General features: G+C 38.0%; 1 protein-coding gene and 1 pseudogene across 6 annotated transcripts; one reads left to right on the forward strand and one right to left on the reverse strand.

Annotated features, from left to right (window-relative positions):
• Nucleotides 1-23,094: 23,094 nt before the first annotated feature.
• Nucleotides 23,095-110,356, reverse strand: HEPH (hephaestin). Of its 6 annotated transcripts, none has more exons than XM_047092538.1 (20): nt 110,177-110,356; nt 107,830-108,074; nt 103,627-103,839; nt 102,307-102,489; nt 100,953-101,207; nt 98,892-99,060; nt 97,539-97,675; nt 82,405-82,536; nt 78,433-78,644; nt 75,783-75,933; nt 73,192-73,404; nt 65,297-65,510; nt 63,299-63,438; nt 62,362-62,493; nt 37,937-38,043; nt 36,279-36,504; nt 29,775-29,914; nt 28,700-28,862; nt 25,424-25,468; nt 23,095-23,327 (listed from the first exon to the last, which is right to left on the reverse strand). In XM_047092538.1, the coding sequence occupies exons 1-20, from the start codon at nt 110,350-110,352 to the stop codon at nt 23,095-23,097; spliced, it is 3,486 nt and encodes a 1,161-aa protein (XP_046948494.1). In that variant the 5' UTR covers nt 110,353-110,356. The 6 variants fall into 6 exon arrangements, with proteins under 6 accessions (XP_046948494.1, XP_046948491.1, XP_046948492.1 ...); XM_047092535.1 differs by having other exon boundaries at nt 82,405-82,530; nt 110,177-110,343; XM_047092536.1 differs by lacking the exon at nt 73,192-73,404 and having other exon boundaries at nt 110,177-110,343.
• A 13,490-nt stretch (nt 110,357-123,846) lies between these two features.
• LOC124521621 (uncharacterized) lies at nt 123,847-123,945 on the forward strand (annotated as a pseudogene).
• The last annotated feature ends 20,234 nt before the right edge of the window (nt 123,946-144,179 follow it).

Here is a 144,179-nt window from a genome sequence, read left to right on the forward strand (position 1 = left end):
TTTTTAGGCTTTTTTTAATTTATTTAAATTCAAGTTATTGAATGTATAGTGTAGTATTGGTTCAGGAGTAGAATTTAGTGATTCATCACTTAAATATAACACTCAGCCCATCCTAACCAATATGCTCCTTAATGCTCATCAGTCATTTAGACCAACCCACACACACTTCCTCACATCAACTTTCATTTTGTTCTCTGTATTTAAAGGTCTCTTATGGTTTGCCTCCCTCACTGTTTTTATCTTGTTTATTTTCTGTATTTAAGAGTCTCTTATGGTTTGCCTCCATCACAGTTTTTATCTTATTTTTCTTTCCCTTACCCTTTATTCATTTCTTAGATTCCACATATGAATAAAATCATATGATATTTGTCTTTCTCAGACTGACTTGTTTAACTTTTCATAATACACTCTAGTTCCATTCACATTGTTGCAAATGGCAAGATTTCATTCTTTTTGATTGCCAAGTAATATTCCATTGTGCATTCCATTCCATGTTTGTCAATTTCATTTGCATTTCCCTGATGATTACTGCCGTTAAAGCACCTTTTATTGTACCTGTTGGCCATTTGTATGTTTTCTTTAGGGAAATGTCTATTCAGGTCCTTTTCTCATTTTTTGATCAAGCATTTGCTTGCTTGTTTGTATATTGTATCCTTTCCCCATTGTAGGTTCTTGAAAATTTTGTCAAATATTAGCTGATCATATATACATGGGATTATTTCTGGACTCCCTATTCTATTTCAATGGTTCATGTGCCTTCTTTTGTACCAAAACTATACTATCTTGACTACTATAGTTTTGTAATATAGTTTGAAATCAAAATGTGTGATATATACAGCTGTGTTCTTTGTCAAAATTGCTTTGGACATTTAAGGTCTTTAGTGATTCTATAAAAAAATGAGGATTTTTTTCTATTATTGTAAAAAAATGCCATTGGAATTTTGAGCCACATCATGCTTTCAGCTGGTAACAGTCATTAGTTCTGCACTTTGAATTAGTGATCTGACAGCAGAGGTTAGTGGCCTAAAGGAATACAAATTTTAATGTTACACTGTCAAAGATCTTTGCCCTTCTATACTTCTTCAAGTTTGATGCAATATATTTTGAGAAGCATAATTTAAATATTAGAAGACAGAACCATATGTAGCATTGTTGTTGACACAAATCTCCTCTGCAATATTTACAGATGTGGATAGATAGTAGATACCAAGCTTTTTGTTTTCTTAACATTTATCAATTTATGATGCAGAAGAATATAAAATGCCCACTAGATTGTTTTCTAATGTTTGTATTTTATTATATGAAGTAAGTTATAAAATAGTAAAATCATTTTTGATAAATTTTATTTGCAATAAGCATATTGTTTTAATAAAAACAAATCCCACTTCTTTTGTAGATAAATGTGTATCATACACTGTTCTTACCCAAATAATATTTAATTTGGTTTGTATAAGTGGTTTCCAGATCCTCCAAATCTTATTAATTAAAAAGAAAAAAACAGAATTCAAATGAAAAGAAGGCGGAATACATTTGAAATATATGGCACCAGTATAGGAGGGCCATTGTAAAAAAAAAGAAAAAAAGAAAAGAAAAGAAAAAAAAGAATCATGAGGATATTGAGAGGGAAAACATTAGGAAGTGTATATGGATATTTGTCTTTATTTTACTTATTTATTTATTTTCTTAGCCGCTTATTCTAAAAACTCCCTTCATATGTTTAGGGAATCCATCATTGTGTGAGTGTTGGTAGAAGGTAAGAAGACTTGTCCAATTGATTTTACTACATAAGACTATAAAAATGGAATGATAGCAAAGAATCAGAGAATAATTAAAAATTTACTCCACACGTGGTAATAAAAATAACACCCAAGTTTAGAGGATCATAAAGTGAATATTTTCAACTCTTTGAGCCATCCAATATTCTGTAAATAAATCATCTTTCTTATTATGTTAACTACAGAAAGTTTCTGTTGCTTGCAACCCAGAACTCTGACCAGCACAAAGAAGATGAAAGCTGATGAATAACGTTATTTGCAACATCATGAGGCAGATATGATTAATTCCAAGACTGATAATAGATAAGCCCACTTGGGTGGAACCGGCACACTGGCATAGTTCCACATTTTTATTTTTTATTTTCTTTACCTTTGGTATCAAATGCAAACAAATCATTACCAAGATCAAAGTCTAGGAGCTTACAATTTTTTTTTTCTAGGAGTTTTATGGTTTCAGGACTTAATGTTCAAGTCTATAGTCCATTTTGAGGGGCTTTGTTTTTGTATATGATATAGGATAGTGGTCCAGTTTTATTTATTTTTCATGTGGCTATCCAGTTTTTACAACACCATTTATTGAAGGGACTGTCCTTACCTCATTGTATATTCTTGGCTCCTTTGTTATAAAGAAATTGATCGTATTTGCATGGGTCTATTTCTGGATTTTCTACTTTGTTCTATTGATATATGCATCTACTTTTGTGCCATTTTTATACTTATTTGATTGCTATAGCTTTGTAATATAACGTGGAGTCCAGAACTGTGAAGTCTCCAGACACATTTTTCTTTTTCAAAATTGCTTTCGCTGTTCATGGTCTTTTGTGGTTCAATACAAATTTTAGGAATGCTTGCTCTTGTTCTGTGAAAAATGCTGTTGGGGTTTTGATAGAGATTGCATTAAATGTGCAGCTGCTTTGGGTAGTGTAAACATTTTAACAATATTTTTTTCTTCCAACCCATAAACATGGGATGCGTTTTTTTTTTTCATTTCTTAATGTTGTCTTTAATTTTCTTCAGTATTTTATAGTTTTCTGAGTGCAGGCCTTTCACCTCTGTGGTTAGGTTTACTTTTAGGTATCTTATTATTTTGGGTGCAATTGTAAATGGTTTGTTTTCTTAATTTCTCCGTCTGCTGTTTACATTATTAATATATAAAAATGGAAGATATTTCTCTACATTGATTTTGTATACTGTAGCTTTATTGAATTTGTTTACCAGTTCTAGCAGTTTTTTTGTGGAATTGTTCGGGTTTTCTTTATATCGTATCATGTCATCTGCAAATAGTTAAAGTTTTACTTCCTCCTTATTGATTTGGATATCTTTTATTTATTTTTGTTTTCTGATTGCTGTGGCTAGGATTTCTGGTACTATGGTGAATAAGCGTGGTGACAGTGGACATCCTTGTCTTCTTTCTGAACTTAGGGGGAAAGTTCTGTTTTTCCCCATTAAGAATGATGTTGGCTGCGGATTTTTCATATATGGCTTTTATTATGTTGAGGTATATTCTCTCTAAACCTACTTTTTTGTTGAAGTTTTTATCATGAATTTTGTCAGTTTTTTTCATCTATTGAAATTATCATGTTCTTATATTTTCTTTTATTGAGTGATGTATCACTTTGATTGTAAATATTGAACCACACTTGCAACTAAGGAATAAATCCCATTTGATTGTGGTGAATGATTTATTTTAATGTATTGTTGAATTCAGTTAGCTAATATTTTGTTGAGGTTTTTCACATATATATTCATGAGAGTTATTGGGTCTGTAGTTCTCTTTTTTTGTGGGTCTTTATCTTGTTTTGGTGACAGGGTGATACTGGCCTTATACAATTGTCATAGACTCTAAGTCTAAAGTTCTCTTTTGTCTAGCAGAAGAGCAGACGCAGGATTAAAACAAGAGATGGATAATGTCTGGGAAAAAGACAAGAGCCCTGAATAAGTGTCCTTGCCCCATATTTATTCAGATCAGAAGGCTTGCAAATGTGATGGGCATGTACAAAGAGACAAAGAATCTAGGAACATTAACATGGGGATGTGAGGAGGAAAAGGGGATTTTTAAGATATACAGTGTTTGGGGTTTGGGCCAATATAAAACATAATCCAGGCGCTGGGCAGATGGGCAGATGTCTGCTGTTGTTAACACAGACAGGAGGCATCATGCCTGTTTATCTTTGCCAGCCTAGGGGATGAGACAGATAGGGGGAATAACCTCAGGGTTAACAAGACACCTTTTCTTTTGTTAGCCATCTCAGCTCTGGGCTGCCTTGCCTGCAGCACAGGGGTCCAAAGTCCAATTCACCAGTTTACCTGACCTGGCCCTATTCTCCTATGAAAGCAACTTTCTGCTATAGTACTAAACTTAGGGTGCCTTCACCCTTAATATCTAATCTTGTTATTCCTATGTATTTGGAACCTTTGTGCCGATTCTATTTCAGGCCTTTGCCTCTCTATATATATTTTTGGGGGTTCAGCACCCTCTCCCTATTTTGGGGAGCGTTGCACCTCCCTATTCCTGGCACCTTTGTGCCTCCATATTCTTGGGGTATCTTTGCACCCCCCTATTCTTGGAGTGCCAAACTGGTTTACCCAAACTCGGGTGTGAGCATTTTATTGACTTTGTATTTCTTTGTGTCTTGTTAACCCATTGGTATAAGCCTGGGTGATTCTTAAGCTTATCCCCCACATACATTGAATTTGGAAGTTTTCCTTCATCTTCTATTTTTTGGAAAATTTGAGAAGTATAGGTATTAACTCTTCTTTAAATTTGGTAAAATTTACCTGTGAACCCATCTTGTCTTGGACTTTTGTTTATTGGAAGTTTTTGATTACTGATTCAATTTCATTTCTGGTAAATGGTATGTTCAAATGTTCCAGTTTTTCTTGCTTAAGTTTTGATAGGTTGTATGATTTTAGAAATTTATCCATGTCTTCTAAATTTGTCCACGTTTGGTGCCATTTTGATTTTCATAATATTCTGTTACAGTTGTTTGTATTTCTGTTTTTATCATTACTTTTTTCCCATTTTACTTACAATGTGTTGATGTGAATCTCTTTTGGTTGAGTTTTTGGGGGCTCTCTGTGCCTCTTCAATCAGAATTGTGTTTCCTACCACAGATTTTGGAAGTTTTCAGCTATTATTTCTTCACATAAATTTCCTACCCCACTATCTCTTTTCCCTTTGAATATTATTAGTGTTAATGATTTCACAGAGTTTCAACCTATTCTCATTTTCTAAATTACTTTTTTTTTCATTTTACTGTGCATCATGGTTGTTTTCCATTACCTTGTCTTCCTAATCATTGATTGGTTCCACATCTTCTAATGTGGTGTTGATTCCTTTTTGTGGATTTTTAATTTTTTTTAATGTTTTTATTTATTTTTGAGACAGAGAGAGACAGAGCATGAGCAGGGGAAGGGCAGAGAGAGAGGGAGACACAGAATCTGAAGCAGGATCCAGGCTCCGAGCTGTCAGCACAGAGCCCAATGCAGTGCTCAAACTCACAGACTGTGAGACAATGACCTGAGCCGAAGTCAGACGCTCAACTGCCTGAGCAACCCAGGCGCCCCTCCTTTTTGTGGATTTTTAAATCTTCAGTTATTAAATTATCCCTCTCTGACTGGTTATGTTTTATATGTCCTTTTTTTTTTGAAATTCTCACTGAGTTCTTCCACTTATTTCACAAGCCCCAGTGAGTATCTTTATGACAATTACTTTATGTCCTTATCAGTCACATTATGTATCTCTCTTCCATTTATGTATCTCTTGTATTTAGCTGTTTTTCTGTGATTTTTGTCTTGTTCTTTCATTTGGGACATAATCTTCTTTATTTTCATATTTTTCTATTTCTCTTTGTTTGTATGTCTTACTTAGGTCAACTATGTCTTTTGGTCTTAAAAATTGTGGCCTTGTGTAGATGAGGTCTTATGGTGCCCTGTAGAACAATTTCCCTTGGTCAATAGGACCAGACACTCCATGGGTGTCCTTTGTATGGGTTGTGTGTGCCTTCCTATTGTGTCTGATTTGGTTGCCTTCATCCCAGCAGATGTAGTGACCTGCTTTGCCTGTTGTGGGGACACCAGGCAGAGTTTGTTCCCAGTTCTTTTGAGTGGCCTGTCTATAGCTACCACATTCTCATTTGTAGGTAGGGTTGAAAGTAAACTTATGTGTCTACAATTATCTTCTCTGCCATAGCTCTAGGTATGCCAAATGGCAGAAGACTGCCTGCTAGGTGTGTTGGGTCAGAGACTGATTTGAAAGGGTGTTTGCTGAAGCAGGTGAATTGGATGAAGCAAGTACACAAGGGAATTCTGGGACAGAGCATATGGTGTTAGCTCCTATAAATATCCAACTATCTAGGTTGGATGAGGGGAAGAGAAATGGCAACCACCAGCTCTTGGAAACTAACAGAACTTTTGTTCCCAGGGAGATCTCCTAAAGATTCCTGCCTCTCCATAGCATGTTCTAAGATTAGTATTAATATAACTCTTGTGTATTACACCACAGTTTTTTTTCTTTCCTTTCCAAGTGCTTTTCCTGTGCTGTGTCTTAGGCTTGTTTTGTAATATGTCTCTTTAAGGGTGGGAACTCAGGTTCTTATCACCCTCTGGCTCTCCTGGAGTTAAGTGAGCTGATTTTTAAAGCTCCATTGGTTTTTCAAAGTCAAATGTTATGAGAACTTGTCTTCTCAGTACAACTCCCTAGTGTCAGGGGTGCCTGCTGTGGGGTCTGATCCTCTTGCTTTTTGTTTGTTATACCCCTTTTGTTTACACTTAGTTGCACTGGAGGTTTGGTTGTCAACCACATCTCTGTCCCTTCTACCCTTTTTGATATTGCTTTCTTCCCTTCTACCACTTTTTATATTGCTTTCTGTCTATAATTAGCTATGGAAAATTTGTTCTGCCAATCTTCAGGTCATTTTCAGAGTTAGTCACATAGATGTAGTTGTTACATCATTGTGTCTGTGGGACAAGTTGAGCTCAGAATCTTCCTACTCTGCTATATTTCCTGAGTATCACTTTTGATATATATCTTTTGTGTGTGTGATACTTGCCTGTTCAGTAGTGCATGGTTTTATTTCCATATATTTGTGTATTTTCCAGTTTTCCTCCTGTTATTGATTTCTACTTTCAAATAATAGTGGTCAGAAAATATATCTTATATAATTTCTAATTTCTTGAAATTTTTGGACTTGTTTTATGGCTAATACTTAACTTTTCGTTAAAACATGTCTGTGTGTATGGGTGCCTGGGTGGATCAGTCAGTTAACCATCTGACTCTCGATTTCAGCTGAAGTCATGATCTCACAACTTGTGAGTTCGAGTACCACATCAGGCTCTGTGCTGACCGTGTAGAGTTTGTTTGGGATTTTCCCTCTTTCCCTCTCTCTCCACCCCTTCCCTGCTCATTCTCTCTCTCTCTCTGTCTCTGTCTCTCTCTCTCTCAAAAATAGTAAGTAAAACTTGTAAAAAATTATGTGTGTGCATCTGAGAATGTATATTCTACTGCTGCTTAATGGAATGTCCTGTATATGTCTGTGGACCCATTTGGTCAATAAAGTTTTTGATATCCACTGCTTTTTATTGATTTTCTCTTTGGATGATCTGCCCATTGCTTATAGTAAAAAATTACAGTCCCCAAGTGTTACTGTATTGTTGTTTAGTTTTCCTTTTAGTTTTATTTGCATTTACCTCATGTATTATGTGCTCTGATGATTGGTGAATAAATATTTACATTTGTTATATCACCTTGACCAATTGACCCTTATATCATTATATATACATACACATTATATATTCTTTATCTTTTTGTCCTTTGTGACGAGTTTTCACTTAAAGTCCATTGTGTCTGATATAAGTATAGCTACCCCTGATTTTTATTTTGGTATTCATTAAATCAAAATATCTTTTTACATCCTTTAATTTTCAACCTTTCTATGTCCTTAAATGTAAAATGAATCTCTCTTAGGCAGCACATCATCGGATCTTTTTTGTTTTTAATCAGTCCAGTCATTGGATGTCTTTGGACTGGAGAATTTAATCCATTTACATTTAAAGTAATTATTTATGGTAGGTAAAGACTAGTGCCATATTATTAATTATATTTATGACTGTTGTAGATCTTTTGTTCCTTGGTTCCTCTCATGTTATCTCCCAATTTAATTTGATTACTTTTTGTAGTGGTATACTTTAACACCTTAACAAAATTTTTTGTCACAACTTAACTTCAATAGCTTAAACAGAGCTATATTTTTACTTCTTTCCTCTTACCTATAATTTTTTTGATGTTACAATATACATTTTTTGAGTTTACTTATTTATTTTTAGAGAGGGAGAATAAGAGCAGGGGAGATGCAGAGAGAGAAGAAGAGAGAGAATCCAAAGCAGTCTCCAAGTGTGAAGCCTGATGTGGGACTTGAACCCATGAATCATGAGATGATGACCTGAGCCAAAGCCAAACACTTAACTCACTGAGCCACCCAGGTGCCCCATACAATGTACATTTTTAATAACATGTATCCAATAAAAATTACTATAGTTATAATTACTTTATATATACTTTTCTTAATGTTTATTTTTGAGGGAGAGAGAAGGAAAGAGACACAGAGTGTGAGTGGAAAAGGGGCACGGAGAGAGAAGGAAACACAGAATTCAAAGCAGGATCCAGGCTCCGAGCTGTCAGCCCAGAGAGTGACATGGAGCTTGAACTCATGAACTGCAAGATCGTGATCTGATCCAAAGTTGGACACTTAACCAATTGAGCCACCCAGGCACCCCTACTTTATATATCCTTTTTAAAAACTATTAAACTGAGGTTGTAAGCAATTTACACACCACCATTACAATATTAGAGATTCTGGCTTTGACCATATGTTTACTTTAAATAGTAAGTTTTATGCATTCATATAGTTTTACATGTGAATTAGCATCTTTCCATTTCAGCTTGAAGAGCACCCTTTATCATTTCTTGTAAGGAAAGCCTACTGGTGTTGTACTCCCTCAGTTGTTTATTTTTTGTTTCGGAAAGTCTATCTCTCCTTCATTACTTTTTTATTTTTTTTAAATTTTTTAACATTTATTTTTTATTTTTTATTTTTATTTATAGTTTATCTTTATTTTTTATTTATTTTTTTATATATGAAATTTATTGACAAATTGGTTTCCATACAACACCCAGTGCTCATCCCAAAAGGTGCCCTCCTCAATACCCATCACCCACCCTCCCCTCCCTCCCACCCCCCATCAACCCTCAGTTTGTTCTCAGTTTTTAACAGTCTCTTATGCTTTGGCTCTCTCCCACTCTAACCTCTTATTTTTTTTTTCCTTCCCCTCCCCCATGGGTTCCTGTTAAGTTTCTCAGGATCCACATAAGAGTGAAACCATATGGTATCTGTCTTTCTCTGTATGGCTTATTTCACTTAGCATCACACTCTCCAGTTCCATCCACGTTGCTACAAAAGGCCATATTTCATTTTTTCTCATTGCCACATAGTATTCCATTGTGTATATATACCACAATTTCTTTATCCATTCATCAGTTGATGGACATTTAGGCTCTTTCCATAATTTGGCTATTGTTGAGAGTGCTGCTATGAACATTGGGGTACAAGTGCCCCTATGCATCAGTACTCCTGTATCCCTTGGATAAATTCCTAGCAGTGCTATTGCTGGGTCATAATGTAGGTCTATTTTTAATTTTCTGAGGAACCTCCACACTGCTTTCCAGAGCGGCTGCACCAATTTGCATTCCCACCAACAGTGCAAGAGGGTTCCCGTTTCTCCACATCCTCTCCAGCATCTATAGTCTCCTGATTTGTTCATTTTGGCCACTCTGACTGGCGTGAGGTGATACCTGAGTGTGGTTTTGATTTGTATTTCCCTGATAAGGAGCGACGCTGAACATCTTTTCATGTGCCTGTTGGCCATCTGGATGTCTTCTTTAGAGAAGTGTCTATTCATGTTTTCTGCCCATTTCTTCACTGGGTTATTTGTTTTTCGGGTGTGCAGTTTGGTGAGCTCTTTATAGATTTTAGATACTAGCCCTTTGTCCGATATGTCATTTGCAAATATCTTCTCCCATTCCGTTGGTTGCCTTTTAGTTTTGTTGGTTGTTTCCTTTGCTGTGCAGAAGCTTTTTATCTTCATAAGGTCCCAGTAATTCACTTTTGCTTTTAATTCCCTTGCCTTTGGGGATGTGTCGAGTAAGAGATTGCTACAGCTGAGGTCAGAGAGGTCTTTTCCTGCTTTCTCCTCTAAGGTTCTGATGGTTTCCTGTCTCACATTTAGGTCCTTTATCCATTTTGAGTTTATTTTTGTAAATGGTGTGAGAAAGTGGTGTAGTTTCAACCTTCTGCATGTTGCTGTCCAGTTCTCCCAGCACCATTTGTTAAAGAGGCTGCCTTTTTTCCATTGGATGTTCTTTCCTGCTTTGTCAAAGATGAGTTGGCCATACGTTTGTGGGTCTAGTTCTGGGGTTTCTATTCTATTCCATTGGTCTGTGTGTCTGTTTTTGTGCCAATACCATGCTGTCTTGATGATGACAGCTTTGTAGTAGAGGCTAAAGTCTGGGATTGTGATGCCTCCTGCTTTGGTCTTCTTCTTCAAAATTCCTTTGGCTATTCGGGGCCTTTTGTGGTTCCATATGAATTTTAAGATTGCTTGTTCTAATTTCGAGAAGAATGCTGGTGCAATTTTGATTGGGATTGCATTGAATGTGTAGATAGCTTTGGGCAGTATTGACATTTTGACAATATTTATTTTTCCAATCCATGAGCAGGGAATGTCTTTCCATTTCTTTAAATCTTCTTCAATTACCTTCATAAGCTTTCTATAGTTTTCAGCATACAGATCTTGTACATCTTTGGTTAGATTTATTCCTAGGTATTTTATGCTTCTTGGTGCAATTGTGAATGGGATCAGTTTCTTTATTTGTCTTTCTGTGGCTTCATTGTTAGTGTATAAGAATGCAACTGATTTCTGTACATTGATTTTGTATCCTGAAACTTTGCTGAATTCATGTATCAGTTCTAGCAGACTTTTGGAGGAGTCTATCGGATTTTCCATGTATAATATCATGTCATCTGCAAAAAGCGAAAGCTTGACTTCATTTTTGCCAATTTTGATGCCTTTGATTTCCTTTTGTTGTCTGATTGCTGATGCTAGAACTTCCAGCACTATGTTAAACAACAGCGGTGAGAGTGGGCATCCCTGTCGTGTTCCTGATCTCAGGGAAAAAGCTCTCAGTTTTTCCCCGTTGAGGATGATGTTAGCTGTGGGCTTTTCATAAATGCCTTTTATGATCTTTAAGTATGTTCCTTCTATCCCGACTTTCTCAAGGGTTTTTATTAAGAAAGGGTGCTGGATTTTGTCAAAGGCCTTTTCTGCATCGATTGACAGGATCATATGGTTCTTCTCTTTTTTTTTGTTAATGTGATGTATCACGTTGATTGATTTGCGAATGTTGAACCAGCCCTGCATCCCAGGAATGAATCCCACTTGATCATGGTGAATCATTCTTTTTATATGCTGTTGAATTCGATTTGCTAGTATCTTATTGAGAATTTTGGCATCCATATTCATCAGGGATATTGGCCTGTAGTTCTCTTTTTTTACTGGGTCTCTGTCTGGTTTAGGAATCAAAGTAATACTGGCTTCATAGAATGAGTCTGGAAGTTTTCCTTCCCTTTCTATTTCTTGGAATAGCTTGAGAAGGATAGGTATTATCTCTGCTTTAAACGTCTGGTAGAACTCCCCTGGGAAGCCATCTGGTCCTGGACTCTTATTTGTTGGGAGATTTTTGATAACCGATTCAATTTCTTCGCTGGTTATGGGTCTGTTCAAGCTTTCTATTTCCTCCTGATTGAGTTTTGGAAGAGTGTGGGTGTTCAGGAATTGGTCCATTTCTTCCAGGTTGTCCAATTTGTTGGCATATAATTTTTCATACTATTCCCTGATAATTGCTTGTATCTCTGAGGGATTGGTTGTAATAATTCCATTTTCATTCATGATTTTATCTATTTGGGTCATCTCCCTTTTCTTTTTGAGAAGCCTGGCTAGAGGTTTGTCAATTTTGTTTATTTTTTCAAAAAACCAACTCTTGGTTTCGTTGATCTGCTCTACAGTTTTTTTAGATTCTATATTGTTTATTTCTGCTCTGATCTTTATTATTTCTCTTCTTCTGCTGGGTTTAGGCTCCCTTTGCTGTTCTGCTTCTATTTCCTTTAGGTGTGCTGTTAGATTTTGTATTTGGGATTTTTCTTGTTTCTTGAGATAGGCCTGGATTGCAATATATTTTCCTCTCAGGACTGCCTTCGCTGCGTCCCAAAGCGTTTGGATTGTTGTATTTTCATTTTCGTTTGTTTCCATATATTTTTTGATTTCTTCTCTAATTGCCTGGTTGACCCACTCATTCGTTAGTAGGGTGTTCTTTAACCTCCATGCTTTTGGAGGTTTTCCAGACTTTTTCCTGTGGTTGATTTCAAGCTTCATAGCATTGTGGTCTGAAAGTATGCATGGTATAATTTCAATTCTTGTAAACTTATGACGGGCTGTTTTGTGACCCAGTATATGATCTATCTTGGAGAATGTTCCATGTGCACTCGAGAAGAAAGTATATTCTGTTGCTTTGGGATGCAGAGTTCTAAATATATCTGTCAAGTCCATCAGATCCAATGTCTCATTCAGGGCCCTTGTTTCTTTATTGACCGTGTGTCTAGATGATCTATCCATTTCTGTAAGTGGGGTGTTAAAGTCCCCAGCAATTACCACATTCTTATCAATAAGGTTGCTTATGTTTATGAGTAATTGTTTTATATATTTGGGGGCTCCGGTATTCAGTGCATAGACATTTATAATTGTTAGCTCTTCCTGATGGATAGACCCTGTAACTATTATATAATGTCCTTCTTCATCTCTTGTTCCAGCCTTTAATTTAAAGTCTAGTTTGTCTGATATAAGTATGGCTACTCCAGCTTTCTTTTGGCTTCCAGTAGCTTGATAAATAGTTCTCCATCCCCTCACTCTGAATCTAAAGGTGTCCTCAGGTCTAAAATGAGTCTCTTGTAGACAGCAAATAGATGGGTCTTGTTTTTTTATCCATTCTGATACCCTATGTCTTTTGGTTGGCGCATTTAATCCATTTACATTCAGTGTTATTATAGAAAGATACGGGTTTAGAGTCATTGTGATGTCTGTATGTTTTATGCTTGTAGTGATGTCTCTGGTACTTTGTCTCACAGGGTCCCCCTTAGGATCTCTTGTAGGGCTGGTTTAGTGGTGACAAATTCCTTCAGTTTTTGTATGTTTGGGAAGACCTTTATCTCTCCTTCTATTCTAAATGACAGACTTGCTGGATAAAGGATTCTCGGCTGCATATTTTTGCTGTCTAGCACCCTGAAAATCTCGTGCCAATTCTTTCTGGCCTGCCAAGTTTCAAAAGAGAGATCAGTCACGAGTCTTATAGGTCTCCCTTTATATGTGAGGGCACGTTTACCCCTTGCTGCTTTCAGAATTTTCTCTTTATCCTTGTATTTTGCCAGTTTCACTATGATATGTTGTGCAGAAGATCGATTCAAGTTACGTCTGAAGGGAGTTCTCTGTGCCTCTTGGATTTCAATGCCTTCTTCCTTCCCCAGTTCAGGGAAGTTCTCAGCTATTATTTCTTCAAGTACCCCTTCAGCACCTTTCCCTCTCTCTTCCTCCTCTGGGATACCAATTATGCGTATATTATTTCTTTTTAGTGTATCACTTAGTTCTCTAATTTTCCCCTCATACTCCTGGATTTTTTTTATCTCTCTTTTTCTCAGCTTCCTCTTTTTCCATAACTTTATCTTCTAGTTCACCTATTCTCTCCTCTGCCTCCTCCATCCGAGCCGTGGTGGTTTGCATTTTGTTTTGCATTTCCTTTAAAGCGTTTTTCAGCTCCTCGTGACTGTTCCTTAGTCCCTTGATCTCTGTAGCAAGAGATTCTCTGCTGTCCTGTATACTGTTTTCCAGCCCAGCGATTAATTTTATGACTATTATTCTAAATTCCCTTTCTGTTATATTATTTAAATCCTTTTTGATCAGCTCATTAGCTGTTGTTATTTCCTGGATATTCTTCTGAGAGGAATTCTTCCGCTTGGTCATTTTGGATAGTCCCTGGTGTGGTGAGGACCTGCAGGGCACTTCCCCTGTGCTGTGGTGTATAACTGGAGTTGGTGGGCGGGGCCGCAGTCAGTCCTGATGTCTGCCCCCAGCCCACCGCTGGGGCCACAGTCAGACTGGTGTGTGCCTTCTCTTCCCCTCTCCTAGGGGTGGGATTCACTGTGGGGTGGCGTGGCCCGTCTGGGCTACTTGCACACTGCCAGGCTTGTGATGCTGGGGATCTGGCGTATTAGCTGGGGTGGGAAGGCAAGGTGCAAGGCGGCAGGGGGGGCAGGCTTAGCTCGCTTCTCCTTAGGTGATCCACTTCAGGAGGGGCCCTGTGGCAGCCGGAGGGAGTCAGATCTGCTGCCGGAGGTTTGGCTCCGCAGAAGCACAGAGTTGGGTGTTTGCGAGGAGCGAGCAATTTCCCTGGCCGGAACCGGTTCCCTTTGGGATTCTGGCTGGGGGATGGGCGGGGGAGATGGCGCTGGCGAGCGCCTTTGTTCCCCGCCAAACTGAGCTCTGTCGTCCGGGGGCTCCTCAGCTCACCCTCCCTTTGTCCTCCGGCCTTCCCGCTTTCCGAGCAGAGCTGTTAACTTCTGACCTCCCAGACGCTAAGTCGCGCTTGCTGTCGGAACACAGTCTGTCAGGCCCCTCCGCTTTTGCAAGCTGGGCTCGGGGCCTCTGCTTGGCTGGCGAGCCGCCCCTCCGCCCCGGCTCCCTCCCGCCAGTCCGTGGAGCGTGCACCGCCTCGCCGCCCTTCCTACCCTCTTCCGTGGGCCTCTCGTCTGCACTTGGGTCCGGTGACTCCGTTCTGCTAATCCTCTGGCTGTTTTCTGGGTTATTTAGGCAGGTGTAGGTGGAATCTAAGTGATCAGCAGGATGCGCGGTGAGCCCAGCGTCCTCCTACGCTGCCATCTTCCTGTCGACCCCCGCAAACTCCTAACATTTATTTATTTATTTTTTTGAGAGACAGAGAGAGGCAGAGCATAAGCAGGGGAGGGGGAGAGAGAGACACACTCAGAATCCGAAGCAGTCTCCAGGCTCTGAGCTGTTTGTTATCACAGAGCCTGACATAGGGCTTGAACTCATAAACTGCAAGACCATGACCTGAGCTGAAGTCAGACACTGAACCGACTGAGCCACCCAGGCAACCCTCCTTCATTTCTGAAAGACATCATTGCCATGTATAATGTTCTTGGTTGACAGTTTTGGTTTTTATTTTAATATTTTGAATATGTCATCCCACCCTCCAGGCCTACAAAGTTTCTTCTGAGAAATACACTAATATTCTTATGGAGCTCCTTTGTATGTGACAATTGACAAGTGACTTTTCTCTTGCTGCTTTCAAAGTTTTTTGTTTTTGACATTTGATCACTTAATTGTAATGTATCTCGGTGTAACCCTTTTCCAATTTTTCTTATTTGCAATTTTTTGAGCCTCATGAATTTGGATGTTCATTTGTCTCTTCATGTTTGGGAATTTCTCAGCCATTATTGCTTTAAATCAACACTATGTCCTTTCATTTTGTCTCCTTGTAATGCCATGATGTGTATTTTGTTTTTCTTGATAATATCCCACAAACCTCACAGGCTGTTTTTACTCTTCTTTTTCACATTTGTTTTGGTTCCTCTTTCTGCAAAATTTCAAATGACTCACCTTCAAGTTAATTGATTCTAACTTCTGCTCAGTTGAGTCTGTTCTTAAGCTCTCTGTTGAATTCTTCAGTCCATTCTCTTTATTTTTTGGTCTATGATTTCTGTTTGTTGCTGTCTGCTTTTATTTATTTAACTTGTTATTTTGTCCATGCATTATTTTTCTAGATTTATTTAGTTATCTGTGCACTTTTGCATTCGGTGGACTTCTTTAAGAGGATTATTCTGAGTTATTTGTTACACAGTGTTTATATCTCCATTTTTAGAGGCTCATTTATAGCTTTATTAGTTTCCTTTTGTCATTCCAGTTTTACTTGATTCTTCATGATCCCTGTATCCTTGCATTGGTATTTGCTCATTTGAGTAAGAAGTCTCCTCTTCCAGAACTTACAGGTTAACTGCATCAAGGAAATAACCTTCACAAGTGAGCTTTGCTTGAGACACTGAAAGGGTCAGCTGGTAACATCCACAGGCTGTCAGTGTTTATCATCAATGTCTGTAGTTAGGTGAGGCCAATTGTGGAGGCAAGTAACCAATGGCTGGGCTCTGAGGTTGAGTGGGTCTGCTGGCTGAACTCAACACTGGAGTGTGGCCACTGGGTAGGGTTCTTGGTTGGGCAGGCTTATTTGGTTTTATAGTCAAGTGGGGATACTAGCTGGGCTCTAGTCACTTTTTTGTGGGTGATATTGAAGACTGTGTTCATTAATCAGGCATGGTTCTTGGTTGGGTTCCATGGGTGGGCAAGACAGTTAACAGTACTCAAAAGCTACACAGAGTCACTCTTTGGGCTCCCTGGTTATGCAGATTTAGAGACTATGTTCAATAGTTGGGCAGGAGATTCCAACAATACATTAAAAAATCATCCACTGTCATCAAATAGGATTTATTGCTGGTGTGAAAGAGTGGTTCAATATTTGCAAACCATTCAATGTTAGGAATCACAAAATTAAGAGAAACAATAAAAATTAAATGATCATTTCAATAGAGATAGAAAACTTATTTGACAAAGTATAACATCCTTTCATGATAAAAGCTGTCAGAAAGTAGAGAGAACGTACCTCAACGTAATAAAGGCCATGTATAAAAAAAATCTACAGTGAACATCACACTCAACAGTAAAAAAAAAAAAAAAAAAAATCTGAGAGCTTTTCCCCTAAGGCTAGAAGCAAGACAAAGATGTCCATTCTCACCGCTTTTATTTAAAAGACTACTGGGAGTCCTAGCCACAGCAATTAGATAACAACAAAACAATAAAATGCATACAAATTGGTAAAAACAAAAGAAGTAAAACTCCTTATTTTCAGGTGACATGATGCTCTATATAGAAAAACTTATTGATTCCACCAAAAAACTAGTGGAACTGATGAATGAATTCAGTACATTTGAAGGATACTAAATCAACGTGCAAAAATTTGTTGCATTTCTATACACTAATAATGAAACAACAAAAAGAAAAATTGAAAAAAAAGTACCATTAAAACTACACCAAAAATAATAAGATATCTAGAAATAAACTTCATCAAAGAGGTAAAAGATTTGTACTCTGAAAACTATAAAACACTGATGAAATAAATTGAAGAGTACATAGAAATGGAATGACATTCCATGCTCATGGATTAAAAGAATAAGTATTGTTAAAATGTCTAGACTTCCCCAAGCAATCTATGCATTTTAATGCAATCCCTATCAAAATATCAGCATGTTTCAGAGTTAGAACAAGCAATCCTAAAATTTGTCTGGAATCACAAAAGACCCTCAAGAGTCAAACAGTTTTGAAAAATAAAAGAAAAGCTATAGGTATCACAATTCCAGACTTCAAATTATATTACAAAGATGTAGTAATCAAAACAGTGTGGTACTGACACAAAAATAGACATGTAGATCAAGGTAACAGAACAGAAAACCCAGACATAAACCCACAATTATATGGTCATATAATCTTTGTCAAAGCAGGAAAGAATATCCAATGAGAAATAACACAGACTCTTAAACAAATGGTGTTGGAAAAACTTGTCAGCTACATGCAAAAGAAAGAAACTGGACCAATTTATTACATTATACCCAAAACATAAAATATATTAAAGACCCAAATGTAAAAACTGAAAACATAAAAATCCTGGAGGACAGCATATACAGAAAAGGTATTTGACAAAGTATAACATCATTTATGATAAAAACCCTCAACAAAGTAGGTTTAGGGTAGGTTTAGATGTCTTTGAAATCAGCCACAGCAAATTCTTTCTGTATGTCCTGAGGCAATGGAAACAAAAACAATAATCTATTGAGCCTATATCAAAATAAAAAGTTTATCCATACAAAAAGAAACAATTAAAAATGTAAATTTCCACCCTCGGAATGAGAGAAGTTATTTGCAAATGATATATCTGATAAAAGGTTAGTATCCAAAATATATAAAGAACTTATGCAAATCCACACTCCAAAAGCAAATAATCAAAATTAAAAATTAGCAGAAGAGATGAACAGACATTCCTCCAAGGAGAACGTCTAGATGGCCAACAGTCACATGAAAAGATGTTCCACATCACTCATCAGTAGGGAAATGCAAATCAAAACTACAATGAGATATCACCTTGCACCTGTAAGAATGGCTAAAATCAATAATACAAGAAACAAGTGTTGACAAGGATGTGAAGAAAAATGAGCCCTCATTCACTCTTGGTGGGAATACAAACTGGTGCAGCCACTATGCAAAACAGTATGGAAGTTCCTCAAAAAATTAAAAATAAAACTACCCTATGATCCAGTAATCATACTGGTTATTTACCCAAAAAAATAAAAAGACAGTAATTCAACAGGATACACAAACCTCTCTGTTTATAGCAGCATTATTTACAATTGCCAAACTATGAAAGCAGGTCACGTGTCCCTGGCTAGATGAATGGACAAAGAAGATGGGTTGTATATATACAAAGGAATATTATTCAGTCATAAAAAAGAATAAAATCTTGACATTTGCAACAACATGGATAGAATGAGAGAGTATATTGTTAATTGAAATAAGTCAGTCAGAGAAATAAAAATACCATATGACTTTACTCACATGTGGAATTTAAGAAACAAAACAAATGAGCAGGGAAAAAAAGAGAAAGAGAGAAACAGACACTTACCTATTGAGAATAACCTGATGGTTTACCTGGTGAGTGGTGATCTGGGCAAAATGAAACTGCTATTCTACCTTTCCTTTTCTTTTTCGTTTTCCTTTTTCTTTTTCTTTTTCTTTCTTTCTTTTTTTTTTTTTTTAGTCTCTAGGCCAATGTGGGGCTCCAATCACAACCTGGAGATCAAGAGTCACATGCTATACTGACTGACCTAGCCAGGTGCTCTCCCTTTTACCCTTTTACTACTGTTATTCTCCATCTCTCTGATCCAGTGTGGTGCTTGTGCCTCACATATAGGTTCTAGGGTTTTCCAGGGGCATTTTGTCTATGGATAGATTTTGTTGGTCTTTTTGTGAGAAAGACTAAAGTGAAATGACCTTTGTTACAATCTTGATGATATCATCATCCATGAATACAGGATTTGCAATGAAAATCCATTTCAATGCTGATACTGGTGGTTTTTACCTTTTCTAATATTTTTATTTTTGTTAGTATTGCTGGTTTTTCACTTTTATTTTATATTTTATTGACTTTTTTAAGTGACCGAGTTTTGTTTCATTTGTTTTCTCTATTATTTTTCTTTTTTCAGTTTCATTTGTTTCTGCTCTTATCTGTATGTTTCCCATTATTTTGTTTGCTTTGGACTTACTTCCTCTTCTATTTATAGTTTCTTTATGTAAGAACTTATTTTTTTAATCAGCTCAAGAAGTTTTATCTTTTCTAATGCATTTTAGTTCTATAAATTTGCTTATCAGCACTGCTATAGCTGTATCTTACATTTTTTTTAAAGTTTGTTTATTTATTTATTTATTTATTTATCTATTTATTTATCCAGAGAGATAGAGCACACAAGTGGAAGATGGGCAAAGGAGCGGGGGGAAAATCCCAAGCAGGCTCCACACTGCCAGAGCAGAGTCCTTGAAATTTTGAGAGCTTTTTTTTATAGGTAAGATTCTTTCTCTCTGTTACCTTAAAGCAATATTCCTTTGTTGCCTGTAAGTTCAAGCCTCTCTGAAACTTTGGTGTGAGACTGCAGACAACCAAGTTAAAAAGTAGGGATGAGATAAGATGATCCACCCTCACTATATATCCATAATACCATTTTACATGGTAAACGGAGAACAGAAAATATATATACATGTATATACATGTATATATATAATATATATGTAATATATATATATGTTCTCCGTTTACCATGTAAAATGGTGTATATATATATATATATATGTATGTGTGTGTGTTTGTGTGTGTGTACATATGTACCCGTATGTATGTATGTATATACATACATACATATATATATTTTTTAATTGCTTTGCTGAAGTTTTCTATTTTTTTAATTTGTCTCAGAGACATTTGTAATTGCTTGTTGTAGCAGTTGCATTATAGCTATTTTAAAATCCTTTTCAGGTAATTTGAACATCTGCTTCATTTCAGTTTTTGTGTTTGGTGGTCATCTTCTCATTCAAGTTGTGATTTTGCTCGTTCTTGATATCATGGAAATATGAAGCATATTTAAGCAATCTATTTTAGAAGATATTCATCTTGTTTATATTTAGCACACAAGTCCTGGCATAATTCTGTGTTCCAATGACAGTGTAATTTTCAGAGACCTTGCTGTGGGATTTTGGTTTGCTTGGTTTCTCTGGTGTCACTAGTGTTTTTGTTTATCCCTGACAGAGCCACTTATTATTTCTGGATAATGAAAGGGATTGCAGCTCGCAGCAAAATTGCTTCCTGGGCTTGGCAGCTTGCTATGTTGAGATTCCCCCTGCAGGTCCTTCCCAATGTCTAATTAGGAAAGGGGAGTCTCTGACCAAAAGAGATGAATACCAGTTTCCCTGCCTATTTGATGTATGCAGGGCTCTTCCTCAATCCCCCTTTTTGTGTCCAGGGCCATCTGGGGTTGTCATTAGGATTCCTCGTTGATCTTGGTCTGTGTTCTGCTAGGTTGGATGTTGGAAAGATACCCAGTTGCTTTGTCATCCTGTTCTTTTCCACATTGCCATTTTCTTTCTATATTTTTCAGTCTTTCTATTGCCTCTTTCATTATTTACAGTGTTTATTTATCATTAAACACAAATTAGTTTGTGGCATCTCACCTGAAAAGTAAGCCCAATTTATATTTTTAAAACATCATTTTTCTGCATGGAGAATAAAATGTGAAGGGCTAGAGTAAATGAAAGGAGAGTAATAATGAGGCTACCACTCTAGTCCAGGTAAAAGATGGTTGTTTTTTAGACTGAGGTGGTAGCAGTAAAGATACAAAGAAGTGAATCAGTTATACCAATTTAGGAGGCAAACAGACAAGGCTCACCAATGTGATGACTTTGGGGATTTCTGGCTTGATCAACTAAACGAATTGAAGTGTCACTTAATTGTCAAAAACATCTTCTACATCCCCACTGGGAGCAAAACCACCACAAATATATATATATATATAGGCTTGAGCTTAGTTTCCCCAATCTGTAGGAGGGTTACATCCTCAGAGGAAACTTATCCTCATTCCACCTACTTTTCTTTGTCTCTGATTCATGACCATGACCAAGGTAACATCCCAGTTGTGTGCAAATCATAGCTATTAATTGACTCAAGTCCTCAGTGCGCACTGGGTTTTCAATAACCTCCACATTTACCATAGACCAAAATTGTTTGCTTTTAAGTGCATTGATTTTGCAATGGCTTAAATACCCCACTATTTTATTTTATAACTAGCAATTTAAACCTTCCATCATCTCCTTCCCCTGTTATGTTTCTGAGATTTCCAGTAAAGCTCACCAGAAAGCCACTGACCACAGTAAAGCAAGATGAATAATGGGCTCAGGACCATGTTTTCTCTTCTAACCTTCAACATTATATGGCAACTGAATACTAGCCCTATGGGTTTCTACATTTGAACTGTATAGGATACCTAATTAGGCAGAGAGATTGGCTGGGAAGACAAGAAAATTGCAGTTAATATGGATACAAAGGATGGAGATTGGTGGATGTTTCTATGATACACCAGGATAAAACAAGTATTTGGAGTAAAATAGATTGACATGAATCTTTGCTCAACTTCTAGTTGAATGCCCGTGGATAAAATTACTCTGATCATTTGTTTACTCAAATATAAACAAAGTATCACTCTGATAAAGCTAAGGTGAGTTAAATGCAATCAGGTATTAGATGTTTTGTAAAGTGTAAACCAGTACATATTTCAGTTATTATCTTAATTCTGCTTCTAATGTCTTCTTTTCTTCATTTCCCATGTGAAATGGTATTATGGATATATAGCGAGGGTGGATCATCCTATCTCATCCTTACTCTACATCTTGTTCATCTGTGGTCTCCCACCAAGTTTTCAGAGAGGCTTGAACTTACAGGCAACAAAGGAATATTGCTTTAAGATACCAGAAAGGAGTCTGTCCTATTTAAAAAAAAACTCCAAAAATTGCAAGTAGACCTCTCATATGCCCAATTGCCAAAGAGTCCACAAGATTGGTGCCCATCTCATCTTGCCCAGTGGATAGGTTTAAGCTTTGTCTCAGACTTCTGTTTCTCTCTGGAAAATTTTCTTAGAATTCAAAAGTGTTTGGGCACCTATGTGTTACAAGATGGTACCCACCAGTCTGACTTAGTTTTTTTTTTTTTTTCCAAAACACAAACACATAGGCCCCACACAAAGGATAGCTAGACCCATATTATACCCCCTCCCAGTGAGTGTTCTTTGTTTCAATCATGGTCACAGATTCCCAGAGGCCACAGAGATCATTAACATCACCATGTTCACTCTTATAGTGTTCTAACAAGTACTTTAACATACAGTATTTTTTGCCTACAGTATGGAGTGCCAGAATTTTTGAAGACTGACTTCCTGAGGAGCTTCTGGCTCCAGAGGTTGTAGGTGCTCATAGCAATAATATTCCATCTACTTCTTTTCCAAAATAGTTTATTTCCAAGGAGAATCAAAATAAAATTTGGATCTTCAAATCCCACCCCACACATTCTCCATCATGCCCATGTTGTTAGCCCTTAGTTTAGATGTGGATTATCTTCACAGCTCACTTACCTAGGTTCTGAAAAAGCAATAAAAACCTAATCAATTTATTTTACCTTAGGTATCTACTTTGTAAGAAGAATAGGTTATTAGTAATTTCTAGATCTTCCAAGTGTCAGTGGTTGATATAATCCAGCTGTTGAAATTTGTGATATAAGATAATATGGGATTTTCTTGCCCCAGCTTCCCAAGTGGAGAAAAAAAGTAAAGAAAAAGAGAAGGTACATAATTTCCATGTAAATAAATAAGTGAAGAAATTCCCAGATGAGTTTATTTCCCTACTCTGTCTCTCTACTACTCATGTCCCTTTGACAGTGGAGTCAGTTACTAGAGCATGACCTGCTGGGACTGCATTCAAGATGTGCAGTTGCAGGACCCAACTGCTACTGTTTGAGGGACAGAAGCTTGAAGCTGTCATCCAGGATGGACCTCCTGTTGCGTCGTAGCTTTCTCTGTCGATGCTGGTACCAGATCACACCACCAAGAGCTAGAGCAATGAGGAGGAGAATGATACTCATGGCAATTAAAAGAGAAGCCAGTATCTCAATATTCTTTACAGGGATCTGCATGCCCAGCACTCTCACATTGCCTTCTCCAATGTTTCTGAGGATTGATGCTGAAATAGAACAAGAGAAAAATGGCACCCTGAGCTGTAGAGTACTCTAATGTGGCACCATTCGTGGTCAACTCTTGGGAAATAGGAAATAACTCCATCAACATAGGGCAGAGGAATTTCTCCTATCCCTAAAAACACCAGCTGATGAATACAGGTTTATAGGTTACAAAGAATTTGTGTAACAGGAAGTCACTGCTAAGAAAGCCCTTAGGAATCACTGTGTTCTTTACCCCCATGGAAAGAACTAAAACTGAGTAGAAAGGACCCTGATACATTTCTTCAAATATAAAAATGTTTGTGATGTAAAGCTAACAATAAAAAGAATTGGATTTGGTTTATATGTTTCCAGAGGATAGAATTGGGAGCAATGAGTGGAATTTTCAAGGAGGCAGTTTGACTCAATCATCTAGCTTATAAATGCTCAATTTGACTATTTGTACCATGACAACAGCCTACCACTGTGCTGTCTTGTCTCTCAGCTCTTTGAGTCTTGATACACTGATGTCACATTGATCTTTCGAGGTGAAATAATATGATTGTTTTAGTTACTGACATACAAACTTTTGGTGATCTCCAATTAACCTACACAGCAAAGCTATGAATCAAACTAGGCATTCCAACTCTCACAATCAGGCTCTAACTTACCATTTTGGTTTTATATAATACTCTTTAGCCACAGCAACTGATTCTTTGTTTCCAAGAACAGGTGACCCTCTTTCAGGCCACCTTTTCTCCCTCTTCACTTTTCTATATGCATATTAAATGTTACATTTGAAGTCAGTTAATGGTCCTTTCTTCTGTGTTCCCAAAGTATCTGTACTGTTTGTATTCTCATGATTTACTTGCTTGGGCCAAGTGAACTATCTCCCTCACTTTTGGACTTCAGTCTCCTTTTTTATAAAATGATGATAAGAACTATACTTAGGTCAGAGGTTTATTGTGATATTTAAATGAGCTAATATTTATAAAATATTTAGCATAGCACCTGGAAGATAGCAAATGAACAATAATTAATAGCTGTCTTTTTGCCCCTTTTTACAATGTATACCAGCAATGCAATTATTGTTTTTGTATCTCATTCCATTTATAGATGAAAATCTCCTGGATAGTAATATCTTACTTGTTTTGGTTTCCCTGGAACTCAGCACATGTTTGATAAATATATAAATGGATGAATGAACATTATTAAAGAAATAAGAAAAGATGAACTGTGAGTTAAAATGGAAGCTGGAAACTTCATAGTTCTAAGTTTACATTCTACTACTTACTCCTCTTGTGATCTTGGACAAATTACTTTCCATTTCTCAATTTCTCATGTAGAAAATTTTGGGGCTTTATTAGACCAAGAGTTTACACTATCCCAACCTCACTTTTACTATTCCCAATCCCTCCAAAACATACCTTAGTCTCCTGGTTCACAGTTTATAAAATACTTGGGGAGATCATTAGGACTTTTCAAAACATAGCTGAAAAAAATCCCCATATTAAACTGATGGTCTGTAGCATCCCTTCTACTTCTCATAACTCTCTGAGACTTTCTCAGTCCATGTACAAATGGGATGGGGGAGAATGAGGTAGGTAAGGCCCACTATTTGGACCTAGTTTAGGTAGGAAAATAATTTCTACTTTTGTGAATGGCAGAAATGGCTGGTTCCAAAGAGTCAACTATTTGGTATTCCATGGAAACAAGAATAAAAAAGCTGATGTAGACTGTATGGTATTTATACTAGTTTCATACTGTCTCTGTGAATAATTTATGTCTGTGTTACAGCTCCTTCATGTCTAACCCAAGGAAACCTTGAATCCACACCCCCCCTTCACACATTAGGTGAGAAGCTAAGATAGCAACTTTCAATTGGGGTGAGGCTGTTTTCCCTAACTTAGGATGTTGGGTATAGGGGACAGAGAGAATAAATATGCTGAGAAAAACTGAACCTTGGGTTCCTGACTTTTGAAGTATTACAGAAATTTCAGGGTGCTTCCTGCTAGTATTGTAGTCCATGTTTTGGTAGTGAATCTCATTTTCTAGAGGCACTACACCTCCCCCCAAGTACATACCACATATAACTACACAGTTTATGCATTATCCTTCCTACCTTTTCCAATCTCTTTGGTGATGGTGGTGATAGTGCTTACATGTTCTGGTAGAAAAGAAAAAAAAAAGAGGTTAGTTAGCGCTGTTATTCTTCCTACCAATCCACAGGTTTGCTGTGGGCATTGGCATTGGATAGAGGAATTTCTCTGTAGTATCCTAAGCAAAAAGAAGGTGCCTGGAATTAATTACCTTATGGTCAAAGTCATTATTGGCATATGTATTTGGTTTTGAGTAGTGACAAAAATATAAGCAAAAACATAGGCTTAGGAGTCCAAAAGGTAAGTCACCCCTCTGCCATTATGTACATATTTATTGATATTTCCTACCCACATTCTTGTGTTCTTTGTCACCCTTTCCCACCCTCCCTTCAATAAATCTCTGCTCCTTGTCAAAACTACATCCTTACATATTCAAACCCTTTTGAGAACACTGCTTCCTCTTCTTGATTTAATGAGGTTGAGCTCTTCTCTGAGGACTATGTTTCCTTTATATACTCTCAATACTGCTTTTAGGTAATTTTTCCTCCCTTTTTTGGGTAAATATCTATCTGTTTTGAAGATTATATTTTTCAGCTACAAAACTCACAACTACTTTTTGTTACTGTTACCTAGTAGTTCTTTTCATTCATGGAAGTCTTTGCTACCTGACTCAGTCTTCCCATTCCTCCATTCCCACCATAGGTGTTGACACATTCATCCTTCAAACTTCACAGTTTCTGTACCTTTTAATTCCAACAACTTTTATATCTACTCTAATTCTATTAACAATTCCCATGGTCACATTGAACTTGTTATTCAGAACTGCTCCATCTCAGAAATATAAAATCTAACAACAGCCTCCTCTTCCTTACATAGTTTAATGATACTTATTCCATTTAATCTGTTATCATCACCTCATACAGATCTCTAGCTCCTGGATCCTTCCATTTTTTCCCAGACTGTCAGCTTTATCATGCCTTTTTTTGTTTACCCCATTCCTGGTCTAGCTAGACTCTATGGTCTATCACTTCAACTACTGACTTACCAGGAACATTATAATTGACTGATGAAACCACAGTGAGTATGATTTCTCTGTGTTTTGTCTGGTATGCTGAATGTTGGTGTATAAAAATCATGTAATTGTAAAGATAAGTATTCTTTGTGTCAAACTTTAAGCCCTCAATTTTTCCTGCCAATAAATTATTTTCTATCACTCAGAGTAAGCTTTGTTTTCCCATCTCCCAAAGTGGTTATTTCAAACCTTAGCCCACTCTCTTCAAGTTCCTTATCCTACTTTCTATCCTTCACTCTAAGCAGATGAATTCTTTCCCACAAATGAACAAATGAAGCAGAGACAAGGAAATAAATATTCTTTCTGTCAGACTCCTCACCCAAACTTATACAATGATCATTTACTTTTCTGTCTTCTCTTCTTTTAGTAAAAAAAAAATCTATTCCAGTCTAATTTTTCATTTTATCTCTGGTTTTCATACCCTGTTTCCTCATCAGGAACGTTGTTTCAACAATTAGCCCTTTCTTCCCTGTCTACAACTATTCCCTCTGGTTGGCCAGGTAGCATATATGTGGTTGGAGCAATACTGAATTAGACTATCGTGAAGTATAAGCAAACAATAAAAAGCAAATAGGTAGGCTTTGTAGGCTGGCTCATTGTCAGAGAGAGATATGAGTTATCTTTATTCATGGAAGTTCTTTGATGTTATATATTGAGATAATTTTGTGAAATGGTCCAGATTTTGGATGACCCATTACTATACACAGACAAAACCTGTTGTCTTGAACCTATAGCATCTTGATGACACATCAATTTATCACTTGACTTTGTTTCTAAGGGCTGACAAAACACAACAAAGAGTTTTGTGTACCTATCTGAGTAGTAAGGAATAGTACTATAGTAGTAAGTTGAAGACACATTTTAGCAGTATAGATTACTAGAGAACAAAGCTTTTCAAAGATACAGGTTATTATAATGGAAAATGTCTCTTTCCCTGGGGGTAAAGAGCAGAGTTGTATTCTCTACCCTGGTTTGCTAAGCTTGTTTAAAAGCCCAAAGACATTTTCAAACTTTGTATTTCTGCTGATAGAGTGCCAATGACTGAAAATCCTAGACACAGGTCAAGAGATTCCTAAACAATTAATGACCAAAAGACAAACTCCATAGCCAGCCAAAACTTTTATGTTCTTGGTGATGATCAAAAATTGACTGATAAAGAAACCAACCCAGCAATTCACTCTCCATATTAAAAAAGAAAAAAGGCAAAACCTTTTTGCACACTTGGTAGCAACTCTTTCTGAGATAAGCCATAACTAAGACCAATATGTCCATCTAGCTTTAGACATAGTTGTTCCAAGACAGAAAGAACTTTTTCACAAGCTCCACAAAACAAATCAATTAAGGGGTGACTATTAGAACTATATTTATTTATTTATTTATTTATTTTTGAAGGATGAGTTTTTAATCCTGTGAGTCGTGTCTATTTTACAGAGAATATTTAGAAGTTGCTATAAACATAGTGTTCTTAAATATTTATTTGCCCAAGAAATTTTTTTTATATATATGAAATTTATTGACAAATTGGTTTCCATACAACACCCAGTGCTCATCCCAAAAGGTGCCCTCCCCAATACCCATCACCCACCCTCCCCTCCCTCCCACCCCCCATCAACCCTCAGTTTGTTCTCAGTTTTTAACAGTCTCTTATGCTTTGGCTCTCTCCCACTCTAACCTCTTTTTTTTTTTTTCCTTCCCCTCCCCCATGGGTTCCTGTTAAGTTTCTCAGGATCCACATAAGAGTGAAACCATATGGTATCTGTCTTTCTCTGTATGGCTTATTTCACTTAGCATTACTCTCTCCAGTTCCATCCACGTTGCTACAAAAGGCCATATTTCATTTTTTAAAGAACTCATTAGCAAGATTTCTTGTAATAGTGAGTACTTCTAATGAATCCTAAAATAATAGATTTCTATTTAAATGAAATATATTTCAAAGGAAGCAAATCTATGCTAAGCAACAATGCATAGAGCCTAATGAGTTTCAGGCTGGGTCAACCCATGTGAAATCAACAAGTGTCAAAGTAATTAGGATGGGGAAGGAGCAAGGAAACAATGGAGAATGAGAAATATAGTTGGGAGAACACCTGAGTGTGGCATGCACTGTCTTAAGTCCTGGTTCTTCTGGGATCAGAAAGACAGGGGTAAGGAATTTCTTGGGATTATCTGGTTCCTGTAGACTACATAAAGTATTCAAAGATTTCCAATCTTGGGGGAAGTTATACCTTACCTCTTTGGGACAAGACAGTAAAAAGGGTCTCCATGCCAGCATGGACATGGTCAGAAACGTGGCAGTGCATCAGCCATGTCCCAGGGTTGCTGGCTACCATCTCCACAACCTCAAAGGTCCCTGGGAACAGATCTACAACATCTGCACGGTAGCTCTCTCCATTCTGCAAAAGAGATTGGGGTGGAGGAGAAGAAATGAAGGGTAAAGAGTTCATCTTAGAGCTTATAGGAGCTAAAAAACTTGGATGTCCAAATCAGAGACATGGGGCTCCAAGATTCATAGATCAGAGAGCAGCTTAACAAGTACAACTGATCCATCTCCTCTGTAAATCTGCCCACACAAATTGAACCATCAGAGGAGACCCTATCTTCCTACTTTTCCTTAAAGTGTCCCAAAGGACACTTTGGGAGCTAAAACTAGTATCTCCATACTTTTCATCATGCTGACATCTGGGGAATTTGGCTTAATCCTTGACTCCTAGGAAGGAACTACTTATTTCCTTTAGAAATTTATCTCAATTTAGATTTCTCCTCTATGCTATCATCTTTATCACACTTCTATATCTTTAAATCTATATCAATGCCTTCAACTCCCTTTCCCTTCAACTGCCCCCTTTCCCTAAGGCTAAAACTTCTTTTTCAAAACCTACATGTTCCATGTAGCTTCTGAATTGAAGTTTCTTATAATGGATTAAGAACTTTCATAGATTCTGAGACATCACTATGAAATTTCTTGCTCTTAGGATCACTGTTTAATGGCACTCCAGTCCTTGACTGATGTTCAATTACTTCGGTTTCTTCAATCTACTTACACCACAAATGAGCTACTCACTTCTTTTTTTTCCTTTGAGCTACTCATTTCTTCTATGTCAGAGGGGAAAGCCAAGGACTAGAGGGAAGTGACTAACCCTGGAGTACACAGCCAAACTAGAATTCCCAGTTCAATTCTCCATGTACAAGACCTCTCCTCTTTTAACTATTATCTTGTTCCTTAAGAAGCTATCCCTTTCTTCCTTAATGACTGTCAAAGGATTCCTCTAATTGTTCCTGAGGTACTCAGCCCTTTGCCAACTCACCCGATATAGGAAGCTCTCTGCATGGAAGTGGATAGTGTGTAGGTCAATATCTTGGCCCATGGCCAGCATGTACCATGCCACTCGTTCTCCTTGGTACATGGTAAGACCCCTGAGGTTGCTGTAGAGCTTTCCATTAATGGCTGTAAAAAAAAAATGTCTCATATCTTTTGTTTTGATTTCCCATTGCCATTGCCTTAGGGCTAGTCCCTATCATGTTTGATGATAACAATATCTTCTTAATTTCTCTAATCTCTATAACATTTGCGTTCCATAAGTCTATCTTACACATTGGTGTTATAAGAGTGGTCTTTCTAAATATCTAATCTGACCATTTCTTTTTACTGCTTAAAATACTATAATAGATGCCTCATGCCTAAAAGATCAAGCTCCTTAGTTCAGCCAACGAGGTCCTTCACAATATAAGGTCAAACCACCTTCTCATATTCATTTCCCATTATCTAACACATTTTTTCCAATGAAGGTGATTTATTCACCATCCCCAATATGGCCCCATATTCATGTTCTTTGTGTCCTTGCTCATGCTTCTGATATTTCCCCCTAGAAATCCTGCCTTCTTTTATTTATCTTTTCAAAGCCCAATCATAACTTTACCTTATCCAAGAACACTTCCTTGATCTAGCTCCTCTTAGTAACTCTCTTTCCCTTCATTTGCTTCTACTTCTGAACTCCTCCAGTACTGTCTGTACCATATTTGGAAGTCACCCAAACCTCCCTTATATACTTACCTATCTTTAAATTGGTGGAAGCTCATATCCCCAACTGGACTATAGGTTCCTAGTAAGCAGGAAATGAAAGTATATACTATACTAATATAGTTTCCTTATATTCTTCAGAGCACCCAGAAGACACCTGAGCCTACAATACATGTTAAATAAAAAGTGCTTGCAATATTCTTAGAATTAATAATTATATTAATTGCATAGGCTTCATTATCTGTTTCTTCACAGGCCACATCCTATGCTCTAAAGACAACAAACTACTCATAGCCATGTTAATTCATATTGTCAGGACTATGCCCAGAGCACATTCCTGTGCCCCACATATTCTTATGGAGGGAAAGTCATTTTTACTCTACGTTTCAAGAGTGGAAATAATGGAAGGAACATTTATAACCTGTCATTTATTTACCCCAATCAAATTGTGAATTTGTTTTTTTTTGTTTGTTTGTTTGTTTTTTTATAGGTCATAGATTTTTATTTTTTTATTTATTTTTTTTATATGAAGTTTATTGTCAAATTGGTTTCCATACAACACCCAGTGCTCATCCCAAAAGGTGCCCTCCTCAATACCCATCACCCACCCGCCCCTCCCTCCCACCCCCCATCAACCCTCAGTTTGTTCTCAGTTTTTAACAGTCTCTTATGCTTTGGCTCTCTCCCACTCTAACGTCCTTTTTTTTTTTTTACCTTCCCCTCCCCCATGGGTTCCTGTTAAGTTTCTCAGGATCCACATAAGAGTGAAACCATATGGTATCTGTCTTTCTCTGTATGGCTTATTTCACTGAGTATCACACTCTCCAGTTCCATCCACGTTGCTACAAAAGGCCATATTTCATTTTTTCTCATTGCCACGTAGTATTCCATTGTGTATATAAACCACAATTTCTTTATCCATTCATCAGTTGATGGACATTTAGGCTCTTTCCATAATTTGGCTATTGTTGAGAGTGCTGCTATGAACATTGGGGTACAAGTGCCCCTATGCATCAGTACTCCTGTATCCCTTGGGTAGATTCCTAGCAGTGCTATTGCTGGGTCATAGGGTAGGTCTATTTTTAATTTTCTGAGGAACCTCCACACTGCTTTCCAGAGCGGCTGCACCAATTTGCATTCCCACCAACAGTGCAAGAGGGTTCCCGTTTCTCCACATCCTCTCCAGCATCTATAGTCTCCTGATTTGTTCATTTTGGCCACTCTGACTGGCGTGAGGTGATACCTGAGTGTGGTTTTGATTTGTATTTCCCTGATAAGGAGCGACGCTGAACATCTTTTCATGTGCCTGTTGGCCATCCGGATGTCTTCTTTAGAGAAGTGTCTATTCATGTTTTCTGCCCATTTCTTCACTGGGTTATTTGTTTTTCTGGTGTGGAGTTTGGTGAGCTCTTTATAGATTTTAGATACTAGCCCTTTGTCCGATATGTCATTTGCAAATATCTTTTCCCATTCCGTTGGTTGCCTTTTAGTTTTGTTGGTTGTTTCCTTTGCTGTGCAGAAGCTTTTTATCTTCATAAGGTCCCAGTAATTCACTTTTGCTTTTAATTCCCTTGCCTTTGGGGATGTGTCAAGTAAGAGATTGCTACGGCTGAGGTCAGAGAGGTCTTTTCCTGCTTTCTCCTCTAAGGTTCTGATGGTTTCCTGTCTCACATTTAGGTCCTTTATCCATTTTGAGTTTATTTTTGTAAATGGTGTGAGAAAGTGGTCTAGTTTCAACCTTCTGCATGTTGCTGTCCAGTTCTCCCAGCACCATTTGTTAAAGAGGCTGTCTTTTTTCCATTGAATGTTCTTTCCTGCTTTGTCAAAGATGAGTTGGCCATATGTTTGTGGGTCTAGTTCTGGGGTTTCTATTCTATTCCATTGGTCTGTGTGTCTGTTTTTGTGCCAATACCATGCTGTCTTGATGATGACAGCTTTGTAGTAGAGGCTGAAGTCTGGGATTGTGATGCCTCCTGCTTTGGTCTTCTTCTTCAAAATTCCTTTGGCTATTCGGGGCCTTTTGTGGTTCCATATGAATTTTAGGATTGCTTGTTCTAGTTTCGAGAAGAATGCTGGTGCAATTTTGATTGGGATTGCATTGAATGTGTAGATAGCTTTGGGTAGTATTGACATTTTGACAATATTTATTTTTCCAATCCATGAGCAGGGAATGTCTTTCCATTTCTTTAAATCTTCTTCAATTACCTTCATAAGCTTTCTATAGTTTTCAGCATACAGATCCTTTACATCTTTGGTTAGATTTATTCCTAGGTCTTTTATGCTTCTTGGTGCAATTGTGAATGGGATCAGTTTCTTTATTTGTCTTTCTGTGGCTTCGTTGTTAGTGTATAAGAATGCAACTGATTTCTGTACATTGATTTTGTATCCTGCAACTTTGCTGAATTCATGTATCAGTTCTAGCAGACTTTTGGTGGAGTCTATCGGATTTTCCATGTATAATATCATGTCATCTGCAAAAAGCGAAAGCTTGACTTCATTTTTGCCAATTTTGATGCCTTTGATTTCCTTTTGTTGTCTGATTGCTGATGCTAGCACTTCCAGCACTATGTTAAACAACAACGGTGAGAGTGGGCATCCCTGTCGTGTTCCTGATCTCAGGGAAAAAGCTCTCAGTTTTTCCCCGTTGAGGATGATGTTAGCTGTGGGCTTTTCATAAATGGCTTTTATGATCTTTAAGTATGTTCCTTCTATCCCGACTTTCTCAAGGGTTTTTATTAAGAAAGGGTGCTGGATTTTGTCAAAGGCCTTTTCTGCATCGATTGACAGGATCATATGGTTCTTCTCTTTTTTTTTGTTAATGTGATGTATCACGTTGATTGATTTGCGAATGTTGAACCAGCCCTGCATCCCAGGAATGAATCCCACTTGATCATGGTGAATCATTCTTTTTATATGCTGTTGAATTCGATTTGCTAGTATCTTATTGAGAATTTTGGCATCCATATTCATCAGGGATATTGGCCTGTAGTTCTCTTTTTTTACTGGCTCTCTGTCTGGTTTAGGAATCAAAGGAATACTGGCTTCATAGAATGAGTCTGGAAGTTTTCCTTCCCTTTCTATTTCTTGGAATAGCTTGAGAAGGATAGGTATTATCTCTGCTTTAAACGTCTGGTAGAACTCCCCTGGGAAGCCATCTGGTCCTGGACTCTTATTTGTTGGGAGATTTTTGATAACCGATTCAATTTCTTCGCTGGTTATGGGTCTGTTCAAGCTTTCTATTTCCTCCTGATTGAGTTTTGGAAGAGTGTGGGTGTTCAGGAATTTGTCCATTTCTTCCAGGTTGTCCAATTTGTTGGCATATAATTTTTCATAGTATTCCCTGATAATTGTTTGTATCTCTGAGGGATCGGTTGTAATAATTCCATTTTCATTCATGATTTTATCTATTTGGGTCATCTCCCTTTTCTTTTTGAGAAGCCTGGCTAGAGGTTTGTCAATTTTGTTTATTTTTTCAAAAAACCAACTCTTGGTTTCATTGATCTGCTCTACAGTTTTTTTAGATTCTATATTGTTTATTTCTGCTCTGATCTTTATTATTTCTCTTCTTCTGCTGGGTTTAGGCTGCCTTTGCTGTTCTGCTTCTATTTCCTTTAGGTGTGCTGTTAGATTTTGTATTTGGGATTTTTCTTGTTTCTTGAGATAGGCCTGGATTGCAATGTATTTTCCTCTCAGGACTGCCTTCGCTGCGTCCCAAAGCGTTTGGATTGTTGTATTTTCATTTTCGTTTGTTTCCATATATTTTTTGATTTCTTCTCTAATTGCCTGGTTGACCCACTCATTCGTTAGTAGGGTGTTCTTTAACCTCCATGCTTTTGGAGGTTTTCCAGACTTTTTCCTGTGGTTGATTTCAAGCTTCATAGCATTGTGGTCTGAAAGTATGCATGGTATAATTTCAATTCTTGTAAACTTATGACGGGCTGTTTTGTGACCCAGTATATGATCTATCTTGGAGAATGTTCCATGTGCACTCGAGAAGAAAGTATATTCTGTTGCTTTGGGATGCAGAGTTCTAAATATATCTGTCAAGTCCATCTGATCCAGTGTCTCATTCAGGGCCCTTGTTTCTTTATTGACCGTGTGTCTAGATGATCTATCCATTTCTGTAAGTGGGGTGTTAAAGTCCCCAGCAATTACCACATTCTTATCAATAAGGTTGCTTCTGTTTATGAGTAATTGTTTTATATATTTGGGGGCTCCGGTATTCGGCGCATAGACATTTATAATTGTTAGCTCTTCCTGATGGATAGACCCTGTAACTATTATATCAAATTGTGAATTTGTAAAAAAGGAACTAAAGATGCTCAACTCTACCCTTTGTGAATCTTCTCTCTCTTGAATCAGTCTTGACATAGAAAATAATTCAAATTGATTTAATATTACATTGTAGAGAAGATTCTACTGCTGCAAAGGGGAGGCTATTGTTGTTTATCTATATCAATGTCAGGGTAGAAAATCTATTCCCTGCAGGAGGAGTATCAGCAAGCCCATTTAGCTTCAGAAATAAATTCAGTGTCCTTCTCAGGAACTAATTCTCAGGGGAACTAATTAGTTCTAATTAGTTCCTTCTCAGTAAGCCCACATTTGGTCATAAGCATCTCTGTCTTTTTTTTTTTTCTCAATTGTTTCAAGAATCTGGAAGGGAAAGGAAGGATATATTATTTGTTTTCCCTCAGAATATAACATTATCTTTCTATCTTCAGTACCGGCATTTAGAAAGTGTTCAACAAATTCCTGATACATAAGTAGATGGATTGATGTCTGATGAGTTTGGATGAATGAACATATAAACAAACAGATAGAAATGGGCATTAACCAAACAAATGGACACTAGCAAGTTGTAAATGTGCCCTAATTCCCTTTTTCCCCTGGGCAACTAATTTCTCTGATTTGTCAGAAGATACAAAGTTCACATTGTTCAGTTTGTGAATCTTCTATTTCAATGTGAATCATTTTCATCTCCAGCAAGGGGAAATAGCTAGAATCAATGCGACAATGAGATACTAATTTTGAGTTCCATTGGAATCACTATCAAAGCTGCACCTTATCCTCACGTCAAAGAAATATTACACTAGAAAGGATGGTGAGAAATCACTTCACACATTTAAATGTATTTAAGTTCTCACTCTTATTTTAGATTTTCTTTTGTTTGTGAAATGCTACACAGATCTTTGAAACAAAGGAAGGCTTGGATGCACAATTTTTTTCCAAAATCCATTCAAGCATCAAAATCTCTTCATTGTACGTAATATAAATCCAGCATTATTTTCTCTGAGGTTCTTTCCTATTTGTAAATTGAAACTTTGTTGTGAAATTAGACTAAAAGACAAGCTGTCCTTCATTTGTCTATCTTGGAATCTATTGAGAAAGTACATTCCAGATGCAGGGGGGTAAAGAAATAAAATGATATTGAGAGACTAAACTCAGGATTTTGAAATAGAAGGACCCTAAACAACCAACCTACCAGGTACATTGAGAGTCACAAATTTCCATCTTTCTTTTCTAGTGTGTTAAAGTATGCTGGTGTCACTACAACAACTTTACACAGTCAGCTTCTTGCTTTATGTGCACCTGATCTAATGCTGACTATTTATATATTTTGTGTATATAAATGTACAATAGTAGGAGACAGTTCTTTTAATTTGCCCACATACGACCTTCCTACTTTCCCATACTTTCAATTATGCTCCCTTAGGTAGTGATGGGCCTATCATATACCTCCATGAAACCAATGGGGAGTTCTTTGGAAGAAAGGTAGTTATTTTCTACAGACCATGCATTTTATTGCTCTCCAAAAAAGTCTCATTCTGTAGGTTAACACGGCCTGGCTCCTGGGCCCCATGGGTTGCTACATTCTCCTCTAGATACCAAGACTGGTTCTCATCAAAGATCAAGAATAACAAGGCAAATTCTCTGTCCATGTCACTCCGTCCTCCATAAGGCTCCAGGATGCCCTTTCGGCAGATGGTCAAGGGTCCAACAAGACCACTATACATGTCCTGAGGATGGGAGGAAGGGGAAGACAGTAAATCAAATGGAGTTGTTCCTGGGTAGCAGTGTTGTACATGGTGCCAGACTGACTTCTAAGTCAAGCCTACTGTACTCAGCACTTGATCATAATGTCTTACATTTATAAGCAACTCTATTATCTGAATTCATCCTCACAATAATTTGAGATACAGATAAGAGGTACCTATGCAACCTATGTTTTAGCTAGGCTGGCCTATCCATTGATCTCCAAACTCACAAGGCACTTTCACAACCCAGTGCCTTTCCTTATGTTGTTTCTTCTTTGTATAATGCCTTCCCTCTGCCACATACCTTATCTTAAGGTATACTGCTATTTAGTATTCAAGGCTTAAAGTATGAAATACATGTACCTTTCATTGTGGTGCATTCTCCAGCTTCCCTTTAATCATCTCCTCCAACCAAAAGTGATCGCTCTCTCATGGGCCCCTCACAGCACTTTGTATTATATGGGTTCTTTTATTATTTTTTAAAGTTTATTTATTTATTTATTTTGAGAGAGAGAAATGAAGAGCACATGAGCAAGGGAGAGGCAGAGAGAGGGAGAGAGAAAATCCCTAGCAGGCTCTGCACTGCCAGTGCAGAGCCCAATGTGGGGCTCAAACCCACTAACTGTGAGATCATGACCTGAGCTGAGGTCAAGGGCTGGGTGTTTATCCAACGGAGCCACCCAGGCACCCCTCTATTACATGTTTTTTTTAAGGAGCTGTTAGTATTTTACTTATTTGTATATATAAAAATATATATATATATTTACATATACATATATATTTATATAAATAAATATATGTAAAAATAAATTTATATTATATTTAATTTATGTTATATTATATTGTTATTTATTATAATTATAATATATTTAATTATATATATATGTATATATATATGATTGAAGATGGGAACTGTATCTTACATTTTTATCATCCAAAGCACCAAATAAAATCCCTAAAATATAGTAGTCTCTCAATAAATTATTGCTGACAGATGGTTGTGAATGGTTGGATAGATAGATACACTCATTTTCCAGATGAGGAAATGGGGAGATAATGCCCTATCGAAATTCACTCCAAAAGCAATATTGAAACAAATTTTGGGACTAAAACTCCAATTGTTTGACAACCAATCCTAGGCTTTTTAAATGGGAACATACTCACCTATAGGATCCAAAAGGAAAAAGAAAAGAAAAGAAAAGAAAAGAAAAGAAAAGAAAAGAAAAGAAAAGAAACAAAGAAGAAAACCCTTAGGACAAAGATATGGAGCTACCTATTCCCTTCATCCCTCCTTCTGTCTTTAAAATAAGTACCACATTTGAGGAATTTTCCCGAAACTCTGGGCTGCATTATTTCAGGGTTGGGCTCTGCCCATTTATGAGACTCACCTCCAAGAAATCAATATTGTCTTTACCTTGATGGGATCCACTGCAGAATAATAGATCCAGGAAACACAAGCAGAATCATTAGGCCCTGGGCCAGATCTTTCTGGAATGTTCCATTGGTAAGTGAGAACCTCACCTAGGAAGGGTAACAGGGATCTCCAGTTGGGCCAAATCAACTTTTTCCCAACTCTCAGGTTTTCCAAGAGGCTATGGTGGATGAACCTCAGGACTTTTAAGATCTTTTTCCATTATTTCCATACCAGTCTCCATTTTAGTTTTATTATATTGCTCTTCTAACTCCTGGGACACATTCAGCCTCTCTTCTATACCCCTATCTTTAAAAGTCCAGTTCCAATCCCCTGGTAAATCCACTCTGATATTGTTCTTTCATCTTATAATGTCTTCCCTCCTTCCTGTTTTAGCATGCTTTGTTCTCCTTTTCTTGCTGCTGCTTCTTATATTCAACTATTTTCCCAAGGCTGTCTCCAGTTCTCTTCTCGGTTTTTTTTTTCATACTCTCTCTATGAACGCTTTTAGCTACCTTTCTGGTGTCAATTATGAACTCTGTATTGATGACTCTTAAATACTTAACCAGAACTCCCTTGCTAGCATTAAGCTCCAATCTGAAATTTTTAATTAGATACTGAGCATCTTTTAAAGATTGTCCTGACAACACATCAAAAACTAAAATTGTTCTGAATTCACTTACCTCCTTTGAAAAAAGAACCTATTACTCAATCTGTGCTCCCAGTATCTAGTAATGATAACAAAACCCTCCTACTTACCCACACACAACACTTTAGTTTTTGTCTTCTAACCTTTACACACTCCACATGCAACTAAATAGTGAGTTCTACTGATTGTATCTCTACAATATATTGTGTTGCCATGCTCTCCTCCTTCCAATTCCCAAGAATATTGCCCTCGTATAGACCTTTATTTTCTCAACCAGACTATTACAAAAACCCCTAACACGTTTCTCTGCCTCCAAGTTTCATCCTCTCCAATCCTTCTTCCAACTGATGCCATATTACTTTTATAACATTTCTATTGAGATAGAATTTGTATACCATACAATTCAACCATTTAAAGGGTACAATTCAATGTTTTAGTATATTCACAGAATTTTGTAACATAACCACATCAATTTTAGAAAGATCACTACCTCTGAAATAAAATCTTCACTCTTTCGCCATCATTCTGTAATCACCCACTCACTCGAGCCCTGGACAACCACTAATCTATATCTTTATAGAGTTGCCCATTTTGAGTATTTTATACAAATTCAGTTATATAGGATGGATGTCAGCAAATTAGCAGAGTAAGAAGGTCTCAATGCTCATTTCCTTCCACGATAACAACAAAAATAAGGAATAATCAACTATATACTCACAAAAATATATCTGAGAGAGCTCCAGAATATATGAAATAATTATAACAACCCAGGGGGGCAAAAACCTGGACATGGCCATACAAAAAAGTATAGGAAGTATCTTACCTACCTTGTCCCAGTCTGGTGCAGCTGGTACCAAGAGGGAAAACTCATGGGGGAAAAGAACAGAAGGTGAACCCCAGCAGCCCTCACCACCAGGGAGTCCTTCTTGGCACTGACCCCAGTTGATGGTGCTGCCTGGATCCCATGCTGCTCTGCCACTTCTATAAGGAATCATTACGACTTTGCCCCAACCCAAGAAGTTGTATCTTATCTGCATCCTCAAAGGAGCTGTCATTCCCTTGCTCCCCAAGAAGGATCCTCCACTGCACTGCCTCCTAAGGATCCACTATCCATCTTCCTTCCCCCAAGGAATCACGGGTTATTTGCTTCCAGTTCCGCAGTCATTTCTGTTGTATTTCATCAGAAAACGAGCTGCTACTAGTCTACTCCCTTAGAAGGAGACACCACCACTGCATCCTCCCAAGAAGAAGCTGCTACCACTACATGCCCCACACCCAGAAAAAAAAAAAAACTGCTGCCCTTCTTCTCACTGTCCCCCTGAGATGCATCAGTGCTGAATTTCCCAGAAGCGCCCCTTGTTTCTTTGCCTAACCCCAGAAAGAGCCGCTAGGGCTCCACATTCCCCTCAAGAAGTTGCTTCATTCAACTTGCCACCCAAAGAGCCACATTCTGCTCTCCCATAAAGAGCTATTAACCTCAACCCGCAAGAGGGAGCCACTGATGTCCCCTCACCCCACAAGGAGCCAACACCTCTGTGTTCTCCAAGAGTAGGAACCACTAATACATTGATCCTCCATGTAAGGAGCTGCTGTTGCTGAGCCCTCCAAAGGGGTCAGCTCTGCAATGGTTAGAAGGAACCACTGATGCTTCGCTCCATCCAGAGGCAGCGGCCACCTTTCACTTTCTTGATGGTACACTTTGAAGCACAAAAGTTTTTGATTTCAAGGAAGTCCAAATATTTATTTATTTATTTATTTATTTATTTATTATTTAATCACTTGTGCTTTTAGTGTTATATTTAAGAAACTTTTCTATCTCAACGTCACAAAGATTTACTGTTATGTTTTAAAAGTTTTGTAGCTTTAGCTCTTACATTTATGTGCTTGGTTCATTTTGAGTTAGTTTTTATATATGGTAAAAGGTAGGGGGTATGATTCCATTGTTTTGTATATAGATATTTAGTATGTTCCAGCATCATTTGTTGAAAGGACTATTATTTCTCCATTAATTAGTATTGGCACGTTTTTTAAAAATTAATTTGCCATAAATATGAGGGTTTACCACACGGTCTTGATTATTGTAGCTTTTTATAGTAAATTTTGAAATTGGTATGTCTAAGTTCTCCAACTTCATTACTCTTTTTGAACATTGTTTTTGCTATATTATTTCAATCTTCCCAAACTTCTGTTTATTCATGTTATTCTTCTGTTCAAAATTTTAATGGCTCCCTTATACCCAAGTAATGAAGCTCAAACATTTCATCCAAACATCCAAGCCCTGATAACTCAGACCTAACCTACCTTTTAGCCTTAATTTTTACTCTTTCTACTTTTGCAAAATATACACTGGCAAAATTTAACTAATTGTATACTTAAGCATATCCCATACTTTCACATATCTGTGACTTGATCATGTTCTTCTCCTTACCTAAACTATTCTCCAACCTCTACATTGAATTCTAGACTCCTTTATTCAATTTCCTACTTGATATTTACATTTGTCTAATTTTCATCTCAAACTAAACGTATCCAAAGTACATCATTGTCTTCTCCCTCAAATTTACTCCTCCTATCTCAGTAAATAGTGAAACCAGTTGTTGAAGCCAAAACTCAGGAGTTATTTTTTTAAATAGTGTTTATTTTTGAGACTGAGAGAGACAGAGCATGAGTGGCGATGGGCAGAGAGAGAGGGAGCCATAGAATCCAAAGCAGGCTCTGGGTTCTGAGCTGTCAGCACAGAGCCCAACGTGGGGCTCAAACTCATGAACCTGTGAGATCATGACCTGAGCTGAAGTCAGACGCTTAACCAACTGAGCCACCCAGGCGCCCCAGGAGTTATTTTTTATTCTTTTCCCCTATAGCTCATATTTATCAGCAAGTTATGAGGGATATACCTAAGAAATATATTCCCTACCCATCCACTTCTATTTGTCACCACTGTTAATACCCTAGTCTATACCATCATGTTCTGTCACCTGAATAACCATAATAAACACCTAAATGGTCCCTCATAACACATGACCTACATAACAAGAAATGTAATCCTTTAAAATATAAAGTGGACATGAGGCACCTGGGTGTCTCAGTCAGTTGAGCATCTGACTTCAGCTCAGGTTATGATCTCACAGTTTGTGGGTTTGAACCCCGTATCGGGCTCTGTGCTGACAGCTGAGAGCCTGGAGCCTGCTTCAGATTCTGTGACTCCCTCTCTCTCTGCTACTCTCCGTTCATGCTCTCTCTGTGTTTTTCAAAAATGAATAAACATTACAAAAAAAAAAGAATATTTCCTCAAAGCCATTGGTTTGAAAAACAAGAGGGCCTGAATTTTGTCAGTTCTGGCAGTCACCCAGGCTTAAAGCCTGGAGTTTAAAGGTCAATTAGCTTGCCTGGGATAGAGCCTGGAGGGCACTTCACTGCTCCTGGTAAGAAGGCATGCAAATAATTCTGGGGCAGAGAGCATGGAAACAACTACTGGAAAATGCCTGGGGACCACAGGGGGAGGTGATTTGGTTTTCTCAGAGTGTGTCCCTGAGATGCAGTGTTCAGGGAGACACCTCTCTGGGAAAAAAAAAACAACAGCTGGCAGCTGCCATCTCCCTCCCCCACTCTTCAGTATAAACACAGAACCACCTGCAGGAAGTGGCACAGCACCAACTCTGCCTAACTTGTTTACACCAAGTCCCACCATCTTCGTTCTGGTGGAAGTGCCTTTCTCAGTCACGTTAGTCTCAATTCCAGTGCTGTGGGCCCTTCCCCAGAAGACCAGCACAAACATCTGCCACACCATTTCTCCAGACCAGAGAGTTTTCAGGGCCTCAGTTACTGTGGAAGTGATGACAGGACTCATTTCACAAGCAGATCAGAGCACACTGAATTAAAACTTGCCACATTCAGGCCAGAATCAAACACTGCCCACATCAGGCAAGAATGACTACATGTTACTGGCCTGAAAGATAGAACAACCAAAACAACATCAGAGTGCATACAGAACACACCAGAGAAATTCCATGCAACACCAGGCACTGGACATTGCATGATATCTTCTTCATAGGGTCATTATTTTTAGGAGCAGGAGACATAGCTGTCTTTTCCAACACAGAGAAGAAGACAGACACTTAGACAAAATGTGAAGAAAGAGGAAATTATCCCAAATGAAAGAACACAATAGGTGAAAGACAGAGATCTAAGCAAAACAGGTATAAGTAACATGTCTGATGGAGAACTTAAAGCAATGATTATAATGATACTCACTGGACTTGAGAAAAGAATAGAAGACATCAGTGAGACCCTTACCACTGAGATAAGAATTAAAAAGATTCAATCAGAGATGAAGAGTGCAATAAACAAGGTTAGAAGCACATTTGATGCAGGGGCATCTGGGTGGCTCAGTCAGTTAAGCATCTGACTTCATCTCAGGGCATGATCTCATGGTTCATGAGTTTGAGCCGTATGTCGGATTCTGTGCTGACAGCTCAGATCCTGGAACCTGCTTCTGATTCTGCGTCTCTCCCTTTCTCTTCCCTTCCCTGACTCACACTATCTCTCTCTCTCCCTCTCTGTCTCTCTCTCTCAAAAATAAAGAAACATTATTTTTTTTTAAAAGAAACATGCTTGATACAATGAACAGCAGGCTAGAAGCAGAAGAATGAATTAGTGACTTAGAAGACAAAGTAATGGAAAGTAATGAAACTGAACAAAAAACACTGAAAAACAAAGTATGTAACACAAGGATAGACTTAGGCAATTCAGTGACTCCGTCAAATGTAGTAACATTTATATTATAGGAGTCCAAGATGGAGAATAGAGAGAAAAAGAGGCAGAAAATTTATTTGAAGAAATAATCGTTGAAAACTTCCCTAATCTGGGGATGGAAACAGACGTTCCAGATACAAGAGTCACAGAGAACTCCCATCAAAATAAAGTAAAGCAGACCAACACCAAGACATACTGTAATTTAATTGTCAAAATATAATTACAAATAAAAATCTTAAAAGAAGCAAGGCAAAAGAAGTTCTTAACTTACACAAGAAAACCCATAAGGCTAGCTAAATATTTTTCAACATAATCCCAGCAAGTCAGAAAAGAATAGCATGAATGAAAATAAAAACTCTGCAGCCAAGAATTCTCTATACAGCAAGGCTATAATTCAGAATAGAAGAGATAAAGAATCTCTCAAAAAACAAACAACAACAAAAAAAAACCCCACATAAACTCATAAAGGAGTTTATGAACACTAAAGCAGTCCTACAAGAAATATTAAAGGGAAAACTTTGAGTGCAAAGGAGAGACCAAAGTGACAGTATAAACGCAGAAAAAACCAAAGCAGTAAAAATGAATATTTATGTAAAAATCAGTGAGGGAACAGACATGTGCAAAAAGGATATAAAATATAACATACACCTGAAATATGGGGAAAAGAGAAGTGAATGTGTTCAAACTTGAATGACCATCAACTTAATATAAACTGATATTTCCAGAAGAGTTTATATACAAAACTAATGGTAACCATACATCAAAAATAACTAAAAAACATAAAATGAATAGATAGAAAGAAATCCAAATATATCACTAAAGAAAAACAACAAAACACGAAAGACAAAAAGACAAGAAAGGATCAGAGAAAATTTCCAGAAACAACAAAATAAGTAATAAAATGTCAATAAATGCATATCTATCAAAATTACTTTAAATGTAAATGGACTAAACACTACAATCTAAAGCCATAGTGGGTCAGAATGGATTAAAAATAAGACACATCATATGCTGCCTACAAGAGACTCATTTTAGACCTAGAGACACCTGTAGATTGAAAGAGGGGAGAGGAATTGGATTTTGAAGATGATGACGTAGGAGAATGCTGGGCTCACCGCGTCCTTCTGATCACTTAGATTCCACCTACACCTGCCTAAATAACCAAGAAAACCGCCAAAAGACTAGCAGAACAGAGTCTCCGGAGCCAAATGCAGCTCAAAGAGTAGGAAGGCTTGAGGACAACTGGAGGGAGAGTTGCTAAGCCCCAGGACGACAGAGCTCAGTTTGGCTGGGAACAAAGGCACTTGCCAGCGCCATCTCCCTCGCCCATCCCCCAGCCATAATCCCAAAGGGAACCAGTTCCTGCCAGAGAACTTGCTTGCACCGCACAAACACCCAAACTGTGCTTTTGCAGATCCACACCTCCGGTGGTGGATCTGACTCCCTCCCGCTGCCTCAGGGCCCCTCCAGAAGCGGATCACTGAAGGAGAAGTGTGCTGAGCCTGCCCCTCCTGCCAGCGTGCACCTTGCCTATCCACCCCAGCTAATATGCCAGATCCCTAGCACCACGAGCCTGGCATCGTGCAAGTAGCCCAGATGGACCACACCACCCAACAGTGAATCCGGCCCCTAGGATAGGGAAAGAGAAGGCACACACCAGTCTACTGTGGCCCCAGCAGTGGGCTGGGAGCAGACAATAGGTCTGACTGCAGTCCCACCCACCAAGGCGAGTTATTCAAGACAGCACAGGGGAAGTGCCCTGCAGTTCCGCACCACTCCAGGAACTATCCAAAATGACCAAACGGAAGAATTCCCATCAAAAGAATCTCCAGGAAAAAACAACAGCTAACGAACTGATCAAAAATGATTTAAACAATATAACAGAAAGTGAATTTAGAATATCGGTCATAAAATTAATCACTGGGCTTGAAAACAGTATACAGGACAGCAGAGAATCTATTGCTACAGAGATCAAGGGACTAAGGAACAGCCAGGAGGAGCTAAAAAATGTGATAAACGAGCTGCAAAATAAAATGGAAATGACCATGGGTCAGATTGAAGAGGCAGAGGAGAGAATAGGTGAACTAGAAGATAAAATTATGGGAAAAGAAGAAGCTGAGGAAAAGGGAGATTAAAAAATCCAGGAGTATGAGGGGAAAATTAGAGAGCTAAGTGATGCACTAAAGAGAAATAATCTATGCAAAATTGGTATTCCATAGGAGGAAGAGAGAGGGAAAGGTGCTGAAGGTGTACTTGAGGAAATCATAGCTGAGAACTTTCCGGATCTGGGGAAGGAAAAAGGCATTGAAATCCAAGAGGCACAGAGAACTCCCTTAGACGTAACTTGAATTGATCTTCTGCAGGACATATCATAGTGAAACTGGCAAAAGACAAGGATAAAGAGAAAATTCTGAAAGCAGCTAGATATAAACGTGCCCTCACATATAAAGGGAGACCTATAAGACTCGTGACGGATCTCTCTTTTGAAACTTGGCAGGCCAGAAAGAATCGGCACGAGATTTTCAGGGTGCTAGACAGAAAAAATATGCAGCCGAGAATCCTTTATCCAGCAAGTCTCTCATTTAGAATAGAAGGAGAGATAAAGGTCTTCCTAAACAAACAAAAACTGAAGGAATTTGTCACCTCTAAACCAGCCCTACAAGAGATCCTAAGGGGGATCCTTTGAGACAAAGTACCAGAGACATTGCTACAAGCATAAAACATACAGACATCTCAATGACTCTAAGCCCATATCTTTCTATAATAACACTGAATGTAAACGAACTAAATGTGCCAACCAAAAGACATAGAGTATCAGAATGGATAAAAACACAAGACCCATCTATTTGCTGTCTACAAGACACTCATTTTAGACCTGAGGACACCTTTAGTTTGAGAGTGAGGGGATGGAGAACTACTTATCATGCTACTGGAAGGCAAAAGAAAGCTGGAGTAGCCATACTTATATCAGACAAACCAGACTTTAAATTAAAGGCTGTAACAAGAGATGAAGAAGGGCATTATATAATAATTACAGGGTCTATCCATCAGGAAGAGCTAACAATTATAAATGTCTATGTGCTGAATACGGGAGCCCCGAAATATATAAAACAATTACTCAATAACAGAAGCAACCTTATTGATAAGAATGTGGTAATTGCAGGGGACGTTAACACTCCACTTACAGAAATGGATAGATCATCTAGACACACGGTCAGTAAAAAAACAAGGGCCCTGAATGACACATTGGATCAGATGGACTTGACAGATCTATTTAGAACTCTGCAGCCCAAAGCAACAGAATATACTTTCTTCTCGAGTGCACATGGAACATTCTCCAAGATAGATCACATACTGGGTCACAAAACAGCCCTTCATACGTATACAAGAATTGAAATCATACCATGCATACTTTCAGACCACAATGCTATGAAACTTGAAATCAACCACAAAAAAAGTCTGGAAAACTTCCTAAAGAATGGAGGTTAAAGAACACCCTACTAAAGAATGACTGGGTCAACCAGGCAATTAGAGAAGAAATTAAAAAAATATACGGAAACAAATGAAAATGAAAATACAACAATCCAAACGCTTTGGGATGCAGCAAAGGCAGTCCTGAGAGGAAAATACATTGCAATCCAGGCCTATCTCAAGAAACAAGAAAAATCCCAAAGACAAAATCTAACAGCACACCTAAAGGAACTAGAAGCAGAACAGCAAAGACAGCCTAAACCCAGCAGAAGAAGAGATATAATGAAGATCAGAGCAGAAATAAACAATATAGAATCTAAAAAAAAAAAACTGTAGAGCAGATCAACGAAACCAAGAGTTGGTTTTTTGAAAAAATAAACAAAATTGACAAACCTCTAGCCAGGCTTCTCAAAAAGAAAAGGGAGATGACCCAAATAGATAAAATCATGAATGAAAATGGAATTATTACAACCAATCCCTCAGAGATACAAGCAATTACAGGGAATACTATGAAAAATTATATGCCAACAAACTGGACAACCTGGAAGAAATGGACAAATTCCTAAACACCCACACTCTTCCAAAACTCAGTCAGGGGGAAATAGAAAGCTTGAACAGACCCATAACCAGCGAAGAAATTGTCTCAGTCATCAAAAATCTCCCAACAAATAAGAGTCCAGGACCAGATGGCTTCCCAGGGGAGTTCTACCAGACTTTTAAAGCAGAGATAATACCTATCCTTCCTAAGCTGTTCCAAAAAATAGAAAGGGAAGGAAAACTTCCAGACTTATTCTATGAAGCCAGTATTACTTTGATTCCTAAACCAAACAGAGACCCAGTAAAAAAACAGAACTACAGGCCAATATCCCTGATGAATATGGATGCAAAAATTCTCAATAAGATACTAGCAAATCGAAATCAACAGCTTATAAAAGGAATGATTCACCATGATCAAGTGGGATTCATTCCTGGGATGCAGGGCTGGTTCAACATTCGCAAATCAATCAATGTGATACATCACATTAATAAAAAAAAAAGATAAGAACCATATGATCCTGTCAATCGATCCAGAAAAGGCCTTTGACAAAATTCAGCAACTTTCCTAATAAAAACCCTCGAGAAAGTCAGGATAGAAGGAACATACTTAAAGATCATAAAAGGCATTTATGAAAAGCCCACAGCTAACATCATGCTCAATGAGGAAAAACTGAGAGCTTTTTCCCTCAGATCAGGAACACGACAGGGATGTCCACTCTCACCGCTGTTGTTTAACATAGTGTTGGAAGTGCTAGCATCAGCAATCAGACAACAAAAGGAAATCAAAGGCATCAAAATTGGCAAAGAGGAAGTTAAGCTTTCACTTTTTGCAGATGACATGATATTATACATGGAAAATCCGATAGACTCCACCAAAAGTCTGCTAGAACTGATACATGAATTCAGCAAAGTTGCAGGATACAAAATCAATGTACAGAAATCAGTTGCATTCTTATACACTAACAATGAAGCCACAGAAAGACAAATAAAGAAACTGATCCCATTCACAATTGCACCAAGAAGCATAAAATACCTAGGAATAAATCTAACCAAAGATGTACAAGATCTGTATGCTGAAAACTATAGAAAGCTGATGAGGGAAATTGAAGAAGATATAAAGAAATGGAAAAACATTCCGTGCTCATGGTTTGGAACAATAAATATTGTAAAAATGTCCTTACTACCCAAAGCTATCAACACATTCAATGCAATCCCAATCAAAATTGCACCAGCATTCTTCTCGAAGCCAGAACAAGCAATCCTAAAATTCATATGGAACCACAAAAGGCCCCGAATAGCCAAAGTAATTTTGAAGAAAAAGACCAAAGCAGGAGGCATCACAATCCCAGACTTCAGCCTCTACTACAAAGCTGTAATCATAAAGACAGCATGATATTGGCACAAAAACAGACAAATAGACCAATGGAATAGAATAGAAACCCCAGAACTAGACCCACAAATGTGTGGCCAACTAATCTTTGACAAAGCAGGAAAGAACATCCAATGGAAAAAAGACAGTCTCTTTAACAAATGGTTCTGGGAGTACTGGACAGCCACATGTAGAAGATTGAAACTAGACCACTTTCTCACACCATTCACAAAAATAAACTCAAAATGGATAAAGGAACTGAATGTGAGACAGGAAACCATGAAAACCCTAGAGGAGAAAGCAGGAAAAGACCTCTCTGACCTCAGCCGTAGCAATCTCTTACTCGACACATCCCCAAAGGCAAGGGAATTAAAAGCAAAAATGACCTACTGGGACCTTATGAAGATAAAAAGCTTCTGCTCAGCAAAGGAAACAACCAACAAAACTAAAAGGCAACCAACAGAATGGGAAAAGATATTTGCAAATGATATATCGGACAAAGGGCTAGTAACCAAAATCTATAAAGAGTTCACCAAACTCCACACCCGAAAAACAAATATTCCAGTGAAGAAATGGGCAGAAACCATGAATAAACACATCTCTAAAGAAGACATCCAGATCGCTAACAGGCACATGAAAAGATGCTCAACGTCACTCCTCATCAGGGAAATACAAATCAAAACCACACTCAGATATCCCCTCACGCCAGAGTGGCCAAAATGAACAAATCAGGAGAATATAGACGCTGGCGAGGATGTGGAGAAACAGGAACCCTCTTGCACTGTTGGTGGGAATGCAAATTGGTGCAGCCACTCTGGAAAACAGTGTGGAGGTTCATCAAAAAAATTAAAAATAGACCTATCCTATGACCCAGCAATAGCACTGCTAGGAATTTACCCAAGGGATACAGGAGTCCTGATGCATAGGGGCACTTGTACCCCAATGTTTAGAGCAGCACTCTCAACAATAGCCAAATTATGGAAAGAGCCTAAATCTCCATCAACTGATAAATGGATAAAGAAATTGTGCTTTATCTTCCAATTACTTTCTAATCCTAGTCTAATATGACTTCTTTTCCACCAAGTAAAAATAAGCAGCCTCTCCCTTTTTGTTATATCCAATGAGAAATTTTCCATTCTTATTTAACCTCTCTGAAGCACTTGAAATTGTTGATCTTTTCACCCTTGACATTATCTTTTTAACATGTTTGACCCCATCTTCTCTCTTCTAATGTCTTACTCACTTTTTCCCCAGGCTTAATTTTTAATCATTGCCTCCCTTAAAAATAGGTCTTCCTTTGGTCTTATTCTAGGATTCTTATGATTTCATTAATGTACTCTTCTAAGGAAGTTGTGTTCGTTACTTTGGTTTCAATTATACTTAAATGTTGATGCCTTTCAAGTCTATTCTTTCAGATTTTATCTTTCTCCTGAGCTTTAGACCTTTGTGACTATTAGATGCCTCTATTCGGTTGACTTACAAACATTTCAAATTCAACAAAGTCAAAAATGAACACATCATTATCCAATCTCCCCCATCCCACGTCACATTCTCCCCATGTTTCCTATCTTGGATATTGACATCACTATTAGGTTATTCAAGCCAAAAATGTGGGTATCATTTCAGAAATTTGGGTATCTTTCCAAAATCCTTTACTTTCTCCCCTTCAATATTCAATTAGTCACTGAATCCTATTGATTTCACTTCATTGATCTTTTTTAGAGCCTATCCCCTTTCCTCTACCCCAACTATCACCACTCTTACTAGGTCATTACATATTGCATTCCCTACAACCGAACTTTTTTTTTCTCTGTGCTTCTTCTGTACTATACCTTTACCTGTATGCTCTTTCATATCCTTCCGATCAGTGGTTCTCACATTGCTCTGAGTTTTTCTGATCCATCAACACAAGAATTACCTGGAAACTTGTTTGAAAACCACTTTTTTTAGAGAGAAAAAGAGAGAGTTCAAGAGCACAGGAAGGGCAGAAAGAGAGGGAAGGAGGGAGAGAGAGACAGAGAGAGACAGAGAGACAGAGAGAGAGAACACCAAACAGGCTCCACACTGTCAGCACAGTGCCCAATGTTGGGCTCAATCTCACGAACTGTGAGATCATGACCCGAGCCAAAATCAAGAGTTGGACTCTTAATTGACTGAGTCACCCAGGTACCCCTTGAAAAAACACATTCTTAAACCCCATACCAAACCTAATGAATCAAATATTCTTGAAATTGATCCCAGAAATTTACTAAATTTTGAAAACTACTGATCTAAATCTAATCTGATGTATCATCTGCTCTGGAAAACTACCCTTGACAGTCTAAACATTAATTAGGTACTTTTTCTCTTTTGTCCTTTTTTCATTACAAATTTTATTTAAATTCCAGTTAACATAAAGTGTATTAGTTTCAGATGTAGAATTTAGTAACATCATTTACATACAACTCCTGGTACTCATCACAATTGTCCCCTTTATACCTATCATATATTTAAATCATGCCCCCACCCAACTCCCCTCTGGTAATCATCAGTTTTTTCTCTCTGGTTAAGAGTATGTTACTTGGTTTTCCTATTTTCTTTTTCCCCATATATCTATTTGTTTAGCTTCTTAATTCTCCATATGAGTGAAATCACATGGTATTTGTCTTTCTCTGACTGATTTATTTCGCATAGCATAATATCTTTTAGCTCCACCCACATTGTTGTAAATGACAAGATTTCATTATTTTTATAGCTGAGTAATATTCATTATATATTATATTCATTTGACACATACACACACACACAGGCGCACCCACCCACCATATGTTCTTTACCCATTCATTGGTCAATGAACATTTGTGCTCTTTCCATAATTTGCCTACTGTTGATAATGCTACTATAAACATCCAGGTGCACGTATCCCTTCAAATTAGTATTTTTGTAACCTTTGGGTAAATACCTAGTAGTGAAATTGCTGGATCATAGGACAGTTCTATTTTCCACTTTTTTTGGAGGAACCTCAATACTGTTTTCCAAAATGGCTGCACTAGTTTGTATTCCCACCAACAGTGTAACAGAGTTCCTCTTTCACCACATCTTCACCAACACCTGTTATTTCTTGTGTTGTTAATTTTAGCCATTCTGACTGGTTTGAGGTGATAGCTCATTGGAGTTTTGATTTGTATTTCTCTGATGATGAGTGAGGTTGAGCATTTTTTCATGTGTCTGTTATCAATCTGTATATTTTGATAAAATTTCTTTTCATGTCTTCTGCCCATTTTCAAAGTGGATTATCTGCTTTTTTGTTGTTGAGTCTGATAAGTTCTTTATATATTTTGGACACAAACCATTTATCATATATGTCATTTGCAAATATCTTGTCCCATTCTGCATGTTGACTTTTAGTTTGTGATTGTTTTCTTCACTGTGAAGCTTTTTATTTTGATGAAGTCTCAATAGTTTATTTTTGCTTTTGATTGTTTTATTTCCAGAGACATATCTAGGAAGAAACTACTATGGACAATGTCAAGGAGGCTGCTGCCTGTGTTCTTCTCTAGCGTTTTGTCTCACATTTAGGTCTTTAATCACTTTTGAATTTATTTTTGTGTATAGTGTAAGAAAGTGGTACAGTTTCATTCTTTGCTTATGTTTATGACATTCTTTGCTGTCCAGTTTTCCCAACATAATTTCTTGAAGAGACTGCATTTTGTCCATTGGATATTCTTTCTTACTTTGCCAAATATTAATAGACCATATAGTTGTGGGTCCATTTCTCGATTTTCTGTTGTGTTCCATTGATCTATGTGTCTGTTTTTTTTGTGCCAATAACATACTATTTTGATAAATTCAGCTTTGTAGTGTAACTTGAAGTCCAGAATTGTGATGATTCCAGCTTTGCTTTTCTTTGATAAGTTTGGCTATTTTGGGGGTATTTTGTAGTTCCATATAAATTTTAGGATTGTTTGTTCTAGCTTTGTGGATAATGCTGGTAGTATTTTTATAGAGATTGCATTAAATGTGTAGATTGCTGTGGTTAGTATCTACATTTAACAATATTTGTTCCTCCAATTCATGAGCATGGAATGTTTTTCCATTTCTTTTTGTCATCTTCAATTTCTTCCATCAATGTTTTATATTTTTCAGACTACAGATCTCTCACTTCTTTTCTTAGGTTTATTCCTACACATCTTCTTTTTGGTGTATTTGGAAATTGGACCAATTCCTTGATTTCTTTGTGCTGCTTCATTATCAGTGTACAGAATGCAACAGATTTCTGTACACTGATTTTATACCCTGTGATTTTAATGAATTTGTGTATCAGTTATAGTAACTTTTTGGTGAAGTCTTTCAGGTTTTCTATATTGAATATCTTGTCATCTACAATTACTGAAAGTTGTACTTCTTCCTTGCCAATTTGGATTCCTTTTATTTCTTTTTATTGTCTGATTGCTGAGTCTAAGACTTCCATTACTATCTTAAATAACAGTGGTGAGAGTGCACATCCCTATGCTTGTTCCTGACCATAGAGGAAAAGCTCTCAGTTTTTACTCCTTGAGGATATTAGCTGTGTTTTGTTTTGTACAAGGCCTTTAGTATGTTGAGGTATGTTCCCTATAACCCTACTTTGTTGAGGGCTTTTATCATGAATGAATGTTGTACTTTTCAAATGCATTTTCTACATCTATTGAGAAGATCATATGTTTATCTTTTTTTATTAATGTGGTGTATCAAATTGATTGATTTTCAAATATTGAGCCACACTTGCATCCCAAGAATAAATCCAAGTTGATCATGGTGAATGTTTCTTTAAAAAAATTTTTTTAATGTTCATTTCTTTTTGAGACAGTGCGAGTGGGGGAGGGGTCGAGAGAAAGGGGGACACAGAGTCTGAAGCAGGCTCCAGGCTCATAGTTGTCTGCAGCATAATGCCCAATGCAGGGCACAAAACCACAAACTGTAGGATCATGACCTTAGCTGAAGTCAGACACTCAACTGACTGAGTCACCCAGGCACCCCTGAATGTTTCTTTTAATGCACTTTTGGATTTGGATTGTTAGAATTTTATTTATTTTTCATTTGTTTTCATCAGGGTTATTTGTCTATGCTCTTTTTGTAGTGGAGTATTATCTAGTTTTTGTATCAGAGTAATGTCAGGGTTATTTGTCTATGCTCTTTTTGTAGTGGAGTATTATCTAGTTTTTGCATCAGGGTAATGCTTGTCTCATGGAATGAATTTGGAAGTTTCCTTGCATTTCTGTTTTTTGGAATAGTTTGCAAAGAATAGGTATTAACTCTTCTTTAAAATGTTTGATAGAATTCACCTGTGAAACTATGTGGCTCTGAAGATTTTTCATTCCTAGTCCAATTTATTCCCTGATTATTCTGCTGTTTGAGTTTTCATTTCTGTCTGTTTCAGTTTTGGTAGTTCATATGTTTCTAGGAGTTTATGCATTTCTTCTAGGTTGTCAAATTTTTTGGCATATAGTCTTTCATAATATTCTCTTATAATTCTTTTTCTCTGGTGTTGGTTGTTTTTCTCCTCTCTCTTAGTTGTAATTTCATTTATCTGTGTATTTTCTCTTTTTTGTATGTGTGTCTAAAGCTTTATAAATTGTATCAATATTTTCAAAGAAGCAGCACCTTGCTTCATTTGCCTGTTCTGTTTTTTTCTTCTTATTTTAGATGTTATGTGACTTATTTTTACTCTAATATTTATTTTAATTGTTCTACTAGTTTTAGACTTCATTTGTTGTTCTTTTTCGAGCTCCTTTAGGTGTAAGGTTAGATTGTTTATTTGAGATTTTTTCTTTCTTCTACTGTTTTATACTTCCCTTTTGTGATAGCTTTTGCTTCATCACAAGGATTTTGGGCTGTCGTGTTTTCATTTTCACTTATTTCCGTGTATATTTTTTATTTCTTTTTTGATTTCCTGGTTGACCCATTTATTGCTTAGTAGCATGTTGTTTAACCTCCATATATTTGTGGTCTTTCCAAATTTTTTCTTGTGACTGACTTCAAGTTTCATAAAATTGTGATAAGAGAATTTGTATGATATGGTCTCAATATTTTTCTACTTGTTGATGCATGATTTCTGGCCCAATATGTGTTCTATTCTGGAGAATGTCCCATCTGTACTAAAGAAGAATGTGTATTCTGCTGTTTTACAATGAAATATTCTGAATATATCTGTTAAATACATCTGGTCCAGCATGTCATTAAAGGCCATTCTTTTCTAGTTGATTTTCTGTTTAGATGATTTCTACATTAATGTAAGTGGGGTGTTAAAATCCACCAGTATTATTGTATTATTATAAATGAATTCCTTTATGTTTGGTTTAAATTGTTTTGTATGTTTTGGTGTCAGAAATTGCAGGCATAAATATTTACAGTAGTTATATCTTGTTGGATAATCTCCTTTATTATGATACAGTGCCCTTTTCTTGTGACAGTCTTTGTTTTAATGTCTAGGTTCTGATATAAGTAATGCTCCTTCAGGTTTCTTTTGATATCCACTAACATAATGAATGTTTCTATATCTCCTCTTTATCAATCTGTGGTTCTTTAGGTCTAAAATTAGTCTCTTGTAGGAAGATGGTCCTTTATTTTTCTATTTTGACACCCTATGTCTTTGGAGCATTTATTCCATTTATTCAGAGTATTTATTTATTAATTTAACTCGAGAGAGAGAGAGAACAAGTGGGAGAGGGGCAGAGAGAGGGAGAGAGAGAGAATCCCAAGGAGATACCTCATGGCTCTGCATCTGAGGACTACCCTTTGGGCTAACTGTAGAGGAGTTGCTCCTGCACCCCAGTTGGGGTTAGAGTAGGAGTGCTCACCCGGGTTATGCTGAGTAAGCCACCTTGTCTGCATTTCCCCATGTAATGGATTACTTCAATAAACAAATCAGACCACACCTGGGTGAAGGTCCAAACACTCCACCACTACAAGCAAGAAAAAGCTTTGTAGATGACTGACCAGTGGGATAGAGCAGCCAAAAGGCAATAAGAGTGCATGCAAAACACTCCAAAAACTCTCCCTGAAGTGCCAGGCCCTGTATAGTGTATGACCCTTTTTTAATATAGTAGTACTTGCAGGTTCAGGACATATAACAAGCTATTAAAACATGTAAAAGACATAAACCTACCATAAATGATGAAAAGGAAGAATTCTTCTCAAAAAAAAAAATCAAGAAGAAATAACAGCCAGAGAATTGCTCAAAACAGATGTAAACAATATATCTGAACAAAAATTGAGAATAATAGACATAAGACTAATAGCTTGGTTTGAAAAAATATTATAAGACAACAGAGAATCTCTTGCTGCAAATATCAAAGACCTAAGAAATAGCAAAGGTGAATTAAGAAATGCTATAAGTGAGATGAAAAATAAACTAGATACAGTGACAGTGAAGATGGAATAAGCAGAGGAGAGAATATGTGAAATGGAAGATAAAATTATGGAAAATGATGAAGCTGAAAATAAGGAAAGGAAATTACCAGATTACGAGAGGAGAATTAGAAAGCTAAGTGAGTCCATGAAATTAATTAATATCCATATCATAGGAGTTCTGGAAGAAAAGTGAGAAAAAAGGTCAGAAGGCTTATTTGAACAAATTATAGCTGAGAAGTTCCCTAATCTGGGAAAGGAAACAGGCATCCAAGTCCAAGAGGCACAGAGAACTCCCTTCAAAATCAACACAAACAGGTCAACACCACAACATATCATAATGACACTGGCAAAATACAAAGATAAGGAGAGAATTCTGAAAGCAGATAGGGACAAATAGACCTTAACTTATAAGGGTAGACACATAAGGGTAGTAGCAGACCTGTCCACTGAAACTTGACAAGCCAGAAGGGAGTGGAAGGAAACATTCAATGTGTTGAATAGGAAAAACATGCAGTGAAGAATCCTTTATCCAGTCGGACTGTCATTTAGAATAAAAGGAGAGATAAAGGCTTTCCAATATGAACAAAACCTAAAGGAGTTCATGACCACTAAACCAACCCTGAAAGAGATCCTAAAGGAGACTCTGTTAGTGGAAAGACTACAAAGGACCAGAAACATCACCACAAGCACAAAACCTATAGATAATACAATGACACCAAATTTATATATTTCAATAATCATTCTAAGTGAAAATGGACTAAATTCCCGAATCAAAAGACATAGGGCTTCAGAATAGATAAAATACAAGATTCATCTATATTCTAACTATAAGAGACTAGTTTTCAAACGGAGGACACCTGCAGATTGAAAGTGAGGGGATGGAGAATGATCTATCATGCTACTGGATATCAAAAGACAGCTGCAGTAACCATACTTATATCTGAAAAACTAGATTTAAAAACAAAGACTGTAACAAGAGATGTAGAAGGACATTATATCATAAAGGATCTATCCATCAAGAAGAGCTAACAATTGTAAATATTTATGCCCCCAATGTGAAACACCCAAATATAGAAATCAATTAATCACAAATATAAACATGTATATAAAATAAAACCATAATTTTAATTTAATAATTTTATATTTAATATCTTTAATACTCCACTTACATCTAGGTAGAAAATCAATAAGGAAACAATGACTCTGAATGACACATTGGACCAGATGGACTTAAAAGATATGTTGAGAACTTTTCATCCTCAAGCAGCAGAATACACATTCTTCTCAAGTGCACATGGAATATTCACCAAAATAGATCATATACTGGGTCATAAAACAGCCATTTACAAGTATTAAAAAGACTTGGATCATCCCACACATATTTTCAGATCACTATGAAACTTGAAATCAACCACAAGAAAAAATGTGGAAAGTCCTCAAATACACTGAGGTTAAAGAACATCCTATTAAAGAATGACTGGGTCAACCAGGAAATTAAAGAAGAAATTAAAAAATACATGGAAGCAAATGAAAATGAAAACACAACAGTCCAACTCTTTAGGATGCAGCAAACACAGTCCTAAGAGGAAAATACAGTGCAATCCAGTCCTATTTCAAGAAGAAAGAAATGTCCCAAATACACAACTTACCTTACACCTAAAGGAGTTAAAAAGGCAGCATCAAAGAAATCCCAAAGCTAGGAGAAGAAGAGAAATAATAAAGACTACAGCAGAAATAAATAACATAGATTAAAAAAAAACAGAACAGATCAAGATCTGGTTTTTTGAAAGAATAAACAAAATTGATAAACGCATAGCTAGACTTCTCAAAAGAAAAGAGACAGGACCAAAATAGATAAAATCACAAATAAAACAGGAGAGATCACAACCAACAGCACAGAAATACAAAAAAAAAATACTATGAAAAATCACTTGCCAACAACCTGGACAATTGGGGGGGGGGGGAATTGACAAATTCTTAGACACTAACACACTTTCAAAACTCAAATAGGAAGAAATATAAAGTTTGAGGAGACCCATATCCATCAAAGAAATTGAATTGGTTATCAAAAATCTCCTGAAAAATAAGAAAGCTGGGGCTGATGGCTTCCCAGGGGAATTCCACCAGACATTTAAGGCAGAATTAATACCAATACTTCTCAAAATATTCCAAAAAAATGGAAGGAGATCTTCCAGGATCATTCTATGAAGCCAGCATTTCCTTGATTTCCAAGCCAAACAAAACCCCACTAAAAATAATTACAGGTCAATATCCCTAATGAACATGGATACAAAATTTCTCAACAAGATACTACAAAATTCAACAGTGCATTAAAAAAATTATTCACCATGATCAAGTGGGATTCATTCCTGGGCTGCAGGGCTGGTTCAATATCCACAAGTCAATCAGTGTGATACACCACATTCATAAAAGAGAGGACAAAAACCATATGATTCTTTCAACAGATGCAGGAAAAGCATTTGACAAAATACAGCATCCTTTCTTGATAAAAACCCTCATGAAAGTCATGATAGAAGGAACATGCATTAACATCATAAAAGCCATATATGAAAGGTGACAGCTAATATCATCCTTAATGGGGAAATCTCTCAGTTTTTCAGGAACACAACAGGGATATCCACTCCCACCACTGTTGTTCAACATAGTGTTGGAAGTCCTAGCGTCAGCAATCAGATAACAAAAGGAAATTAAAAGCACCCAAATTGTCAAAGAAGAATTCAAACTTTCACTCTTCACAGACGACATGATATTCTACATGGAAAACCTGAAAGACTCCACCAAAAAACTGTTAGAGCTGATAACAGTAATTAAGCAATGTAGCAAGATATAAAATCAATATACAGAAATTGGTCGCACTTCTGAGAAGCCTCCTCACCATGAGCATGGAGCCTGGTGTGGGCCTTGATCCCATGAACCATGAGATAAGGACCTGAGCTGAAATCAAAAGTTGGATACTCAACCAATTGAGCCACCCAGGTGCCACATTCAGAGTTATTGATAGGTTTGTTTTTATTGCCATTTTCCTACTTGTTTTGTCATTGTTTCTGGGGATTTTCTCTGATCCTTATTTCTTTGTCACTTTTGATCTTTCCTTCCCATTCAAAGAGTCCCCTTTAATATTTCTTGAATGGCTGGTTTAGTGGTCAAAAACTCCTTTAGTTTTTGTTTTTTTCTACTTGTTTTGTCATTGTTTCTGGGGATTTTCTCTGATCCTTATTTCTTTGTCACTTTTGATCTTTCCTTCCCATTAAAAGAGTCCTCTTTAATATTTCTTCCATGGCTGGTTTAGTGGTCAAGAACTCCTTTAGTTTTTGTTTGTCTGGGATACTTTTTATCTCTCCTTCTATTCTAAATGACAGTGTCACTATATAGACTATTCTCGGCTGCATATTTTTCCCATTCATCACTTTGAATATATCATGCCCTTTTATCTTGCCAAATTTCTTTTGAGTTATATGCAGCTAACCTTGGGGTCTTCTCTTGTAAGTTAGGGACTTCTTTTGTCTTGGTCCTTTTAGGATTTTTTTTTTGTATAGCTAATATTTTATAAATTTAATTACAATGTATTTTGGTGTTTTCCTGCTTTTGTTGATTTTGATGGAGTTCTCTGTGCTTCCTGGATTTGGATGTTTGGTTTTCTCCTTCAGATTCAGAAAGTTTTCTTCTATTATTTGCTCAAATAAAATTTCTGCCCTCTTTTCTCACTCTTCTTCTTCTGGGACTCCTATGATACAAATGTTATTATGTCTGATGTTGTCACTGAGTTCACTAAGTCTATTCTTGTGTTACATAATTCTTTCTTTTGTTCAGCTTCATTATTAGCTTCTATATGTATTCATTTCTCTGCATTTTCCATTCTTGTGTTCATTACTCTTAGTCTGTTTTGAATCTGTTATTGTGCTTTCAATTTCTGACAGATTTGTAACTCTTATATCTCTGTTTTAACAGCCTCCCTGAAGCCTTCCATTCTTTTATCAAGTCCAGAATTATCCTTATGATTGATGCTTTAAATTTTCCATTAGGCATATTATTTACATCTGTCTCAATTAGATTTCTGGCTGTGACCTTATCTTTTTGTTTCATTTGGGATGAATTACCCCATCTTGGCATTTTGTCTAAGTTTCTGTCTTCTTCTCTGTGTTAGATAAGCCTGCTATGTTTTCTATTACTGAGAGTAATGGCTTTATGAAGAAGAGGCCATATACTGTCCAGATCCTGGAACTTTAGGGAGTGTCCTTGGTGTGTGCTGCATGCACACTGCTGCTGTGTTTTGGCTGCTCTATCCTTCAGGCCAATCCTCCGCAGAAGCTCTCCTTCCCTGAACTGGGCAGGGTTTGGACCTTGGCCAGAGTGTGCTGAGTTTTAACTAGGTGTGTACTGGTCTGCTTGTTAAATGAGAACTGATGCTACTTCCACTAGAACTGAAATGTTGTAGAACCCTTTGGTCCAGAGACATTGTGTGCATGGTGTTTTCTGCTGGTCTTCTGGGGAAAGGTCCCAGATTGAGGCAAACTTGACTGAGAAAGGCAGTTCTGGCAGAGCGCAGGTTGTGGGACTTGGTGTAAGTAGGTTAGGCAGGCACTTTCAGCACTGTGCTGTTTACTGAAGGTGAGTCTGAGCTTACACTGAAGGTGGGGAGCCAAATGGTGCTGGCCATCTCCTTTGTCCATGAAGAGTGGTCTTCAGGCTTGATATTCTCAGGGAAGTACTCCCAGAATAGTGAATAATCTCCCCCCTGTGCATCTCAGGTATTTTTCAGATGGCCATTTTCATGCTATCCATGTCTGAGTTGTTTTCCTTCCTTCTCTACAGTAGTAGCTCAGTGCCCTCCAGGCTCTATTCCAACCAAGCCTGCTGACCTTTAAAATTCCAAACTTTAGGAATGTGTTGTAGGCCAGGGCCCTTGCTGGTTTTAGGATGGTCTTACCATGCTGGTACTGGTGCAGTTTAATCCAAGAAGGTCAGTTTCACCAGAGCACAGGGGCATGGAACTTGGAGCAAGCAGGCTAGGCAGCCAGTTTTGGGCTCTGCTCATATACTGAGGAGTGGAGGAAGTATATGGCACCTGAAAGCTCTTTTGTACCCAGAGAGGCATCTCTGTGAACACCACCTCTCACAGATGCACTCCAAGAAGAGTGAACAGTCTCCCCCCATGCACGACTTAGGTGTCCAATGACCTTTAAAACTCCAGTCTTCAAGCACCGCTGGTTACAAGAACTCACAAAAACCAGCCCCTCTAATTTTCCCAACCAGTGGCCTTGGGAAATGTTCTCCTTGTGTGTTATCCTATGTGCTCCACTCTTGTCTTCCTTTCCCTGATACCAGGGCTTGCTCCCCTCTGAAGCAACTGCAATCTGTTGCTCCCCAAAACTGTGTCTTCACACTTCCTACCTTCTTCAATGTGGCCTCTTTTCTTTCTCTATTTGTGTAGTTTGTTATGTCCATCCTCAGATTGATCACTTGTGTGTTCAGAATAATATGATAATTATCTAGCTTTTTTTTTTCAAGGGATGAGAGGAGCTTTTAGTCCTCCTTCTATCCTGCCATCTTAGCGCCCCTCCCTAGGTAGCCTTTTCTATACCTCTCCAGCACACTTTAAGAACTCTTATTAACACATAAAACATAGAATTATAATTACCAGTTTATTTGTCTGTCTATAATAATTGCCTGTTTTGTAAAGGTAGGAGCAAGTATTATTTCCTACTGCATCCATAACTTCTAAAATTGTTTCTGCACCAACTAGGCTGCCTGCAAGCATTTACTCAATGAATAAATGGATGGAAGACAATGTGGTCAAGATTATGATCACCCTACATTTTAATATTAGAAACCTAGTATATGAATGGGATTATAACTTAGCCTGTAATAGGATGACAAGAACCTTATCTATGACTGAGATTAATGATCAATTTTTGGTATGGGACATGTCGCTCTCTAATCATGTTTAGAAGCTCACATTATAGCCAAGATTAACTTCAGATCTAGAGACGGTGAGAAACTCAATATGCATCCAGAGTTAAGGCCAGTATAATGCTCCATGTGTGATCAATATTAGGCATTTCTTTGGTGAAACTAAGTACCCTATTCTGAAATTGAAAATGAGTGTTTCATAGAGACAAACTCAGGCTGTGACTTTATCCTGGTTAATATTATATTTTAAGTTCTCAAAGAGAAATTAAAAAAAAAAGAAACAAGTCAGAAGGCTTAAGCAGAGGTGCTACACATCTTTTATCCCTTCAGCTAAGTGTTTCAACTCACCAGGATCAGCAGCCAGTGGCCAACCAGTGCTAGATTCTACCACTCCATGAGCATGCATAGAGTAGGGGCGGCTGGCATTATTCTTGAACACCACAGTTAGAATATCACCAACCTCTCCTCTGAGAAGTGGACCTAAAATATGCAAAAGAAGGAAAAGTCTCATTAGTGGAGTGTTGGAACAAGGGTACTAAAGGAATTGAAGAATGGACACACAGAGGAGCTCTCTAGAATTAAGGTTTTCAGTCATTAGACTGAAAATCATGACCAGTTCCATTTTTTTTAATCCAGAAGCCCTTTAACTGATACTGCTACTTACAGGATGAGGATACTTCAACAAGAAAATTATGGCTCCAATTATCCTTATTTTACCACCCCAAATGTATGTATGTAGGTATGTATGTATCTAATCTATCTATCTATCTATCTATTATCTATAATATCCCAAGGATCTAGGTAATCAGGGCTCTGTGGAATCATTGTCAGTAAGGAGTTTAGCACAGAGTAAAAAAATGTTGGGGTCTCTGTAAAGGCCAATGGGTTTCTTCTCTGTGAGGACAAGAATGAGGAAACTCATTGGCCCATAAAAAGTGAATAAATTGTATGAATAATTAAACTGGGTTCAAGGGTAATACTGATTCCCTGTACAGTGCTTTTCCTATTCTTTCATGTTACTAAGTTCCCCTATCATTAGTATATTTAAAAAATCTATCACAATCAAACATCCCTAGAGAGATTCCTGGAAAAATATGGTTCATGTTACAAAAAAATTAATAAATCCTCCCTTTGATTGCTTATTTTTATGGTTGATTTTAAAAAAATATATATGACTATTGTTCCATTATATAATAAGGAAAAACTAATTGAAAGAAAAAAAGGTCCTTATATGACATGGCATCCTTAGGATCAGCATAAACTTCTAACACAAGGAAGAACTCACCTAATATTCCCAAGTGTTCCTCTGGTCCAGTCCTTGGCCGAGGGATCTTGAATGTACCATCCGTGTATTCTCTGAATACAGCTTTCTTGTATCTGGAACCCAGGAGTCCATCCTGGTTGCTCAGGAAAATGTGACCATAACTAGTGGAATCCAAAGAGTGGTATCATCACCTGGCCTTCGACTCCTTAATTTCACTTATGAGAAAGCTAAGTCAGACCCAACATCATATCACAAATAGAATCCTTCTAATGTCAGATTTCCCACCACATTGGTCATATAACTGCAGTAAAGATAGCATATTTAAGTATATATTAATGTTTCCTTGTTTACCATAATCCAGATAGGAATTTTTAGTACAATTAATATGGCCAGAACACTGGAATAAGAATCAGAAGCCCTGGGCTTAACTCCAGTCTTAGTGATTTCTCAGATGGAATCAGTTTGACAAAAGGACAAGGTACAAGGTGCAAGGAGAGTACTAACTTTTGCTGCTGCTGCTGCTGCTGCTGCTGAGTAAGGAATGGGAAGAGGTAAGGAGGAAATGGAATTTTACAGATTCCTCCTTAAGGGATGCTTTCTGGTTTACAAATACCTTATTATTCATTTTATCATTTGACATTTACAATAACATAATGAGATAGGTAGAGGTGTAATCAGTGGTCCAGAGGTGACAGAACTTATCTTCATTTATACTGTCAGCCAGAAGGTATCAAGGGATCATGCACTTGGATTCAAGTTTGCTGCTTCCTCCTTATCTCTTTCTAGTCAATTTCTTTTAACTGTATCACGTCACTTTAAAGGTGAGTAAATTAAGGCCCAGGGAAGAAAATTCACTTTTTCTAGGTTTCAGAACAACTTAGCAAGGAAATGTCAACAATCAATAACCAACATAAAAGGCAAGAATTGTTAAATTGTTGTGAGAGCACCAAAATTGTAGTGGAAATTGATAAACTGTATTTCAGTTTCTGTTCTCCTCTGCTTCCTTTTAATGATAGAATCACCTAGATTGAACTGAGCACATGGCCACCTAACCATAGATTATATTTTCCAGGCTTTATTTATTTATTTTTACTATAGTTGACATACCATGTTACATTAGCTTCATGTGTACAACTTAGTGATTTGATAAATGTATATATTTGTGCTATGTTTACCACAAGTGTAGTTACTGTCTGTGCCAATACATCTTTATTACAAAATCATCGACCATATTTCACATGCTGTGCCTTATTCCATAACTTACTTATTCCTTAACTGGAAGCTTGTACATCACCCTCCCCTTCATTCATTTTGTCCAACCATCTACCACCTCCAAGTCCCAGACTTTCTTGCAGCTAGGTATGGCCACATTAATAAGTTCATGATAATGGATTATGAGAGAAAGTGATGTCTACAACTTTTAGGTCATTGTCTTATAGACAGTGATGCTTGCCTTGGACTGCTTTCTCCTTTTGTGATAGCTTGGAATCTCTACAACAAAAATCGGCATCTTAGCTACAGAGATGAAAGAATGTATTACGAGTGATTAGTTTAACTACTGGTTCTGGTCTGTTCATATTTATACTAGTATGTGAGCAGGAAATAAAATTATAACTCACGTAAGGCACTCTATGTTGAGCTTTTTCTGCTATACAGCTTAGCCTGTAGCTTAATGACATTTTGTCAAGTGATGGGTAAGCTTGGGGTGTTCAGTCTTTTGAGTGATACCTCTACAAAATTTAACTTCTGGTATAGGTGCTACTAGCTACCAGAAGAAAAGAGGCAAAGATTAAGAGCATGACGGTGTGGATAAGATCTTTTACTTCAGGCCTATAGCATTGCAACATAGAAGAAGTGCTGAGTTCCAGCTTATCTGCATTCCACCACCGGTTCCAGATTTCCTGGTATCCTATTACGTGACCTTAGATAAGTCCTCTTCTCAGAATTTTAGTATCCTCCTTATTGGTAAAATGATGCAGAGTCTCTGAAAGTGTGATATCTTATTTTCTGAAGCCTTACCTGTCCTTCTCAGACTGGTTGTGCCATTCCAGTTCCCAGCTCCTGTCAGGGCAATAGTCCCACTCCACCTCTTCTGCCATGATGTAGTAGATTCTTGCAGCCTGGTATCGATGATGATAGTCAGGTTGGTGGCCAGGACACTGGGAGACATTATAGATTGCTTTCATCCCTGATTCTCTATGGCTGCCTGCTTGGCAGTAAATCTCAAATATCCCTAAAGAAAGAACAGAGAGCAAAACCTGAATCTGAATATCCCTGCATAGCGCCTGGGGGATTCCCTGCCTCTCTCTAGGCATACTGCACAGAGTGTGTAGTTTCAAATAAGGTTCTTCTATGCATTGGATAAAATATTATTATTTTTTAAAGTTTATTTATTTTTGATACAGAGAGGGGAGACAGAGAGAGAACAAGCAGGGGAGGGGCAGAGAGAGTGAGAGGGAGACACAGAATCCAAAACAGATTGCTGGCTCAGAGCCTGACATGGGGCTTGAACCCAAGAACCTGAGCCATCTAGGCACCCCACAGATTATTATAAGTGTATTGAAAGCAATGAGCACAGAGGTTAAGAAGCTCTGCTTGCAAAACTACCATTGTTTAGGTTTAAAACTAAACTCTGGGGGCGCCTGGGTGGCGCAGTCGGTTAAGCGTCCGACTTCAGCCAGGTCACGATCTCGCGGTCCGTGAGTTCGAGCCCCGCGTCAGGCTCTGGGCTGATGGCTCAGAGCCTGGAGCCTGTTTCCGATTCTGTGTCTCCCTCTCTCTCTGCTCCTCCCCCGTTCATGCTCTGTCTCTCTCTGTCCCAAAAATAAATAAACTTTGAAAAAAAATTAAAAAAAAAATTTAAAACTAAACTCTGCCTCCAGGATGGACAACTTTTCTCTGTTAACCCAGGGCTTTCCCAGTTTTAGCACTCAAAGTCCCATACTCTGTGAAAAATCCTCAGTTCTGAGCAAAGTGGGATAGTTGGTCACCCTATCTGACATTTTTATAACTTGAAGTAAGTTAAGCCTCTGTATGTTTCAGAGGTACAATGGGAGTCATTTTACTTATTTCACTGGGCTGTTTTAGAATTAAACATAATAATGTTTACACATTGCTTAGCATAATACATAGTAAATTTTAATAAGTAAAGTTATAAATACGTAAATAAAATTGTAATAATTATTATTCCAAACAATTCATTGACCAGTGTCTCTATTTTCTACCAAGTACCAAGGAAATAAAGGTGGGCTTAAATAGAACCCCCCAAAACAAAAACAAACAAACAAACAAACAAAAAACTTGGTTATAGGGATGCTTATATCAGAGGGCTTTGGATTGGCCTTACCTAGGTTTTTATAATAAAAGGTTTGGATACCAGGCTTAAATGTGAGAGTTGTGGAGCTGCCTGGAACTGATATCAAGCCCCAGTCTTTCTATGTCAAGAACATTAAGGCTTATAGAATGTTAATCAGGAGAAGATGACTTTCTTACATTTTTTTTTCATCATTCCTTCCCTTGCTGTCCATTACCTATCCCATCACTACAAATTCTTTTCTCCTGGCTTTCAAAGGCCTCTATGAGGTGGCTCCAGACTATGATCCAGTGCCAAATGCACCTAGTGATCCAACTAAAGCTGTCCCTGACATCCCTTATCACATATCTCATTTCTATCTTGGAATTTTCACTCATGTTGTTCCTCCCTAAATGTACTCACCCACCCCTCCCCAAAATACCTAAGAGAGCTCACTCATTTTCCAAGACCCTACTCATGTTTCATTTCTTCTAGAAATCTCTCCATGACTATTCTGGCCCACAATGACTTCTACATTCTTGGCCTCTCTATTTTTATCTCATTTTACATCTAAACCACATGGTTAAGGACTAAGTGCTCCTCTCTTTACGAAAGAGTTTTTCACTCATTTATATACTTCTTGAAAGATTCTACTCTTTTCTTTCCACAACTACTCCCCAACTCTTCTCTGTCCCCTACTGTCCCACATCTATTCCATCAGTAAATCTTATCAGCTATTCCTCAAAAATTATCCTTTCATTTTCACCCTCACTCCCCTAGTCAAAACCACCATCATCTATCACATGGAAAACTTTAGTAGTATTCCAAATTTCTTCTCTGCTTCTTCCCCTTCCTTCTTCAACCATTCCTCACATAGGATTCAAGGCTCTCTTTAACGAATATTATTCAGAACACATTGCTCCAATGCTTTAAATGCTTCCTTTATACTAAGAATGCAATCCAATCTCCTAAGTATAGTCTATAAGACCCTACATAATATGAATCTTGCCAGCCTGATATAATGTCAGTCACTTTCCTAGCTTACTACAATCCAATGGTACTGACCTTTCTGACCCTTGAAAATCCATGCTTCTTGCCAGTTTAGGACATTTTCACTTGCTTATCCCTCTGTTTGAAACATTCTTCTCAGAAAACTTTATATAGCTCTTTTCTCCTCATTATTTTTTTTGTTTATTTATTTTTTTATATATGAAGTTTATTGACAAATTGGTTTCCATACAACACCCAGTGCTCATCCCAAAAGTGCCCTCCTCAATACCCATCACCCACCCGCCCCTCCCTCCCACCCCCCATCAACCCTCAGTTTGTTCTCAGTTTTTAACAGTCTCTTATGCTTTGGCTCTCTCCCACTCTAACGTCCTTTTTTTTTTTTTACCTTCCCCTCCCCCATGGGTTCCTGTTAAGTTTCTCAGGATCCACATAAGAGTGAAACCATATGGTATCTGTCTTTCTCTGTATGGCTTATTTCACTTAGCATCACACTCTCCAGTTCCATCCACGTTGCTACAAAAGGCCATATTTCATTTTTTCTCATTGCCACGTAGTATTCCATTGTGTATATAAACCACAATTTCTTTATCCATTCATCAGTTGATGGACATTTAGGCTCTTTCCATAATTTGGCTATTGTTGAGAGTGCTGCTATGAACATTGGGGTACAAGTGCCCCTATGCATCAGTACTCCTGTATCCCTTGGGTAGATTCCTAGCAGTGCTATTGCTGGGTCATAGGGTAGGTCTATTTTTAATTTTCTGAGGAACCTCCACACTGCTTTCCAGAGCGGCTGCACCAATTTGCATTCCCACCAACAGTGCAAGAGGGTTCCCGTTTCTCCACATCCTCTCCAGCATCTATAGTCTCCTGATTTGTTCATTTTGGCCACTCTGACTGGCGTGAGGTGATACCTGAGTGTGGTTTTGATTTGTATTTCCCTGATAAGGAGCGACGCTGAACATCTTTTCATGTGCCTGTTGGCCATCTGGATGTCTTCTTTAGAGAAGTGTCTATTCATGTTTTCTGCCCATTTCTTCACTGGGTTATTTGTTTTTCGGGTGTGGAGTTTGGTGAGCTCTTTATAGATTTTAGATACTAGCCCTTTGTCCGATATGTCATTTGCAAATATCTTTTCCCATTCCGTTGGTTGCCTTTTAGTTTTGTTGGTTGTTTCCTTTGCTGTGCAGAAGCTTTTTATCTTCATAAGGTCCCAGTAATTCACTTTTGCTTTTAATTCCCTTGCCTTTGGGGATGTGTCGAGTAAGAGATTGCTACGGCTGAGGTCAGAGAGGTCTTTTCCTGCTTTCTCCTCTAAGGTTCTGATGGTTTCCTGTCTCACATTTAGGTCCTTTATCCATTTTGAGTTTATTTTTGTAAATGGTGTGAGAAAGTGGTCTAGTTTCAACCTTCTGCATGTTGCTGTCCAGTTCTCCCAGCACCATTTGTTAAAGAGGCTGTCTTTTTTCCATTGGATGTTCTTTCCTGCTTTGTCAAAGATGAGTTGGCCATATGTTTGTGGGTCTAGTTCTGGGGTTTCTATTCTATTCCATTGGTCTGTGTGTCTGTTTTTGTGCCAATACCATGCTGTCTTGATGATGACAGCTTTGTAGTAGAGGCTGAAGTCTGGGATTGTGATGCCTCCTGCTTTGGTCTTCTTCTTCAAAATTCCTTTGGCTATTCGGGGCCTTTTGTGGTTCCATATGAATTTTAGGATTGCTTGTTCTAGTTTCGAGAAGAATGCTGGTGCAATTTTGATTGGGATTGCATTGAATGTGTAGATAGCTTTGGGTAGTATTGACATTTTGACAATATTTATTTTTCCAATCCATGAGCAGGGAATGTCTTTCCATTTCTTTAAATCTTCTTCAATTACCTTCATAAGCTTTCTATAGTTTTCAGCATACAGATCCTTTACATCTTTGGTTAGATTTATTCCTAGGTATTTTATGCTTCTTGGTGCAATTGTGAATGGGATCAGTTTCTTTATTTGTCTTTCTGTGGCTTCGTTGTTAGTGTATAAGAATGCAACTGATTTCTGTACATTGATTTTGTATCCTGCAACTTTGCTGAATTCATGTATCAGTTCTAGCAGACTTTTGGTGGAGTCTATCGGATTTTCCATGTGTAATATCATGTCATCTGCAAAAAGCGAAAGCTTGACTTCATCTTTGCCAATTTTGATGCCTTTGATTTCCTTTTGTTGTCTGATTGCTGATGCTAGAACTTCCAGCACTATGTTAAACAACAACGGTGAGAGTGGGCATCCCTGTCGTGTTCCTGATCTCAGGGAAAAAGCTCTCAGTTTTTCCCCGTTGAGGATGATGTTAGCTGTGGGCTTTTCATAAATGCCTTTTATGATCTTTAAGTATGTTCCTTCTATCCCGACTTTCTCAAGGGTTTTTATTAAGAAAGGGTGCTGGATTTTGTCAAAGGCCTTTTCTGCATCGATTGACAGGATCATATGGTTCTTCTCTTTTTTTTTGTTAATGTGATGTATCACGTTGATTGATTTGCGAATGTTGAACCAGCCCTGCATCCCAGGAATGAATCCCACTTGATCATGGTGAATCATTCTTTTTATATGCTGTTGAATTCGATTTGCTAGTATCTTATTGAGAATTTTGGCATCCATATTCATCAGGGATATTGGCCTGTAGTTCTCTTTTTTTACTGGGTCTCTGTCTGGTTTAGGAATCAAAGTAATACTGGCTTCATAGAATGAGTCTGGAAGTTTTCCTTCCCTTTCTATTTCTTGGAATAGCTTGAGAAGGATAGGTATTATCTCTGCTTTAAACGTCTGGTAGAACTCCCCTGGGAAGCCATCTGGTCCTGGACTCTTATTTGTTGGGAGATTTTTGATAACCGATTCAATTTCTTCGCTGGTTATGGGTCTGTTCAAGCTTTCTAGTTCCTCCTGATTGAGTTTTGGAAGAGTGTGGGTGTTCAGGAATTGGTCCATTTCTTCCAGGTTGTCCAATTTGTTGGCATATAATTTTTCATAGTATTCCCTGATAATTGTTTGTATCTCTGAGGGATTGGTTGTAATCATTCCATTTTCATTCATGATTTTATCTATTTGGGTCATCTCCCTTTTCTTTTTGAGAAGCCTGGCTAGAGGTTTGTCAATTTTGTTTATTTTTTCAAAAAACCAACTCTTGGTTTCGTTGATCTGCTCTACAGTTTTTTTAGATTCTATATTGTTTATTTCTGCTCTGATCTTTATTATTTCTCTTCTTCTGCTGGGTTTAGGCTGCCTTTGCTGTTCTGCTTCTATTTCCTTTAGGTGTGCTGTTAGATTTTGTATTTGGGATTTTTCTTGTTTCTTGAGATAGGCCTGGATTGCAATGTATTTTCCTCTCAGGACTGCCTTCGCTGCGTCCCAAAGCGTTTGGATTGTTGTATTTTCATTTTCGTTTGTTTCCATATATTTTTTGATTTCTTCTCTAATTGCCTAGTTGACCCACTCATTCGTGAGTAGGGTGTTCTTTAACCTCCATGCTTTTGGAGGTTTTCCAAACTTTTTCCTGTGGTTGATTTCAAGCTTCATAGCATTGTGGTCTGAAAGTATGCATGGTATAATTTCAATTCTTGTAAACTTATGAAGGGCTGTTTTGTGACCCAGTATATGATCTATCTTGGAGAATGTTCCATGTGCACTCGAGAAGAAAGTATATTCTGTTGCTTTGGGATGCAGAGTTCTAAATATATCTGTCAAGTCCATCTGATCCAGTGTCTCATTCAGGGCCCTTGTTTCTTTATTGACCGTGTGTCTAGATGATCTATCCATTTCTGTAAGTGGGGTGTTAAAGTCCCCAGCAATTACCACATTCTTATCAATAAGGTTGCTTCTGTTTATGAGTAATTGTTTTATATATTTGGGGGCTCCGGTATTCGGCGCATAGACATTTATAATTGTTAGCTCTTCCTGATGGATAGACCCTGTAACTATTATATAATGTCCTTCTTCATCTCTTGTTACAGCCTTTAATTTAAAGTCTAGTTTGTCTGATATAAGTATGGCTACTCCAGCTTTCTTCTGGCTTCCAGTAGCATGATAAATAGTTCTCCATCCCCTCACTCTGAATCTAAAGGTGTCCTCAGGTCTAAAATGAGTCTCTTGTAGACAGCAAATAGATGGGTCTTGTTTTTTTATCCATTCTGATACCCTATGTCTTTTGGTTGGCGCATTTAATCCATTTACATTCAGTGTTATTATAGAAAGATACGGGTTTAGAGTCATTGTGATGTCTGTATGTTTTGTGCTTGTAGTGATGTCTCTGGTACTTTGTCTCACAGGGTCCCCCTTAGGATCTCTTGTAGGGCTGGTTTAGTGGTTGTTTCTAATTTTCTACCACCATCTCTCCTTAACCAAGAAAGTATCCCCCAGGTAGATGGCCAGCAATGAAGTTCCAAGAAGTCTGTGGAGACCAGCTTTATGTCAAATGTTTTTCAAATGTAGTGCCAGAATGAAATTATTAAATTGTCAAGGAGACTCGTTTGGTTTAGGATTTTTTTCCTAAACACTAATGGAATTTACAGAACTAAAATAAAAGTTTAGTGGAGACTGTATGGAACTCACAAATTTTTCTGAAAACGCTATTGCCACCTACTGCCTAAAAAAAATAATACACACTACAAACTGCAAAGAAAAAGTACTATTGCATTATAAAATGTCAGACATAGATGGAATCTAAAGAAATACTCTTGAAAACTAAGAATAATCCGAGGGTTGATGGGGGGTGGTAAAGAGGGGAGAGTGGGTCATGGGTATTGAGGAGGGCACCTGTTGGGATGAGGACTGGGTGTTGTATGGAAACCAATTAGACAATAAATTCCATATTAAAAAAAAGAAATATTCTAGCTAATTTTCTGTATGAAAGAAAGATATGGAAATGAGGGAAAGAGATAGACAAAGAGAGGGAAGGGGAGGGGCATGAACAATGGGAGAGAGAGGGAGGGAGAGAAAGGAAAGGAAAGAGGGAGGAAAAAGGGAAGATGGGAAAGGAAAGGGAGGGAGGAAGTGAGGGGGCTGGACAGAGAAAGAAAAGAATGATGAAATGCAGCCACAGGGTGGGGGTTGGTTAGACCACAATTAAATAGCAAATTAATTAAATACCTTGGGCTAAAAGGTTTTATGTTCTGATTCCTGGGCTGAATTTGTTACAGCACACCCCACCCCACTCCCACCAGAAGTTTGCACAAATCCTCATAGAATATCAGAGTTAAAAGCACTTTATAGATAGGTACATCTTGTGGACTTCCCTCACAATGCAAGGATTTTAGCTATAAAATCTCTCTATAGCTATGGGACTACACAGTTAAGTCCACCCTCTACCCATATAAGAATTGCCCTGTTGTTGGGCAGTATCCATATTTCTTTCCTGTTGTTCCAGAAAAGAATTTCCTTAGCTCTTTACTTTTTGCCTACAGCTAAGAAAAAATGAAAATAACCAGAACAGAGTGCACATTGAGGAGAGAGGAGATAAGAGTGTTTTGAAAACTTCCCATGAACCCTTAACTTGTCCTCTTTTCTCTTCACCTTCCCCCCTCACCCAGCACCATACCCAACAGAGCCTCTCAGCCTAGGGACAGCTGTTGAGTCACTTACCAGGGTTTTCAGGCTGCATGATGGCCATGACAAAGGTATGAGGAAAGAGCATGGCTGCACTCTTCCTCATGCCCTGAAGCTGCACAGTGTTGCCCTGGAACACGACCCCATGCACATCAGTCTCTGTGCCCAAGCCAAGCAGGTGCCAGGCCACTGTGTCACCCTTGCACATGTCCAGCCTGGGCAGGTTAGAGAACAGAAACCCATTAATGGCTGGAAAACAAAAACACAACACAAAACAGGAAGATGAGAACAGATTCTTCAAGCAAATAGCATCAGTTCTGTACTATGGTTTCCCACAATTTGAAATGTTGGATTCATCCTCAACTTCTCTGCCTTCTTCCCTAAACCACTTTAGTTCTACTTATGAAGATCTGCCTCCTTGAGATAAGGGCCCAGCTGTCCTTTCTGAACTCACCCCCTGTAACTCTTATATCACACTTCACGTTCTTGCAAAACTGAAATTCTTTCCACTACCACAACTCTTTCACACACACACACGCACACACACACACCCACACAGATACCAGCATCTATTATTCCCACTCTTTTGAAACTCTCCTCCGTTGGCTTCTGTGACGCCACACTTTCCTGGTTTTCTTACAACCTCTCTGATTGTTTCTCTTTCATCTTGTTCTTGTTCTTCATCCCTCCTGAAAGTATTGGGGTTCCCTCAAGTTTCCATATTCATCTTTCAATCTGTCTCTTTTTCTTTACTTCACTGCTACGGCCTAGTATCTTGCTCTCATAATTTCTGGCCTGAACTCCTGAAAAAGCCCTCTCCCTGGTACCCTTGCCTTCAGTCTATCCTCCTACCCTATCTCACACAGAGGAACACACTATTCCTGTGAGCTCTATTTGTCTCTGTATCCCCAAGGCCTTAAAGATGCTAGGTGTTTATAAACACATGTTGAATTTTCACATGCTATTCCCTCTGCCTGGAATAACATTTTCCTCTACTTTCTCTACAGCAAACTGCTACTCATCCATTATACCTCAGCTCAAATGTCAACTCCCCTGTGACGTAGGGCTACTTCTCTCTCCCCCCCCCACCATGTCTTTCTGTGTGTGCCTCTCTCTGTCTCCTTCTCTCTCATTTCCATGAAATTTTCCCCCTACAAAATTCTTCCATATCACTTATCACAGAGTCCAATGATTTACTTACAAATGTATCTCCCACACTAGATTGACCTAGAAGCAAGCACATTTTTCTATATTTGTGTGACTGCCCAAGCACCTGGCATATTGTCTGGTACTACTCACGTGCTCCATAAAGTCAAACTGAAATGAACTTGGTTCACAGGACTTGTTTACTTTTTCCAGCTGATATAACTGGTTATGAGAACCAAAGAGACAGTCAAAAGACAATACAGTCATTCATGACTCCCTCCCTTTCTTCACACTCCTTTTGAAAATATAGGGAGGTCTGCTTAAATCTGACCCCTTTTTAATGTCCTCACATCCACTGGAACCACCTTTAATGAGTAATCCTAGTTGGTAATTCTTCAAAATACTGATGAGAATGTTGCTAATCTCCTGATTCTGCTTCCATTGCCTGTAATGTATAATTGCAAACCTATTTAGCTTCCAAAACCAGCTCCAGCACTCCCTTCTCCCAGGAATCCCTCAATTGGATTGTTTCTCATTAACATTCTCCTATGAACTCCATGTCACTTGAGAGCTGTTTCACATATCACACTTCATTATAATTGATCTTGTATTGTTCTATAATTATTTCATGTGTGTTATTAGTCTTATTTCATTGCAAAATGTTGGGAGCTCTTTGCAAACTGGGACCATGTCTTCACATTTACTCACTCACCCACCTACATACCTACCCATTAATTTGGTAGTTCACTTGTTCATTAAACATTTACTGTGTATTAGAAAATGTAGACTATACAGAGAGCAGCAAACAATACCCACCTTTCAGGAAAGTACACTCTAGCAGAAGTCAAAAGCCATGTAACAAATAACTATATAGAAAATGCTATTAAAATAGTCTGATCAAATTGAATAGTGGTTCAGAAGAGGGTGTCATTATCCTGGGATTGGGTGCTAAAAATGGTTACATGGATTAAGTCGCTTTTGAGTAAGACCTTAGGGAATGGAAAGAATTTCCACAAGCTAAAGGAAAAAGTATAAGGAAAGGTGCTTCAACTGGAGGGCAAAGCATTGTAAAAGCATGAAGTCAGAAAAGTACAAGGTATGTCTATATAGAGAAAAATAGTCCTGTTTGGCAGGAATATGGAGTTGGGGAGTAAGGATAGTGGTCAATAACAGAAAGAGGTAAGACTGGAAAGGTATCATCCCAACTTACTCTCTTCACTCTCTGGTGGATGCCTTGTTTGCAATTCTCATTTCATAGCACCTTTTTCCAATGCCCCCCATACTTTGTAACACAAAATAGAGCCCAAGAAGGCAAAAACATAAGATCTGTTGTCTTAGATTGAATTACTCAATCTAGCTCATATTTTGGGTAGAGCTGACCATGGGATCAGTGCTTTCACAGATGGGACATGATTATGTTTAGGTTAGGTTTTTACTTGTAAACTCTCAATTGTATCTCAGGGAAAAAACACTCTCCATACCATGCATCCGATTGGAGTCTTGGAAGCCTTTGACATCCTCTGAGAGCAGTCGGGAATCCAACATAGCAGTTGCTTGATTGGCATTGCTGTACCAGCTCTTGTTCTCATCCAACACAGTGAAAAGGAGAAAAAATTCCTTATCCACCCCTTTCTGTAGGTCCATGGTAGAGAACATAGGAAAAAAATGACAATGGTTTCAGCAGTTGTGAGTTGTGCAGCTCTAGACCTAAGAAGCCCCGATTTTTCCTATTTATTTTTTGAGATACAGAGTGATGCCCATTCCTCCTGCCTAGGGTTGTAGTTGTTGCTACACAGTTTTTCCTTTGGAAATTTAAATTTTCTAAATGTTTATTTATTTTTGAAAGAGAAAGAGACAGAGTGAAAGCGGGGAAGGGGCAGAGAGAGAGGGAGACACAGAATCTGAAACAGGATCCAGGCTCCAAGTTGTCAGCACAAAGCCAGACGCAGGGCTAAAACCCACAAGCGGTGAGATCATGACATGAGTTGAAGTTGGATGCTCAACCAACTGAGCCACCCAGGCGCCCCTCCTCTGGTAATTTCAAACTGAAGGTGGGTGAAAGAGGTCAAAATAAAATAAAGTGACGAGACTGGAGGGGAGGAATATATGAAAGTGGACATGAAGAAGCACAAGATGGGGATTATGGAGAAATAAAGAGTGATAGAAGAGAGCATAGAGTCACCCGGGGAAAGGTGGCTTGGAGATCAAGAGAAGACTCTGAAGAAAATAAGAGAAAAGGGTATATAATTATTATTAATGTACTATTATCATTATTATGATGATGATGATCATTATCATCATCACTGTTATTATTACTTCTAACATTTACTGAGTGCTTATTATATATCAGATACTGTGATAAAGAAACTTCACATGGATTATTTTAATTAATCCTTGCAAAAACCCAAGATACCGACTTTTATTGTTAAACTTTACTACAGATATAGAAGCTGAGGCAATGGGAGGTTAAGTAACTTGCCCAAGGTTATACAGCTAGAAATGGTGAGATGGAAATGAAAGAACACAAATATTAAAATACATTTAGGAATTAGGATCACACTGGATAGTGGCATGCAGAAGTATGAAATTGCACACTTTCTTACATCATACACAACAATAAATTCAAAATGGTTACAAGACCTGAATGTGAGACAGGAAACCATCAAAATCCTACAGGAGAACACAGACAGCAACCTTTTTAACCTCAGCCACAACTTCTTACTAGACATGTCTCCAAAGGCAAGAGAAATAAAAAATGGACAATTGGGACCTAATCAAGATAAAAAAAAACAAAAAACAAAAAACCTTCTGCACAGTGAAGGAAACAAAACAAGAAAGGCAACCAATGTAATGGGAGAAGATATTTGCAAATGATGTCAGAAAAAGAGTTAGTATCCAAAATCTATAAAGAACTTACAAAACTCAACACCCTAAACACAAATAACATAGTTAAGAAATGGGCAGAAGACATGAATGGACACTTTTCCAAAGGAGACATCCAGATGCCTAACAGACACATGAAAAGATGCTCAACATCACTCTTCATCAGGGACACACAAATCAAAATCACAAAGAGATACCATCTCACACCTGTCAGAGTGGCTAAAATTAACAACTCAGGAAACAGCAGATGTTGGTGAGGATGCAGAGAAAGGGGAACACTTTTGGACTGTTGGTGGGAATGCAAACTGGTGCAGCCACTCTGGAAAATGGTATGAAGGTTCCTCAAAAAATTAAAAATAGAAGTACGCTATGACCCAGCCATTGCACTACTAGATATTTATCGAAAGGATACAAAAATGCAAATTTGAAGAGGCATATGCACCCCAAAGTTTATATGCTATCAACAATAGCCATTTATGGAAAGAGCCCAAATGACCATCAACTGATATAAATGGATAAAGAAGATGTGGTTTATATAAACAATGGAATATTACTTGGAAATGAAAAAGAATGAAATCTTGCCATTTGCAATAACGTGGATGGAACTAGAACGTAATACTAACTGAAATAAGTCAGAGAAAGATGAATATCATATGATTTCACTCATATGTGGAATTTGAGAAACATGACAGATGAACATAGGGGAAGGGAAGGAAAAATAAGATAAAAAAAGAGAGGGAAGCAAACCATAAGAGACTCTTAAATACAGAGAAAAAACTGCAGGTTGCTGGAGGGGAAGTGGGTGGGAGAATGGGTTAAGTGGGTGATGGGCATTAAGAAAGGCACTTAGGATGAGCACTGGGTATCATATTTAGAGTTGAATCACTGGGCTCTATTCCCAAATTCATGACAACAGCATGTGTTAATTAACTTTAATTTACATTTAAAAATTAGAAAAAAACTATTTAAAAAATTAAGTCAAGGTTTAGAGGAAGGTGAGGTTTAAAAAATGAGGAGGTGATGAGAGGATAAAGATTAGAAAGGAATAGAAACTAAGAAAGATATTTGTGAATGAAAGAATACCATGCAAAATAGCATGAGGTCACCAAGTATCCATTTCTGATTAAATAGCTTGGTTATTTTTTCCATTCCCTTATCTCTAGAACACATTCCATTTTTAACCCCTATTTAACAACATAGCCTTGTCTTCTTCCCAGCAGGCTTTCCATCCATAAACCTTGGCAATACCTGTTTGCCATCTGCATTCAAGGCACCAGCCTTGCACACCAATAGGGGCCCCACCAGACCGGAATTCGTATCTCTTATGGGATCTGCAGCAGAGAAGTACATCCAGGTGAGACAGGCAGGATCCTGAGCAGCAGGGCCAGCGTGAGAGGGGACTGTCCAGCGATATGTTACTTTCTCAAAGGGCTTGGCCACCAAGCCAAGGTTGGATGAGCCTGCAGGGAAAAATATGACTAATTATCGTATTTGCTACAGTGAGAATCAACAGCTCCAAAGAGTGTGGTTAATATTATAAACCACAAGGTATTTTTGAGCAGCAGCAATATACAATATAGAATATTAAAAAGAATCCTTGGTAGGAGTGAAGAGACCAAAGTTAGTTTCTGGTTCTGTTAATAGTTGTTATGCAAACTGGGGAAATTTAAACTTTGCCAAGTTACAGTTTTCTAAACTCATAGGACTGAAGGATTAAAAGGGCCTTTAAAACTTATTTGGCCTCTTAGGTTTATTCTTAGGTGTCTTCTGTTTTTTGGTGCAATTGTAAATGAGATCAATTCCTTGATTTCTTTCTGCTGTTTCATTATTGGTGTATAGAAATGCAACCAATTTATGTAGGTTGATTTTACATCCTGTGTCTTTGCTGAACTCACGTATCAGTTCTAGCAGTTTTTTGGTGGAGTCTTTCAAATTTTCCATGTAAAGTGTCATGCCATCTATGAAAAATGAAAGTTTGATTTCTGTATGCTGAAAACCATAGAAAATTTATGAATTTATGAATTTGTGAAGAAGACACAAACAAATGGAAAAACATTCCATCCTCATGGATTGGAAGAATAAATATTGCTAAAATGTCGATACTACCCAAGTCAATCTACACATTCAATACAATTGCTATCAAAATAACATTAGCATTATTTACAGAGCTAGAACAGTCTTAAAATTTGTATGGAACCAGAAAAGATCCCAAATACCCAAAGTAATGTTGAAAAAGGAAACCACAACTGGAAGAATCACAATTCCAGACTTCAAGCTTCATTACAAGGCTGTATTAATTAAGACAGTATGGTACTGGCACAAAAGCAGACATGTAGATCAGTGGATCATAACAGAGAACCCAGAAATGGACTGACAAATCTATGGCTAACTAATCTTTGACAAAGCAGAGAAGAGTATCCAATGGAAAAAAGACAGAATCTTCAGGAAATGGTGTTGGGAAAACTGGACAGCGACATGCAAAAGAATGAACCTGGAACACTTTCTTACAGCATACACAAAAATAAATTCAAAATGGATGAAAGACCTAAATGTGAGACATTAAACCATCAAAGCCCTACAGAAGAAAACAGGCAGCAACTTCTTTGACCATGGCCACAGGAAATTCTTCCTAGACATGTCTCCAGAGACAAGAGAAATAAAATGAACTATTGGAACCTCATCAAGATAAAAGTCTTCTGCATAGCAAGGGAACAATAAACAAAACTAAAAAGCAACCAACAGAATGGGAGAAGATTTTGCAAATGATATATCAGAAAAGGGGTTAGTACCCAAAATCCATAAAGAATTTATCAAACTCAATACTCAATAAACCAATAATCCAGTGAAGAAATGGACAGAAGACATGAATAGACACTTTTCCAAAGAAGACATCCAGATGCCTAACAGACACATGAAAAGATGCTCAATATCACTCATCATCAGGGACATACAAATTAAAGTCATAAAGAGATACCATTTCACACCTGTCAGAGTGGCTAAAATTAACAACTCAGGAAACAGCAGATGTTGGTGAGGATGCAGAGAAAGGGGAACTCTTTTGGACTGTTGGTAGGAATGCAAACTGGTGCAGCCACTCTGGAAAACGGTATGAAGGTTCCTCAAAAAATTAAAAATAGAACTACACTATGACCCAGCCATTGCACTACTAGGTATTTATCCAAAGGATACAAAAATGCAAATTTGAAGAGGCATATGCACTTCAACGTTTATAGCAGCACTATCAACAATACAAAGTTACTGAAAGTGCCCAAATGTCCTTTGACTGATAAATGGATAAAGATGTTGCATGGGAGCACTTGGTGGCCCAGTTGGTTAAGCATCCAACTTCAGCTCAGGTCATGATCTCGTGGTTTGTGAGTTTGAGCCCTATATTGGGATCTGTGCTAATAGCTCAGAGACTGGAGCCTGCTTTGGATTCTGTGTTTCCCTCTTTTTCTGCCCCTCCCTCACTCACACTCTATCTCTTTCTCAAATATAAACTTCAAAACAATATAAAAAAGTAGGCAGATGTGGCTATATATATATATAGTCACTTATTTATCCATTCACCTATTGATAGGCACTTCGTCTTCTTCCATAGTTTGGCTATTGTAAATAATGCTGCTATAAACATAAGGGTGTGTGTATCCCTTTAAATTAGTGTTTTGGGGAATTTTTAAAGTTTTTATTATTTAAAGTTTAGTTCAATAAAATAGTGTAATATTAATTTCAGGTGTACCATATAGTGATTCACCACTTCCATACAACACTCAGTGCTCATCACAATAAGTGCACTCCTTAGTCCCCATCATCTATTTCACCCATCCCACATCCACCTTCCGTCCAGCAACCAATAATTTGGTCTTTTCCACTGTGGTCAGGAACAAGATAATGATGTTCACTCTTACCAATGTTATTTAACATTGTACTGGAAGTCCTAGCCACAACCAGACAACAAAAGAAATTTTAAAAAAATCAAAATCACCAAGGAAGAAGAAAAACTTTAAATATTTGCAGATGACATGATATTCAATGTAGTGTTTTTTGTATTTTGTGGGTGTATACCCAATATGAAATTAATGGATCATAGGGTAGTTCTAATTTTCACTTTTTGAAAAACCTCCATACTGTTTTCCATAGTGGCTGCACCAGTTTGCATTCCAACCAACAGTGTAGGAGGGTTCTCGTTTCTCCACATTCTCACCAACACCTGTTGTTTCTTGTGTTTTTGATTTTTGTCATTCTGACAGGCATGAGGTGATATCTTATTGTAGTTTGATTTGCATTTCCCTAATGATGAGTTGTGTTGAGCATCTTTTCATGTGTCTGTTGGCCTTCTGGATGTCTTATTTGGAGAAATGTCTGTTCATATCTTCTGTCCATTTTTAATTGAATTATTTATTTTTTTGAGTGTTGAGTTGTATGAGTTCTTTATATATTTTGGATACTAACCTTAAAGGCCATATATGAAAAACCTACAGAGATCATAATACTCAATCGGTGAAAACTGACAGCTTTCCCCCTAAAGTCAGAAACAAGGAAAGGATGTCCACTCACTACTTTCATTCAACATAGTACTGGAATTTCTAGCCACAGCAATTAGACAACAAAAAGAAATAAAAAGCACCCAAATTGGTAATAAAGAAGTAAAACTTTCACTGTTTGCAGATGACATGATACTATCTAAAGAAAACCCTAAAGATTCCACAAAAAAGATACTGGCAATGGCAAATTAATTCAGTAAAGTCCAGGATACACAAATTAATTGTGCAGAAATCTGTTGCATTTCTATACACTAATAATGATATAGCAGAAAAAAATTAAGAAATAATCCCATTTACAATTGCACCAAAATAAGAACCTAGAAATCAACCTAACCAAAGAAGTGAAAGACCTGTACTCTGAAAACTATAAAACACTGATGAAAGAAACTGAAGACAACACAAAGAAATTGAAAGACATTCCATGCTCATGGATGGGAAAAACAAATATCATTGAAATGTCAATCATATTGAAATATATATGTGAAATATATTTGAAAGAATATGTCTCTTTTTTAGCTCAGCTCTGCTTCACTGTAATATCATGCATGCATTCAGCAATATCCATGCAAGGCAATTAATTCTGTCCCTTCCCTCATTTCCTCCCCTATTTATTTGTCCTCAAGAGCTACTTGATATTTACTGCAGCCCACATCAGTTGGAAACCCTGCTTGCTCACCATTATTGTACACAGTTCCTTCGTAATCTTTCTCATAAAAGACTCCATGAGGCTGTATGCTGAATGGCTGGGAAGCACGGTTGTAAAAGATCACCTGGATGGTGTCACCCACCTCAGCCCGGATCACTGGTCCTGGAAGATGGAAAGGAGAGACAATGGGAATGAAAACAGAGATGACCAGGGAGGATGGAAACAAAATAAGAGGGAGGGAAAGAAAAAGGAAGTGAAAAAGATAAACCCTCCCTGTGTAATAATAAAAATAATCCCTTATAAGTGTGTTGCAATTGACAGCTATAAAAAACTTCTTTTTTAAATTCATTATCTCATTTGGATCTTCAAATATTATATTGAGGATATTTTTATTTTACAAATGTGGAAACTGCAGCTCAGAGTGGTTGAATTGATGTTCCCAAATTCAAATAACTGATTAGAAACAGATCATGACTTAAAGCCAAGTCTTTCACCCACCCCCACTGTCAGGTTCAATCCCATTTCCCTTACGTTTATTGCCCCAATTCTCATAGCTGCATTTCCTAGTAAGATACATCTAACTATCTGATCTTGCCTCAAGCCTAAACCAATTAGCATATAAAATTATTATATCCTCTATCCAGGTCCTGAACTAGGTAGTTGAGCCATGATTCATGGAGCCTTTTTTGTTCCACTATTCACCACCTCTAACTTAGCTCAGTCATCTTTGAGATTAACCAGAAGTACCAAGACAATACCCTGAGCATTTGTGCAGGCTTAAACCCTAGTTCAGTGTTTCTGGTTTGTTTTCTACTCACTTTCCACACCTAATGCTGCACCTATGATCCAAGAATCAAATGAAAATGAAAACACAACATAGCAAAATGAGATACCATGGAAAATGTGCTAAGGGAGACCTTTATAACTATAAATATTTACATTGAAAAAACATCTCAAATCAACAACTTACTTTACAAATTAAAGAATTAGGAAAAGAAAACAAACTAAATCCAAAAATAGAAGAAGGAAGAAACTGATAAAGACTAGATCAGAGATAAATAAGATATAGAAAAGAAAAACAATAAAGAAAATCAATGAAACCAAAAGTTGGTTCTCTGAAAAGATCAACAAAATTGACTAACTGTCATAGATATGGATTAAGAGAAAATAGATAAGACTCAAATTACTAAAATAAGAAATAAAAGTGAAGACTTTATTACCAATTCTACAGAAATAAAAAATATTATAAGATAGTACTATGAATGATTGTACACTGACAAATTGGGTAACCTAGATGAAATGGAAAAAGTCCTAGAACAGAAAACCTACCAAGACTAAAGCATAAAGAAATAGAAAGTCTGGGGGCGCCTGGGTGGCGCAGTCGGTTAAGCGTCCGACTTCAGCCAGGTCACGATCTCGCGGTCCGTGAGTTCGAGCCCCGCGTCAGGCTCTGGGCTGATGGCTCGGAGCCTGGAGCCTGTTTCCGATTCTGTGTCTCCCTCTCTCTCTGCCCCTCCCCCGTTCATGCTCTGTCTCTCTCTGTCCCAAAAATAAATAAACGTTGAAAAAAAAATTAAAAAAGAAAAAAAAAAGAAATAGAAAGTCTGAATAGAATTGTAACTAGCAAGGGTATTTTCTTCTTTATTTTTATTTTTACTTTAACTTCAGTGTAGTTAACATACAGTGTTATATTAGCTTCAGGTGTATAATAATGATTCAGCACTTCAATACAACATCTGGTGCTCATCACAAGTGCCCTCCTTAATCCCCACCACCTATTTCACCCATCCCCCCACGCACCTCCCCTCTGGTAACCAACAGTTTTTTCTTTATAGTTAAGAGTCTGTTTCTTGTTTTGCTTCTCTATTTCTTTCTCTCTCTCTCTCTTTGTTTTCCTTTGCTCATTTGTTTTGTTACTTAAATTACACATAGAAGTCAAATCATATGGTATTTATCTTTCTCTGACTGACATTTTTCATTTAGCATTATACTCTCTAGCACCATCCATGTTGGTGCAAATTGCAAGCTTTTATTATTTTGTATGGCTGAATTATATATAAAGAAGATATATGTGTGTATATATATATATATATGTGTATATATATACATATATATGTATACAGATAGATGTATATCTATATCTATCTATATATATATCTTCTTATATCAATGGACACTTGGGCTGCTTCCATAATCTGCTTATTGTAAGTAATGCTTCTATAAACATACAGATGGTTGTATCCCTTTGCTTTAGCATTGTATTTTGATTTAGTGTTTATATTTTGGGGGTAGATATGCAGTAGTGTGATTACTGGATTCTAGGGTAGTTCTATTTTTAACTTTTTATGGAACCTCCATACTGTTTTCCAAAGTGGGTGCACCACTTTGCATTCCCACCAACTGTGCAAAAGGGATCTCTTCTCTCCAAATTCTTGTCAACACTTGTTGTTTCTTGTGTTTTTTATTTTAGCTACTCTGACAGGTGTGAGGGGATACCTCATTGTAGTTTGGACTTGTATTTCCCTAATGATGAGTAATGTTGAGCATCTTATCATGTGTCTGTTGGGTATCTCAATGTCCTCATTGGAGAAATGTCTGTTCATTTATTCTGCCCATGGTTAATTGGATTATTTGTTTTTGAGTGTTGAGTTGTGTAACTTCTTTATATATTTTAGATACTAATTCCTTATTGGATAATAATTTGCAAATATTAGGTTGATAATTTGCAAATAGGGTAGGATGCCCTTTAGCTTTGTTGACTGTTTCCTTCACTGTGCAGAAGCTTTCTTATTTTTATGTTGTCCCAATAGTTTATTTAGCTTTGTATCCCTTGCCTTAGTATACATATCTAGAAAAAGGTTGATACCGCCAAATGTCAGAGACATTTATGCTTGTGCTCTCTTCTAGGATTTTTATGATTTCAGGTCTCACATTTAGGTCTTTAATCCATTTTGAATTTATTTTTGTGTATAGTGTAAGAAAGTGGTGCAGTTCCAAAATTTTGCATGTTTGCCAATATTTGTTGAAGAGACCTTTTCTGTGGGAACAGTCTTTTAAACATATAATGCTGAATCCAGGCCTATCTCAAGAAACAAGAAAAATCCCAAATACAAAATCTAACAGCACACCTAAAGGAAATAGAAGCAGAATAGCAAAGGCAGCCTAAACCCAGCAGAAGAAGAGAAATAATAAAGATCAGAGCAGAAATAAACAATATGGAATCTAAAAAAACTGTAGAGCAGATCAACGAAACAAAGAGTTGGTTTTTTGAAAAAATAAACAAAATTGACAAACCGCTAGCCAGGCTTCTCAAAAAGAAAAGGGAGATGACCAAAATAGATAAAATCATGAGTGAAAATGGAATGATTAGAACCAATCCCTCAGAGATACAAACAATTATCAGGGAATACTATGAAAAATTATATGCCAACAAATTGGACAACCTGGAAGAAATGGACAAATTCCTGAACACCCACACTCTTCCAAAACTCAATCAGGAGGAACTAGAAAGCTTGAACAGACCCATAACCAGCGAAGAAATTGAATCGGTTATCAAAAATCTCCCAACAAATAAGAGTCCAGGACCAGATGGCTTCCCAGGGGAGTTCTACCAGACGTTTAAAGCAGAGATAATACCTATCTTTCTCAAGCTATTCCAAGAAATAGAAAGGGAAGGAAAACTTCCAGACTCATTCTATGAAGCCAGTATTACTTTGATTCCTAAACCAGACAGAGACCCAGTAAAAAAAAGAGAACTACAGGCCAATATCCCTGATGAATATGGATGCAAAAATTCTCAATAAGATACTAGCAAATCGAATTCAACAGCATATAAAAAGAATTATTCACCATGATCAAGTGGGATTAATTCCTGGGATGCAGGGCTGGTTCAACATTCGCAAATCAATCAACGTGATACATCACATTAACAAAAAAAAAAGAGAAGAACCATATGATCCTGTCAATCGATGCGGAAAAGGCCTTTGACAAAATCCAGCACCCTTTCTTAATAAAAACCCTTGAGAAAGTCGGGATAGAAGGAACATACTTAAAGATCATAAAAGCCATTTATGAAAAGCCCACAGCTAACATCATCCTCAATGGGGAAAAACTGAGAGCTTTTTCCCTGAGATCAGGAACACGACAGGGATGCCCACTCTCACCGCTGGTGTTTAATATAGTGCTGGAAGTTCTAGCATCAGCAATCAGACAACAAAAGGAAATCAAAGGCATCAAAATTGGCAAAGATGAAGTCAAGCTTTCGCTTTTTGCAGATGACATGATATTACACATGGAAAATCCGATAGACTCCACCAAAAGTCTGCTAGAACTGATACATGAATTCAGCAAAGTTGCAGGATACAAAATCAATGTACAGAAATCAGTTGCATTCTTATACACTAACAACGAAGCCACAGAAAGACAAATAAAGAAACTGATCCCATTCACAATTGCACCAAGAAGCATAAAATACCTAGGAATAAATCTAACCAAAGATGTAAAGGATCTGTATGCTGAAAACTATAGAAAGCTTATGAAGGTAATTGAAGAAGATTTAAAGAAATGGAAAGACATTCCCTGCTCATGGATTGGAAAAATAAATATTGTCAAAATGTCAATACTACCCAAAGCTATCTACACATTCAATGCAATCCCAATCAAAATTGCACCAGCATTCTTCTCGAAGCCAGAACAAGCAATCCTAAAATTCATATGGAACCACAAAAGGCCCCGAATAGCTAAAGGAATTCTGAAGAAGAAGACCAAAGCAGGAGGCATCACAATCCCAGACTTCAGCCTCTACTACAAAGCTGTAATCATCAAGACAGCATGGTATTGGCACAAAAACAGACACACAGACCAATGGAATAGAATAGAAACCCCAGAACTAGACCCACAAACGTATGGCCAACTCATCTTTGACAAAGCAGGAAAGAACATCCAATGGAAGAAAGACAGCCTCTTTAACAAATGGTGCTGGGAGAACTGGACAGCAACATGCAGAAGGTTGAAACTAGACCACTTTCTCACACCATTTACAAAAATAAACTCAAAATGGATAAAGGACCTAAATGTGAGACAGGAAACCATCAAAACCTTAGAGGAGAAAGCAGGAAAAGACCTCTCTGACCTCAGCCGTAGCAATCTCTTACTCGACACATCCCCAAAGGCAAGGGAATTAAAAGCAAAAGTGAATTACTGGGACCTTATGAAGATAAAAAGCTTCTGCACAGCAAAGGAAACAACCAACAAAACTAAAAGGCAACCAACGGAATGGGAAAAGATTTTTGCAAATGACATATCGGACAAAGGGCTAGTATCTAAAATCTATAAAGAGCTCAACAAACTCCACACCCGAAAAACAAATAACCCAGTGAAGAAATGGGCAGAAAACATGAATAGACACTTCTCTAAAGAAGACATCCGGATGGCCAACAGGCACATGAAAAGATGTTTAGTGTCGCTCCTTATCAGGGAAATACAAAACAAAACCACACTCAGGTATCACCTCACACCAGTCAGAGTGGCCAAAATGAACAAATCAGGAGACTATAGATGCTGGAGAGGATGTGGAGAAACGGGAACCCTCTTGCACTGTTGGTGGGAATGCAAATTGGTGCAGCCGCTCTGGAAAGCAGTGTGGAGGTTCCTCAGAAAATTAAAAATAGACCTACCCTATGACCCAGCAATAGCACTGCTAGGAATCTACCCAAGGGATACAGGAGTACTGATGCATAGGGGCACTTGTACCCCAATGTTCATAGCAGCACTGTCAACAATAGCCAAATTATGGAAAGAGCCTAAATGTCCATCAACTGATGAATGGATAAAGAAATTGTGGTTTATATACACAATGGAATACTACGTGGCAATGAGAAAAAATGAAATATGGCCTTTTGTAGCAACGTGGATGGAACTGGAGAGTGTGGTGCTAAGTGAAATAAGCCATACAAAGAAAGACAGATACCATATGGTTTCACTCTTATGTGGATCCTGAGAAACTTAACAGGAACCCATGGGGGAGGGGAAGGAAAAAAAAAAAGAGGTTAGAGTGGGAGAGAGCCAAAGCATAAGAGACTCTTAAAAATTGAGAACAAACTGAGGGTTGATGGGGGGTGGGAGGGAGGGGAGGGTGGGTGATGGGTATTGAGGAGGGCACCTTTTGGGATGAGCACTGGGTGTTGTATGGAAACCAATTTGTCAATAAATTTCATATATATAAAAAAATAAAATAAAATAAAATAAAATAAAATAAAAGGCACTAATATGTATGCAAAAAAATAAATAAATAAAAAAATAAACATATAATGCTGAGAAAACTGGATTTCCACATGCAAAACAATAAAGTGGGACTTCTATTTAATACCTCATTACCATATATAAAAATTAACTCAAAATATATTCAAGACGTAAATTTAAGATCTAAAACTATGCAACTCTGGTAAGAAAACATATGGCGAAAACTTCCCAACATTTGCTTTGCTGATGATTTATTAGATATGACACAAAAAGCATAGGTAATAAGAGAAAAAAATAAACATAATGAATTTCAGTATTTTTTTAACTGTGCATCAAAATACACTATAAACAGAGTTAAAAACCACCCACAGAATGGGGAAAAAATATTTGCAATTCCTAAGTCTGATAGGAGATTAATATCAATAATGCATATGAAACTCCTAAAAATCAACAACAATTCTGGGAAGATGGCGGCGTAGGAGGACGCTGGGCTCACCTCGCGTCCTGCTGATCACTTAGATTCCACCTACACCTGCCTAAATAACCCAGAAAACCGCCAGAGGATTAGCAGAACAGAGTCACCGGACCCAAGTGCAGACGAGAGGCCCACGGAAGAGGGTAGGAAGGGCGGCGAAGCGGTGAGCGCTCCACGGACTGGCGGGAGGGAGCTGGGGCGGAGGGGCGGCTCGCCGGCCAAGCAGAGCCCCCGAGTCCGGCTTGCAAAAGCGGAGGGGCCTGACGGACTGTGTTCCGACAGCAAGCGCGACTTAGCGTCTGGGAGGTCAGAAGTTAACAGCTCTGCTCGGAAAGCGGGAAGGCTGGAGGACAAAGGGAGGGTGAGCTGCGGAGCCCCCGGACGACAGAGCTCAGTTTGGCGGGGAACAAAGGCGCTAGCCAGCGCCATCTCCCCCGCCCATCCCCCAGCCAAAATCCCAAAGGGAACCGGCTCCGGCCAGGGAAATTGCTCGCTCCGCGCGAACACCCAACTCTGTGCTTCTGCGGAGCCAAACCTCCGGCAGCGATCTGACTCCCTCCGGCTGCCACAGGGCCCCTCCTGAAGTGGATCACCTAAGGAGAAGCGAGCTAAGCCTGCCCCCCCTGCCGCCGTGCACCTTGCCTTCCCACCCCAGCTAATACGCCAGATCCCCAGCATCACAAGCCTGGCAGTGTGCAAGTAGCCCAGACAGGCCACGCCACCCCACAGTGAATCCCGCCCCTAGGAGAGGGGAAGAGAAGGCACACACCAGTCTGACTGTGGCCCCAGCGGTGGGCTGGGGGCAGACATCTGGTCGGACTGCGGCCCCGCCCACCAACTCCAGTTATACACCACAGCACAGGGGAAGTGCCCTGCAGGCCCTCACCACACCAGGGACTATCCAAAATGACCAAGCGGAAGAATTCCCCTCAGAAGAATCTCCAGGAAATAACAACAGCTAATGAGCTGATCAAAAAGGATTTAAATAATATAACAGAAAGTGCATTTAGAATAATAGTCATAAAATTAATCGCTGGGCTGGAAAACAGCATACAGGACAGCAGAGAATCTCTTGCTACAGACATCAGGGGACTAAGGAACAGTCACGAGGAGCTGAAAAACGCTTTAAAGGAAATGGAAAACAAAATGCAAACCACCACGGCTCGTATGGAAGAGGCAGAGGAGAGAATAGGTGAACTAGAAGATAAAGTTATGGAAAAAGAGGAAGCTGAGAAAAAGAGAGATAAAAAAATCCAGGAGTATGAGGGGAAAATTAGAGAACTAAGTGATACACTAAAAAGAAATAATATACGCATAATTGGTATCCCAGAGGAGGAAGAGAGAGGGAAAGGTGCTGAAGGGGTACTTGAAGAAATCATAGCTGAGAACTTCCCTGAACTGGGGAAGGAAAAAGGCATTGAAATCCAAGAGGCACAGAGAACTCCCTTCAGACGTAACTTGAATCGATCTTCTGCACGACATATCATAGTGAAACTGGCAAAATACAAGGATAAAGAGAAAATTCTGAAAGCAGCAAGGGGTAAACGTGCCCTCACATATAAAGGGAGACCTATAAGACTCGTGACTGATCTCTCTTTTGAAACTTGGCAGGCCAGAAAGAATTGGCACGAGATTTTCAGGGTGCTAGACAGCAAAAATATGCAGCCGAGAATCCTTTATCCAGCAAGTCTGTCATTTAGAATAGAAGGAGAGATAAAGGTCTTCCCAAACAAACAAAAACTGAAGGAATTTGTCACCACTAAACCAGCCCTAGAAGAGATCCTCAGGGGGACCCTGTGAGACAAAGTACCAGAGACATCACTACAAGCATAAAACATACAGACATCACAATGACTCTAAACCCGTATCTTTCTATAATAACACTGAATGTAAATGGATTAAATGCGCCAACCAAAAGACATAGGGTATCAGAATGGATAAAAAAACAAGACCCATCTATTTGCTGTCTACAAGAAACTCATTTTAGACCTGAGGACACCTTTAGATTCAGAGTGAGGGGATGGAGAACTATTTATCATGCTACTGGAAGCCAGAAGAAAGCTGGAGTAGCCATACTTATATCAGACAAACTAGACTTTAAATTAAAGGCTGTAACAAGAGATGAAGAAGGACATTATATAATAGTTACAGGGTCTATCCATCAGGAAGAGCTAACAATTATAAATGTCTATGCAGCGAATACCGGAGCCCCCAAATATATAAAACAATTACTCATAAACAGAAGCAACCTTATTGATAAGAATGTGGTAATTGCAGGGGACTTGAACACCCCACTTACAGAAATGGATAGATCATCTAGACACACGGTCAATAAAGAAACAAGGGCCCTGAATGAGACACTGGATCAGATGGACTTGACAGATATATTTAGAACTCTGCATCCCAAAGCAACAGAATATACTTTCTTCTCGAGTGCACATGGAACATTCTCCAAGATAGATCATATACTGGGTCACAAAACAGCCCTTCATAAGTTCACAAGAATTGAAATTATACCATGCATACTTTCAGACCACAATGCTATGAAGCTTGAAATCAACCACAGGAAAAAGTTTGGAAAACCTCCAAAAGCGTGGAGGTTAAAGAACACCCTACTAACGAATGAGTGGGTCAACCAGGCAATTAGAGAAGAAATCAAAAAATATATGGAAACAAACGAAAATGAAAAGACAACAATCCAAACGCTTTGGGACGCAGCGAAGGCAGTCCTGAGAGGAAAATACATTGCAATCCAGGCCTATCTCAAGAAACAAGAAAAATCCCAAATACAAAATCTAACAGCACACCTAAAGGAAATAGAAGCAGAACAGCAAAGGCAGCCTAAACCCAGCAGAAGAAGAGAAATAATAAAGATCAGAGCAGAAATAAACAATATAGAATCTAAAAAAACTGTAGAGCAGATCAACGAAACCAAGAGTTGGTTTTTTGAAAAAATAAACAAAATTGACAAACCTCTAGCCAGGCTTCTCAAAAAGAAAAGGGAGATGACCCAAATAGATAAAATCATGAATGAAAATGGAATTATTACAACCAATCTCTCAGAGATACAAACAATTATCAGGGAATACTATGAAAAATTATATGCCAACAAATTGGACAACCTGGAAGAAATGGACAAATTCCTGAACACCCACACTCTTCCAAAACTCAATCAGGAGGAAATAGAAAGCTTGAACAGACCCATAACCAGCGAAGAAATTGAATCGGTTATCAAAAATCTCCCAACAAATAAGAGTCCAGGACCAGATGGCTTCCCAGGGGAGTCCTACCAGACGTTTAAAGCAGAGATAATACCTATCCTTCTCAAGCTATTCCAAGAAATAGAAAGGGAAGGAAAACTTCCAGACTCATTCTATGAAGCCAGTATTACTTTGATTCCTAAACCAGACAGAGACCCAGTAAAAAAAGAGAACTACAGGCCAATATCCCTGATGAATATGGATGCCAAAATTCTCAATAAGATACTAGCAAATCGAATTCAACAGCATATAAAAAGAATGATTCACCATGATCAAGTGGGATTCATTCCTGGGATGCAGGGCTGGTTCAACATTCGCAAATCAATCAACGTGATACATCACATTAACAAAAAAAAAGAGAAGAACCATATGATCCTGTCAATCGATGCAGAAAAGGCCTTTGACAAAATCCAGCACCCTTTCTTAATAAAAACCCTTGAGAAAGTCGGGATAGAAGGAACATACTTAAAGATCATAAAAGGCATTTATGAAAAGCCCACAGCTAACATCATCCTCAACGGGGAAGAACTGAGAGCTTTTTCCCTGAGATCAGGAACACGACAGGGATGCCCACTCTCACCGTTGTTGTTTAACATAGTGCTGGAAGTGCTAGCATCAGCAATCAGACAACAAAAGGAAATCAAAGGCATCAAAATTGGCAAAGATGAAGTCAAGCTTTCGCTTTTTGCAGATGACATGATATTATACATGGAAAATCCGATAGACTCCACCAAAAGTGTGCTAGAACTGATACATGAATTCAGCAAAGTTGCAGGATACAAAATCAATGTACAGAAATCAGTTGCATTCTTATACACTAACAATGAAGCAACAGAAAGACAAATAAACTGATCCCATTCACAATTGCACCAAGAAGCATAAAATACCTAGGAATAAATCTAACCAAAGATGTAAAGGATCTGTATGCTGAAAACTATAGAAAGCTTATGAAGGTAATTGAAGAAGATTTAAAGAAATGGAAAGACATTCCCTGCTCATGGATTGGAAAAATAAATATTGTCAAAATGTCAATACTACCCAAAGCTATCTACACATTCAATGCAATCCCAATCAAAATTGCACCAGCATTCTTCTCGAAACTAGAACAAGCAATCCTAAAATTCATATGGAACCACAAAAGGCCCCGAATAGCCAAAGGAATTTTGAAGAAGAAGACCAAAGCAGGAGGCATCACAATCCCAGACTTCAGCCTCTACTACAAAGCTGTCATCATCAAGACAGCATGGTATTGGCACAAAAACAGACACACAGACCAATGGAATAGAATAGAAACCCCAGAACTAGACCCACAAACATGGCCAACTCATCTTTGACAAAGCAGGAAAGAACATCCAATGGAAAAAAGACAGCCTCTTTAACAAATGGTGCTGGGAGAACTGGACAGCAACATGCAGAAGGTTGAAACTAGACCACTTTCTCACACCATTTACAAAAATAAACTCAAAATGGATAAAGGACCTAAATGTGAGACAGGAAACCATCAGAACCTTAGAGGAGAAAGCAGGAAAAGACCTCTCTGACCTCAGCCGTAGCAATCTCTTATTCGACACATCCCCAAAGGCAAGGGAATTAAAAGCAAAAGTGAATTACTGGGACCTTATGAAGATAAAAAGCTTCTGCGCAGCAAAGGAAACAACCAACAAAACTAAAAGGCAACCAACGGAATGGGAAAAGATATTTGCAAATGACATCGGACAAAGGGCTAGTATCTAAAATCTATAAAGAGCTCACCAAACTCCACACCCGAAAAACAAATAACCCAGTGAAGAAATGGGCAGAAAACATGAATAGACACTTCTCTAAAGAAGACATCCGGATGGCCAACAGGCACATGAAAAGATGTTCAGCGTCGCTCCTTATCAGGGAAATACAAATCAAAACCACACTCAGGTATCACCTCACGCCAGTCAGAGTGGCCAAAATGAACAAATTAGGAGACTATAGATGCTGGAGAGGATGTGGAGAAACGGGAACCCTCTTGCACTGTTGGTGGGAATGCAAATTGGTGCAGCTGCTCTGGAAAGCAGTGTGGAGGTTCCTCAGAAAATTAAAAATAGACCTACCCTATGACCCAGCAATAGCACTGCTAGGAATCTACCCAAGGGATACAGGAGTACTGATGCATAGGGGCACTTGTACCCCAATGTTCATAGCAGCACTCTCAACAATAGCCAAATTATGGAAAGAGCCTAAATGTCCATCAACTGATGAATGGATAAAGAAATTGTGGTTTATATACACAATGGAATACTACGTGGCAATGAGAAAAAATGAAATATGGCCTTTTGTAGCAACGTGGATGGAACTGGAGAGTGTGATGCTAAGTGAAATAAGCCATACAGAGAAAGACAGATACCATATGGTTTCACTCTTATGTGGATCCTGAGAAACTTAACAGGGACCCATGGGGGAGGGGAAGGAAAAAAAAAAAAAAAGGACGTTAGAGTGGGAGAGAGCCAAAGCATAAGAGACTGTTAAAAACTGAGAACAAACTGAGGGTTGATGGGGGGTGGGAGGGAGGGGCGGGTGGGTGATGGGTATTGAGGAGGGCACCTTTTGGGATGAGCACTGGGTGTTATATGGAAACCAATTTGTCAATAAACTTCATATAAAAAATAAATAAATAAATAAATAAATAAATAAATAAATAAATAAATATAAAAATCAACAACAACAAAAAAAAAAACTCAATTAAAAATGGGCAAGTGACTTAAATAGACTTTTCTCCAGTGAATACACAAAGGACCCTGAAGCCAAGACTACCCTGTATGTCAACTAACTTGAATTTAAATTAAAAAATGTACAAATGACCAATAGGAACATGGAAGGATATTCAACATCACCAATTATTAGGGAAATGATAATCAAAAATACACTGGGTGTTGTATGGAAACCAATTTGTCAATAAATTTCATATATATAAAAAAAAACCCCAAAAAAATACAATGGGATACCTCCTCATACCTCTTAGGATGGTTACTATCAAAACAAAAACAATACAGTACAAAACAAAACAAAAGAGAAAACAAGCATTGGCAAGGATGTGGAGAAATTGGAACCCTTGTGCACTGTTGGTGGAAATACAAAATGTTACAGCCACTATGGAAAAGAGTACGGTGGTTCCTTAGAAAATTAAAAAAAATAAATTTACCATATTATACAGCATTTCCACTTCTGTGCACATAACAAAAGGTATCCAAAGCATGTCTCAAAGAGATATTGTACACCCATATTCATAGTAGCATTGTTCTCGATAGCCAAAATGTGGATGCAACCAAAGTGTCCACTGATAGATGAATGGATAAACAAAATATAATATACACATACAATGAAATATTATTAAACCACGAAAAAGAATGAAATCTTGTGATGTGCACTAACTTGGATGGAGCTAGAGTATAATGTGAAATTAGTCAGCCAGAGAACAATAAATACCATACAATATCCATCATATGTGGAATTTAAGAAACAAAACAAAGGAACAAAGGAAAAAAGAGAGAGAGAGAAACCAAGAAATAGATTCTTAACTATAAAAAACAAACTGACTGTTTACCAGGGGCAAGGGACCTGGGTGTATGGGGTAAATAGGTGGTGAGGATTAAGGTGTGCACTTGTCATGATGAGCACTGGGTGTTATATGCAGTTGTTGAATCACTGTATCATACACCTGAAACAATATAACACTGTATGTTAACTATAAGAGAATTAAAATTTTTAAATTTAATAAAAAATAAAGACATGAGAATGATAGATGACAAGAAAAAAAAAGGAAGGAAATTCTGCAATATGCTGCAATGTGGATCAAACTTGAAGGCATTATGCTAAGTGAAATATGCTGGTCATGGACAGAAAAATACTGCATGATTCCTCTTATATGAGGCACTTTGAGTAGTTAAAATCATAGAGACAGAAAGTACAACAGTTGTTGTCAGGAACTAGGGAGAGGGAAGAATGGGAAGTTATTGTTTAATGGGTGTAAAGTTTCAGTTTCATAAGATGAAAAGATTTATGAAGATGGATAGTGGTGATGATTACACAACACTATGAAATGTATTTAATGCCGTTGAAGTGTACACTTAAAATGGTTAAGATGTTAAATTTTATGCTATATGTATGTTTTCCCAATAAAAATGTTGAAGAACAAAGAAGACTGAAACTCATACTGGACATCAGCTAATGATAGCTTCTTAATACTCAGGGCCCACCTTCTTTCCCAAAGTGGCTTTCTGCTCCTTGTATCTTCCTGTCCAGCAGATGTAATACCTGTTGTCTATGTTCATATTTCCTAGAATCAACTGACACACACTTAACCCCAGAACATGGCCAATTCCATTACTTTCATTACAAAAGTTTTCTTCCATCCAATCTATTTTACTTCCTGGCTCTACCAAGTGGCTAAACCACACCCAACTTTGCTATATCTGTGCTTTACAGAATATTATTCTTCTGGATGCCTTATCCAGGATCAGGCTTTAAACCTTGTACTATATCCCTCACTATAGCAAGCATGTCTGCATGTCATGCCAATCTGTTCCTGGTCTCATATTGCCAGGAACCTGAACAGTCTTACTGCCTTGTATATCCCTTCAGAAATACACCTAGAGAAGCACTTCTAAAAGTGTAATCTGGGGACGCTTGGGTGGCTCAGTCAGTTAGGCATCCAACTTCAACTCAGGTCATGATCTTGCAGCTCGTGGGTTCAAGCCCCATGTTGGGTTCTGTGCTGACAGCTCGGAGTCTGGACCCTACTTCAGATTCTGTGTCTCCCTCTCTCTCTGCCCCCCCCCAAGAATAAACAAATGTTAAAAAAAATTAAAGTGTGATCTGTATAACAGTGTTACCAGAAGATGTTCACTAATAAAAAGTTCAGGAATTAAGTATGGTGAATTCTATATATTCTTCACATTTTGAATATTTTTGATGAACAAAAATCAATACAAGTTTATGAGAAGTCCTGCAGCAAACACTATTTGACCACGTTTAACCTAGTGTTTTGCAAACACATTCAGACTTGTAGCCTTTTTTTCACCAGATATTCATCCCTCAGGACTCAGTTTGGGAGATGTTTGTTTCAAGTGTACCTCTGAGGTGCCCCAGGTTCCAGTGTCTAAGTCCTCACCAGTTCTCAGGTTCCAGTAAATGAATTTCATATGTTAAGAATTCCTCACCCAGGATTCCAAGATGCGTATTTTCCTCTATCTGCACCTTTTCCTGGAATGTCTCATCTTGGAAGGCTTCATATCGGACTTTCCAGTAAGTGCCCCCAATTCGACTGGAGCTCTTCTGGAAGAATTTATCTGAGCCACTGGATATAAAGAGGTAAATGTCATATGATTTAATTATGTATCATATAGATCCCCATCTCATCCTTGGTCTCATTAAGTTATGGGTACTTATGTTTAGTAAGAACCTCAGGGATAACCCAGGTTAAATTCCACACAGTGAAGTTATATCCTTTGATGACACCACTAATTAATGACATATAGCTTCTGCCTGCTTGAGTCTTTCAAAGGTCAGGGGACTTATTTTCAGAGAAAACAATCCTTCTTGCTATTGGAGTTTTAATGGTTGGGATTCTTTATAGTAGGCTGAAATCTTCCCTTAGCAAGTTCCAGACAATGGGAAAAGTTCTGCCCTCTTAAGTTACATAGCCTTATACATGTCCTAATTATCCTCATGTATTCAAGATCCTTTCTCACCTTAATAAAAAATATTCTTAACTTAAAAATGAAAGCCAACAAACTTAGCAAGCACAGTTGGAGATTCTAGAAGCTATGCTGAGATCCAAGTTCCTACTTTTTTATGGTTTCTGCAGATTCATTCCATTATTCCTCACTAGAAGAATAAACACGACAGGTGCCCTAGAATATTCCACCCAAAACTCTCCTAGTCATTTACTAAGTACCTCTTCTGTAAAAGATCTGGAATCACTGATAGCCCAGTGAGTCAGTATAAGTTAAGGCCTAGCAACTGAATAGGGAACTAACCTTCTGCTCTATTTTCCCTACATGATTCATGGGTGAGGTAGGAGAATTTGGAGAAGTTCTTCCAAAAGGGTGAGAATGGAATGGCTACAAGGAGGGTTTCTCCCACTCTTCCTACACTTCTCACAGTGCTTTTTACACTCCTTTTCAATTGCCTCCTTCAGGCTGTAGAAAAGAAAGGAAGGGACCATGAGGTAAACAATGAGTCAAATAAAGAAGAATTGGATAAATGCCATTTCAACTGTTCTGGTTTCTTTTGAGTTTCATTTTCTGAATGTGGCCTGGGATCATAACAGGAGCAATCTCAAACTCTACTTGGATCCTTTGCTGAGAATATGACATAACCCTACAAAAATCTTTGTAGCTTCCCAAGAGCAAACTCTCTAAGGGACCACAAGAATTTGGCTAACAGTTGTGTCATGTAATTCCAGCCAGACAATGATTGTAATGTCTAAGTGAAGTGAAAGATTTCTGAGAGGGTGTAATAGGTGGTGGGCTGGTCCCAGGAGCTGGGGGAGGAAGCCCACTGCCTCTTACCTGCCTGGCTCCTTCAAATTCTTCCCAGTACTCCCATCATGCCCCATCGGGCCATAGTCCCATAGAATCTCATGGGCCTCAATGAAGTACTGCCGGACTTTGCCTGTGAGTTGGTTCATGGGAGGAGTCATGGAGCAAGACTTGACCTGGTAGAGTGCTTGCATGCCATCTGGAGGAAGGACATAATGGCTGGATCCATTCTACCCAACAGGTCGTATACCCAGATGACCCACCTTCCTCCTTCTCCTGTTACCCCCCCTTCACTATGCCACTTTCTTTTACTCCTTAACAGCGTGACTGGGAGAAAGGGAGCATTCTATGTGGGAATTCCATGTGGGAATTCAAGTACCTTCACTTGCTCACCACCACTTGTTTGTTTACTAGATCACATTCTTGCTTCTTCAAAAGGCTTACATTGTAGCAACATCACAGAGTTTGAAGTCAGAAATACCTGAGTTCAAATCTAATCCTTATCACTTGCTATATGACCTTAGGCCAGTCACTTTCTAGATCTGAGCTTTAACCCCTGTTTTGTAAATGAGGAGAATAGGGAAATCTACCACTGGGCTGGCAGGAGCATCACATTTTTTTAAAAAGAGGAGTAAGAAGAAAAAGGGAAGTAAGTTACATGTAAACTGGAAAGTTCCCAAAATAATGGAACTTCTATACATAGAGATGAAACTGCAGACTTGGGAATGTCAGGAAAATTCAAATTCTAAATAATAATAATAATAATAATAATGTTTATTTATTCTTGAGAGAGAGAGAGAGGGACAGACAGAACATGAGCAGGGGAGGGGCAGAGAGAGAGGGAGATACAGAATCTGAAGCAGGCTCCAGGTTCTGAGCTGTCAGCACAGAGCCTGATGCGGGGCTCAAACTAACAAACCGTGAGGTCATGACCTGAGCTGAAGTCAGATGCCTAACCAACTGAGCCACCCAGGCACCCCGGGAAAATTTGAATTCTAAATAGTATCTCCAAATGTGCAAGAATTTACATTGAGGTATGCATAGTAATAACGGATAATAATACCTTATGTTACCTTTACATATGTTACCTCCTTCAATCCTCATATGATTATGAGGATTAAAAGTCTTGTGAAACAGACTTTTAATGTGCCCTTTTGCAGATGAAGAAAACTAAGGATCAGAGAGGTTAAGAAACTTGCCCAAGATTACACAGCTAGTCAATGGTGAAACTGAGATTTATAATCCCATCTTTTAACTGCAAATTGGAATGCTTATTTTCTTCTCTCAGAGAAGTTACCTGAGCTCAACCAAAGTTAATTAAACAACTGGTAGAACCAAGATTTGAGTTCAGGCTTTTCTGGCTGCCTCATATTACCTTCCTGAGATCCACCTAATTTATCATATATCAAATAATGCTAGAAAGTGTGAGCTCAATATTATACTATATGTTACCTAACTAGAATTTAAATAAAAATTTGAAAGAAAAAAAAAGAAAGAGCTAGCAATGATCTTAGACAGTATGTAGACTAACAAATTTTATAGATGTGGAAAATGAGGTCTATATATGGGAAAACAGTTTTCCAAAGTCATACAGTGAGTTTTTCACAGAGGTGAGACAATATCTCAAACCTTCTAATCACTCATCTAGTGTTCTTTTCATTGTCTCATATATTCTCCCTCTCCTTTGATGCTCCTCAATGCACTATGTCATTACTTCAACAATGTTCTCTCTGAAAACCAAATCTTCTACCCCATAACTGTTGGTTCCCAACTAGAGCATCACTACTTGCTCACAGTACTCTATGATCTCCTGAAGAAGCCTTACTCTTCTTTAATCTCTCCTTCATTCCCTGTTCAATAAGCTGCAAATTGCTCCAGATCTTAATTCCTTCGAATTCCGAGCAAAGAGGACAGCAAGTTAACTGCCAAGCTAGGGAAAGTCCTGGCTAGGTCCCAGAATTCTAGTCTAGTATTTCATTCTTTATACCTAGCTGTCCCACCTGAAAGACCTATCTTATGGCTCCAGACACCTGATGACCATTAATGCCATCTCCCTTCTATACTTCAAGGGTCAGAGTTGCTTAATCTCACCTCGCAAGTGACTATTCACTTGACAGCTAATCAACCAGGTGCCAGGTTCCTGAGGCACCATCTCAGCAGTCACAAAGGTGGCTGGAAAGATGTGAGCCACATCAGTGCGGTGGCCCCGGATGGTTAGTATTTGTCCATGGAAGAAAGCTGTGTGGACATCTACTTCATTGCCCATGCCAAACAAGTGCCAGGCCACACGCTTCTGTGCACACATGCTTAGATCTGGTAAGTTACCAAAAACAAAGCCATTGATTGCTGCAAATAAAAATCCAAATAAAATATCAGAGTTAGGAAAATACAGCCTAATGGGAGAAGGTTTGCCATCTGACAATAATAATAGATAACATTTAAATAAATTTTTAAAAAGCAGACTATGTTGACCATATGCTTTATTTCATTTAAAACCTTACAAACACTCCTGGGAAATAAGCAGATATTGTTGCTCTCAAACAAACAACGAGAAAACCAAGGCTCAGAGAAATAAAGTTACTTCTCTGCCAAAGCCACAGAGCTATTAAGTGATAGAACCAAGATTCCAACCCAGAAATCTGAAGAAGTTTTCTAAAGAATGGGGTTTATTTTGCAAGCTAATCTTTCATTCCAGGCCAATTTCCTTCGGAAATTTCCACAGGACAATTTTCAAGTTAACTAATTACCATGGTTATCAAAAGCAATTGGTGTAACACTAAAGATAAATTTGAACTGTGCAAGCCATCCCTACATCTTCCATCTGAGTTTTCACCTCCCCTTGGAATTGTCTGGCTTTGATAAGAAGTAAATCCCTTTCTTAATTAAACAAAAATAAAATCAAATTGTTTCTATTACTAAAATAAATTATTTGCTCATGATTCAGGGCTTTTGTGTCTTTAGTTTGTTTTGGATTAATTAAGATGATCAACTCCCTCATTGCCAACCATTTCCCCCCACAAAGTGGGTAATTCTTGTAACCTTTTTAGGACAAAGAAATGTTGACTAATTGTATCAGTGGGCAACCCTCACCCTGAGTGACTGAGCATATAGTACTTGACTTTAGAATTGATAACCTAGGCCATTCCACATTAGAAGGCAGGGCATCTAATGGCAAGAGCACAGACTGTGCAGTCAGACAGATAAGGGTTAGAATTTTAGCTGTGCAGTTTATCTGTTAGCTGGATAACAGCTGACAGATCTGTTAGCTGTGATCCTGGATCCTCAGTTTCCTTATAGGTAAAATAGAGAAAAGATACCTACTATTTTAAGTTCTTGTGAAGTTAAAAAGAACCAAATATGTGAAAGTACCCACCAAATGCTAGGCCCAGTACAAACTCTCCATCAGTCTTCACTATCATGGTGTGGCCACCCTCTCCCAGCTCACCATGCATCCTATTGCTTTCCTGAAAGGCCTCATCTTCTTTGTCTACTGAGGCAGGGTCTGAGCAGTAAGTGACAATGTTCTCATCAATATGCCAGCTAAGGTTCTCATCTACCACACTGAAGAGCAGGAAGAAATAACTGTCCACATCCTTCCGCTGAGGAGGGGAATTCCCATCCAGGGTTCCTAGAGTAAGAAAGAAAGATGCCCTTGAAAACATCCCTTCCTTAGCAACAGTAACCTGCAAAGGGTACTCATAAGAAATAAATAGCAAGACAGGGTGACTTAAGAGTCTGTTGTCAACAGGAAAACAGATAAGGCCTTTTGCTGATAATTTCTTTTATTTTCCTATTTTTAAATGTTTATTTATTTATTTTTAGACACAGAGAGAGAAAGTGGGGGAGGGGCAGAGAGAAAGAGTGGGGGAGAGAAAGGATCCCAAGAAAGCTCTGTGCTATTGGCACAGAGCCCAACATGGGTCTCAAACTCACAAACCGTGAGATCATGACCTGAGCCGAAATCAAAAATCAGATGCTTGACTGACTGAGCCACCTGGCACCCCTTTTACTGCTAATTTCGATTTCCAAATTTTGATTACCCCAGTTAAACTCAATTCAGCTGAGCCTAGGACTTGAAGGTTAAGCATATAGGATTAATATCCCTCCCACCATCCCTACCTATGCTTTCAACCCAGGGCTTTAATCTGACCATACTTCTGCAACACCCAGGTCTTCTGGGCCTGGCAGTACTTAAATTTATCATATTTCCAACCAAGTTCCAGTTCTTCCCAAATCCTAATGGCTCCACTTTTGATATAAATCACACTTAAACTCTTAGTGCACACCTTACTTTTATGTTACTTGACTCTCATCATTACTAATTCAAGGTTTTAAAATGAAGTAAGAAAAAAAAATAAGAAAACATTATTTTTTAAATGTTTATTTATTTTTTTTAGAGAGGGAGAGCTGGGGAGGGGCAGAGAGAGGGAGACACAAAATCTCAAGCAGGCTTTAGGCTCCGAGCTGTCAGCACAGAGCCTGATGCAGCACTTGAACTCACAAACCACAAGATCATGACCTGAGCCAAAGTCAAACACTTAACCAAGTGAACCACCCAAGTGCCCCAAAAGTTTTTTAAAAGGTAATGAAATTAAAAAAAATAGTAGAAAGAAAGTTTAGTGTGGTTTATTCCTAATAATAAATAAAGGTGCTGGATTAACACTCCTTGAGGTTGCTGTTTAATATGTAGGTGATCCAACACACATCACTGCTTCCTAGAAATATCCCACACCACATCTCAGTAGCTCACCCATGGGGTCTGTACCTCTTTTACAAGTGATAAGGGGTCCAATGAGACCAGTAGCAATGTCTCGTGGAGCATCTACATGAGAATGGTAGATCCAGGTGAGGCATGCTGGGTCAGCATCAGTGGGTGCGTGGCCTTCTGGAATGGTCCAGTTGTAAATGTGGCTGCCTCCCGGGAGAACAAAGTCATCAGCTTTTAGCTGACCAGAGGAGCCATCTGGGTATAGGGAGCCTAGAAAATGAAATTGCACATGCCCAATCTCAGGGTGAGTGAGAACGAACGTAACAGATATAGAAGCCAAGAGAAGGATGATATATGAGACAGTGGTCCTCACAACCTGAAGAGGGCACCTGTTCAGGTAATATCCAGCCAAAGAACCACAGACTTTATATCAACCTCCCAGCACCTGGAGAGGTGCCAGCCATTGGAGAAGGAGCTGTGGCCATGGAAAGTGCTGCACAGCCTGATCCAATAGTATCCTCGTGCAAAACCAATGGCATAGAAGCAAGAAAGAAGACAGAATTCCTGCCCCCACTGCCCTTTCTTCAGGCCCTCTTTGGAAAATAGACAATTACAGAATTTCAATCTAAAGCTAACTGAAGTTCCTCAAAATATTAAAAATAAAACTACCCTATGATTCAGTAATCACATGACTGGGGATCGACCCCAAAGAAGAAGAAGAAAAAGAAAAAAAAACTGAGAAACTCTTTATCTTTCCTTCTATTCTAAATGACAGCCTTGTTGTATAAAGAATTTTTGGCTGCATATTTTTCTTATTCAGCATGTGAAATATCTCCTGCCACTCCATTCTGGCTTGCCAAGTTTTAGTGGACAAGTCTGATGCTAACCATATATGTGTCTACCCTTGTAGGTTAAGGACATTTGTCCCTAGCTGCTTTCCAAGTTATTTCTTAGTTTTGTATTTTTCAGGTTTCACTCTGATATGTCAAGCTGATGACATGTTTTTGCTGATTTTGAGGGGAGTTCTTTGTGTCTCTTGGACTTGAATGTTCATCTTCCTCTGGGACTCTTATGATACAGATATTGTTTCATTTTATGGAGTCACTAAGTTCCCTAAGTCTCCCCTCATGATGTAATAGTTTACTTTACTTCTTATTTTCAACTTCATTATTTTCCACAATTTTATCTTCTGTATCACCTATTCTCTCCTCTGCTTCTTGAGTCCTCATTGTGACTAATCCGGTTGGTTTTGCATCTCAGTTATAGAATTTTTATTTCAGCCTCACTAGATTTTAGGTCTTTGATCTATTCAGTAAGGGTTTCTCTGGTGTCTTCTATGCCTTTTTAAAGCCCAGCTAGTAGTCTTATGACAGTTGTTCTAAACTCTTGTTCAGATGTATTGTTTATATCTTTTTTGAGCAACTCCCTGGCTATGATTTCTTCTTGACCTTTCTTTTGGGGAGAATTCCTCTTGTCATTTTGGCTAAGTTTCTGCCTTTTGCATGGTTTAAAAGCGTGTTATGTTTCCTGAAACTGAGAGTACTGCTATATTTAAAAGGGGTCACGTGGCACTTTAAGAAGTATTTCTGGTATATGCTGTGTGCACTCTGCTGTTGTGTTTTGTCTGCTCTTTCCCACTGGTCAGTCCTCTGCTGAGTTTCTCCTTGATTTTAATGGGAAGTGTTTGGACATTTAAGTAGGTGTGCTTTGATTTGATTGTTAAAATAAGCCTAGAGGAAAAAATCCTGATTCCCCAAAACAAGAGAAATGGAAAGGGAATTTAAAAAAAAACAGAGAATTAAAAAAAACTATACAATCGATTCCAGAGAAAAATAAAGGAAAAAAAAGTAAAGTAAAAAGAAAAAGAAAATACAAAAAGAAGACTGATCAAACAAAACAAAACAAAAACAAAACAGAACAGAAACGGAAATGAAACAAACAAGAAACTATGAACCAATTCCAAAAAAAAGAAAGAAAGAAAGAAAGAAAGAAAGAAAGAAAAAAAGAAGAAGAAGAAAGAAAAAACAGGAAAAAAATAAGCCTGGACCTATTTCCACCAGAACTGCAGGTGTCATTTTGAAGCACTCAATTTTCAGTATATTTAGTGTATGTTGGGTGCTGCCTATGCTGGTCTTCTAGAGGAGAGACATTCTGTGCTGGCTTAAAGTCAGTCTTGTTCTAGTAAATATGCAGTTGCCAGGCACAGGGGGGTGGGTTTAGTGTAAATATGTCCTGCTTTCACTGGGGGCTGCTGTGCTGCTCTGAAGTCCCATCCTGTTGGTATTGGGGGGGAAATGGCACCACCCTAATCTCTTGTTCCCAGACAGGGGATCTTACACCCTGTACTGTTCAGGCAGCCATCACAGAATAACAATATCAGTCAACTTACCCTGCACCACAGCTCTCCTGTGTGCTTTCTTTGGCACATGGCTGGGATTCAAAACTTGAAGTCTTAAAGGACCCAGCACTGTGTGGACACACCCCCTTCCTCTAGAGTAGAGCAAAAACACTAATTCAAAGGGATACATACACCCCTATGTTTATAGTAGCATTACTTACAATAGTCAAGACATGGAAGCAGCCCAGGTGTGCATCCATTGATGGATGGATAAAGAAGATATGATATCCATCTATCTCTCTATCTATCTATCTATAATATAGATATCTATAGATAGAGTTATGAGTCTGTTTCTTGGTTTCTTCCCCCTCCCCGTTTTATTTCTGTTGCTTATATCTATAATATAGATAGATAGATATAGATATATAGATATATAGATATAGATATTGATATATAGATATATATGCAATGGAGTATTATTCAGCCATAAAAAGAATGAAATCTTGCCATTTGCAATGACATGAATAGAACTATAGAGTATTATGCTAAGCAAAATCATTCAGTTAGAGAATGACAAATGCCATGTGATTTCACTCATATATGGAATTTAAGAAAGAAAACATATAAGCAAAAGAAATAAAATGGGGAGGGGGAAGAAACCAAGAAACAGACTCATAACTATAAAGAACAAATTGATGGTTATCAGAAGGAAGGTGGGTGGGGGGATGGCTTAAATAAGTGATGGGGATTAAGGAGGGCACTTGTGATGAGTACCAGATGATGTATGGAAGTGTTGAATGACTATATTGTACATCTGAATCTAATATAACATTGAATGTTAACTATATTAGAATTACTTTTTTAAATGAAGCCAACTTAATGATCAGTTGGTCCACTTACCCATTTTACAGAGGATAAAACTGTGGAAAAATAACTTACCCAAGGTGATACAGGGTGTTAGTGGCCCAGTCAAAACCTGATTCCCTTCTACTTCCCTCACTCACTGTTGTGTCATTATCATAGGCCATTGGATGGGGGTTACAGATTAGTAAACTGAACTTCCTCTTAAGAAGAAAACCGGACCTTTCAGAAGACTGTGACACTGTGCTGAGATGAACACTGGATGTTACATTTAAGTGATGAATCACTGGGTTCTACTCCTGAAACCAATACTACACTCTATGTTAACTAACTTGAATTTAAATAAATAAATTAAAATTAAAAATAAATAAATAAATAAATAAACCCATGGGCACAGTACCTGATGCTCACTAAGCTTTTCAAGGGCTTATGGAATTATTTAAGATTCAGAAGAAAGAATGTGTTGTTCAAAATGTTAAGGTAAAATAATGAAATTAGGATTATAAATGTTTACAAAATATAATATGTTAACTAGTCAAGTAAAACCCACCTCAACATATAAGTAAATTAAACATATGCAAATTATATTAAATGTGGTATATAAGTAAATTAAACATATGTAAATTATATTAAATGTGGTATATGGATGCAAAAAAAAAAAAAAAGAAGACTGTGACACTAGAATAACACTCCATTACATTTGAAGCACACTCTTCTCTTCCCAAAGTACAGTCAAATATTTTATGTATATTATGGAGGGCACTTGTTTTGATGAGCACTGGGTATTATATATAAGTGATGAATCACTAGATTCTACTCCTAAAATCAATATTATACCAAATTTTAACTAACTATAATTTAAATAAAATTTTGAAAAAATCCTATTCAAGTAATTCTTTATGATAAAAGGTAGATTGAATCTCCATATTATCTACCCTGCCAATTCAGATCAATAAGGAGATTAAATATTATTTTCATTCCCAGCTCCTGTCTCTAAAATGACACTAAAAGAAATGTAGTCTTTGTTGTGGATAGGAGAAAGAAAGGGTGGTCTGATTTACCTTCTGAGTCCTTCTCATAGAAAACACCATGGGGGTGGATTGTGTAAGGACGAGTGGCAAAATTCTTCAGGTGAATAAGGATGACATCTCCCACCTCAGCCTGCAACACTGGCCCCAAGAAGCCCAGCCAAGTAGGCTGGGCAATTTCATCCACATAAGAGCTATCTCTGTATTCCTTGTAGATGGTCTTCCTGTAGCTGCTCCCTATCCGGTTCTTGTCAGATTTTAAGAAGCTGGAAGCTACTCTGGGAAGAAAGAAAAGAATGATGCACAATTTTGCCACAGTCTTTAAACATCTGGAGACCTTTCTCCAGGGGGAGCTGACCAAAAAATGTCTATTTTTGTTTAAGAGAAAATGTGATTGTACTGATCAAAACACAGAAGCTTTAGGTTAGAATCTAACTGTTAGACAATGGGAAGCATTAAATTCAACTATATAAAATTGAAATTAGACTATATTAAATTGTTGATATTTGACCACTTTTAAACTCCAAAAAAAAAGGCAATTTCACACTTCAACCTAAAATATATAGTAATGAAGAGACAAGCAATTACGGACTCACTCTTTTTAGGTCATCAACTCCCAATCCATATGACCTGACCTTGAGTCATCTTGCTATATATGAGAGGTCTTCTAGCATAATGGTTAAGATCACAAGCTCTGGAGCCAGATGATTCCCATACTGCCCATATTGTCACTTACAAATTTGTGGAACTTTGAGAAAGTTACTTAGCTTTTTTTTAAAGTTTATTTGTATTTAGATTGAGAGAGAGATAGCAAGTGGGGGAGGGACAGAAAGAGAAGAAGACAGAATCCCAAGTGGGCTCCGCACTGTCAGCACAGAGTCCAATGTAGGGCTCAAACTCATGAACCGTGACATCATGACCTGAGACAAAGTCAAGAGTTGGGCGCTTAACCAACTGAGCCACCCAGGTGCCCCAAGTTATTTAACTTCTTTATGCATATTTTTCCCATCGTAAAATGGACATAATCATGGTACCCAACTTGAACAGTCAATACTGGTGACTAAAAAATTTTAAATACATAAAGAGCTTAAGACAGTGCCTGGAAAATAGTAACAGCTTAATAAATGTTAACTATTATTTCAAAGTATTAGGAATGGAAGATAATAAAGTTATCCCTCAAGGACACCTTTAATAAAAAGACTGTTACTCCAAAACTAGATGGGTAGGAAGATGGTTTTTCAAAAAAAGATAGCTGCTAGTCTTACTTTAGTTTTTCTTATAGAGTTCTAAGACATTACAATTAACTTTAGAAAACTCTGACACTTTGGGGAGACAAAGTGACTCAAGATCACAAAAGAATCTTTAATACATTTTTTTTTCCCCCAATAGATATTTGTGGAGAATCTTCAAGCCTCTAAGATTAAGAAAGGTTAATCTCAGGGAGCCTGGGTGGCTCAGTTGGTTGAGTGTCCGACTTCGGCTCAAGTCATGATCTCACAGTTTATGGGTTTGAACCCCGTGTTGGACTCTGTGCTGACAGCTCAGAGCCTGGAACCTGCTTCTGATTCTGTGTTTCCCTCTCCCTCTTCCCTCTCCCACTCACACTTGGTCTCTCTCTCTCTCTCTCCCTCTATCACACACTCTCTCCCTGTCTCAAAAATAACCATTAAAAAAGAAAGGTTAATCTTATGGAAACTGTGAAAGGCAGAATTGTGACAAGAGTACCAATTTTGTATTCACTTTACCCAGGCTTAAATTCCAGCTCTTCCATTTACTAGCTGTGGGACTTGGGCAAGTCACTTGATCTTCCTGAATCTCAGTTTTCTCATCTATAATATGAGGATATTCATATTCACGTCCTAGAGTTTTGTGAGAATTAGGTGAGACAAAGTATGTAAATTTCTAGTATGGTGACTGTCATAGAGAAAGTGTTACATGGTGATAGCCATTACTGTTAGTTACCTGATTCTGAGGATTACCATAATTTTTCAAGTTTTCACATATCTGAAATCAATATAGTTCCACTGACCTATGGTAGCATGGTTCCATCACATACATCTTAGAAATACTGTATATTTTTCACATTTCTTTCTTCTTTGAAAGCATTGTAGATAACATTTTAGAATCAAGAGAATATGGAATTACCTTTAGGACCCTAAAAATGCTGGAACACCTCAGTGTGGAAAAGCATACTCCATATAGGATGCTGGCACCTGAGTGAACTAACCATCTTACCAGGAAACATGCCACTGGGTGTATGGCTATGGAGATCAGGAGCTGGCTAACCACACCCTGAAAAAAGGTCTTCAAAAGGCTACCTCTTGAGCTCAGTGGTGCCCCCCCCCACTCCAGCTATAATTGCACAAATGATTAAACATACGTATCATTGTCCAGAGGCTGGTTCATGATGACATTCCTTCCCTTGGGAGCATAGTTCCACTGCACATCCAGGATGCCCAAGTAGTAGACTCGAGTGGCCCCATCAGTCAGTCGGGGCCACAAAGGTTGCAGAAACAACAGAGCCCAGAAGAGATGGCCTGGTTTCATGGCCCACATAACTCTGGGAAACAGACAAATGAATAGCTGCTGGTATGAAAGAAAGAAAGAAGAAAGAAAGAAGAAAGAAAGAAAGAAAGAAAGAAAGAAAGAAAGAAAGAAAACAAAAGGGCTTTGTGTGTGTCTGGAAAACTAAAAAGGCAAGAGCCAAACCAAGTGCCTGAGAAAGCAAAAACCAATTAGCCCAGAATCTCTCTCTCTCTTACCTGATCCCTTTCAGTTCAAGAAACATTCAATAATATCTGTATATTGGACTTTGGAGAGCAAAGTTAAAAGGTCACTTATAGTGATAATTATGTATCACTTCTTTCAGATTAGAAATCTGGATAGAGTTCCTTCAAAAGTATAAAAGTAAGAATGTACTCCGGCCCAAGAATCAGGAAACAGGCACTAGAAACCTGATTTGGCAACTAACTTATTACCTAAGTCAAGTCACCAATTCTTCCTCTGCTTCTTTTTTCATTGTTGTCACTTCCCATCCTCTTTGAATTGTGTTTAAAAACAAATGATAATTAAATGTCCATGAACACTAGAATGAATGACTAAATTGTATTTTATTCATACAATGGAATTCTATAGAGCAATGATAATTAACCCACTACAACCTTACATAAAAATATGGATGTCTCTCGCAAATGTAATGTTACAGGAAGAAACAAGACACCAGAAACCAGAGAAAAAGGTACATTCTATATGAATTAATTTCTGTGAAGCACAAAATCAGACAAAACTAATCTATGTTGTTAGAAGTCAGGATAATGTTTACCCATTAGGAAGGGAAAAGTGACTAAGAAAAGAAGAGGATAAAAGCTTCTAAGTAATGTTATGTATCTTGATCTACACATACTGGTTACATGCGTGTATTCAGTTTGTGAAAATATATTGAGCTATAAACTTGGAAAATATATTGAGCTATAAATTTAGCATTTGTGCACTTTTCTGCATATATGTTATACTTCAAAGAAGTGAAAAATGAAACAAAACAAGTGAGAATATGTGAGGGAAATATTAACTTCTCAGATGAAATTTTCTCTGCTATGCACAAACCCTTTTTATTGGAACAATCCTGAGTCAGAGTGAGAACAAAAACCTCTAGGCTTTCATTCTAGGTTTTCATAGTACATCAGCCAAGATGTTAGACTTGTGGGGGGGGGGATGAAACATTCAGTCATACCATACACAGCTACAGTCAAACTCAGAAACGCAGACAATAATATAAATAAAGATAAATAAGCTTATGCAATCCTATCTAAAAGCAGAAATGCATGCACTTGCATCCACACATAAAACGACACTGTCACACAGAGCCTTTGTACTTTAATAATAATAATAATAAATTTATATTTATTGAGTGTGCATAATAAGCCAGACACTATTCCATGTGTTTTATGTAGATTAAATCTTTTTTTTAATTGTTTTATGTTTTTTTTTAACTTTTTTTAACGTTTATTTATTTTTGAGACAGAGAGAGACAGAGCATGAAAAGGGGAGGGCCAGAGAGAGGGAGACACAGAATCTGAAACAGGCTCCAGGATCTGAGCTGTCAGCACAGAGCCCGACATGGGGCTCGAACTCACGGACCGCGAGATCATGACCTGAGCGGAAGTCGGCCGCTTAACCGACTGAGCCACCCAGGCGCCCCAAAGTTTATTTATTTTTGACAGAGACAGAGTGTGAGCATGAGCTGGGGAGGGGCAGAGAGAGAGGAAGACACAGAATCCGAAGCAGGCTCCAGGCTCCAAGCCGTCAGCACAGAGCCCAAAGCGGGGCTCGAACTCACAAACCGCTAGATCATGACCTGGGACGAAGTCGGATGCTTAACTGACTGAGCCACCTAGGCAGCCCATGTAGATTAAATCTTTTAATCCTCACAACCGCACTATGAAACATATGCCATTATTATCCCTACATTATGGAGGAAAAAACTACAGAATAGAAGTGTAAAGTAATTTGAACAAGGTCACCTCATTAACAATCAGTTGAGTTGGGTTGTTAGCCCAGAAATTATGATTCCATTGTCTATATTCTTAATCACCTTACTATACCACTTTCCACAAAACATACTTGCACACTCACATACATATATACACAGAGAATATGAATATGCCATATCCATAGCCATATCTTGGAAACCCTGTACATTCTGAAACATGCAATCACATGTAGTTATAATCACTTCTAGAAACAGACATGCATACTCATATTGGAAGGGAGACACTGAATTGATATCATTTTTGATTATGATAATAATTATGGAAACTGCCATTTATTGAGAAGTTACTATATACTAAACACCATGTTCAGTGGTTTATATAAATTATTTCACTAAATCCTAGTCCTACACTCATGAGATAGGGACTGTTAATCAAAAATAGAAAATCAAAAATATGCACAGACTCACATATGCATAGGAAATTCCCAGATATTTATTCTGGCTAGGCCTAGATATTTACCTTGATTAATAAACAGAACAATAGACTTGCCTACAAAATCTCAGGCCCTTCCCCACACAGCAGTGGCCTGGATTTTTGTTTCCAAAACCTAGGCCTCCCACTGACCAGTTGGGTAGCCTTTGGTAATATTTAACCATGCTAAACTTTTTTTCCTTACCTATGAAATATATATAATAATATCAACCTTGGAGAAGTAAATTTGAAAACTTACACAAAAGGGCCTCAGTACAATTAGAGTTTGGAACATAACAGAAAGTAACTGCTTGTTTTCTTCTCCTTCTACCCCCTGGCTATAGTTTTTGTTTGTTTGTTTGTTTGTTTGTTTGTTTGTTTTAATAATCTGCACTGTCTCCACACACCATATGTTCTATATTTCTACTCTAAGGCGAATCTAAATCCTAACTTTCCCAGAAGGCCCTTTGTAGGCTCTCTATACCAGTGTCCTCTGAAAGACTACTTACTCTCTACAACACCCAATTACATTAAGTCAGACTTTGTATTTTTGTTACCCTTCGGTGAGCTGCCTCATGAACTGTTTTTATTTCCCAAATTTGACTATAAACTCTCTGGAGGTGGACATCATGTCTTAGAAGTCTTTGTGTTTTGCCAAAAATGGTGATGGGGGCTCTGCAGGTATACCATAAACAGCTACTACTAGAGTGTCATAAAGTGACACAAACATACATTTTTCCACTAGTTGACACTAGTTCAAGTTTGCCACTGATTTAAAGAGTGACTTTACACAAGTTACATCACCTTAGTGAGCCTGAGTTTCCTTATCTATAAAATAATAGAGCTGCATTATATAGTTACTACCTTTGTGGGGTCAGAATATTTGAGAATATAATGAAATGCAAATTGCAGAACTACAAAAAATATTTTACATAAAGAGCTCTCAAAAAGTCCTTTTAAGCTCTCACACTCTGCCAATACTCACATTCACTAATGAAACACAGGTGCATTTACATGTGTCTACACATAGTACCACATATGGTCACACAAATTCCTTGGAACACTCAACAGGAAGGGAGTGTCTTAATTCAACAAAAGTCTGGATATAACATAGACCTTGTTTAAGCAAAGATGCCAGCAAAGCTGTTGTGCCTTAAACTCACTTAACTAGAGAGAAAAATGCCCCAGATAAGAGTTTCACCATTAGAGAAGTACATAATAAATGTGAAAACATTCTATAAATAAACCAGTACAGATCTTCAGCATACAATGAACAAGCATTAAAAAGTGGTGACTAATGACCAGAAGAGCTAGATAATAAATCCTGGGAGAAAAATGCTACCTAGCATTTGCCTAGCACTTCCCACTATACAGCATGGTTTTTATATCTGCCATCTTGTTAATTCTAAACTTTTGTGAGATAAGGATTGTCTTCCCCATTTTTCATCCAGTGCACAGGGTTTGAAATCAGACTACCTAAACAAAATCCTGGCTCCACTTTTCCAAGCTCTGTGATTTTATAAACTGCTTCATTTCTCTAGACATAGTGTTTTCATCTTTGAAATTAAATTAATACTATTAGTTACATCTCAGAGTAGCTTTGAGTATTAAATAAATTAAAATCTGTAAGTTCATAGGACACAAATAAGTGATCAAGTTGCCCAAGTCAGTAATCAAAAAGTATTAATAGCTATTATTATTACAAATGGGAAACAGGTTTAGAAATGAAACTTGACAGGATCACGAAGCTTTAACATTTTATAGATAGCTACAACATGTACACACTCATAAGTTCCAATACACAGTAACACATACTAAGCATACATGTACATGTATATGTATATGGCTGAGATTAGTCTCTTTGGAAGCAACATGATATAATGAAAAAAAATCAAAACTTTTGAGTCAGATAAACTCAGGTTTGAGTACTGTTTTCAGTTGTGTTTGAATGAGATAGCATTGAGTACTTAATAAGCACCTGATAAATATTAGTTTTCTTAGTTTCTAACACACTGGCTAGTCCTCTTTTTCTTCCCAAAACTGCATTTGTTGTTGCTACTGTTTTTGTCATTTTTAATTTGTTTTTACAATACAGTATAAGAATAGAAGAAAGGGAAAACCCATAAATCTCCTTAAGGATCACTTGGGTATTTAATGGTAAAACTGAAAGTTTTCATATTCTAGAAAAAAAAGGGTTATAGTTCCGGAATCATCATGTATTAGTTGTGATAAAGAGCAAGTCACCTAATATCCTGAGCTATAAGTGGAGGTGATCTGTTAAATGGAAATAATCTCTCCTTTGGGCTCCTCAAAAGTTTGCTATGAAAATCTGGTGAGGTAAAGGATGTAAAACCCTATGTAAACTTTTCACTTGGGCAGGGCTATTTTCTCCCAGCTGAGTCCACAGGAGGAAGTCTTAAAGAAAGGCCAGACTGAGGATGGAAAATAAGAGGGAAAGGTGAAAAAAAAAAAGAAATGAAATAGGCAAGGTGAGCAAGAGTCGTGGATGAAAAGAAAAGGAAAGAAATAAATAAAATCAAAAGAAAGAAAAGAAAACAAGAATGAAGAGATGACCAAAGGAGGAGAGGGGGGAAATAGAGAGAGAGAGAGAGATGGAGAAAGAGAGAAAGAGAAAGGGTGAATGAATTTTGGGGCTACTTGGAATTAGATATAGTTTAACTAATATACACTTGAAAATAGCCTTAGGGGGAAGGTCAGCTAGCAGTAGATCAAACCTCTCTTTCCTTTACCTTATCTTCCTGTCATCTCAGTATCATGTGGGCCTGATCCCCATTACCCAGGACAAATTGTGTTGTTTTCCCTAGAATTTGCAAGTTTTTCCTTCAACAAGACAATGCTCTTTTCTCTCCCTCCATCTTTCTGTCTGCATTGGGCTACACTGGGCTGGACAGGTTTATTCTAGAGTGAAAGGATCACTCAAGGGAGCATAGGAATTCTTAGCTACTCTTGGCCGCCTGTCTTAATCTCAGCAGCCTTCCTAACAGAACCCTCTGTCAAGACTGACCTTTTGGTTCTCTGTTTTTTAAAGGTTTAATGCTCTTTCTTCACTCTGTAACTCAAAACAAAACAAATAAGCAAAGGGGGGAAAAGTGAGAGAGAGAGAGAGAGAGAGAGAGAGAGAGAGAGAGAGAGAAAAGCCAAGAAACAGACTGTTAACTGTAAAAAATGAACTGATTATTTCCAGAGTTGGTGGGGGTGGGGGGATGAGTGAAATAGGAGATGGGGATTAAGGAGTTCACTTGTGATAAGCACCAGGTGTTATATAGAAGTGTTGAATCACTAAATTGTACACCTGAAACTAATATTACACTGTATATTAACTAACTGGAACTTGAATAAAAACTAAAAAAAAATAGATTCCATATAGGGATTTTCTCACCTTCAATAGGCATAGGCCTTTCTTTTCTGGGACGGAAAATGGAGAGAGTGTTAAAAGCCCCAAGAGGATCCAGATAGTACAAATACAATTTGTATTATTGTTTAATCATTATTACTGTATCCTAGTATGCCGGAGGTAGGAAAATTGAGGCCGAAAAAGGAAGGGACTCACCTAAAGTCCTCAGAACTAGTACTAGAACCTAAGAGTCCTGATACCTCATCCTGGCAATAATTTCTGGCATATCACATTTATATCATTCCTGGGACAATATGATTCCACTACATACTTGCATTTGTAGTAATAAGACTGCTTTATTTCTTCATACTCCAATTGTGGTATCATAGAAGCAAACTAATTTGAAATCAGAAGACATAGAATCAAATTCTTCCTCTTGCCTGTAATAGCTATGTGATCTTTCAACAAATCACTTTTACCTCCCTGAGCCTCAGTTTTCTCATCCAAAAATAGGAATATTTATCTTACAGGAGTATTTTGAAATTAAAATAAATAGATGGATTTAAGACCCTAGCAAAGGGCTTGTAATACAATAGATGCTCTGTAAAAAGACTGAATGCATTATAGATTCATACATCCATAAAGACTTTTAGAAACCATCTTATTTCAACCCCAGAGAGGTGAAGGGATTTGCTCAAAGTCAACCAGCCAGTTACTGCCAAAGCCAGAATTTGAAAACATGTTTTCTAAAATATTTCTACTATTTAGACATTATGTATGGGAAATAATTTAGATTTTAAGCTGATAGTTTGGTTCAGCTATCGTTTATTGGCTTAGTCTATGCCAATCTGGATCTCAAAACACGAAACCAAGTGGTTGTTTCAAGCATTTGAGATTCTCACTTTAGTCTTCATATCCATCACATCAATAAACTCCTCAATTTGTGAGACAGAGGACTAGCACATTATTTCAACAAGAAAATTAACTACTCTCTACAACTCCATAACCATTCCTGAAGCAGTTAAGCCAGGGTGGTCCTGGTCATTTTGGCCAAAGGAATGAAAGGAGCCTATTGTTCACTTTAACTTCCCTGAACACCTAGCCAAGCTTCCTCCAACTTCTCTGCCACTGACTTTCTCTCCCAGTGGCCAAAAATTCCCCTAAATCCAGCCACATAAAGGTTTCACAAAAAAAGAAGGTGAGGTAGGGTTTGGAAAGGGAAGAAAGAAAGCTTACCTTTGCTAGAGTAAATCCTTCCATATTCATGTCAGCAGGCTAGTGATGCTGCACTGAAGACCCCAGCGAGAGACAGCCAGCCCTGTTCAGTCAGTATCCTGGGTTACAGAGCCTTTCTCATAAATTAAGTCCAAGATTCCAATTTGGCTGGTGTTACTGGGGTGGGGTGAATGGACGAGGGGGCAGTGCTGGGTGCCTTATATTGGAATGTCTTGTTTATCCTGGTTTGGTACAAAACACTAGATGGTTCTTTGACCATATATGGGTGTTTTCCAAATTCTGGTTAGGATCTCAGGAGGAATCACAGGGGGTGGGCTTCATTTTTGTTATTGAAGCTTGGTAGTTGGTCTTTTGCTGAAAAGGGGAGGAGAATGCGCTGCCAGTTGCCCATTCAAAGCTCACAGATTCCAGTAGCTCTATTTCAGAAATGGGGCCCTTTGCAAAGATTATTAAATGTGGGAAGGGGCCCCACCACCGCCAAATTTTTTCCTTCTTGCTGTGAAGCACAGTTATCAGCCATGTCTGTTATTCTGCTTGGTAATAGAGAAAAATGAATCTGGTAATAAAACAAAAGAGCTTCCTACATGTCAGGCCCTAGGCTAACCACTTTACATGCATTCTTTAAGTCTCATGATTATCCTGTGAAAAGGCTGCTCTTATTCTTATTTTACAATTGAATAAAACCAGTCTTTGAGAAAGAAGGTAACTTGTTCAAGGTCACACAGTTAGGAAGTAAAAGTTGAGTTGGGGATTTTACTGCGTATGTCTAGACTTTTAGCTGCCACACTACCACACTGTGCTGCTAAGGGGAGAAACAGAGGACCTTTTTGAGTTAGGAAAAGTGACTTCAAAATTATGTGCCTGCTGTCCACCAGTTACTGCTAGTTTTTTTTTATGTACATTAGTTCTACCTCTGCAATTTCTAGCAACTCCTACAGTGAAAACCCAGGACTATATTACCAACGTTTTTCCATCAAGGAGACTAGATGTAGCTTGAAAATAGGTCAACATCCTAAAATCTGAGAAGACCCAGAATAACTGGAAATATTAAATTAAAAAAAAAAAACTAAAAAAAAAAAAGTAAATGGGCCCTAAAATTTCTAAGTGAAACTGGAGTTTGGATTTTAAAAAAAATAAAATAAAAAAAACAAAGGCTATCCTCGTCCCTGCTGGAAAGAGAAAGTAGTGGAAAGTGATTAGCCTCAGTCAAGTGCCCTAGGTTCCAGCCCTGGTTTGCTCTGGCAGTAATCAGCCATTTGGCCTTGGCCCAGGCTCTTATTTTCTCCTGGCTACAGTTTCTCCATTTGCATAATAAAGGCATAGAACTAGATACAGACTCTCCCAGCTCTATAAACTTACATATCTGGGATTCCATGAAGACAGCATATTATTTATATTAACAGTAGAAGAAAAAGAGATTTCAAAAATGCAAAGTATAAGGAAAGAATGGGTACTGAGTAATTTGTGGAGAAAAGGCAGATAATTTCATGCCTCTTTGGAAAGGACTGCATCTACCCAACAGAACAAGGTATAAGAAGGAGACAGGTATGATGGTGATTCCACCACTTAGTATCCTTACTTTGTGATGAGAGATCTTGGCTAGAAGCAGATGCTGTTCTCCAGGCAGGCTTGACACATCTTTCTCTCCTGGATTCAAAGTGTCTGGAGCAGGGTCCAGGGAGGAGGACTTTCAAAGACTGAACTGGTGGGGCAAAGTCTGGCTCATAAACCAGTGGAGGTGCTTAAGAGTGCCTAGACACTTGGGAGCTGCCCTCACAGACTGCACCCCAGGCTTAACCAAGTAGAAGCAACTGACGGGGAGAAGGGTGGAGTCGCAAGCTACAGTTCCCTGAGAAATACTTAGTGATCAAAGGAAGCTGGATCAGGCTACAGCAGCCCTTGGAGTTATCTGCCTCTTTCCTTACCTGGCACGGATGCAGACCTTGGAGTTAAAGGAGAAGGTGGGGATCAAACCCATTAAGCTGAGATCCAAGTCCAGGCTCTAAGGCATTTATGACAGGGAGTGGAAGGGATAAGGCCTCTGTTGTGACTCATAAAAGACAACAAGAAAGAGGTCATATAGACACACTTAAGCCAACACAATGAAGGCTGCAGGAGGCAGAGAGGCTAGGTTTCTGAGCTTGTTTTATTCATTCAGCAATTTACTGCAGGGCACACAATGCCTACCTCTTCTACAAATCCTAGGCATATTTCTGGTGTTTTTCCTCAGGAGACACCTAAAAAATGTTTAACTTGATACCTATAGAATAGAGGTTTTTAAAGTATTTCAGTAAAAGGACAGTTAATAAATATTTTATTTGGAGAACATATAGCATCTCTCTGTCATAAGTATTAAAACAGGCTATTGCAGCACATTGGATATATCTATGAACCAATAAAAGTTAATTTCACAAACAAGAAGCAGGACAGATTTGGCCCACAAGCTGTAGTTTGAATACCCCCACTACAGACTGCTTTGAAATATAAACACTTGCAACATGGCAACTTATTAAGAGCACAGAAACTAGAATCAGACAATCTGGATTGAAATCTCAACTCTACAACTTCCTGAGCCTGTGACCTTGGAAAAGTCATTAAATCCTTCTAAACCTCAGTTTTACCTCTGTAAAATTGAGTATAATAATAGTACATATTTTATAAGGCTTTTATGAAAACTGAAATGAAATTATACATATGAGCTATTTAGCACAGTATCTGGCAAAAAAAAAAATTCCAAAAAAAAGTTATCACTCCAAATTTTTCAAAGAAATTAATCTAAATTCTTCTTAGAAAACAAGTTGTACTAATTCATGGTAAAAATAAAAAAAAGAATATTTTGGAGTGCCTGGGTGGCTCAGTCGGTTGGGCTTCTGACTTCAGCTCAGGTCAGCTCAGGTCATGGTCTTGTGGTTTGTGAGTTCGAGCCCCACACCAGGGCTCTGTGCTGACATCTAAGAGCCTGGAACCTGCTTCAGATTCTGTGTCTCCCCCTCTCTCTGACCCTCCCATGCTCATGCTCTCTCTCTCTCTGTAATTAAAAAAAAAAGAATATTTCATGAATGTTGGTTTTAAGTTTTAGTTATTTTACTAAAGAAAACACAGGTAATCTTGGATACATGATTTTGCCTTTATGGGACTGAGTACTTCACCTGTAAAATGAAGAAGGCGGTCTAGATTTGTCATTTTTCAAAATTATTTTTGACAGCAAAACTATTGACCCAAACAGAATCTTACAGTAAATGCCCACTACCTATGGAAGATGAAAGTGTAGCTTTTCTGGTAAGGCTAGGAAAAGAAAAAAATTGGTCAGGGCTAAGGGTACCTAGGGACTTTGTCACTTGTATGGCTGCCCACCCAGGCAATGTGCTTAACCTTGGAGCACCAGCAAGGAATCTTGATAGCTTTAAAAGAACATTTGAGAAACGCAAGACCAGAATGTACTTAAAAGTCCCTTAAGTCTCAAAACAAAAAGGCACCCTGCTGAATGGGAGAAAATATTTATAAATGATATATCCAATAAGAGATTAATATCCAAAACATATAAAGAATTTATACATCTCAAAACCAAAACCCTCCCAAAACCAAATAATATGATTTAAAAATGGGCAGAGGGCCTGAAGAGGTCCTTTTTTTTTTCAAAAAAAGGTTAAAAATAGTCTCTTAAATACAAAGAACAAACTGGTGGCTGCCAGAGGGGAGGTGGTTGAAGGGAGGGATGAAATAGATAAAGGAGATCAAGAGTACACTTACCTTTATGAGCACTGAGCAATGTTTAGAATTGTTGAGTCATTACAGTAAATACCTGAAAGTAATATAACACTGTATGTTAATTATACTTCAATAACAAAAAACAAAAAAAAAAGAAAGGAAGAAAGAAAAAGTCCTTTAAGTTTCAAATACTTTCACTAACCCATCCATTTATCAATTCACCTAATTGATATTTCCAAGTTAACTTTGTATGGATAATCACAAGGCATGGCCCTAGGATGGTTAGATGAGAGGTTCACAGGGTAGCTCACTATCTAATATGAGAAGCATGGTGTTTGAAGTTAGGACTAGCGATTGTATCCTACATGGTTTCTTCTGAACTATGTTACTTAACCTTTCTGAGCCACTGTTTCCTCATCTGTAAAATAGAAACAATAAAACAGTCATGACTGGGGGCACCTGGGTGGCTCAGTCCGTTGAGCCTCCAACTCTTGATTTAGGCTCAGGTCATGACCTCAGTCATGAGATCAGGCACTGCATCAGGCAGTGTGGAGCCTGCTTAAGATTCTCTCTCTCCTTCTTTCTCTGCCTCTCTTTCTCTCTCTCTCTCTCTGTCTCATAAATAAATAAATAAATAAATAAATAAATAAATAAATAAATAAATCTCCATGACTGTAACATTGTGAGGATTAAATAAGCTTGCATTTGCATGAACCATTAGCACACTGCTCAACACATTAAGGACCTTCAATAAATGTTTTATTTTTCCTTTCCATCCTTCTTACAGTGAAATTTAGCGACAGCATAAGGTACTTGGTGAAAATAAAAGCCATGGGCAGGGTTGCCTAGGTGGCTTAGTGGGTTAAATGTCGGACTCTTGGCTCAGATCATGATCTCGCGGTTCATAAATTAGAGCCCCACATCAGGCTCTCTGCGATCAGCACAGAGTCCACTTCAGATACTGTCCTCCCTCTGTCTCTACCCCTCCTCACCTCTCATAAATACATAAACAGAAACAAAAAGCCATGGGCAGTGTTCCAGCATAGCCAGTCTGTCTGCTTTATCACAGGGTCATTTGATTTAGCTTACCCTTAACAGTTCTAAAAGAAAGAAGAAAGAAAGAAAGAAAGAAAGAAAGAAAGAAAGAAAGAAAAGAAGAAAGAAAGAAAGGAGGGAGAAAGAAAGAAAGAAAGAAAGAGAAAGAAAGAAAGAAGAAAGAAAGAAAGAAAGAAAGAAGAAAGAAAGAAAGAAAGAAAGAAAGAAAGAAAGAGAAAGAAAGAAGTCCTATGGAAAAAAGTGGAGAGGTTCAGGGATGAAAAGATTTTCCCCTAGAGACCACACCTCTGAAGCCACCACACTCCCTTTACATTCCCCACCACCACTTCTGACCAGCAGGCTCCATCATGCTTTGAAAGTATTCATCTACACTGCTGCAATGTGTAACTGTCCTGGGCTCTCTCAGCAAACACTAGTTCTTGAATTCTATTTGCCACTTTCCTCAGCCCTCCAAAGCAATGGGTCTCACCCTTAAGTATGCACCAGAATTCCTTGGAGGATTTGTTAAGGCAATGAGTGTCTGCTTCAGTAAATCTGTGGTGAGGCCTGATAATCTGCATTTTCAACAGGTTGCCAGGTGATGCTGATGCTGCTGGACTGAGGACCACACTTTGAGAACCACTGCTCAAATCTCAGTTACTTTGAAACTCACCCCCTGCTGGCTAACTTGAAAATGCAGACTGATTCTTGGATTCTTGACACCCCTAGTCTTCAGGTATCTATCTATGTCCCAAAACCAAAGGTATATTTCCTTCAGCCTCCTGGTACTTTATTCATGTACACACTCCCTGAGCATCCTCCTAACACTTATTTACCCACTCCTTTGTCCCAGACCCTTCCTACCTGTCTTGGCAAAACTCTTTTTCCCCATCATGCTCAGTTAATATGTCTTGTTTTTTGGCTGCCTTCCTTGAACAGCTCTATGAATGGCATTAGCTCCTACTTTACTCTTCTTTACATTATGTGGCTTCCTGATTGTGGGTTTTGGGCATGGACAATTCTGGTTTGAATCCTGTTTCTGCCTCTTCCTGAAGTGTGTGATCTTGGGGAAGTTGCTTGAATTCTCTGAGCCTTAATCTGTCACCTGCAAAATCAGGTTGTGAAAACAAAATGGAAGAATGTCTATAAAAGGGCCTAGTACATAATAGTTGACCAATTAATGGTACTCTCTTTCTTTACCCCCTCTACTTTCCTTACACCTGCCTATCTTCCCCCACCCCCCAGTAAGAAGCTGGCAGTAAATAAGAATTAGACAATGCAGGAATAAAGTATTTCATTAGTATTAAAGAACATGGTAAATGAGAGAGGGAGGCCTATACAAAGTGATATATCACTTAAGAGAAAGGAGAGATAATTTTCAATGGGTGGGCATCAGGATAAGCTTCAGGAAGATGATAGTATCTTCCCTCCCACTCCCATTTCTCCAGCTAAAAAGCTGAATGTTATCCAAGATTCCTAGTTTTTGTCTCACTCTCCACATGCATTCCATTGACAAATGCTGTCATATCAGTATTCTAAATGTCTTTTGAATACACCTACTTCTCTGTTTCTCCACTGCCATAGCCTTGGTCTAAGCTATACTCATCTCTTAACAGGATCATTATAATAACCACCTTGCTCTGATTTTTGCCTTAATTTCTGTCCCACATATTCTGCTCTTCAAATAACAGCCAAAACTACTTTTCCCAAACCACAAAGGTGATTTTTACTTAATACCTTACTTAACACCCTCCAGCAGCGTTTGCTGTATTGACTGAAATTAGAGTAATACAGAGTTTAGCAGGGCCCCTGAGTAAGGATGACATTCAAACTGGTAAAATGTGTTGAATATATGTATGTGTGAATGCATATATGGAAATATCTCCAAGATATATCATTAAGTAAAAGGCAAGGCACAAAAGAGTGAACATCTTGCATTTGCTTTATAGATACACACATGCACACACATACATCCACACACATCTATGTATGTGTGTGTGTGTGTGTGTGTACACACACATAGATGGTAGGGTAAGGATTTTTTTCTGATAGTCATAAAAATATGTTTTTTTTTAACAGTGGTTTCCTTTAGGGTGAGTGATCTGGTTGGAAAAGAGTGATTTGCATTTTTCATTTTGAAATTTAATGTTTAAAGTTTAAATTTCAAAACTTCATATATTAATTTTTTTAATTATGGAAAGTGAATATAAACTCACTTTTGTTTCTTTTTGTGTGTGTTTCTATGCATGAAAAAGAAAGTTATAACTGTATTTTAAGAAAACTAATGAGTTCATTTTCACTAGGACAAAAGCCAAAATCTTTAACAAGGACTACATGGCCCTTTGTGATGTGCGCCTTACTAATCTTTCTAGCTCACTGTTTCACCTTCCTCACCTCATATACTATGATCCACCCATGCCAGAATTGTATCTGTTTCCCATTTTTCCAAGGTACTGTGTGCTTTCTCTTACCTCCAGATCTTATGTGTTGTTCTATTTGGCTCCAACATGCTTCACCTTATTTACTCTCTAACTTATCTTTTGGGTCTCTTTTTAAAATTCCCTTCCTTCCCGAGTTTTTTCCTGACTTCCCGTGTTTCTCTTTTAGATGGCGTTGCCGTATACTCCTAATACACCCTGTATATTAAACAGTTTATTAAAATTTCTTGTTTAACTGCCTGTCTTTAAAGCTTATAATGGTAGCTTTGTGAGACCAGAGATAACCTCGTTCATGCTTCCAATTATAGCCTCAGAGCCTAGCATAGCATTTGATACAGACTTGATGATGCTTAATATGCTTGATGAATGAAATACGTGAATGATGAATAAAAAAGATAGCCTTGAGCCAGGCTTCATGGTGAGCAAAATCCTACCATAAAATGGCTGCATTTGTAAACTTCATTTTTAAGAATATGACAGGTGGGACTTTTCCAACTTCGAGGTTGACTCAGTTGTACCTGATATTTTCACTACTTGATCAACCAGCTTGTTCCCCAAATATGTGTTGTATGTCAATGCCGGTCCCTCTGCTGTTCTAATTTATCCATTATAACACTGTCACAACTTTGTTCTTCTAAGCATCTGACCCCTAAATTCTCCTGGGGTATCTTGGATTACAAATATAGTGATCAAAAGGAGACTTCAGAAGACATGGGGAGGTGTTTGCTTCCAGATTAGTTGCCTCACAGTGCTCTTAAAGGATCTTTGGGGCACCTGGTTGTGGCCTAGTTGGTTAAACGTCCAACTTTGGCTCATGTCATGATCTCAGGGTCTATGAGTTCGAGCCCCGCATCAGGCTTGTTGCTGACAGCTTAGAACCTAGACCCTGTTTCAGATTCTGTGCCTCCCTGTCTCTCTGTCCCTCCCCCATTTGCACTCTGTCTCTCTCTCTCTCTCAAAGATAAACATTAAAAAATTAAAGAAAAAAGCCTCATTTACCTGTTTTATATTCTTGGTTAAGCAGACGTATAGATTTTCATTCAAAGAAAAAAAAATATTAGTAAAATAAACTGGAAATTGTAAACAAAATATTCTTTCCAAATGGCTACACAAACTCTACTTGGATGCTTCCAATAACTGAAGGCTCACAATCTCCCAAGAAAACTCATTCAACTTCTGTATTACTTTTCATTATATTAAATAACCAAACACCTGTCATCTTCTACCTTCTGTTCATTGCATCGTTTTTCTATTGAATTGAGGACTCCTGAGAAAAATTCTAATCAATGCCATATCATCATTTTTTAACAGCAAAAAAACCCATTCTCTTGTGGAGAGTGTTTATCCTCTTGGGTACCTACAATTCAATGCTTGCTCCCAGATCCCATCTTGTCTTTGGTCTCATGCCGATACTTTCTTCATATTGTGGTGGAAGATTACATGATGTTATCTGCCCCTCCTAATCTTTCTAGTTCACTGCTTATCCTTCCTTCTTTGTCCACCATCTTCTCACTTGTAAAATTATATTTTCTTATTAGCTGATCTTTGAGGTATCTTCAATATTTCTCACTCTATATTTCTATTATTAAGGCTTTTGGATTAGTGCCTACCAGTATACAGAAAGCATGTGCAGGTGTCTGAAAACAAGTTATAGGGCCGCTGAATTTGCATGAATTACTTTATGACAAGTTAACCATTTGGAAAAAATAACTGTGTGAAGTTTTGAAATCTAAATCTCTATTTAGATGAGAAGAAGAAAACACAGGCATTTTCAGGATTCAACTGTTGCTTCAGGAAAGGTGAATACAATAGAAACTCAGGGTATAGCCCAGGCTGTGGTAGACTGCTCCCTTCTCAGCCTTACCTTCCAAACAAATTGATCTACTTCTTTGGCTATTTGTTATTCTGTTACAGTGGAAAAGACACTAGTTTGAGGGAATGAAGTAGATAGAATAATGCCTTACTCAAAGATGTACATGTCCTAATCCCCAGAACTTGTGAATATGTTAAATTATATGACAAAGAGGAATTAAGTTTGCAGATAGAATTAAGGTTGCTAATCATCTGACTTTAAAATGAGATTATCTTGTATTATCTGTGTGGGCCTAATATTATCACAACAGTGCTTTAAATTGGAGGAGGAAGACAGAGGAGAATTCCAGGGTGACAAAGTGTGAGAAAGACTCCACTCACTGCTGTTGGGTTGGAAGATAGAGAAAAGGAGCCATGACCCAGGAAATCCAGGTCATAAAAAATTGGAAAAGGCAACTAAATAGATTATCTTGTAGAGCCTCCAGAAGAAATGTAACCCTGTTGACATCTTCATTTTGGCTCAGTGAGTCCTATCTTAGACTTATAACCTATTAGAATTGTAAAATAACAAATATGTGTTGTTTTAAGCTAATCTGTTACAATTGCAGTAGAAAACTAATAGAGGGGTAAATAGGCTTAACTTTTTAAGTCCTGCTATTGCCGCATACTAGCTGTGTAATACCAGGAAGATTTCTTTACCTCTCTAAGATTTAGAGTTCTCATCTTTATTTTTTTAACTTTTTTAATGCTTATTTATTTTTGAGAGAGAGACAGAGTGTGAGTGGGGGAGGAGCGGAGAGAGAGGGAGACACAGAATCCGAAGCAGGCTCCAGACTCTGAGCTGCCAGCGCAGAGTCTGATGCGGGGCTCAAACTCATGAACCATGAGATCATGACCTGAGCTGAAGTCGGACACCTACCGACTGAACTACCCAAACGCCCCAAGAGTTCTCACCTTTAAAATGAGGAAAAAACACCTTGTTGGCTAATGTCACATGTAGATTTGGAGATCAAATAAAGTAAAAGTGCATTATAAAATAGGTGGAATAGTTCTCCACAATAAAAATAACATGAGAGAAATGGAACTAGGAGCAATATACCAGGAAAAATATCTCCCACATATATAACAACATGTAGAAATAATACATTAATACCCATGAAAATATGTGTATAGATGGCAAAGTAAATAAAAAAGAAAACCCAAATGAAAAATAAACACAAGACAAGATAATCTCACCAGTAATCAGGGAAATGAAAACCGGAAATCAAAGTAACAAATGATATAATTTCCCACCAACCAACTATTCATTAACATTCTTCAAGCATTTCAAAAATTGATAAAAGTGGATATGTTTAGAGGAGAGAGGGAAGATGGCGGCATAGGAGGACGCTGGGCTCACCACGCGTCCTGCTGATCACTTAGATTCCACCTACACCTGCCTAAATAACCCAGAAAATCGCCAGAGGATTAGCAGAACGGAGTCTCTGGAGCCAAGCACAGATGAGAGGCCCAAGGTAGAGGGTAGGAAGGAAGGGGAGGCGGTGCGCGCTCCACGGACTGGCGGGAGGGAGCCGGGGCGGAGGTGTGGCTCCCGGCCAATCAGAGCCCCCGAGTTTGGCTGCAAAAGCGGAGGGGCCGGCGGACTGTGTTCCAACAGCAAGCGCGACTTAGCGTCTGGGAGGTCATAAGTTAACACCTTTGCTCGGAAAGCGGGAAGGCTGGAGGACAAAGGGAGGGAGAGCTGCTGAGCCCCCTGACCACAGAGCTCAGTTTGGTGGTGAACAAAGGCGCTTGCCAGGGCCAACTCCCCTGCCCATCCCCCAGCCAAAATCCCAAAGGGAACCAGTTCCTGCCAGGGAACTTGCTCAATCCTCACAAACACACAACTCTGTGCTTCTGTGGAGCCAAACCTCCGGCAGCAGAACTGACTCCCTCCCGCTGCCACAGGGCCCCTCCTGAAGTGGATCACCTAAGGAGAAGCCAGCTAAGCCTGCCCCTCCTGCCCCCGAGCAACTTGCCTACCCACCCCAGCTAATATGCCAGATCCCCAGCATCACAAGCCTGGCAGTGTGAAAGTAGCCCAGACTGGCCACGCCACCCCACAGTGAATCCCGCCCCTAGGAGAGGGGAAGAGAAGGCACACACCAGTCTGACTGTGGCCCCAGCGGTGGGCTGGGGGCAGACATCAGGTCGGACTGCGGCCCCGCGCACCAACTCCAGTTATACACCACAGCACAGGGGAAGTGCCCTGCAGATCCACACCACTCCAGGGACTATCCAAAATGACCCAGCGGAAGAATTCCCCTCAGAAGAATCTCCAGGAAATAACAACAGCTAATGAACTGATCAAAAAGGATTTAAATAATATAACAGAAAGTGAATTTAGAATAATAGTCATAAAATTAATTTCTGGGCTTGGAAACAGTATAGAGGACAGCAGAGAATCTCTTGCTACAGACATCAAGGGACTATGGGACAGTCAGGAGGAGCTGAAAAACGATTTAAACGAAATGCAAAACAAAATGGAAACAATGACAGCTCGGATTGAAGAGGCAGAGGAGAGAATAGGTGAACTAGAAGATAAAGTTATGGAAAAAGAGGAAGCTGAGAAAAAGAGAGATAAAAAAATCCAGGAGTATGAGGGGAAAATTAGAGAACTAAGTGATACACTAAAAAGAAATAATATACGCATAATTGGTATCCCAGAGGAGGAACAGAGAGGGAAAGGTGCTGAAGAGGTACGTGAAGAAATAATAGCTGAGAACTTCCCTGAACTGAGGAAGGAAGAAGGCATTGAAATCCAAGAGGCACAGAGAACTCCCTTCAGACGTAACTTGAATCGATCTTCTGCACGACATATCATAGTGAAACTGGCAAAATACAAGGATAAAGAGAAAATTCTGAAAGCAGCTAGACATAAACGTGCCCTCACATATAAAGGGAGACCTATAAGACTCGTGACTGATCTCTCTTTTGAAACTTGGCAGGCCAGAAAGAATTGGCACGAGACCTTCAGTGTGCTAAACAGAAAAAATATGGAGCTGAGAATCCTTTATCCAGCAAGTCTGTCATTTAGAATAGAAGGAGAGATAAAGGTCTTCCCAAACAAACAAAAACTGAAGGAATTTGTCACCACTAAACCAGCCCTACAAGAGATCCTAAGGGGGACCCTGTGAGACAAAGTACCAGAGACATCACTACAAGCATAAAACATACAGACATCACAATGATTCTACACCCGTATCTTTCTATAATAACACTGAATGTAAATGGATTAAATGCGCCAACCAAAACACATAGGGTATCAGAATGGATAAAAAAACAAGACCCATCTATTTGCTGTCTACAAGAGACTCACTTTAGACCTGAGGACACCTTTAGATTGAGAGTGAGGGGATGCAGAACTATTTATCATGCCACTGGAAGCCAAAAGAAAGCTGGAGTAGCCATATTTATATCAGACAAACTAGACTTTAAATTAAAGGCTGTAACAAGAGATGAAGAAGGGCATTATATAATAATCACAGGGTCTATCCATCAGGAAGAGCTAACAATTATAAACGTCTATGCGCCGAATACCGGAGCCCCCAAATATATAAAACAATTACTCATAAACATAAGCAACCTTATTGATAAGAATGTGGTAATTGCAGGGGACTTGAACACCCCACTTACAGAAATGGATAGATCATCTAGACACACGGTCAATAAAGAAACAAGGGCCCTGAATGAGACACTGGATCAGATGGACTTGACAGATATATTTAGAACTCTGCATCCCAAAGCAACAGAATATACTTTCTTCTCGAGTGCACATGGAACATTCTCCAAGATAGATCATATACTGGGTCACAAAACAGCCCTTCATAAGTTTACAAGAATTGAAATTATACCATGCATACTTTCAGACCACAATGCTATGAAGCTTGAAATCAACCACAGGAAAAAGTCTGGAAAACCTCCAAAAGCATGGAAGTTAAGGAACACCCTACTAAAGAATGACTGGGTCAACCAGGCAATTAGAGAAGAAATTAAAAATATATGGAAACAAACGAAAATGAAAATACAACAATCCAGACGCTTTGGGACGCAGCGAAGGCAGTCCTGAGAGGAAAATACATTGCAATCCAGCCTATCTCAAGAAACAAGAAAAATCCCAAATACAAAATCTAACAGCACACCTAAAGGAAATAGAAGCAGAACAGCAAAGGGAGCCTAAACCCAGCAGAGAAGACAAATAATAAAGATCAGAGCAGAAATAAACAATATAGAATCTAAAAAAACTGTAGAGCAGATCAACGAAACCAAGAGTTGGTGTTTTGAAAAAATAAACAAAATTGATAAACCTCTAGCCAGGCTTCTCAAAAAGAAAAGGGACATGACACAAATAGATAAAATCATGGATGAAAATGGAATTATTACAACCAATCCCTCAGAGATACAAACAATTATCAGGGAATACTATGAAAAATTATATGCCAACAAATTGGACAACTTGGAAGAAATGGACAAATTCCTAAACACCCACACGCTTCCAAAACTCAATCAGGAGGAAATAGAAAGCTTGAACAGACCCATAACCAGCGAAGAAATTGAATCGGTTATCAAAAATCTCCCAACAAATAAGAGTCCAGGACCAGATGGCTTCCCAGGGGAGTTCTACCAGACGTTTAAAGCAGAGATAATACCTATCCTTCTCAAGCTATTCCAAGAAATAGAAAGGGAAGGAAAACTTCCAGACTCATTCTATGAAGCCAGTATTCCTTTGATTCCTAAACCAGAGAGAGACACAGTAAAAAAAAGAGAACTACAGGCCAATATCCCTGATGAATACGGATGCAAAAATTCTCAATAAGATACTAGCAAATCGAATTCAACGGCATAGAAAAATAATTATTCACCATGACCAAGTGGGATTCATTCCTGGGATTCAGGGCTGGTTCAACATTCGCAAATCAATCAACGTGATCCATCATATTAACAAAAAAAAAGAGAAGAACCATATGATCCTGTCAATCGATGCAGAAAAGGCCTTTGACAAAATCCAGCACCCTTTCTTAATAAAAACCCTTGAGAAAGTCGGGATGGAAGGAACATACTTAAAGATCATCAAAGCCATTTATGAAAAGCCCACAGCTAACATCATCCTCAACGGGGAAAAACTGAGAGCTTTTTCCCTGAGATCAGGAACACGACAGGGATGCCCACTCTCACCGCTGTTGTTTAACATAGTGCTGGAAGTGCTAGCATCAGCAATCAGACAACAAAAGGAAATCAAAGGCATCGAAATTGGCAAAGATGAACTCAAGCTTTCGCTTTTTGCAGATGACATGATATTATACATGGAAAATCCGATAGACTCCACCAAAAGTCTGCTAGAACTGATATATGAATTCAGCAAAGTTGCAGGATGCAAAATCAATGTACAGAAATCAATTGCATTCTTATACACTAACAACGAAGCAACAGAAAGACAAATAAAGTGATCCCATTCACAATTGCACCAAGAAGCGTAAAACACCTAGGCATAAATCTAACCAAAGATGTAAAAGATCTTTATGCTGAAAACTATAGAAAGCTTATGAAGGTAATTGAAGAAGATATAAAGAAATGGAAAGACATTCCCTGCTCATGGATTGGAAGAATAAATATTGTCAAAATGTAAATACTACCCAAAGCTATCTACACATTCAATGTAATCCCAATCAAAATTGCACCAGCATTCTTCTCGAAACTAGAACAAGCAATCCTAAAATTCATTTGGAACCACAAAAGGCCCCAAATAGCCACATTAATTTTGAAGAAGAAGACCAAAGCAGGAGGCATCACAATCCCAGACTTTAGCCTCTACTACAAAGCTGTCATCATCAAGACAGCATGGTATTGGCACAAAAACAGACACATAGACCAATGGAATAGAATAGAAACCCCAGAACTAGTCCCACAAACGTATGGCCAACTCATCTTTGACAAAGCAGGAAAGAACATCCAATGGAAAAAAGACAGCCTCTTTAACAAATGGTACTGGGAGAACTGGACAGCAACATGCAGAAGGTTGAAACTACACCACTTTCTCACACCATTCACAAAAATAAACTCAAAATGGATAAAGGACCTGAATGTGAGACAGGAAACCATCAAAACCTTAGAGGTGAAAGCAGGAATAGACCTCTCTGACCTCAGCCGTAGCAATATCTTACTCGACACATCCCCAAAGGCAAGGGAATTAAAAGCAAAAGTGAATTACTGGGACCTTATGAAGATAAAAAGCTTCTGCACAGCAAAGGAAACAACCAACAAAACTAAAAGGCAACCAACGGAATGGGAAAAGATATTTGCAAATGACATATCGGACAAAGGGCTAGTATCCAAAATCTATAAAGAGCTCACCAAACTCCACACCCGAAAAACAAATAACCCAGTGAAGAAATGGGCAGAAAACATGAATAGACACTTCTCTAAAGAAGACATCCAGATGGCCAACAGGCACATGAAAAGATGTTCAGCGTCGCTCCTTATCAGGGAAATACAAATCAAAACCACACTCAGATATCCCCTCCCGCCATTCAGAGTGGCCAAAATGAACAAATCAGGAGACTATAGATGCTGGAGAGGATGTGGAGAAACGGGAACCCTCTTGCACTGTTGGCGGGAATGTAAATTGGTGCAGCCGCTCTAGAAAGCAGTGTGGAGGTTCCTCACAAAATTAAAAATAGACCTACCCTGTGATCCAGCAATAGCACTGCTAGGAATTTATCCAAGGGATACAGGAGTACTGATGCATAGGGGCTCTTGTACCCCAATGTTTATAGCAGCACTCTCAACAATAGCCAAATCGTGGAAAGAGCCTAAATGTCCATCAACTGATGAATGGATAAAGAAATTGTGGTTTATATACACAATGGAATACTACGTGGCAATGAGAAAAAATGAAATATGGCCTTTTGTAGCAACGTGGATGGAACTGGAGAGTGTGATGGTAAGTGAAATAAGCCATACAAAGAAAGACAGATACCATATGGTTTCACTCTTATGTGGATCCTGAGAAACTTAACAGAAACCCATGGGGGAGGGGAAGGAAAAAAAAGGAGGTTAGAGTGGGAGAGAGCCAAAGCATAAGAGACTGTTAAAAACTGAGAACAAACTGAGGGTTGATGGGGGGTGGGAGGGAGGGGAGGGTGGGTGATGGGTATTGAGGAGGGCACCTTTTGGGATGAGCACTGGGCGTTGTATGGAAACCAATTTGACAATAAATTTCATATTTTAAAAAAAATTGATAAAAGTGCATGCAAATGTGTGCAAAAACAAGTTCTCTCATACTGTAATGTAAACTGTATATTGAAACGTCCTTCAAGAGTAGTTTGTTGGGATGCCTGGGTGGCTCAGTTGGTTAAGCTTCCCATTTTTGGCTTAGGTCATGATCTCCCGTTTTGTGAGTTTGAACCCCTCATATGGCTCTCTTCTGTCAGTGCAGAGCCCACTTCAGATCCCCCCCTCTCAAAAATAAACATTAAAAACAGTAGTTTGTTAATATCTGCTAATATTTAAAATGAATATACCATATGTTTTCACTCTTAGGTGGATCCTGAGAAAGTTAACAGGAACCCATGGGGGAGGGAAAGGAAAAAAAAAAAAGAGAGAGGTTAGAGTGGGAGAGAGCCAAAGCATAAGAGACTCTTAAAAACTGAGAACAAACTGAGGGTTGATGGGGGGTGAGAGGGAGGACAGGGTAGGTGATGGGCATTGAAGAGGGCATCTTTTGGGATGAGCACTGGGTGTTGTATGGAAACCAATTTGACAAGAAATTTCATATATTAAAAAAATAAAAATAAAATGAATATACCTTATACCACATCAATACTTACTCATAGATATTCACCAAAATGGACATAAATGGTCAAAAATATCCATCATATCATGGCCTATACAATGACCTGGGACAAATAAACTCAATTATCAAATGCTATGATTTTTATGCATTACTTTATTATTTTTAGTTTTATTATTTTTTTATTTTTAAGTATTTATTTTATTCCATTTAGATAACTTACAGTATTATATTAGTTTTAGGTGTACAATATAGTGATACAACATTTCCATAGGTCACCCTGTGCTCATCACAAGCACACTGCTTAATCCCCATCACCTATTTCAGTCATCTCCTCACATACCTCCCATCTAGTAAGCATTAGTCTGTCTCTACAGTTAAGACTGTTTCTTGGTTCACCTCTCTCTCTATTTTTTCCCCTTTGCTCATTTGCTTTGTTTATTAAATTGAACATATGAGTGAAATAATAGGTGTTTGTCTTTCTCTATTTCACTTCATATAATACTCTCTAAATCCATCTATGTATTTGAAAATGGCAAGATATCCTTCTTTTTATGACTCAATAATATTATATTGTATGTATATGCCACATCTTCTTTATTAATTCATCAGTCAATGGATACTTGGACTGTTTCCATAATTTGGCTATTGTAGATACTGTTGCTATGAACATCGCTATCCATGTATCCCTTTGAATCAGTGTCCTTGATTTTTTTTTTTTTGGATAAACACACAGTAGTGTATTTGCAAGATACTAGGGTAGTTCTATTTTTAACTTTCTGAGGAACTTCCATAAGGATTTCCAGAGTGGCTGCACGAGTTTGCACCACCATAGGGAAAGAGGGTTCCTCATTCTCTGCATCCCTACCAACACCTGCTGTTTCTTGTGTTGTTGATGTTAGCCATTCTGACAGGTGTGAAGTGATTTCTCATTGTGGTTTTGATTTGTATATCCCTAATGATGAGTGGTGTTGAACATCATTTCATATGTCTGTTAGACATCTGAATTTCTTCTTTGGAAAGGTGTCTATTCATGTCTTATGATCATTTTTTCACTGGATTATTTGGTTTTTTTGAATGTTAAGTTTGATAAGTTCTTTATAAAGTTTGGATACTAGCCCTTTATCACATATGTCATTTGCAAATATCTTCTCCCATTCCAACAGTTGCCTTTTAGTTTTGTTGATAGTTTCCTTCACTGTGCAGAAGCTTTTATTTTGAATAAGTCTCAATAGTTGAAAACTCTTGGAGTTTTTTATTTATAGTTCCCTGATGATCAGTGATGTTGAGCAAATTTCATGTATCTATTGGCAATCTGTATATATTCTCAGCAACTTATATTTTCATGGAATCTCAATAGTTTATTTTTTGCTTTTGTATTGCTTGCCTCAGGAGACATATGTAGAAACAAGTTGCTATAGCTGATGTCAAAGAGTTACTGCCTGTGTTCTCCTCTAGGATTTTTTTTATAGTTTTAGGTCTTACATTTAGGTCATTAATCCACTTTAAATTTCTTTTGTGTGTGGTATAAGAAAATGGTCCAATTTCATTCTTTTGCATATTACTGCCCAGATTTCCCAACACCATTGTTGAAGGGACTGTCTTTTTCCCATTGGATGTTCTTTCCATATTTGTTAAAACATGAATTGACCATATAGATATGGTTTAATTTCTAAGGTTTAAATTATATTCTGTTCCATGGATGTATGTGTCTATTTTTCTGTCAGTACCATTATCTTATTTACTGTTTTTATCACAACAGTAATATAACTTAAATTACATAATTGTGATGTCTTATGTTTGCTTTTCTTTTCAAGGTTGCTTTCGATATGTAGTCTTTTGTGGTTCCATACAATTTCAGGATTATTTGTTCTAGCTCTGTGAAAAATGCTGGTGGTGTTTTGATAGGGACTGCATTAAATGTATAGATTACTTTGGCTAGCATAGACATTTGAACAATATTTGTTTTACCAATCTATGAGCATGGAATGTCTTTACATTTCTTTGTGTCATCTTCAATTTCTTTCATCAGTGTTTTATAGTTTTCAGCGTAGAGGTTTTTCACACCATTGGTTAGGTTTATTCCTAGGTATCTTATTACTTTTGATGCAATTGTAAATAGTATTCATTTCTTAATTTATCTTTCTGCTGCTTCATTATTGGTGTGTATAAATGCAACAGATTTCTGTACCTTTATTTTATATCTTGCAACTTTACTGAATTATTTTGTCAGTTTTAGCAGTTTTTTGGGGGACTATTTCAGGATTTCTGCAAATAGTGAAAGTTTTATTTCTGCCCTACTCATTTGGATGTCTTTTTGTTATCTGATTGCTGAGGCTAGGGCCTCCAGTGCTGTGTTAAATAACAGTGGTGAGAACGAAGATCCACATCTTGTTCCTGATCATAGAGGAAAAACTCTCAGTTTTTCATTGAGGACGATATTAGCTGTGGGTTTTTCACAGATGGTCTTTTTAAAATTTTATTTATTTATTTATTTATTTATTTATTTATTTATTTATCTATTTATGTACTTATTTATGTTTATTTTTTAATATAATTTATTGTCAAGTTAACTAACATACAGAGTATATAGATAGTGTGTTCTTGGCTTTGGGAGTAGATTTCCATGATTCATCACTTACATACAACATCCAGTGCTCATCCCAACAAGTGCCCTCCTTAATGCCAAGCCCCCATTTTCCCCTCCCCCCAGTCCCTCCCATTGGCCCTCAGTTTGTTCTCTGTATTTAAGAGTCTCTTATGGTTTGACAGTGTCTCAGTTTGTTTTCCTTCCCTTCCCCCATGGTCTTCTGTTAATTTTCTCAAATTCCACATATGAGTGAGAACATATGATATCTGTTTCTTTGACTGATATATTTCACTTAGCATAATATCCTCCAGTTCCGTCCACGTTGTTGCAAATGGCAAGATTTCATTATTGCTCATTGTCAAGTAGTATTGCATTGTATATATAAACCACATCTTCTTTATCTATTCATTAGTTGATAGACATTTGGTCTCTTTCCATAATTTGGCTATTGTTGATAGCACTGCTATAAATATTGGGGTGCATGTGTCCCAATGAATCAGCACTCTTCTATCCTTTGGAGAAATTCCTAGTAGTGCTATTGTTGGGTCATAGGGTAATTCTATTTTTAATTTTTTGAGGAATCTCCACACTGTTTTCTAGAGAAGCTGCACCAGTTTGCATTCCCACCAACAGTGCAAGAGGGTTCCCATTTCTCCACATCCTCTCCAGCATCTGTTGTTTCCCAAGTTGTTAATTTTAGCCACTCTGACCAGTGTGAGGTGGTATCTCAGTGTGGTTTTGATTTGTATTTCCCTGATGATGAGTGATTTTTAAGCATCCTTTCATGTGTCTGTTAGCCACACAGATGGCCTTTATTATGTTGAGGTATATTCCCTCTAAGCTTACTATCTGGAAGGATTTTATCATAATTGGATGTTGTACTTTGTCAAATCCTTTTCCTACACCTATTGAAATAATCATATGATTCTTATACTTTCTTTTGTTAATGTGGTGTATCACAATGATTGAATTGTGCATAGTGAACCACCCTTGCAACAGAGGAATAAATGCCACTTGATCATAACAAGTTGCTTTTTTAATATTTTTAAGTTTATTTTTATTTATTTATTTTGAGAGAGAGAGAGAGAGAGAGCGAGTGAGCAGAGGTGGGACAGAGTTGAGAGAGAGAGAGAGAGAGAGAGAGAATCCCAAACAGGTTCCACACTACCAGTGCAAAGTCCAACGTGGGGCTTGTGATCACAAACCATGAGATCATGACCTGAGCTGAAATCAAGAGTTAGACACCTTACCAGCTTAACCACCCAGGTTCCCCCATAATGAGTTATTTTTTAAATATATATTGTTGTATTCATTTTGCTAGTATTTTATTGGGAGTATTCACATCCATGTGCATCATGCATATTGACCTACATGCCTCTTTTTTAGTGAATATTTTTTCTGGTTTTACTACCATGGTAATTTTGACCAAATAGAATGAATATGGAAGTTCTCCTTTTCTATTTGTTTAAAATAGTAAGAGAAGAATAGGTATTAACTCTTCTTTAAATGTTTGGGAGAAGCATAAGAGACTGTTAAAAACTGAGAACAAACTGAGGGTTGATGGGGGGTGGGAGGGAGGGGAGGGTGGGTGATGGGTATTGAGGAGGGCACCTTTTGGGATGAGCACTGGGTGTTGTATGGAAACCAATTTGTCAATAAATTTCATACATATAAAAAAAATAAAAAATAAAAATCACAATACAAAAAAAAATAAATAAATGTTTGGGAGAAAATTGTCTGTGAAAGCCATCTGGCCCTGGACTTTTGTTCATTGCAAATGTTTTGATTACTTATTCAATTTATTTACTGGATACCACACTGTTCAAGTTTTCCACTTATTCCTTTTTCAGTTTTGGTAATTTACGTGTTTTTAGAAATTTATTCATCTCTTCCAGCTTTGTCCAATTTATTGACATATGGATTTACATAATATTTTCTTACAATTGTTTGTTTCTCTGTGTTGATTGTTGTTATTTCTCCTCTCTCATTTGTGATTTTATTTGTGTCTTTTTGTTGTAGACTTTAAGACTAAAGTTCTCTCTTGTCTAGCAAGAGATCAGGATGCAAGATGAAAAGCCAGAGATGGCTAATGTCTGGGAAAAGACAAAAGCCCCAAATAAGGATCCTTGCCTAATTTTTATTAGGATCAGAAGGCTTACAAACGTGGTGATAGACGTTCACAAAAAGACAATGAAACTGTGAACATTAACTTGGGGATGTTAGGGAAAGGGGGTCTTGAAGATATTTGGGGTTAAGGGTTTGGGTTAATACAAAACAAAATATTGACATCAGGCAGTTGGGTGGAAGGTTGTTTACAGTAGACATGAGGCACCACCTCTGTTTATCTTAGCTAGACTAGGGGATGAGACGCGTAGGACAAATAACCTTGGAGTTAACTCGGCACCTTTCTTTGGTTAATCATCTCCACTCTCGGCAACTTCACCCACAACACAGTGCAGCAATTTATAGCCAAATTAACCTGTTTACCTAACTCCATCCTTTCCTTCTGTGAAAGCAGCTTTCTGCTATAGTACTAAATTTGGGGACACTTTTGCCCTGAATGCCTAATCTTGCTTACCTCATATACTTTTGTATTGGGTGCCTTTGCACCCCTCTCTATTCTGGGGCTTTTTCCCCTCCTTCTCTATTCTGGGGGCTCGGGCCCCTCCCTATTTTATTCTTGGGCCTTTGCCCCTCCTGACTTCATTCTGGGGGTCATATATTGTTCATCCAAGCTTGGGTGAGAGCACCCTACAGCTTTGTAATTCTTTACACCTTGTTAACCCATTGGTGTAAGCCCAGGGAATTTCTAAGCTTATTCCCCACATCCTTTCTTTTATCTTTTTGACAAGTCTGTTTAGAGTTTTATCAATTTCTTCAATTTCTCTATTTTTTTTTCAAAGAACAAGCTCCTGGTTTCATGGATCTGTTCTATTGATTTTTTGTGTTTGTTTTTGTTTTGTTTTTAGTTTCCATATCATTTGTTTCTCCTCTAATATTTATTACCACCTTCCCCTGCTGGCTTTAAGCTTCTTTGTTGTTGTTGTTGTTGTTGTTTTTGTTGTTGTTGTTGTTGTTGTTTTCCTAGCTCCTTTTGATATAAGGTGAGTTTGCTTATTTGATAATTTTCTTCTTTCTTGTGGTAGGCCTATATTGCTACATATTTTCTTCTTAGGACCACTTTTGCTGTATCCCAAAGGTTTTGGACCATTGTGTTTTCATTTTAATTTCTTTCCATGTATTCTTTATTTCTTTAGTGGCATGTTGTTTAACCTCCATGTATTTGTGGTCATCCCAGATTTTTTCTTGGGATTAATTTCAAGTTTCATAAGATTTTGGCCAGAAAAGGCTCTTGGTATGATTTCAAACTTTTTGTATATTTTGAGGACTGATGTATGCCTCATGTGATCTATTCTGGAAAATATCTCATGTGCACTTGAAAAGAAGGTGTATTCTGCTGTTTTAGGATGGAATATTCTGAATGTATCTATTAAGTCCATCTATTCCAGTGTGTCATTTATAGCTATTGTTTCTTTGTTTATTTTCCACTTATATGATCTGTCCATTGTTGTAATTGGTGTGTTAAGGTCCCTTGCTATTATTGAGTTATTATTAATCAGTTCCTTTATATGGACTATTAACTGTTTTATATATTTGGGTGTTTTCATGTTGTGGGCATAAATATTTACAATTGTTATATCTTCTTGTTTGATTTTCCCCTTTATTATTATATAGTGCCTTGCTTTGTCACTTGTTACAGTCTTTATTTTTTTTCTTTTTTGCATTTTTTAAAATTTTTATTTAAATCCAAGTTAGATAGCATATAGTGCAATAATGGTTTCAGGAGTAGAATTTAGTGAATCATCAGTTCCATATAACACCCACTCCTCATCCCAACAAGTGCCCTCCTTAATGCCCATAACCCATTTATCCTATCCCCCCCCAACCATCCAGCAACCATCAATGTGTTCTCTGTATTAACAGTCTCTTATGGTTTGCCTCCCTCTCTGATTTTACTTAGTTTTCCTTCCATTCCCCTGTGTTTATGTGTTTTGTTTTTCAAATTCCACATATGAATGAAGTCATATATCTTTCTCTGACTTGTTTACTTCGCTTAGCATAATACATTATAGCTCCATCCGCACTGTTGCAAATGGCAAGAATTTGTTCTTTTTGATCTCCAAGTAATATTCTATGGTGTATATAAATGTCACATCTTCTTTATCCATTCGTCAGTTGATGGACATTTGCAGTCTTTACATAATTTGGCTTTTTTTGGTAATGCTGCTATAAACAGAGAAGTGTGTGAATTCCCTTGAATCATCATTTTTATCCTTTGGGTAAATACCTAGTAGTGTAAATGCTGGGTTGTAGGGCAGCTTTATTTTTGATTTTTTGAGGAAACTCCATACTGCTTTCCAGACTGGCTGCACCAGGTTGCATTTTCCAGCGAAAAGATTTCCCCTTTCTCTGTATCCTCACCAACAATTGTTTTCCTGAGTTGTTAATTTTAGCCATTCTGGAAGGTGTGAGGTGATATATCATTGTTGTTTTGATTTGTATCCCCCTAATGATGAGTGATGTTGAGCATCTTTTCATGTGTCTGTTAGCCATCTGGATGTCTTCTTTGGAAAATTACCTGTTCACGTCCTTTGCCCATTTCTTTACTGGGTTATTTGGTTTTTGGGTGTTGAGTTTGATAAGTTCTTCTAGATTTTGGATACTAACCCTTTATCAGATATGTCATTTGCAAATATCTTCTCCAATTCCATCAGTTGCCTTTTAGTTCTGTTGATTGTTTCCTTCACTGTGCAGAAGTGTTTTTTTAATCTTTTTTTTTATCTTGATGAAGTCCCAATAGTTCATTTTTGCTTTGTTTCCCTTGCCTCGTAGACATGAATAGTAAGAAGTTGCTATGACTGAGGTGAAAGAAGTTTCTGTCTGTGTTCTCCTATAGGATTTTGATGGTGTCTTGTCTTATATTTAGGTCTTTCACCCATTGTTGAGTTTACTTTAATTTATGGTGTAAGAAAGTGTTCCAGATTCATTCTCCTGTATGTCTCTGTCCAGTTTTCCCAACACCCTTTGCTGAAGAGACTGCTTTTTTTCCCCCCATTGGATATTATTTCCTGCTTTGTCAAAGATTAGTTGGCTATATATTGTGGGTCCCTTTCTGGTTTCTTTATTCTGTTCCATTGATCTATGTGTCTGTTTTCGTGCCAGTACCATACAGTCTTGATGAATAAACCTTTTTAATACAGTTTGATGTCCAGAATTGTGATGCCTCCATCTTTGGCTTTCTTTTTCAACATTACTTTGGCTATTCAAAGTCTTTTCTGATTCCATATAAATTTTAGAATTGTTTTTTCTAGCTCTGTTAAGAATGCTGGTGTTATTTTGATAAGGGTTGCATTGATTGTGTATATTGCTTTGGGAGTATCAACATTTTAACAATATTTGTTCTTCTGATCCATGAGCATGGAATGTTTTTCCATTTCTTTGTGTCTTCTTCAATTTTCTTTATAAGCTTTCTATAGTTTTCAGCATATAGGTCTTTTGCCTGTTTGGTTAGGTTTATTCCTAGGTATTTTATGGGTTTTGGTGCAATTGTAAATAGGATCAATTCCTTGATTTCTCTTTCTACTGCTTCATTATTGTTGTATATAAATGTAGCCAATAACTATATGTGGATTTTATATTCTGCAAAAGTCTTTTTTAAAAGTCTAGTTTGTCCAATATAAGTATTGCTACTCTGGCTTTCTTTTGACATCCATTTGTGTGATAAAGTTTTATCCATCCCTCGTCTTCATTCTGCAGGTGTCCTTTTTTTCTAAAATGGGCCTCTTGTAGGCAGCATATAAAAGTGTCTTGTTTTTTTTTTATTTTTATCCATTCTTACACTCTGTGTCTTTTGAATGGTCTTTTGAGTGGAGTGTTTAGTTTATTTAGATTCAAAGTAATTATAATAGATATGTATTTATTGTCACTTTATTAATTATTTTATATTTGTTTCTGGAGATTTTCTCTGATTGGTGTGTGTGTGTGTGTGTGTGTGTGTGAGACCTTTGTTGTCTCCTTTGTACTAAATGAGTCCCCTTTAATATTACTTGCAGGGCTTTTTACTGGTCACTAACTTTAGTTTTTGCTTGTCTGGGAAGCTCTTTATCTCTCCTTCTATTCTGAATGATAAACTTGCTGGATAGAATATTTTTGGCTCCAGACATTTTCCATTCCTCACTTTCAATATATAATGCCATTTCCTTCTGGCTTGCCAAGGTACTGTTGAGAAATCTCCAGGTAGTTTTATCAGATTTTTCTTGCAGGTTAATGGCTAATTATTTCTTGCTGATTTTAAGATTCTTCTCTTTTTCACTATATTTTCTCAGTTTAACTACAATATGTCTTGGTGTTGACTTGATTTTGTTGATTTTGAGAGGAGTTTTCTTGTCTCCTGGATCTGGATGTCTGTTTCTTCCCCCAGATTGAGGAAAGTTTCAGCTATTATTTATTTAAATGAATATTCTTCCCCCTTTTCTCTCTGTTCTTCTTCTAGGACTCCTATGATGCAAATGTTATTACATTTGATGCAGTCACTGAGTTCTCAAAATCTATGCTCAGTTTGAGTATTTGCTTTTTCTTTCTTTTTTTTCAGCTTCATTTCTTTCCATTATTTTGTCTACCATATCACTAATGTGTTCCTCTGCTTCTTCTAGAATGCTGTTGGTTGTCTTAAGACTGCTTCCAATCTTGTTTATTGCATTCTTAATCTCTGATTGATTCTTTTTTTAACTCTTTTATCTCTCTTATAAGGATCTGTGATGTCTTCTATTATTTTCTGAAACCCAGTAAATACCCTCATGATTATTGCTGTAAATTCTGCCTTGGGCATATTACTTAAATCCACTTAACTAAGATCTCTGGACATGACCTTATCTTGTTCTTTCATTTGGGATCAATTCCCGCATCTTCACATTTAGGCTCAATCTCTGCCTTCTTTTCTGTGTTAGAAAAGTCAGTTATGTTTTCTGCTGCTAAAAGTAATGGCCCTAAGAATAAGAAGTCATGTTTTGTCCTGACCCTGGTGCTTCAGGGAGTGTCTCTGGTGTGTGCTGCATGCACTCTGTTGTTGTGTTCTGGCTGCTCTATCCTTCAGGCCAGTCCTGAAGCAGAGGCTTTCCTTACCTGCTGTGGGCAGTGTTTGATCCCTGGCCTGAATGTGGTGAGTTATAACTTGGTGCACGCTGGTCTTCTTATGAACAGAGACTAGACATGACTTCCACTGGAACTGAACCCCTGCAGAACTCTCTGAGTGAGATGGTGTAGGCAGGGGCTTGCGCTGGTCATCTAGGAAAAGAGCCTGCCATGCTGGGACTGAGACAAGCTTTACTGAGTTGTGTGTTTGCACCTCAAGGAGAAGGGA

This window comes from Lynx rufus, unplaced genomic scaffold (genome assembly GCF_022079265.1).
Source record: "Lynx rufus isolate CCGP_SWC_20201006 ecotype Redwood Valley unplaced genomic scaffold, mLynRuf1.p SCAF_30, whole genome shotgun sequence".
NCBI lineage: Eukaryota > Metazoa > Chordata > Mammalia > Carnivora > Felidae > Lynx > Lynx rufus.

Coding starts and splice junctions, on each gene's coding strand:
- HEPH (XM_047092538.1), bottom strand. CDS start 110,352: ATGTGGGCCATGAAACCAGGCCATCTCTTCTGGGCTCTGTTGTTTCTG. Junction 101,208..102,306: donor GGAAAGCAATAGGATGCATG/GTGAGCTGGGAG, acceptor TTTTATTTGCAG/CAATCAATGGCTTTGTTTTT. Junction 97,676..98,891: donor AATTTGAAGGAGCCAGGCAG/GTAAGAGGCAGT, acceptor CTTTATATCCAG/TGGCTCAGATAAATTCTTCC.